The 144,179-nt window shown below is 39.1% G+C and overlaps 1 protein-coding gene across 6 annotated transcripts; it reads left to right on the top strand.

Annotated features, from left to right (window-relative positions):
- The first annotated feature begins 60,742 nt into the window (after window positions 1–60,742).
- On the top strand, window positions 60,743–138,021 carry lims1.L (LIM-type zinc finger domains 1 L homeolog). 6 transcript variants are annotated; one of them, XM_041580954.1, is made up of 11 exons: window positions 60,743–60,952; window positions 118,720–118,879; window positions 123,419–123,485; window positions 125,093–125,213; window positions 126,926–127,075; window positions 128,454–128,604; window positions 131,013–131,105; window positions 131,221–131,269; window positions 132,422–132,497; window positions 133,506–133,681; window positions 135,293–138,021. In XM_041580954.1, exons 1-10 carry the CDS (start codon window positions 60,924–60,926, stop codon window positions 133,645–133,647), a joined length of 1,038 nt encoding a protein of 345 aa, XP_041436888.1. In that variant the 5' UTR covers window positions 60,743–60,923; the 3' UTR covers window positions 133,648–133,681; window positions 135,293–138,021.
- Window positions 138,022–144,179: the final 6,158 nt, after the last annotated feature.

Raw genomic sequence — 144,179 nt, 5'->3', positions numbered from 1 at the left:
ATGGGTCCATGGTTTGCATATCAGTCTATTAATCAAAGCACCACCTACCAGGATTAATACATTTGTATCATGATTCCATTCTGCCATGCAAACTCAGGCCACAAACCCTGTGAGAATCAAAAAACCTTAAATGTTAGCTACATTCTAAGTCATATGCTTTTAAAGAAACAGTTCAGTGTGAAAATAAAAACTGTAAATAGAGAGGCTGTGCAAAATAAAAAATGTTTCTAATATAGTTAGTTAGGCCACATGGTACATATCTGTTCAGTGAGTTTGCAATTGATCCTTAGTAAATAACCCCCTTCATGTAAGCATAAGAATTAGCTAATAAATCCAGATGTTGTTTATTAAGATGGTTTGACTTCAGTGCCAGTTCAACAGCAACATTCTTGGACTTTACAGCCTATAATAATATTTCAATTAAGCCTTTAACCATGTTGATATAGATACGGGATCTATTATTTATAATTCTTGAGCTCTGTGGTTTTCTGGATAAAGGTTCCTTCTGTAGTTTGGATCATAGTACAAGTATGGGACCTGTTATCCAGAATGCTCGGAACATGGGGTTTTCCAGAGGGGGGGCCTTTCCATAATTTATATCTCCATACCCTAAATCTATAAAAAAAAATCATTTAAAAATTAATTAAACCCAAAAGAATTGTTAATCCAATAAGGATTAATTATATCTTAGTTTTCCTGATATTATTACAGCTTTATGAAATCTAATAACTTTTTTTACTGGCTCAATGTGCACTGAAACAGAAATTGGCACAACACCGTTGTATGGTGTAATCTCCATATGTGCAAGTTTCTTCACAACCAATGGAAACATCAGGTTTTGGCTCTGTCTAATAAAACAGAAAATTACATTTTTACATAAATCAGCATAAATTTGTTTGCACATAGTGAGTTCAACTCTTGTTTACTTTACAGGAAAACATACTAGTATCTGAATACCTAAAATGAAAGAGATTGTATTGTACACAGGAAGAAAATGCTCTCTTTCTAATCAATAAGCAAATAGTTGTTTACATCACTTTAGGTTGAGAAAGGCAGCCAGAAACAAGAATATTTATGGCTTCCAGGGGAAATCCATCTGGAATGCAATTGCGTTACACCTAATTGAAAAAAAAATGAATGAAAAATGCATACCAGTGTATGTCTGGATGAGTTTCTCCTCTCCATTTGTATCAATAAAGAAGGCACACAAGAAAATTAGATTTATAAACTAGCAGCAGATAAACCAATTTTTGAACACAAGGAGGATTTGTATTGAAGAACAATCTTTCCTTCCTGTCTAAGCAGAAGTAAGTAACACTGTATCCTTACCCTAGAGAAGTTCTCACATTTACGTGAAGAAAAAAAGGGTAAAGCAAATACGTAAGCTGACTTTTGAAATATCTAGGCTGCTAGCAGTGCTGACAGTCACAAAAAATAAGTGCAACAGCAGATTGTGCAGAGTATATTTACAATATAAGAAAGAAAGACATTTGCTACACAAATAAAGTTTCAGGATCTGTAAAGGCTATAGCACACTGTTTAGTTTGATCAACTTACAAAAGAACACTTCTCAGTGATATGTGGGTTGTTTTACATTCATCATAATAGAAAGTAGGGTTGCCACCTTTCCCCATCCAGAAAGCGAAAGAGTGGGTGGGAGGTGAGAGGGTGGGGTGTGGCCTTATGGGGAGGGGAGACTATCAAAATAACAAAATAAAGTGAAAAAGACTGCCTTTTTCACTTTATTTTGATAGTCTGTGCCCCTGAGGAAGACCGATTATGGTTGAAACGTGTAGGGCTAAATATCCTCAGTATGTAAAAATTCTTTTGACCAGATAGTAAAAATGACAAAATATCATTAAAGTGATTCTGTCATGATTTTTATGATGTCATTTTTATTTTTAAATTACATTGTTTATGCTGCAATTATAATAATATGTTATAATATTGGTTCATAGTCAGCCAGTCATTTTGCCTGGCCATGTGCTTTTAGAAAGAGCCAGCACCAGGATGGAACTGCTTTCTGGCAGGTTGTTGTTTCTCCTACTCAATGCAAACTGAATATGTCCCAGTGGGACCTGGATTTTACTTTTGAGTGCTGTTCTTAGATCGACCAGGCAGCTGTTATGTTGTGTTTGAGAGCTACTATCTGGTTATCTTCCCATTGTTCTGTTATTAGGCTGCTGGGGGGGAAGGAAGGGGGTGATATCACTCCAACTTTTGGATCACAAGTCACATGACTGGGGGCAACTGGGAAACTAACAATATGTCTAGCCCCATGTCAGATTTCAAAATTAAATATAAAAAATATTTTTTTTCTCTTTTGAGAAATGGATTTCAGTGCAGAAGTCTACTGGAGCAGCACTATTAACTGACGCATTTTGAAAAAAAAATTTTGAATTTTTTTTTTCCCATTACAGTATTCCTTTGAAGAATATAAGCAAAAATAAAAGGAGGGCTACTAAGACCAAAGCCAAAGGGTGGGTACAAGTGTTGTCCTTATTGAAGTATATTAATTGGCATTACATTGAGAAGCACTTTATCACAAGAACTGTAACAATACACTCATAGAATTCAACAATCCTTGGTGTAGCTTGTACTGATTCCAATCTTTGGAGCCTTCAATCCACCATCTACAAATGGCTTCAGTCAGCATGGGAGCACTGATTCTAGTAGGATAGTCCTTGCACACTCAACCTTTAACTCTAACATGAAAACCTTGAACCAGAGGTCCTGCCCTCATAATGGAGAAATCCTTAATAGAAGACATTTATAGTATTGGAGACTTGGTTTTGTGTTTAGTGTTTCCCTTGAACAAATAAATGTCTAAGAGCAGAGACTTCTAGTATATCACCAATAGAGAAGCAACAATTTGAAAGTACTGATAGCAAAATAACTATGAATGGAAATATGCAACAAAAACCAAGTCAACAAATAGCATGTCATCAAATAATCTGAAATACTTCAAGGAGTCTACATTATGCAGATATATGTAAGAGACAGAATTTTATATCAAAGGAAAGTTAATATTAATATTTCTGCTGGCTATGTGTCACAGTAACATGTCATGCTTTAGCCATAGATAAACATTTCTAACAAATATAATAGAATTGATTTTGGGCTCGTAAACCAACGTGTTTTATGAGACTTCAAAAGCTTGCAGCCTGAGATTGCAGTGCACTGAGCAGATATTGATTTTGAAATAGTCTCCTGTGTAAAAAAATGGTTCAAATCAGAAAGTGTAATCTGTAGACAGCAATCTCTGCATGATGTGCATAAGGACTGGGATAAAAGCACAAAACATGCTGTGACGTTTGCAGCTTTTAACACAGTGGTTTGACTTTACAGGACACCAGGTTTTTCTCCATTACCCTTCTCTTACTCATCTGCATTTTCTCCATTACCCTTCTCTTACTCATTTTTCTCCATTACCCTTCTCTTACTCATCTGCAGTTCCCCCATTCACAATATCTTGAGGGTTGGGTTCCGGGAATATTAACACAATTACATAAATATGCCATAAATATCCCACTCAATAACTCAGTATTCTGTCTCAAGAAAATGCTGGAAGGAAAATGTTCGAAAAACCAGTTCACAACTGTTTTCAGATTAGTACTGTAAGTAAAAAAAAACATATATTTTCTTGAGCTCTAACAAATGACATATAGTGCTTCAGTCAAAGGATCAGGTCTCCTAGGACCCAGCAGAGAACCTTGATTGAGTAAACAGGGCTAAATGTAATAGATTTCATAAAGGCCTATGATGGAAAAAAGGGCTGATGATTTTTTCATGGCTTGGGCCCACTGGGAGATGTAATCTAGCAGGCTAGTTTCAACCTTGGCTTTTGGGTATTAGTTCTGGGCAAAACTATGCCAGTATAGACCTTCTTAATGCATGCTTAATTCACTATGGGAGTTATTTTTCAAATGTCAAATTTTAGAGCTTTGTGAGCATTTTAAGAGTTTTCAGCAAAAAAAAACCTCGAATCGCTTGAATTCATCAAGTTTTCGAGAGAAACGCGCCAAAAAAAAACCCAAACATCATAAAGGCTACAAATATCTTCAAATGGTTCAAGAGACCTCTACCACTGACTTTTACATGACCTCAACAGGTTTTAGATGGTGTATTTTCAGAGACAAGCTATTTCCAGCTCCGAGGTATACTAAATCTCAAAAAATGTACGTTTTTTTTTTACCAGAAAATTAGTTTTGACTGAAAAATACTCTCGAAAACGCGAAAAAAGAACTCAACCTTTGAATAATAAGCCCCTAAGTTTAAACAAATGAAATAAAAGTATAATGTATTGACAAAGAATGATACTAAAATCTATAGTTAGTGTTGATATAGGTATGTGTATGCATATATGTGTGTATATATATATATATATATATATATATATATATATATATATAGGTCTCCCCTTAATAAAAAAATGAATAAGTTCCCATCCTCTCTTCTAAAGCTTGCAGCGGGTTAACAGCAAGTAAGTTTCGCATGGCCATCCCCCCTGCTTTCAGCCTGGTGCAAGCTTTAGAAGAGAGGATGGAAGCTCTGGTGCCAGCTCTCAACCCTCATTGGAGGTTCAAGTTTAAGTCCCGTTGAAGCTGCATTGGGATTGGATAGGCTGGAGGGGAAGTTCCTACTTCACCCATCCAATGCCTGTACAGTTTTACTGGGACTTGTGACCAATGAGGGTACAGAAAACTCAAAGCACTGAATAGGAGAAGAATCATGCTGACACCGGAGCTCCTGTCCTCTTTTATAAAGCTTGCAGCAGGGTGACAGCTGAGGTGGGCGATATCGGGTTGATCCGATAGTGGGGCCCGAGGGCTATTGGATCGCGGGACCGCATAAATGCACAGATGCGGGCACAATCAAACGGGATTTTAACCTGCCTGATCAAGATCTGGCAGACTTTTGGCCAGATTTCGATTGGGGAAGCCCGTCGGATGGCCACACACACAGTCTGTGGGAGCCTTAAGATACAAAAACCTGCGGGCCCAGGACAACTGTGCCCCCCTGATGGGGCCCTGTTCAGGTTATTGGAATATACATAATTTAAATGGTTTCTAGTTTGAAGAATGGTGTTCATTAGAAGAGATTTTGCTGCAACTTTGTGTTACAGAAACCTAAAAATGAAACCTAAAAATGTTGCTTATCTTCCCTCTAATATGTAAAAAAAACATGAATACGATAATACAATATCATATCTCAGGTGTCACCTTGGCTAAAAATTATCTAACATTTGACTTAGGGATTTCATCTATAGTCTTCTATAGACATGGCCATGTGAAAGAACTAGAAGTAAATAGCCAGACACACATTTTACTGGGTGATGGAAAGAACTAGCTCTTCCATTTGCATTTTCCCTATTGACTGGTTGCTAAGTCTAAATTAGTTGGTGCAATTTACCACTTATAGTAGTAATTTAGTGCTTGTAGGGAACATGCTGTCTTTTTGTTTACAGCTTTCATCTTTCTCTTCAGGCTGAACCCACAGGTATTGTGCAAGATTCAGTTCCTATAAAGAGTGAAAACAATGAGTGCATACGGTGCCAGTTTATAGATGAAGATATTGGAAGTCCAGTAGAATGGCTGGAGACAATCAGGCATAGACAAAAGCAATATCTTGGAAAAGCAAAAGATCAGCATTAGGGATGCACCTAATTCAGGATTCCATTTGGCCGAATTCAAGTGCCTGGCCAAGCTGCATATGCTGTTCTCTTTCTCCCTCTTTTCACTAAATTACAAATTAGGGTTTGGATTTTGTTCAGTGTTCAGTCAAATCGTTCACAAAGTATTGGGGATTTGGCCGAATCCTAAAATAGTGGATTTGGTGCATCCCTAATCAGCATACAGCAAACATTATCTTGTTCTTTTCTGGTATCCATTGTGCCAGGTCTTTAGAATGTTTGTTTTTGCCCACCTTTAAGTACTTTCAATTCAATAGCTCTGATTTTATCTTTGTATATTGTGTGTTTTCATGATAAGATTTAAATCAGGGCTAAGGAAAGAGGCTATCAGACATTTGCATAAACATTAAAGATTATTTATAGTTACTGCCAATGTCTCTGATGGATGTGCACAGGGTCAAATGTTATGCTTCTAGTTAAATCCAATTGAGATTGGCTGTTGAGGTCACTCTTCCAAATATAATAAATGTATTGTTGTATATTGGCAAATACAATTACAGTATGGGACAACATCTTTTTATAAAACTGAAGGACATCCATGTAGAAGTACACACATTCAGAACTGCCTTTACTTTGATCTGTTTAAATGGGTTAGAGTTATTTTTTATTTCTTCATATAATATTTCGCTTTTAACATCCATGCAGTTTAAGGGTAATTTGCATATATGGTATACATTATTGCCATTCACAGAATTTGTGCCACAGATATTCTGTAGTGCCCATAGACACATCAGCCTTATAACTGAAAACCATAGCCTCTAAGGTAAGACATTGCGCAAACCAAACGCTAATGCAAATGTTCTACTCAACACTCCAGTGCTTTCAGATCTAGAATCTGGACACTCTCTTGATGGGTTATTTATTAATGTTCTTGATGCAAGTGCAAGCATAGTAAGATTGGCAAAACTGTGTAACTTAGTGCTAATTCACTAAACTAAATGCATACAGGGCATAGCTACCTTTGTCCCCTTTATTGCTCATTCACGAAGCTTTTGTGTTCCAGGCATAGCCAAGCACAGTACTGCTGGTTGCAAAGCAGACCTGAACTTATCATCTATCTCAGCACAGGTTACCTACAGTACATGCCACCCCCACCCTCCCCTCATGAATACAGCACTGCTAAATGTAATCAGTGTAGTCATTCGTAAAGCAAACCTCCTTGTCTGTGGGTGCTGGAAGTGGGCAGGGAGCAAACTGAAAAAAACACGCCAGCTAGCACCTGTTATTTGCACTTTGCACTCTGTCCTGTTGTTGTTAAATGACCCCTTTTGTATCATATGACCCAGCATCCTTTTCAGTCTCATTAGTCAACTTTGCTGTGTTCAGTCCTATGCAAGAGGCCATACTAGAGACACTGTGTATATTCTATACATCTATTCTATATATCTATTCACTTTAATAAGTGCCAATTTAATTCGTAACCAGTAAAACTAAGAAATTAAGGGTCTCTGAGCATAGCTTTGTAATTTTGCAGTTTTGATTTTAAGCGATCTAGCCCTTTCCACAACTTCTTATTTGTTTCCACTATCTAGAGAGCTTCTCTGTGGTGTGGCCACATTTCACTCTTTCAACTTTTCACTTTTCAATACTAAAGTAGAATATACCTACAGGTCTATATGGACAACCTTCATGCAATGGATACCTTTATCATCTGCTTTAGTGTCAATCTTGAAGGCTTTTGTTCTGACACAGTCTGGCATAGCACCTCTATATCATATTCTGGATATGAGGGCCAATTGCAAGTTGTGATTCTGTTTGACTCTCCTCTGAAGAGTGACAGCATGGGATCCTCAAAACAATTCTCAAAAGATCTGAAAACAAAGATTGTTCAGTATCATGGTTTAGGGGAAGGCTACAAAAAGCTGTCCTGTGTGACATGCAAGTCTTCTTCTCGCTAGTGTTAACTGGTCCGTTGCCAAGCAACAACATATACATTTACTTTTCTAATGTATTTTAGACCATTACTAGAATTGCTGATTAACTTATTAGTAAATTTGAAATTTGTGGAGTCAACATTCCTTTAAAAGATGAGGTTAGATGCCAAGCACTCACTGAACACAAAGAGGATCCTATGAAAGCTCTAAGGCAGTGGTCCCCAACCAGTAACTTGTGAGCAACATGTTACTCTCCAACCCCTTGGATGTTGCTCCCAGTGACCTCAAAGCAGGAGTTTATTTTTGAATTCCAGGCTAGGAGGAAACTTTTGGTTGCATAAAAACTAGGTTCACTGCTATACAGAGTCTCAATGTAGGTTGTCAGTCCACATAGGGGCTACTAAATGGGCAATCACAGCACTTATTGGGCACCCAAGAACATTTTTCATGGTAGTGTTGCTCCCCAACTCCTTTTACTTCTGAATGTTGCTCACGGGTTCAAAAGGTTGGGGATCCCTGCTCTAAGGTGACAAATATTGCATGGGATTGGTATGTAGGATTATACACTACATTAAATTGTAACACAGAGACCGTTTAAAGCCAAACAACAAACAGGGTAACTATGTAACCAATCACTAAATATGTTTTTGCTTAAGCCAGCCATTGTAAAGCAATCTGTCGCATTGTTTTCAGCTTGAACCTATTTTTAAACTAATATATTTTTTGTCTCCACCAAAGTTTCCTCCACATCAAAAAAAAAATTATAATCTGGCTTTGCCCCCTTCCTCTACTTATAGGAAACATCATCAAAAGAGATGTTTCCACCATTGCAGGTGCAGTGGACACACACATAGGCATATAGAGCTATGACACCTTGCCACCTTTCCGGTTTTGAACTAGACAGTCCAGTTTTTACACAGGTTCAAAATGGTGTGAAACTCGGACATTGCTCTCCCTGACTGATTTAACTGCCCCCTGGCACAATCATTGTTGCCAGGCCCATCCACTGAACAACGCTCAGGGCATAAAGGCACAAAGTATTGCCTAAATTATTGCTCTGGAGGGGGAAAAAACTACAGATCTCCCCCCATTCTAAAGGTGGCCATAGAGATCTGCTTGTTTGGCGAACCGATGGGATTTTTAGTCCTGTCTGATCGACATCTGGCCGACTATCGGCCAGATATTGATCGGGAAGCCCGTCGGAGGTCCCATACATGGGCCAATAAGCTGCTGACTCGGTCTGTTTGCATCTTTTATCAGCCCGTGTATGGCCACCTTAAGTGAATGAGAGTTAATGCTATCCTGTGTAAGATTCCCTGGTATAATATGATTCTCCTATTAATTTGATTTCTTACAGTTATATGCCTATTTGATAGTGGATGGTGGTACAGTTTGTGGTAGTGTCTAGAAATCACTTATCTATTGGGTAAAACTGAGCTAAGAAAACTATAATGGTATTTTTGTTGACTTGTAATGATACCTCTGGAATTTATAAACACAGCCCTTCGTATACAGTTTAGATTAGCTGGATAGTGACAAGAATCCCATCGTTCACTATAATAAGGCTCAATTAGGCCCTTCTTTGTCCTCAAGGCAAGTGCTCAAGTGTACACAACACAGCATCAACTTTTGAGCTTTGCATCCTTTAATGTACCTTAATATTTGGGGTTCTAAGCAAATATTTTACCATGTTTCCCCCATGATTTCAGATGGATTGGTTTGACTTGATGGCAACTAAATGCCACCATTAATTCATTTGTTCCTTTTCCTCTGAATGCCCTCTAAGGGAGATTTCTAAAAATAATTTCTTGAATGCAGAATAGAGTCTGCAGTAAAAGAAAAACTTCTAAATAAGATTAACTGCCTTGCTTTTAGTCCTTGTTATGTCGGAACGCTGCCAGATAGCAATCTCGGAGATTAAATCATTAGCCTGAGAGGTCTGCACAGATAATGCCCCAGTGAGTCATAGTATTTAATTTCTCTAAAAAGAAGCACAAAGCCTCAATGTTAATTATATGATGCTGCCAATACAGGAATGTCAAATTCAAAATGAACAGTATATAAATTTGGTGTGAAATCATAGTTCTGAATTTTGTTAGCCCAAATTTTTATCTTTCAAGTTATTTTTTTTAGCACGCATAGTAAACTATGTAAAAATGTCCTTTATATATAAATGCAGCTCATGGTACAAAAACTGGAAGAATTCTACCGATTAAGAATACTGGAATTCTGAATGCCACACCTAAAAGACTTTGTCGTGCTTACTATACAGTAGTGCCCCACCACAGCAGGCACTTTATACTTTATACCTGTACTTTTAAATGTAAAGCCTGCTTTATCTTTCCAAATGAGTTTCAGTGTCAATATCCTGCTTTTTACATTCCTATCACTAGGAGGAATCTCCAGAAGACAATGGGATTTGCCAAATAATAAAAAATGGACTTCGTTGTAAACATTATAAAATAATTATTACATTGTCTTACACAGATATGCAATAACCAATATCCAGTAAGTGACAGAATATTGGTACCTACAAAACATTAGGTTATGTAATAAAAGGCAATATGTTTGCCCAGGTGTAGTAAACCATAGCAACCAATCAGCAGGTAGAATTTACTGGTCACCTGTTTAAAAGCAAACATCTTATTGGATGCTATGGGTACTGCCACTGAGCAAATTAGTGCCATTTATTTGATATGGGAGTCTAGCTTTAGCACTGCACAGGCTGGATAAAAAAACAGCACAAAGGTTTATTGAAATGGCATAACTTTTCATATTTTGAAGGTGAAAAAAACAGCTATTTGTATAAATCTTTCCAATTAATATTTACTTTAGAAAAGAGATAAAGGTGTAGAATTTTCTGACTCATGTTTCCTGCAAATGAACTGAGTACACTGCCATAACTTAATAGCTTGTACGTTCCAGACTAGTGAAGCAAGGCTTTTTACAAGAAGACATGCTGTCTTCAAGTTGATGTTCTTTATGACAATTGCAAGTTGCAGTTTTATCAAAGGTTAACAAAATGTAAATTCATGCAAAGCTGCAATGAATAAAGGAAGCTGGTTTCGCAATTAAAGACTCAAATATTCAGTTCTATTGGATTCCAAATCAAGAATGATATAGGAAGACTTTGCATGGAAATAAAGCTACTTTATACAAAACCCACTGTAGAATTAGGCATAATAAAAAGCATAGTCTCTGGAGGTACAGATAGATCATAGCGTTGGCGATCAAATCATATTCGACACATAAAAATGTATCAAAAACTCTGTATAACACCGAAGGTGATTATACAAAAAACCCCCGTACACGGGCAGATATATGCTGAGACAGATTAAGTCGGCATCTTATTGGCCAATGTATGGGGCCCTCAAACGAGCTTCCCTGATTGACGTCGGGCAGAAAGTCATCCAGATATTGATCGCCTTAAAAATCCCATCGGATAAAGGACCGTATTGGTTCTTTAACAGAATATATCATTCTTAAAATGCAAAAAACTTTATGCATACAGGGTGAGTTCTTACAAGCCAAATTCACTTAAACTAATTGTATTTTATGAGAATAAATAATACATTACAGTACAGGTATGTGCCCTGTTATCCAGAATGCTCAGAACCTGGGGTTTTCTGGATAACAGATCTTTCCATAATTTGAATATTCACACCTTAAGTTTACAAAAAATCATTAATAAACCCAAAAGGTTTGTTTTGCCTCCAATAAGGATTAATTATATCTCAGTTTGGAACAAGTACAAGGATCAAGTACAGATATGGGATCAGTTATCCCGAAACATGTAATCCAGAAAGCTCCAAATTACTGAAATGCCATCTCCCACAGACTCCATTTGATCCAAATAATTAAAATTTTTAAAAATGATTACCTTTTTATAGGAATAATAAAACAGTACCTTAGTACTTGATCCCAACTAACATGTAATTAATCCTTATTGGAAGCAAAACCAGTCTATTGGGTTTATTTAATGCTTACATGATTTTCTAGTAGACTTAAGGTATGAAGATCCAAATTACGGTAAGATCCATAATGCAGAAAACCCTGGGTCTCGAGCATTCTAGATAACAGGTCCCCATATCTGTACTATTTTATTATTGCAGAGAAAAAGGAAATCATTTTTAACATTTTGGATTATTTGTATTAAATGGAGTCTATGGGAGAAGGCCATCTTGTAATTCATAGCTTTCTGGATAATGGGTTTCCAGATAATGAATTCCATACAACTAACTAAATAGTATACACTTTGACATTACAAGAAAATATAATTTTTTTCATGTGTTTTTTTTAATTTCATTATTGGTTGTTCTCTTTACATTGATCCATCAAGCATTGTATAACAGCGTTTGTTGTTTCTATTATCCGGTTCATGCAAAGTTTAATGAAAGCATAGTACATGTTAATTTCTTTTGTACAAGAATATGTATGCATATGTATGTGTCTAACACAGAGCATTAAGTGAAATAAATGAATATACTTTTGCATTACAGAGTCTTTTATATATATGGATAAAAAAAATGAAGAACAAAAAATGCCAGCACGAAGGGTCTTGTGTCAAAAAAGCTTGTATTAAGACATGATATGTAAAAACCATATATATATATATATATATATATATATATATATATATATATATATATATATATCCGCCCCTCCTAACAAAACACCTTTGTCTTTGATACAGTAAGTCCAATATTTGTGGATTTGCTGACAACTCTATAAATACAAATGTGTTTGAAAATGTCCTAAAAGAAAGGAACTACCAGAAGAGTTCTTACAGTCGCACCATCCAATGGTTATAAATAAGAAGTGATTTGTGTGGACAAGGAAAAAACAAAACTGGAAAAATGCTCAATTCATTCATGTGTAAAATTCATTGTGACTTAAATACATTTCATATGATAAAGATAAACTTATGTTTGTGCTAATTTCATCAATTGTGCAAATTCTTTAAAAAATTCATTAATATAAAGTGCTTATGGTGATTAAAGTGTAAAGTCTGTAATGGGCAGTTCTCAATCCACTGATACCAAAACAATTTTTGGACTTAGCAAAAACCTAACATTTAAAAATGCATCATGAGGTCAAAATTGATTGCATTAAAAAAAAGTGACTTGGGATACTTGGGATACTTAGTATGAATAACAATTATCACACTAGCACCACCATGATCTCACATCAGACCTGTGAACCCTCTAAAAATATTAATCCTTAGTTACTAGATACAGGGAGAACATGGGTATGGGGCTTTTGTATAACACACACAATTGTTGATCTTATATGGAGTAAATAGTGAATGCAGTACAGTCATATAATCTAGCTGGAGCATAATCATAGCTGGCACAAAGTGCCTGACACGCATTTCGCCCACGAGGGCTTTGTCAAAGGCAAGATGGCGGCAAAATCTCGCAATCTTTACGTGATTTCATTAAATCCCATTGGTTACAGGGAATCACGTGACTTTGCAGCCTTCCGACATTAGGGCCACGTATATTATTTTTCTGCCATAGTTCTATTAGCCTTATTATTGCAGCCATATTTAGCACAGTCATCGCTCTGTATCCAGAGCAAATTAATCATATAGAGAAAAAGGATTCTGCTGCGAATAAGCACCACTAAAATTCTAAGTTCATAACCATATTACATTTATTACTACCCAAATGTATAAGTGGCTTTCACTATTTGCCAATGTAGGTGTGTAATGATAAACGTTCATTCAATCCACCTGATGTTAAGTTATTAAGTTAATAAACCCATGAGCATTCCTTAGATAAAAGTATTTGATCCAAGTTGCCTTTTCTGATACTCAGGGAAATCTTTTCTAGGACTGTTACAGTCATTCCATCCTGTTTCCCATCATGATGTGAATAAAAATGTTCCCTAGAGGTGTTTGATTTCCCCTGTGTTTGTATATTCCTTAAGGTAGTAAGTATATGTGGATTTGATACTAGATATATATTCTGAAATCCTTATTTTAAGGTTCTATTTGTTTTACCTATATTTTCACAGGGGCATGTAACCATATAGATCACTCCTACTGTGTTACAGTTATTTAAATGTTTCAAATAATGGGGCTCATTTTTCAACACTGGGAAAATTTGCCCATGGGCAGTAACCTATAGGAACCAATCAGTGATTAGCTTTTTGAAACCAGCTGCAAGTAGAACAATGAATGCAGCAGTCTGATTGGTTTCCATGGGTTACTGCCCATGGGCAAATTTGCCCGGTGTTGATAAATGACCCCCATGTGTCTTACCATATCTGTCCACTATTTTCTTAATATTGTTTATATATGGGCATATGTTGCATGATCCAGATGGAAGTATACCTTTAGGGCAATTATAAGGATGTGATTGCATTTTTCTGTTATTAAAGTGACTCTGTACCAATATATTGTGTAAATTGGGGGGCATGTCTCGAGGTGACCTGTGGGTATGTTCCAATATGACAGATCTGTATGCAGTATGTGCCAATTTTTTTTTTTTTAATAGCATTCCACTGATTACAGTGGGTTGTTATAAATCTCACAGTCTCAGAATTTTTTGAGACTAAAGTTTGTGCCCTTTTTTCCCCTTGAAAGTTCTATAAATCACATATTTTTAGTCTATCTGAAAGTTCACACAATCTTTTTTTAAAAAGAGCATCGTTTGAACAATTTCTCCGAACCCGTAAGAAGGGGGCACCCATTGTGTTTCCCTGTACTTGTAAACAATATTTGTCATTGAAAACAAAATAGTTATGTGTTAAATAAAATTTTAATAGATCCATCAGGAAAGTCCTATAATCTTTTCCATAATTAATTTCACCTTCAAGGAAGGAACAGCTCTGATACCTGCTTTATGTTTTATACATATATATGTATATAGCTATGGCACATCACATGTGACTAATAATGTGTCTTTGTTTTGTAACTTATGCAAAACATCACCCCTAATCTTTACATATGAGGGTAAAGATACCACAAAGGAACGCAATTTATAATCTATAAATTGACCTGCAACTTCACATACAGTAGGTTACCATTGCCAGATATGATTGGCTGACCAGGAGGTTTCTTATTGTTCTTATGTACCTTTGGCAACATATAAAAAGTTGGAATTCTTGGGTAAGTATTAATCAATGCATTGTGTTATTGAGAGGACAACAGTCCTGAGTCCTTAGCATCTTTTAACAAATTATGGTATTGTCAGCTGAACAGATCTGTAGGATCATAATGTAATTTTGGATAGCAATTGACGTCATTTAATTGTTTTAATGCTTCAGCTATGTTCATGGTCTTAGGCCATAAAACTGTATTGCCCCTTTGTCAGCAGCCTTGATTACTACATCATCCCATTTTTTAATCTCATTGATTGCTAATCTCTCTGAGTGCAACAAGTTATCTGAGAAGCCTCTATCAGGTAATAGGCTAAAATCTTTCATTACAAGTTCACCAAATATCTGTACAGCTGGACAAAATTGAGCAGTTGGAGTGCAAGTACAAGTTATGGTTTAAATCGGCTACTCAAAGTTGTGTCATCATTCAATAGAGAGCATAAGTCTTGTAATGCTTGATTAAACGTCAAATCATCCTGCAAAGTATACTTTTGCCTCAACTCCCCAGAGAAGGATATATTGATGACATTTTTAAAAAAAACTGTATAGGAGGGTAGTCACGGATACTGACGACAATCGACAAGACAAACCCATATTTCTGAAATTCTGTCCAGTATAAAAACTGAGAATAGAAACACAGAGAATGCTTCAGATGACTGTCACTCACAGGAAAAATTAAATCTGGCACATCTGCATACACCTTGATATCATTTATTATGTTATCAAAAGAATGAAAGAAAGGGGGAAAAAAAAGAAATTCTTTATATTTTCATACAGGAACAAAAGTATATGCAAGTGTGCTGTGTAGTTTGCTTGTCCTGCAGTGCCAAAGACAAATTGTGCAGAAAAGACTCAGAATAAATAAACAAAACAGCTCATTTTAATTATTCAATGGCTCACCCTCAGAACGGTATCATGCCGAGGAATGTTTTATTTATCAGCTCAGTTCTCCTTTTTCATTTGATGCCTCCTTTGGTAAGAGAGCAAAACGATGTGCCAATCATCTGTCTTCTCCGCTTGTCACTTAGCTGCAAATTTCCTTTGTAACTATTTGTACTGTACCTGCGGAATTTCCATCATTCCAATAGAAACAAAAATACCAATTCTATATTTCATTTAAATTAACCTAGATGCAGAATAGCTGACATTGGAATTTCAGTGCCTGGAAGCTTCTTTTTAACATTACAGCAATATATATTTGGTTAGTGTGTATATTTATATAAACATGCCTGTGTTGAACAACCCACAATCATTTAGCTCACTGTGATACACTATATGGAAAACAATAACCCTTATGGATATTCCTACTTTAACAACTATTAAGGCGGTTATTTACATAAGTCCACTCTGGCCTTTTGGGGTAAAACGTGAATTTTCCATTTTTTTTAAAAAAAAACCTAGAATGTTTCAGGATTTACTAAAGTCCAATGCTGCCGAAAGTCCAAATTCGAAAATCTGCCATCACAGACCTGCCGAAGTTGTATATAAGTCAATGGAGGAATTCCCTATCATATTTGAACATTTATGTGGTCTGTGCTGGAATTATCTTGAAAATCCAACTATTTCTGGCTTTTCAGGTAAAAATCTGAAAGATTAGTGCTTTTCGGGAAAAAGCCCAAAAAAATCGCATGATTCAGGAAAAACCTCCGAAAAAAATCATTCAATTCGGGTTTTCTCTCTGTTTTATCGAGTTTTCCCCCCAATACTATTAAATCATGTTTTTAATCAATAAATAAGGTCCAATCGTGGATTCTAGTTTGGTTGAACTTTTTTAATTTAAATAATCTGAAAAATTCTGATTTTAGTAAAAAACCCTCTTAGAGTGCCCTATACCAGGACTGTCCAACTGGCGGCCCACGACCCCCCCTTGTGTGGCCCCCCCACATCAAAGTCTTCCTGCTGTGTCTGCTTAACATGTGTAAAATTTAAAAGGTATCACTACAGAGATTAACTGGCCCCTACATTGTTTACATCTCAAATTCAGACTTTAATCCCCAGTATTGTTCACACCTGTAACACTTCTATTGTTCATAGCCCTGTACTGTTCACACCTGAGACCCAGACTGAAACGGTCCACATTGTTCACCTGTTCACACTCATACAAACTCCTGAAGGGGCACCAGCACTGTGTCACTGTATGTAGTACATCTTAGAGTTGTCCTGATAGGTTTCCCTGTCTCCTGCTCTGTCCTGCCTTCCCTATGCTCTCTATGTGTGCCTTACTCTGCCTGCTTTATGCCCCCTGTGTGTGCCATAATCTGCCTGTGGAACATAAGACTGGTATTTGTTCTGGGGGTTTGTTAGTATTTGAAAATTGTTGTTAGGGGCCTCTAAGGTGTTTAATCATGTGATCGGGGTGCTGTGTTATCCACAGGGGAGGAGGAGACGTATGGATTATAGAGTAGGTCTCAATGTAAAAATGAAAACAGGGAAAATAGGCTGTGCAAAATAAAAAAATGTTTCTAATATAATTAGTTAGGCAAAAATGTAATGTATAAAGGCTGGAGTGACTGGATGTGTAACAGAACAGAACACTACTTCCTGCTTTTCAGCTCTCTAACTCTGAGTTAGTCAGTGACTATAAGGGGGCCACATGGAACATAACTGTTCAGTGAGTTTGTAATTGATCCTCAGCATTCAGCTCAGATTCAACAGCAGCAGTTTTGTCCCATGTGGCCCCCCTTGTAGTCACTGACTAACCCAGAGTTAGAGAGCTGAAAAGCAGGAAGTAGTGTTCTGGCTATTATGTTAGACATCCAGTCACTCCAGCCTTTATACATTACATTTTTGTCTAACTATATGAGATACATTTTTTATTTTGTACATCCTATCTCTCTGCCCAGGTTTTATTTTTACACTAAACAATTCCTTTAATATGACAACTTTTTTCACATATGAGTGATAAATGATATCCCTGCAGTGAGCACCAACCATTTGGTTTTTTGGTGTGTCATTAATGTGAACATGGTCTTGTGGTAGCATGGGTGTGGTTTAAAGTGGGTGTGGTTTAAAAACAGGGATTGGTCAACATTGTCTTCCATTATCGGGTCTCCACCATGTAGGCCAGAAAAATTCCGGCCCTCGGTATCACAGAAGTTGGACAGCATGCCCTATACCAACCCCTCAGAAACAAGATTGTGAGCTAAGCCTCTATACCATCCACCAAACTCCTATTATAGCCCTCGACTGAAGCCTAGCGTAAATGCAAAAATGGTTTTCCTAATCCACTATGCAAGAGGAAGGCGGCTGATGCTACTGGTATAATGTTTGACATTTTGAGGTTCTTTACTAGATACTGAAATGGGGGTAGGTTTCCAGGCTGTGCCAATTTAAAACAATTGTGTTGCCAAACTTGCCAGCAATTTCTCAATTTTCTCAGCTCTTTGTGTTGGCTTGTTGGCTGCAATAGAGACTGGATACTCACAATGCCAATATTCATGGCAAAACACAGACTGCAGTGCTTGTAAAGAAATGTCTTAACTGGCACTTGACACACAGGGATTGTGGTATTTTTTATAAGTTTTAAGTATTTTCAAGAGTAGTGGTTTTTAGTTACATTTGCATACCTCCCAACATTCAAAAATTGGAATGAGGGACAAAAAGTTGTGCTGAGCGTAACATGGCAAGATTTTTTTACCACGCCCATTTTGTGACCACATCCTCTAAATACTATGTCCATTTTACAAAATGTGGCAGGTTATGGAAAGTCTGAAATTTCTGGGGGTTTTCAGGGTCATGTTTTATGTGTTATTACAGTTTTGCTAATGAAAGTGAATTGTTCTTTAAGCTGTAAGTCTCAGTTCCCCCAAGAAACCTGCTTGTTTTAAATAGTTACAATTGTATCTTTTCTTATCTTAAATAGTTACAAATGTATGTAAGTGTAGGTGCTGAGTATTCTGTTCTTTCTGCCAAAAGGCCTCTTATTTAAGTTTTAGAAACATTGGGGCAAATTCACTAAGATGCGGCGCAACTTCGCCGCACTTCGCCAGGCGTAGTTTCGCCAGGGCTCCGCAAATTCACTAAAATCCGAAGTTGCGCACAGGGGTAGCGTAAGGTTGCGAAGTTGCGCTAGCGTTGATTCGCTATATAAAGCGAAGTTACGCTAGCGAAGGCTAATTTGCATACGGCGCGAAATTCAAATTTCAATGGAGGAACACGTATCTGCACTACAAATGCCTAGAAAACCTTCAAATCAGCAAATAAAAATTTTATTTTGCCCTACACATGTGCCCACTGTCTAGGTAAGTTGCCATGAGTCAGGAAATGTAGGGGGGAGGAAGGGGAGCCCCAAAAAAATTTCGATCTTTTTCAGCCTATCAGCCATCATGTAGAAAACACGCCAGCGTTTTTTGGGACTTAGAAAAAAAATTTACTTTTTTTTAAACAATCCCTATCTACTCTATTGCGCTTCGCCAGGTCTGAGGTGGCGAAGGAAGTCTAGCGTAAAAGGTAGCCTTCAGTACACTGCACAAGTTAGTGAATTTGCATAGTTTCGTCGCTAGCAAAAGTTCGCCTGGCGTAAGGTTGCGAAGTAACACTAGCGAAACTACGCCAGCGTTCGTTAGTGAATTTGCGCAGTAGCGAAAATGCCAAACGCTAGCTTCGCGGCTTAGTGAATTTGCCCCATTGTATCTTTCTCTAGTGTCAGAGCAGGAGATCAAAGGGAAACTCAGTTCAGAGTTATGCACTTATGAAGTTGCCAAGCCAAAATGGAACTCACACGCTGCTAAAGCCAGTACGTTTTTTTTTTTAAAGGAGACATATACTATAAGTGACCCCACCCTCCTTATGAGCAATAATGAATAATACATAGTGCTGGTTTCACTTTTGGCAAAAACTGAAATGGCCCCTTAATCAGAGCTTCCCATGTACATCTGTTCTGGTTCCTGTCATGTTTTAAATGAGGGGTACAGGTGTTCTAACAACAGAAGGGGGATAGCCAATCACAGCCCTGCAGTCATACAAGCAATGACAGGCTTAAATCCCCTATAATGTCAGCCTAGCTGCTAATTGATTCCTATTCTACAGTGCTGGCTACTGAGTGCCGCCAGCTCCTCTGCACAGCCTGGGAAAGAGGCAGCAGGAAGTGAAACAGATGGGCAGGACAAGTAGGTTATTTGTAGAAATTTTCAATAAATCAATGCAAAACGCTACTTTTCTAAGCACATTCTTTCTAAGAAAGTTTAGTTTAATGCACTGGCACATTCTTGGTTCTTACATTTCTTACATATCTTTTAAAAAAATCCCAAAAAATTGTCTGGCTCAGACATCAACCATAAACACAATAAAGGACCCTGAGAGTGTTTGGATAATTAAGCTGTATTTTATTTGGGGGATGCATTTTAGTTTCTTTGCAAAACTCTGGATAAGACATTGAATTCTCATGGGATTGGTCTTTTTTTTTGGATTTATTGGTTTAAACAAGCAACTGTTGAACCACCATGTTTTGGTCATAAGAACCTCAAAATAAAACCACATACAATTTTCACAATGCATCAGTAAGTAGGCTACACAGCTAGAGAAATATCTTAATGTACTTTTTCTTTTATACTAAACAACTAACTATATGTACAGCACTGTACAATGGTTATAAGGCACAAGTTTATGTATGAGACATGAGAGAATGAAATATACAGTACATAAACTGGCTCATTGGTGTATACAGAAACAATAAAGCATTAGAGCACAATATGAAAAACAGCAAACACATTCCCGTATACCTGCTCAACATACAAAACATGTTTCGGGTTTTCCCCTTTATAAAGTGACAATTGATAAAGAAGGGAGGAGAACCCCGATAGATCTTTAAACTAAAAGAAAAATATGTTTCCTATGAGTTGGAGAACCTAGATTGCATGTTAATATAGTTATTACATGGCCTCATGGAATTTACATAGGAATCAGGCCTAGTACTTTGGGTGTATATAGTGCTACTGAGTCACCGTTCTTTCCTTTTTACAGAACATTTGTCTACTTGCTTTTTAATTTCTTTAGCCTAATCACAGAGATTTTAAAAGGTCTGGTATTTTCCAGGAGACATAAATATTATGCAGATTAATTAGTTGATTAGCCAATGTATTTTCACACTCTCTGTACAAAGTAAAATATTATGCTGCATCAGGATTAAGTGCATGTCTGCAAATTACATTAACCCAAGCTTTATATGAATGTGTAATAATTATGAGAAGGCTTAATTAAACATAATGAGTCATGGTCTATTACATTCTTACACTGGAGAACACTAAGTAAAAAATAATAAGGAATTTGCATGTAATCATTACCCAATCTGAAGAGTTAGTTGCCTTCAGAGTTGCCTATAAATACAAATAGTGGATGTGATTCCCCCAGACCTTGGGGATACTATAGTGTAAATGGGGGAAACAAACGTTATTTTTAATACTGTAGGGGACTTAGAAAGATAGTAAGAAAATGTAATCCCTTCCCCAAAAGATTATGATTTATTGTATAATGTAATAGAATTATTGTGTTTTCTTTTATTGCATTATAGACTACTGGATACCTAGAAGTCTCATGGGAGCTTAGCATGTGTCATACTCCTTAGGTGGATTCAGCTCCATGTAGCTGAAACTCATTCAATAAGAATACTTTCCAGATGTGGATGAAAATGCTACTTGCAGTGCTTTTTTTTCATCCTACTGGTACTGACCACCCTCAATGTGCTTGTTGCTGTATGAATCATTTTGCAGAAGCAGTGGGAAGAGCCAAAAGCTAATCAGCATTCACATAGAATCTCTTGCAATGCAGTGCCAATTATGTCATATAATGTATGTGTGCTGATACAAGAGATGACATGGCATTAAAAATTATTATTGCTAGCCAGGAAACTGCATTAATTTGCTTTACTTATTTTAAGAAAGGTTGCAACAATATTACTGAGAAATTGAAGGTATATTTTTTGTCATATAATCCGCTGCCCCTCTGAAGCATTTTGTTCCTTAAAGGAGAACTAAACCCTAAAACTCAATATAGTTAAAAATGCCATATTTTATATACTGCACTTATTGCACCAACCTAAAGTTTCAGCTTCTCAATAGCAGCAACAATCATTCTAGAACTTCAAAAATAAAATTTTAACTTTAATAAATAATTCAACATTGCACTCACAAGCATTCCTCCAATAAAATTGCTTTAAAACCAATGTGGCATTCCGGTCTATTGTTCCGAGTCCTTTGCGCAACTGAACCATCCGATGCGTTCGCCTTAGCCCAGTGTAGTTTCCTCAGGTCACCTGCTGCCACTTCCACACTCTCGTCCTATCACTGACGCGTTTCGCCAAATGGCTTCATCCAAATGAGCAATTTTATTGCAGGAATGCTTGTGAGTGCAATTTTGAATTATATATTAACATTTTTATAACGCTTCCACACATGTTACTTCCTTTTTACCCACTAAAGTTTTAAGAAGAATGAAAGCGGATTGAGACGCTCAAATTACATATGTCTGTATCAACTAACTTCTTGTAAGTATAAACACCTGCCAGACACACTAGGATCGAAGTGTAGGCTTCTGTGCAACTATAACCCCAAACATCACGGGTGTCAAAACTTGGATATATAAATTAGGACTATAGCCGAAACACCTCTAGCGTGGACTACGGACTGCACTGGTTAAATATTATTTCCTGATGGTGGTGCATGATTTTTAAGTATAAATTATTCACATGCGGGTATATTTGAACATAGCAAGTTCACTAAAAATATCATAATTTATTTTGAAATACTGCACTATATATTTTTTATCTATTTTATTCCCCCTCAAAACCTTGTGGTTTTTGAGGAATACAGCAATCTCTTGTGGAAATGTAATATAAACTGATGCTACAGGGCTGATTATTAAATTCTGATGCTAATTGCACTGGTTTCTGTGCTGCCATGTAGTAATTATCTGTATTAAGCCTTATATTGTGACATTTCTATTCTATATGTACTGTACATTGTGAGTGGGTCCCTAAGCGCAGTAAGTAACAGCAGCACAGAGCATGTGTAGTGAATCAGCAGAAAAGAAGATGGGGAGCTACTGAGGCATCTTTGGAGACACAGAAAAGGCTGAGGTTGCCTTGTGCTGGTACAGAAGCCCACAACATAATGTACAGCATGTCTAGCCTACTACTTTAGTTAAGCTTTAGTTTTCCTTGAAGCTACTTGTTTGCCAGGGGGATCAGTTGCACAGTGCTTACAATTCTGTCACATAACTATTCCACAATTCCATACAAAAAGCTAAATCATGAATTCTGCTCAAATGCCCTTTGTTACTATGGGCATATTTCAATCAAAACATCAATGACATAAACCTATAAAACGAGTGACAGAGACAGAGATACATGTTGGGACCTGGTGTAAGTGACAGCAAACAAGCACAAGGAAGCTCAGATGTATTATTGGGTCAAGGGGCAAATCAATTCTCCTCAATAATATAAAGTAACAAAAATGATTTTCTTTTAAATACATATATTCTACTCAATATAAACATTTGCCTCTCAAAGGCTCAGGTTGAAATTATATAGGAACATTTCACTGCTTTTATTTGCCTATTGTAGTTACTCCGCTATTTTGTGTCTGTATATATATATATATATATATATATATATATATATATATATATATATATATATATATAGTATCAGACAGTGCCTGCACTCAGTCAAAGAACAAAGCCAGAGGTGCACGACCAAGTTTGTAGTAATATTGAAAAGAGAGTCAGCACACTCTGTATAATTTCAAGTGAAAACAAGTGTTGGTTTATTCACACATCTCATCCGACGTTTCGGTCCCACATCCATGTGGGACCGAAACGTCGGATGAGATGTGTGAATAAACCAACACTTGTTTTCACTTGAAATTATACAGAGTGTGCTGACTCTCTTTTCAATATATATATATATATATATACTATTATTTATATAGATACTGATTACAGAGTAAATACATCAGTAGCAAAACTGAGTAGAAATTAGTAGCCCCAAGGCCTTAATAAAGTCCAAGGTGCTGCAGGCTAAATGCTTGTTGCCACTTTTATTTTATAATTAATGCTAGGTGGATGAGACTTCCAGGTTCATTATAATTAGCCAGAAATACAATTAAGCAGGATGGTCATATTGAGCAAATTGCCATGGCTATACCATGTTGACAACCATCCTTTTAGGCCAAAGTCTGGTGGATTCTCAGTTGCAGCATGGTTTGCCTGACTACTGCTAATTACCTCTAGCCTTACTATAACCCTACTGATATTCTGTCTACCATGGCCTGAGAATCTCTATACAGTCAATTTTTTGATGCGTTGAATCTCATAGGTGTCTATTATTACTTTCTGGTCAGGCTTATTTAGCCTGGCAGTGTTACAGGATGAGAGATCCGAAACAAACCACTGCAACTGGCAAACCTGTCCTACTACCCACACCCTGAAACAGTAGTGAGATTATTTTTCTTTTTAAACTTTTTTTAGCTCTTGACCCCCACGATAAATATTTTAAATTTCTAAGTTTTAGCAGAAATTCACTTCTAAAAACTAAATCCCCACACAGATGGTGGTGCAGTTAAATACACAACCTTTTTGAGCCCAGGTGTAGATATACAGGACACTTAATTTATATTGTTTGTCGCTCATATACTTTAGCCAGCACACCCTTTTTTCTGGCATAAGACACTTCCTCCACGCATGGTGCTCTTCTGTCTTGTGCATCTGTGGCCTTTATAATTTACACTTACTAAGTGCCCAAATGGTTATTATTTGGTTGGAGCCACAGCAAAAAGCAAGATTATCAAGTAATAAAAGTTGCAACCTTTGCACCTTTGTAGTAATCCATAGCAAACAATAAGCAGGTATAATTTAATGGTCACCTGTTTGAATGCAAACATCTGATTGGCTGCTATGTGTTACAAGATCTGGTAAAAACACTTGGCCCCTTTGTTATTTTAGCACCTATGTTGTAAATATATCAAATATGCAATGTGTTTTTTGTTAATAAGCTTCAGACTATACAAACTATACAAATATGATTTTTCTGTTTAATGCATGAAGTTTTCAAAAGTCAGTTATCTAATCAGTTAATTACACTTATTATGGAACAAATTTGCAGAGCATGATGGGAAAGGTATGAGATTTGTTTTATGCTCTGCATTATTTGAAAATTTAGAACCATCTCCACAGAACAGATGCTTCACGTTTTCCACTTAAGTTGTCTGTTGTGATGTACTACCTACATCACATATTCATGTTCGCATCACTGAGCACTTTAAGAAATCAGAGTTTCATAAAAGAAAGCCACACAAAGGCACAGAAGGGCCATGAATGCCCACAGGGTGTAATACATTTTGCAAAGGAAGACGTGCTGCTCAAATTTGTCACGCAAATAAATAATGTAACCCTTTATCTACATACCACACACATTACAGTAACAGGAGTTAAAAATAAAAAAAAATATAAAACATAATACATCTATGATTGGTAAGTACTCTCTTTTGCAGGATTGCTACTTGCTGGTCAGTAGAATCAGTTACACTCTTTGCTTTCCTATACTTGCTGCGTATAACATTTCAGTACCAAATCATGGAACCCATGTGTGGTGTGTTTAAGGTCAATCAGAAGTGTGGCTTGGAATAGCTGGTATCTGGCAGTAGCATTTTTTTAATCTAAGGTGGATCTATGCATCTCTCCCACCCACCCAACTGCCATTCAGTGATGTATTCATAGGAGAAACCGTTTTGGAGTGCTGAGACCTGCAGCATTTCATTTAGCCTAGAGGACAGGGTGCAAAAAATGAAAAAATGTTTTTTTACTTTGCACTCTACCTTACACATAAATGACTCCTATACAAAACAAAAAAACATGGGAGTTTTATATTGGCCATGTGATGTGCAGGTTAATTGATAGTTCAGCCTCAAGCCCCCTCCTATAGTACACTATAGGAGGTTGGACAGTTTTATACATACATGCTCAAGCAATGATAGTAGGTGCAGATATTTTTCTTTGTATAAAAGAAATTTGCAGTCCAGAAAGGAATAAAATAAAAATAATGCATGGCCTATATACGACTGATTTTGAATTAGAAATGGGCAGAACATAAATCACTAAAGAGAAAAACAATTTTCATGGATGAATCTCCAGAGACACATAATTAAGCCATTTGTTTGATTAGTGCATTAAGTAAGCCTCCCAGTCCCATTATTGTAAATGTATGAAAACAGAAGTCACATATTTCTGGCTGGTTAACAAATGCATTGTCAACACACAACCGATTACAAGCTTATAATTAGAGCATGCAGTCTGCTTTCATCCATTACATTTCATGGCATGAACAAGTTATTGAGATATAGACAGAGAGACGGTATTTATAAAACATTCAGATCTGCACCTCCCAAAATGAAATATTTTCATGACCCCGATACTACATAGAAAAACCCAGTGGGCCCTAGGGTTGCCACCTTTTCCTAAATGTATTACCGTCTGGTGGGGGGGGAGGGAACAAAAAGGGGCGGGCCATATTGCAAAAGGGGGCGGGACCACAGCACATTGATTTCAGGACGGTTTTCAGTTAAGTTTTACAGGGGATTGGGGGATGGCCGAGGGGTCTTTTTAAGGGTATTACAAATTTACCGGCAGCTACATTGGTAAAATACCGGCCGGGTGGCAACCCTAGTGGGCCCTCCTTATATGTATACTCTCGGCATAACCCATTAATATATAATTTTCATGGCTGTGTTACACAGCTGTTTTATGTTATAAGTAAAGCCCATATTGCTAAAGTCTGGACACCTTAATCATTGTCCCTTCTACAAAGAGTTTCTGTTATGGCCCTGTTCAGCTGGCCATACTTCAATTATATCATGCTACACCCCTTGGCCTGCTAGATTAAGCCCACTTCTGTTTTGATATGATGGCATAAGAGAACAATTGAAGGCCTGTGAGAGGTGATAACACGCTTGTGGAAAAAACAGAGAGACAATGGCTGCTTAGACAAGATTAAATTTGAAGTAAGCAATATTTCTCAAGTATTTCCCTAGTATCTTGGGGAAAGAAAGTGAAATGAAATATTCTTTCAGCCCTAATATTATAATTATGCAAATCCATTAAATAATGAACATACAGTTCAGAGTATTTTCTTTTCTTAATACATTATATTTGAATAACCTGGTGAATGATACATTTTAGCTGTCCTCTTGTCCTGGTTATATTTTCTTAGCAGGCTGGGTAATAAAATAATTCTTTCTATTATGTGTAACCCCTGTTATGGTGAATTTAAGCAAAGGGAATAGGTTACCAGTAACACTCTTGTGGACAGTGGGGTAAACAAGGTACAGTGGTGTGATGGATTTTTGGGTCAAGCCTTAAGGCATAATTTGTCATTATCTGTATTGGTTTTCAGGTTAATGGTGATATATGGTTATATGGTTATTTTAAAAAATTGTTCAAAAAGGCAAAAGTTTGGCAACTCTGTATATGGTCTTCAAATAGTATGGCTAGAAGTGCCCTATGGTCCCAGCTGTTTTTTAAACAGAAGCAGAATTATTCGGATACACAGCGATACCTAGAGAGATAGTATTCAAAGCCATCATTGTCATTCCAATAAAAATACTGTATAGTATTCCTAAAGTAAAGAGTTAAAGATACCCTGAATGATTGCAAGAGAGCACCAGGCATCCACATGGGTGAAGTTGGGGTACTAATGATTCCTTTCTTCTGAGATTGATGTATCTCCTGGGATGCATCCATTAAGAGTGATCCCCCTCCGAAGGACATAATTGCAAGGCTTCATTATTTTACCACCAAAGAGGCTATTGTAACAGTTGGCACCCTAAATCTAGAACCAATGCCAAGCACCCTGGTCTCGGCTCGTGCTTCTGCCTGTAGCAGCCGCCTTTGGCTTCCGGAGGAGTCCTCAGATACTCAGATGCCGCCAGGTCTTAAAACGAGAGGTGCAAGGCGAGGGGTTCTAAACAAGCAGAGGGGCGCAACTGTAAGGCAAGAGTCTTTGGGCTGAAGGTCTCAGTACTAGGCGTGAGACAAGATCGTAGTCAGAACAGGCAGGGTTGAGGCAGGCATCTAATAAGCGTAGTCAGGAAGGCAATGGTCAAACTGGGAGATCAATCAGAAGAGAATAAGCAGAAGAGGTAGTCGGTATTCAGGCAAGGGTCAGAATAGTCAAAAGCCAGGCAGGGGTCACAACAGGAATCAATCAGAATCAGGAACAGATAGCACAAGGCTCAAAAGCACCACAGGATAAACCTATCACGGGCAGTTTGCACAAGACTGAATTCCCCTTTTATACCCTAGTGTTTTCGATCCATTGTGTCCCTTTGTGCGTCTGCGTCATCACGCCAGCGCGTTCACGTCAATATAGGAAACAGCAATGTTGGAGGAAGGAGAAGCATGTGGCGGGCGTCCCTGCCGTAACTCATAATGATAAGGGACTATACTCCCCAACTAAAAGATTGATGGCATTTAGATATTATAGGGGCTCACATTCTCTTCCTCCGAGAGATGCACTTCTCAAAAACTTCCACCTCAAAATCTCCATTTCACATACCATCTTACATATACAGTACCACTAGTACCAATAACAAACATAGAGGAGTGGCCATCTGTATACATAAAAAATGTAATTTTCAACCCACAAATTTTAAATCAGATCCAGATGGTAGGTATCTGATACTGGTGGGACAACTTCAAGATAACCTTATCACTCAAGCAGTAATTTATGGCTCAAATAAAATCACAACAATCATATTACACAGACTTTTTTGCAATCCTGGAGGAGGAGAGTTGAGGCCCAATCATATTGGCAGGAGACTTCAATGAAGTGGTAACCCCTAAGGTTGACAAACAAAGCAGTAACCCTCTTACTCAGTCTCAGAAGGGACCCATTACTTTTCAAATTTGCTAGGACAATACCTTTACGTGGCCACATGGAAGGAACAACACCTCTTTAAGCAGGATTATACCTACTATTCCCAACCCCACAATTCCCATTCAAAAATTTCCATGTTCCTAATCAACAAACAAATCTAACCAAATATTCTCTGCTCAGATATACGCTCCTGTTCTTGGTCAGACCTTTCTGTGGCGAGTAGACAATATATTATTGGCAGCACATAAGGCCTATCTCCAGTGGCTAATAATATAATTACGTATCAGAACCAAACGGGGGCCAAAACTGAAAAGATTCAAAAGCTTATGTCAACTTTACAAAAATCAGAGTTTCAATATAAAACAAACCAGAATAAATTTAGACTTAAAAAGAGAAATTGACAAAATGAGAACGAAAATTAATCTCTTAAACAAAAATATTTTCAGAAAGCTGATACAGCAGACACTATCAAAGAGTCAAGTTAGAGATCGCACAGTCCTCTAGAGTGAAATTCCGCCACTCTCCATTAATTTCTATGGGATTCTGAAAGGTGTATTTATTAAAGGATGAACTTTCACCCATTGATAAATACTCTTTTAAAAATTCCATAGAAATGAATGGAGAGTGGATGAATTTCACTCTAGAGGACTGTGCGATCTCTAACTTCACTCTTTGATTAATATACCCCATTGATGGCAAGACACCTCTCTGACAAATCCTATGTCCCCATTTACCCAGTTAAAATTGAAATTGGTTCAACGACAACAAACCCTAAACAAATAGCAGAAAAGTTTGCCTTTTATTACCAGTCATAAAGGAAATGACCAGACCCTAACCCAACAACGCTAGGAAACTTTCTGCAGTCCTTGAAATTACCAACCTTAACACCATAACAAATAACTTTAATGTCTGACCCTATTTCAGAGGAAATAAAGGAAGCAATAAAACAAATCAAGATAAAAAGGCCCCTGGCCTGGATGGATTTTCTGGGAAATATTTTAAAACATTTGCCCCAAAATTGATCCCCTGGTTCAAATTACTGTTTAATGATATAATGCAAGGCAAGTGCAAATTGGAGCAAGAGGACCTACTAGCACAGATAGCAGTCATACCTAAGCCAGATCGAGATACCATCTGCTGTAAAAACTTTCGCCCCATCTTTATATTAAATATAAATATAAAGCTATTAGCTAACATTATGGCCACAAGATTGAATACTTTTATTGAAAGCTTTATTCATAAAGATTAATCTGGCTTTATTCCCAACAAACAGGTGACAGAAAATAATCGTAAGGATCCTAAATCTGATTTAAGTAGCTAATCAAAGTAAAACCCCATCAATTATTCTTTCCCTTGACCTGGAAAAAGCATTTGATACTATCTTGTGGCCATATTTACAAAAGATATTGAAAGCCTATAATTTCCCCCAAACCTTTTCTCAAATGATTTCGGCCCTGTATAACTTTCCTTAAGGCGAAAGTGAACTATATGGCCTTTAGCTCAACAGAATTTCCAATTCAGAGAGGCACCAGGCAGAGATGCCCTTTGTCCCTGCTATTTGCTACAGTGATAGAGCCATTGTCACAGGCACTTCGAGGTAATGATAAAATATTAGGGGTAAAATTTGGGAAAACAGAATACAAATGTGCCTTATATGCAGATGACATTGTACTGACCCTATCCAAAGCAATGACTTCTCTGCCATATCTTTACAAAACATTATCCATATACGCCAATTTCTCAGGACTGGAGGTGAACCTAAATTGAAAGCCCTCAATATAAACCTACCAAACCATTATAAGAAATTATTGGAGATTAATTTAGAGTTCCAGTGGCAATTAAATAAAAATTAGGGACAAATATACCTGTGGAATATGCAACATTAGCAACAGATAACTATCTAGCCAAAATGTACTATCAATGATAAAATCTTGGGGAAAACGTAACCTATCTTTGTTAGGAAGAGTAACTGCCTTGAAAATGTCTGCTCTTCCGCTTTTACTATACTTATTTCACACCTTGCCAACTTCTCCCCCGAAGGGATTAATAGAAACCATACAGAACTACAGCATGCAACTGCCATTATGAAGGTGGCCTGGGTATTCCCAATTTAAAATGTTATTAATTATAAGCACAGCATACCCAACTAATATTCTGGCACCAGACTGGGGACACCCCTATTTGGGTCAAAATAGAACAGGACACCCTATCAGAAATTAATATAAGAAACCTACTCTGGACCACAAACTCAGCTATAAAAATACATAACAAACCAATAATTGCAAAAAAAGGAGTGTATCATCAATCCTCCCCACACAAACCAGCCACTCATTTACATAAAAATGAATTCCCTTCTGGTATGGTGCCCCCAGCTTTCTCATGATGGGAACAGACCCACTTATCCATTTGCTCACCGGAGCAAACAAAATATAATTTTCACAATTACAGGTCACCTATAAGGCTCCACAAGCAGAATGGCTACATTATCGACAAATTACACATTATATAAAATCGATATTTAAAGGAGATACTCCCCCCAACTGCTTTTGAGAGGTTATGCCTACAACTTACCTCTAACAAAGGGGCACTATCCTATCTGTATGATAATTTGGTACATATATCTCCAATTAAAACATTGAAATTTGTACAAAACTGGGAGAAGGTATCACAACAATGTTTTGATGATGACACTCGGAGTGATATATTCAGAGACACTGTAAAATGCTCTGTCAATGTATTAATACAAGAGACTTCCCAAAAGGTTTTACAATGATATCTAGTTCCAGGAAGACTGACCCGATGGTACCCAACATCCTCTGCACTTTGCTTTAGGGCATGTAACCAAAAAGGCTAATTTATACATATTTGGTGTGATTGCCCAGTGGCGGTACGCTTTTAGATCACAATTTATTCTTTAATAACTAACATAACAGGTCTCATGCTCCTGAAGAACCCTGCCAAAGCATTTCTAAACAATCATGTTCCAGGAGGCACTAAATACCTCAGACGCTTGATTACTTATATATTCTCTGCAGCTAAGCAGACAATAGCTAAAGCCTGGAAAATGGCCACACTGGACATTCAAACAGTAAAAACCAGACTACATGATCTACTAATTATGGAAAGACTCGCTAGCATCGAAACTGGATCAAAGCTTACAATAAAACCTGGAGCCCCTGGTTAAGCTACAGAAATATCTCTCAGGGTCTGCTTACCTGAGATTGCCGGAGAGCAAACCAACATTGCAGCCTCAAAAGCACGATATGCAGTACCAATCCCATGAACAAAAAATTTAAACCCATGCCATGTACTTTTCTTTCATTGTTTACCTATTTTACTTTTTGGGTTTCCTTTCTTTCCTTTTCCATTTTTTTATTCTTTCTAAGTCGTTTGTTCAAAATGGTTTAGCATTGTTTATTGTTATCTGTGTAATGGCAATTAATATAATAAAGGCTCATATCTCGGAAGCTCCCAGTAGGTATAACCAAACATTGTCATATGTTAAAAATATAAATAAAAACATTTAGTTACATAAAAACCAGGTGTAGTGTCAATCTGCTGCTTTCACTTGTTTCTGGTTTCACTGTGCTTTGGTTGTTAACACAAAGAGCAGCTCTTTAACAGCAGAATAATGGGACAGGTAAGTCAAATAAGGGGGGCATTCTTGAGCCAGTAGCTGCAGGTGGAGGTTCTATACAGGGACATTTTTACCCAGAACAAAGGTCCTGAAATGGGGCATGGCCCTGATAAACAAGAACTAGTTAGAACCCTATAGTGAGTTATTTTTCCTTGCCATGATCTGCTCCCTAAATCCAGAACGAGTGCTAGAGAAGCAAAGCAAGAGTTCTGGACAAGCACAATCGTTATCAAGTTTTAGGATGGAAGGCAACACAAGCTTTCCAAGGGATAAACGAGATATAGCGAGGTCAGGCAGGCAAGTGTCAGTTCAGGCAGCGTTCAAGCAAGGTCAGACAGGTAGTGGTCAGTACAGGCAGAGTTCAAGCAACATCAGACAGGCTAGGGTTGGTTCAGACAGAATTCAAAGAAAGTCAGACAGGCAGGGATCAAAACCAGAAGATATCAATCAGAATAAGTGCACCAAGGTTCGGGATTCGGATTCCGGCCGAATCCTTATGTCTGGCCGAACCAAATCCAAATTTGCATATGCAAATTAGGGGCGGGGAGGGAAATCATGTGACTGTCACAAAACAAGGAAGTAAAAATTGTTTTCCCTTTCCCTCCCCTAATTTGCATATGTTAATTAGGATTAATTAGAACCAAATCTTAATTTGCATATGCAAATTAGGGGCTGGCGGGAAATCATGTGACTATTTGTCATAAAACAAGGAAGTAAGAAATGTTTTCCCTTTCCCACACCTAATTTGTATATGCTAATTAGGATTCAGTTCGGTATTCGGCCAAATCTTTCGCAAAGGATTCGGGGGTTCGACTGAATCCAAAATAGTGGATTTGGTGCATCATAAAAAACACAACACAGTAAATATTTACAGTGCAGTGTTGTTCCATCTTGGAATTTTTCCACAGCCCCTTAATTAAGAACCTAGAAAAAAAAAAAATTTGATGTTTCACACAAGCAGGGTACTATGCACAAAATACCTTACATAAGTTACAAAGCAGACAATGCACAGGGAGACAGCACTGACATTCCAAGAATCAAGTGAAATTTCAAAAAATAAGACTATAAATATGATAATATAATAAAATTATATTTTGAATGCAAAGGTAAAAAGGATATTGCACCGCCAATTTATGAATGTCAGTTTCTGATGTGTATCAGGTTAAGAAATGTCAGTGAGAAGAGTCGGACCTTTTGCATGATGTTTTCTGAAATGCAGGGAATCATATTACTGTCTGAAATAGTTGAGTAAACCTGAAATGGACTGACAGAATTAGATTTTAGTGTAGCACTGGACTGATCTAAAAAATGCTGCAATATTACCTTGTAATTATATTATAACAAGAGCTTACACTAATTCTTACACTGTTTTGCTCTTCCCCACCTTCTGATGCCTATTTCTTAAATGACATACTGTAAATAAATGCCCACTGTGTTAAAACCATGATGTTTTTTAATGCAACAATATTTTTTAGGAGAATAGCATCACTATATATAAAAAGGATATGTCACCTGGAGAATGGACAAATTATATACAAATTATATCAGATTGTTTGTATCATATTTCTCTAATAACATTTAATAAACCTAGTAAAATATAAAAACAGAAGCAGGTTTCTAAAAGGTAGTTTGAGGAATTCCTTACATTCTTTGTAATCACAAATGTGTATATTTTGAAAAATATGTTTGTTGTCATCTACAAATGTAATTGAACAATTTAAAACATAATTCCATCACATAATAGAGGCAGTGTACAATTATTTTAAATGAATTAATGTTTAATCTCTGATCAACAAAATCTGGTGCACATGCTGCCATCTACTGTTTCTAGAGAGCTTTGGTTAAATGCAATAAAAGTGAAAGCATCACTTGTGCTTTAGCAGCATCTGCCGGACCTAAGGGTAGGCAGAGTATTCATGTGAAATTTACTGGGATAGGAAAAAAGGAAAACATCCAATATTGCAAAAGTAGTGTGTGGTAAGGTACACTTACCAATACAAACAGGGGGTCCAGGTGCTCAAGCCCCAGACCTTCAGCTTGGGAAGGTAATATCAGACATGTAGAATTCCATGGTAAGCTGGTACAGAAACTGGACTTCACTCCAAAATATGCAAAAGATGCAAATAAAAAGTTTTATTACCTAAAAAGGAACATCTCAGAGGGTGGCCTTACGCATTTCGTGCCTCAGGGGCACTTAGTCATAGGCAGAGTATGCATGTGCCAAGGGTGCAAAGCTGGGGGAGTCAGGCACGTACCTTATCTGCCTTCTATGCCTACTCCTGTCCCCTCTCGGCTCTATAGAAGACTTGTGCGTCCTTCCTTTTAACACATGCGCGTCCATTGGGCGCTCCGAATGGCCAGGATCCCTAGGGAGTCCACTGGGTCTGGTCTCTGCTTCCCCATGTACCAATAAAAGTCTGTTAAATGGCTGTATATCACCAACTTCTAGTGTGCTGCATTGAGGAATAGTGGAATAATTTTGCACCCTTGCTGGACTGCTTCAGACATTTACTTGGATTATTATGATATATGATTACATTTTTGCCTAGTTTATGAGGGTTATTTATCAAAGGTCGAGTTTTTTTCCACAAAAAAAAGAGTTTTCAAGGATATTTTTCAGTCAAAATTTTAATTTTCTGATTTGAAAAAAATGTTAATTTTTTTTTTTAAATTCAACATTTTCGAGATTTATGTTTGTGAACATTCTCATTCATCCAGGTCATGGTATATTTAGAATAATGAATTGAGAAAGCCAGTTGGATGACTGGTGAAACGTCTTCAAGGAAAAAAACACAGCAAGTCCAGTTGATTTGACTTATTCCTACAGATTTGCTAGATTTATTATACCTAGAAGCTGGAAATAGCTTGAATCCAAAAAATACACCATCTAAAACCTGTCAAGGTCATGTAGAAGTCAATGGCAGAGGTCTATTGAACCATTTGAAAATCTTTGTAGCCTTCATGATGTTTGAGTTGTTAACAGGGACCCATTGTCAAAGTTTACGAATACAGGTATGGGACCTATTATCCAGATTGCTCAGGACCACTTTCCGCATTAGGGTTCTTTCTGAAATTTGGATGTCCATACCTTGAGTCTACTAAAAAATCATTTAAACGTTAATTTAACCCAATAGGATTGTTTTGCATCCAATAAGGATTAAGTATATCTTAGGGATCTTGTACAATGTACTGCTTCATTATTACAGAGAAAAGAACATAATTTTTAAAATGTTGAATTGTTTGATCAAAATTGAGTCTTTGGGACATAGCCTTCTGGTAATTTGGTGCTTTCTGGATAATGTTTTTTTCAGATAACTGATCCCATACTTGTACAGAGAATCTGTATCCATGCGATTTTTTGTTATAAAAACACCTGTGTTGCTGGTTAATCTGAGAAATTGAAAGGGTGTGTCTAGATAGTGCCAAAACTACCCACCTCGCTTTTTAAACTAACCCATACCAAAGGTTGGGCATTATAGATAAATACCTAATATGCCTCCCAAATTTTCCCGTTTTGTTTCAGTTTCTCAAATGTCATATGTTATGTCCACTTATGAGCTAAAATATGTGGAGAATAAAGGCAGAATCTTATTTGAACATCATAAAAACTATACAACCAGGGCCAGATTTAGATACAGGTATACAACCACATATGATAAATGCATGAAGTTACAGTTAACATCTGGACACACACTGTCGGGTTCATAACAGATATACATGTGATTTCTAGTTCTAAACATAAAATCCCTCATACACAGTTTTCATAAAGCAAAAATGCATAACAGTATATTGAGATATAGTTCATCTAGACATTATGCATCTGATTGAACTAAGTCCAGTAGGGGCAAGTGTCCCAATAGTCTTAATATTTTGTGTAATCTGTGAATCTGCATTGAATCTTTTTTTTTTTAAGATGTACTAGAGAACATTTTGCATCTGAGGAAATGTAATGTATATTCTATAATTTAGATGAGGGTTTAGGGTTTATATTTCAGGGCATTGGTGGTGATTCTAACATTGATTGTAGCTTTAGTGCTAAAGAAATAAGAAACTGAAAATGTCAAAACAAACACATTACTGCAGATCATTACAAAGTCCTTTAAAGATTATATTCTACTGGGTTTATAAAATGTTGATATGTTTTATAATTCAACATGGTTCAAGCAGGAAAAGAAGCACAGAACATTAACTGGCAACTTCTAGAGTAGTGCTGTCCAACTTCATATGTCATATTAAGACATTTTTTTAACCAACCTGGAGACAAGCGATCAATTTTTGAAACCCAGGAGTGTGCTGCCTTTATTCCATTGTGTTCATATTAAGACATACCCTTAAATCCATATACCATCTCCTCCCCTGTGGATAACACAGCACACCCCAGCACATGATTAAACACCTTAGGGCATACCTCCCAACTGTCCAATTTTTAGAGGGACAGTCCCTCTTTTGACAGCTCAACCCACAGTCCCTCATTTGTATTGAAAAGTCTAGTTTTTCTCTTCACTGAACAGCAAAAAAAAAAAAAAGATACAATGTTCCTAACTTAATTGGCTTTTGTCAGAGAGCCCAGAACAGCCACAACAGCAGATGTCCGACTTCCGTTTTACCATTGTACACCTTATTATAACATAGTGATTTGTTATAGTATTGTAGGGACCCGTAGGGTTAATTCCCCTACGTTTTTGAGCCTCATGGCTAGAAACCCCTGTGTAGATTTAGCTACAGGGTTTCCCAGGGGCTGGACAAGGGGCTGAAGCCCTTTTGCTGATGCAGCATGGCATGGCTCAACCAGGAGGGCCTGGAGCTCCGGATTTTCCAAACTGAATGTGGAAATGCTTGCACTATATACAGTGCTGGGAGCTACAGTTCAGCTACGGATTTATCAACAGTGTGCTTGTGCTATAGACAGTGCTGGGAGCCAGGGGAGCTTCATCAATGAGGCAAGTTGAGGCTTTCGCCTCAGGTGGCAACGCCCCACTAAGTACAAGGGGCATCAAAAGTGCAGAGAGCGCAATTAGGCTCTCTGTGCTAGTGTACTGGCCCTCTCTGCTGCCCTCGTGGATCCCTCTGGACCCCCTCAGGCACAAAAAGGTAAGCGCAGGGGGAGGGGGGACGGCAGCAACTGCTGCTGCCTCTGGCGGTGGAGGGGCCAGGATCGCCCCTGCTGGGAGCTATGTCTGGAGGATCAAGCAAGCTGCATGTGCTTCATGGAATGGATTCATCACTGTGGATGTCTGCTCCAGCTCTGGATGAGCCTACCCATCTCTGTGTATCCCCAGGGTAAGGTGTGCCCAGGGAAGGGTAGAAAAAGAGAGGATCCGGGATGATTTCTGTTTGTGACACAGGCTGTTTGTAGATGCCTGCCAAGTAACTAGAGCAAGTACCTAGTCCGGAGGGAGAGGTATTTGTGCACTAGTGCTACCTGGACCATTTGTACTCATTGGGGATAAGGAAATGAGACTCTGATTCTTCCAATGGAGTAGTGCGGGACTTTGTCTGGTAGGGAATTACCAGGATAGGACTGGCACAGGTTCAACAGGGTAGTGGGTCATGCTAGTTGAATGTATATTTGTAGTTTTACAGTTTACTTACCCTTTAATCTGCACTTCTTTGTATAAATTTGATATTTTTATAAAGCAATTGTGTGTATTGATTGTTTATCCTAATGGGCCACCCACAGGTGTATTCCCAGATCCCATTAGGTGAAGGCACTGCCAGAGAAGAGTACCAGTACCTTTAACTTAGCAAATGGGACTCAGGACCTGCTTCGGTAAGAAATGGTATGATGTATAATCTTTGGCACAGGGGGGTGACCAAAGAGGCGTTACAGTATGTTTGTCAACTTATCCAGTTATGAATTAAAAACATCATAATCATTGTCAAAATCAAAAACTAAATCTAAATCTAATCAGTGCCTTAAGTTAAGTATGCAGACGCGTCTTTTATTCTACTCACTTATCCAAAGAAACTGCAGTCACACCTCTGTGCTGCCCACATTTGCTGTTGCAATCTCCCCCCTCATGGCTCATTCCTCAGCCCTCCCTCCTTGGTCCTCATCCCTCCCTCCTCAGCCCTCATTACAAAAGCCCTCCATTCTCAGCCCTCTCTCCTCAGCCCTCCCGCCTCAGCTATCAGCCTGGCTTACGAGCTGAGGTCTGAGGAGGGAGGGCTGAAAGCTGAGGAGGAAGGGCTGAGAGCTGAGGAGGGAGGGCTAAGGACGGAGGGATTTTGTAATGAAGGTTCAGTAAGAAGGGCTGAGAGCTGAGGAGGAAGGGTTGAGGAGGGAGGGATAAGGACGGAGGGCTTTTGTAATGAGGGCTGAGGACGAGGAGGGAGGTCTGAGGACCGAGGAATGAGTCACGAGGGGGGAGATTGCAATAGCAAATGTGGGCAGCATGGAGGTGTTGTCAGGACTGCCAGAAGTACCCGACGGCGCTGTTTACATTCCCGGCGGTCACAGTGAAGACCTAAAATGGCGGCGCCCATGCTGAACACATGGCTGCAGCGTCGCTGCATGATGATGTCATCATTGGTGCCAGGATCTCGTCATAAAAGGGTGCCCAAAACATTGTGACGGCGCCCAAGAATAGGATTCAAATCACTACTGATCCTGGGTTCCTGTACTGCCTGTTTTCCAGCCTTAATTCCTGCTCCAGCCTTGATTCCTGCTCCCAGCCCTGATTCCTGCTTCCAGCCTTGATTCCTGCTCCCTGTCTGTGATTCCTATTACCTGCCTGTGTTATTGAACTCTGCCTGGACTTTGGACTTTTGCATCTGATCTGCCTGCCCTCGTTAACTCCTGCCTGTGACCACTACTACTGATTCTGCTTAACCCTTCGGATACCGCGACCTTGCTCCCACTAGAGGGCTTCCTCCTTGATCCAGACTACCTCCCTGGAGGGAGCTCCCGGCTCCCTGACAGGTGTGACTGCAGTTTCTTCGGATAAGTGAGTAGAATAAGAGACGAGTCTGCATACTTCTTCTTTACGAGAGCACATGCAGAAGCATGTGTTCTCCTAATGATATCCTAAAATGCGTTCCGCAAGGCAGCCCAGCAGGGTCCAGATGAGCCAGGCCTTCACTGACCACACACTACAGGGACAGCAGTGAGGATCAAGCAAGCACCAGGGGGAGGAGCCTCCCTGCTCCAACAGATGCAAGCAATGAGTCGGAGGCAGAATCCAGGAGGTCCAGTTCAGTAGTCAGGGTGGCAGGAGATGACACCCACCTGTCCAGGGTATGAAAGGGTGAGATTCTTGATTTATACTCTCATGAGATGATTGTGTGGATATCAGTGATAGTAAAAATAAGGAAAAGAATGAGGAGGAAAGAAGACAGTACCGGCGGATCCCGAAAACATTTGGGACCTGACTGTGCTTTTTGTATCTACGCCAGTGTGTTAAGGGAATGATCTCCTGATAGTTGTTCAGCTTTGTTCTGCTATGTGGATGAAATCTGGTCCGCATACAAAGATTATGGGGGCATCGCCTGGCGATGAACACTTCCACCAGTGCAAGACAGCTCACCCTAGCATTTGTTGGAATCACAAAGACATAAGCCACTGTCTGCGTTTAATGGGCCCACAAAAAGGGACCCCATCTCAGGGGGGCCAGTGTGCTAGAAACATCCAGCTTGTTTGCCACAGCTAAGCCAGGGTTCTGTTTCCAGTTCAAATAAGGTAATTGTAAATGGCACAGCAACTGTCGCTTCCGTCACGAGTGCTTTGGGTGCAGCGGCTCCCACCTTTTACCAAGGGCTTCAGGGAGGGTTTCAAAATTCCCTTTCAGGAGAGTGGGGGTTTGAGTGCTGGCAAAATGGGGACAGTGGGGGACTTGCCTGAAGTAGTCAAAGAAAAATTGGAAAAAGAGATCCTGTTAGGCAGTGGCTGGCCCCTTTGCGACTCCCCCATTGTCGCAATTTAGGGTCTTGCCTTTGGACGTGGTGCCCAAAAAGGAGGCTGGAAAGTACAGGCTTATTAACCACCTCTCCCATCCCCCCATCACCTTGTGAGAGTGAAAAGGGGCACAGGACTGGATTTGGAGGTGTGGAGATTTTTCTTGGTGAATTTTAATGGATGTGCTTTTATCTGGGGGGAGAAGTTCATGGCAGAAGCAGGGCGGGGCGGGGCATTGGTGTGCGAATAGATGGCCCAGAACATGGTTGGAGGGGGAGTTCAGCAAAAACATTGCTTTTTTGGAACTTTTTCCTATTTCGGTGGCGGTGGAACTGTGGGGAGGAGAGTTTTGGAACCACAGGGTTTGTTTTAATCCAATAATTCAGAGGTGGTGAAGGCAATTAATGGCCTTACTGCCAGCTGTTTACCAGTGTTCGCATTGCTAAGGAGATTAGTCCTTGTTTGCTTGCGCTTTTAACATTTGGTTACAAGCAGGCCCGGATTTGTGAAAAGTCCACCTAGGTGGGGAGAGCAGGGATTTAAGGGAAAGAGAAGCCAAGGACAGGTAGACTAACTTTTGCTTTTTTTGTTACAGGTAAGACTCTTCAATCTGTTGTACCTGGATATGGATGTGAATGCAGCCTGGGGAGTTCTGAAGAGAAGGATCATGACGCCAAAAAGGTTTCGTGAAGAAGGGGAGAGCTCAATGAGTATTGCCAGACCCAAAAGGAAGGTATGCTTCCTGTCACAGGGCAGTCCCCCAAGAAAATCCAGGAGTGGAGGAACCGGTGGTTCTAGATGGAAGCTGAGAGAAGGAGTTCATTATCGGGAAAGTTATCGAGTGCCAAGTTTCCTTTTTAGGAACAGGGAAGATGAGGAAAGCTGGAGGCAATGGAAGAAGGAAAAAGCACAGAGGCAAGAGGAGGAAGCGGGCCCGTCAACACCGCAGAAGGAGAGGGAATTGACTTCAACAAGTGCAAGGGTACAAGCACCATAGAAAGAGAGTACAGTTCCAGAGGTTTCAAGAAGGGTCGGCCACTGAGGCAGCCAGACTGGGAATGGGGACCAGTTGGTAAAACAATTGGGAAGGTGGGAGCCGGCACATCCAACCATATGTATGGCTGGGGTCCTTAATTGACTAAAATATTGATTTTGTTCCCTATACACTTGTTGCTTGAGTCTTCCCATTCACTTATTAAGTTCTGTTGTCCCTGTTTTTCTGTTTCAGGTCGGGTTGCAGCAGTCTTGTGGTTGATGGGATGGAAGATTTAAATTATGAGGGTAGACTGTCAAGGTTGGGATTGTTTTCTCTGGAAAAAAGGCGCTTGCGAGGGGACATGATTACACTTTACAAGTACATTAGAGGACATTATAGCAGGGGACCTTTTTACCCATAAAGTGGATCACCATACCAGAGGCCACCCCTTTAGACTAGAAGAAAAGAACTTTCATTTGAAGCAACATAGGGGATTCTTCACAGTCAGGACAGTGAGGTTGTGGAATGCACTGCCGGGTGATGTTGTGATGGCTGATTCAGTTAATGCCTTTAAGAATGGCTTGGATGATTTCTTGGACAGACAGGGGTGCTTCGACAATGAGGCGAGTTGAGGCTGTCACCTCAGGCGGCAGCGCCCCGCTACGTACCAGGGGCAGCAAAAATGCTGCTCCTGGTACTTTAAGAGCGAATTTCCAGGGGAGGGGGGGCAGCAGCAACTGCTGCTGCCTCAGGCCGCAGAGGGGCCAGGATCGCCCCTGTGGACAGACATAATATCAAAGGCTATTGTGATACTAAGCTCTATAGTTAGTATAGGTATGGGTATATAGAATTTAATTAAAAGTAGGGAGGGGTGTGTGTATGTTTGCTGGGTTTTCATTTGGAGGGGTTGAACTTGATGGACTTTGTCTTTTTTCAACCCAATTTAACTATGTAACTATGTGTAGCGCACCCGTAGGTGTAGCTTTTGCTGTGTATTAAGGCTGTGTGTGACCAGGCTAAAACTGCTTGTAGTGTGCCTAGACCCCCAGTGTACCCGTGCAACTCCCTGCAAAACTCCCGGTACCTGGTGTAGATCAATGCAGCAGGATATTCAGCCAGACAATTTCTTTGCAGTAAACTATAACTTCTTTATTAACAGAGAACAGTGGCAAGGTCGTAGTTCACAAGCACTTCAATGTTCACAGTAATCATAGAGTAGCTTCAAACAGTAGTATTCCCTCCAGGGGGTACAAGGTGCAGCAGACGGGCTAATATTCAATATATATCAAAGTTACAGCAAAATGGACTTGGGAAATAGTTACCACTCTCAATGGGCACTATCCCTCTGGTGAAGCACTAACTAAGGCATGGGTTTCTCAGCCTGGGGTCTTGTATCTTGGTACCGGACTTGGTCCTCACCTCACCCACTGTATTCAGCCTGGGGTCTTGGGTCTTGGTATCCTATCTGGTCCTCAACTCACCCACTGTAGTCCCTGCTCTATTGGTTCAAATACCACGGGGTCCTAACCCCACTATTTCTCCTCGTTGGAGCCACATATGCTCACTAGCTACCCTGTGCTGACTTTCACTCCTAGAGCGACTATTACTGTGTTACTAGCATTTCATTTGGGGTGTATAATGTTCATATAATGTTTGTGTCTATTTGAACATTGTTATTTTAATATTGTGGTTTAATACATTTAATGTTTTGACAACAGTTTGTTAATAAAGCTGTGGCCTGTTTTATCAGGTCAGCCGACCTAACTTGACAATGCACAGTCAGGGGGCCCAAACTGAATAGGAGGAAGGGCCTTGACAGTTGCGAGGAAAGGGAAGCAAGGAGAAAAAAAGAAATGGGGCAGCACAGATTTAGTGTGTAGCAGGGGATAGGAGAGGAGCAGGGAGGAAGTACCTGCCTCTTCCAGAGCAGCACAAGGCGACCAGCATCCCACCCACCAACCCTGGGTTTAGGGTGAAGTTCATTGGAAGATTGATGTCATGGTGGAGTGATTTGTTTGTCACAGCAGCATGGGAATTCTTGCCAGGGGTGGGGGTTTATGCCCCCAATTAGGCACAAGGCTGCCAAGTGGATTATGGTTTTATGGTTTCCTGCTCCTACTTGCTCACCTAACGCTTGCGGCAGGTGGCCGGCATGGCAGGTAGCCAAGTTGGTGGTGTCTTTTGGTGAGCAAGCACCAAAAGGGGGTGTATAATGTTCATTTAATGTTAATGTATATTTGAACATTGTTATTTTAATATTGCAGTTCAATAAATTTATTATTTTTAAAAACAAATTTGTTAATAAAGCTGTGGCCAGTTTTATCCCAACCTGGTTATAGTTATTGTCTATCAGCCAACCTAACTTGACGATCCACAGTCATGTGAGAGATTGAACAGATACTCCTACCTCTCATTTCAGTCTAGACTCTCAGCAGAGATGTTCTCTGAGCAGCTCTGATACAGTGACAATTTTAGGAGGTAAATGGTTTTCAAAATGGTTTTTTTCCTGCATCATTACACATTTGGGGGTGGATGATTACAATATCTGAATATGAATATTATATGAAATGTCTCCTTTAAAAGCAGTGCTGTAACTATTAAATTGTTCATTATATATTCAGTGAAAATGTTTTACTTTTTCAAGTTATATGTAGGCCTTAAAGCAATAGTTCAGTGTGAAAATAAAAACTGTGTAAATAGATAGGCTGTGCAAAATAAAAAATGTTTCTAATATAGTTTGTTAGCCAAAAATGTAATATATAAAGGCTGGAGTGAACAGATGTGTAATAAAACAGCCAGAATCCAACTTCCTGCTTTTCAGCTCTATAACTTTAAATTAGTCAGCGACTTGAATGGGGGCCACATGGTACATTTCTGTTCAGTGAGTTTACAATTGATCCTCAGCATTTAGCTCAGATTCAAAAGCAACAGATATGACCCATGTGGCCCCCCCCTCTCAAGTCTCTGATTGGTTACTGCCTGGTAGCCAGGGTAACCAGTCAGTGTAAACCAAAAGAGCTGAAAAGCAGGAAGTAGTGATCTGACTGACATGTTATACATCAAATCACTCCAGCCTTTATACATTACATTTTGGGCAAACTAACTAAATTAGAAATATTTTTTATTTTGCACAGCCTATCTATTTACCCAGTTTTTATTTTTACACTGAACAATTCCTTTAACTCGCTTTAACAATCCATTTTTCTGTGGCCAAAACCCACAATGCAATGTATTTTTTTAATAGTTTACTGTAGATTTTTCTCCTGTTTTGTCATGTTTGACTATGTATTGGGGAAATTGCAGGCCTGTTATACTAACCAAACTTTTGGTTAAAGAATATTTTTTTAATGCTCTTTAAAGGGTAGTTTTGGTGAAAAGCAAGTTGAGTTGAAACATAAGATGCTTAAAAAAAGATTTTTGTTTGCAAATAGTCAAATATGCCTGGAAAATTAGTTTTTTTTGGTTTTCAAATGCAGCCTTTAATGTTTTCAGACAAATAAATTCCTTTAAATAAGGCAGTTTCTGTCCAGTGTCTGGCTATGCACTGCTCTGCACAATAGATAAAATATCCAACTCAAAGTTCACAGCACAGTTATGGAGAGTCATGTGCTACTCCCTTACATGCACATCTGAATGACACACAAGTTAAGATGTTGGAGGCAGAAGTAGGAACACCTACATGCTTCCCCTGCCCACTTCTGATGAACAAAGCCCTACACAACACAGGTGTAATGCTAATCTGACTAGGCAGACCAAAAAGGGGTTAATGTCCAGCTAGTTGTTAGAGCATGGGTTACGTGTGACTCAAAACACTTCAGGCTAGGGACTTTGCTACATGGAAGATTTCCCAGGTGGAGTAGTTTAACTGCAAATCTCACGCTACTTTGCTACACCAAATAGAAATAATGGGCGCCAGGAAATTCTTGTGATAAACCAAACAAATAACTGTTTATTTGTACAAGACAAATGAGCCCAGGGTTTACTTACAGAGGTACAAGGCATACACAATGCCACACAGCAGGCTGAAACAGGTTACATTACACAGCAGAGACAGTGACTTCCATCAGGCAAGGTAGTCAGGTAGTACATTCATTTTCTTCTGTAATATACCTCAGAGTGGTCCGGCTCCCACCCAGTGGAGTGATCAGGGATAACACCTTTTTTAATCCTGACACCCTATCCACTGTGGCCCCTTCACTCTAGGCAATTCAAAAGCCTTGGGAAGCTACTCCCTACTACAATCCTCGATGGAGCTCCAACTACTCTTACTATCTGTCCTCTCTACCTTACTCTCCTAGAGAGTCTATGACAGAATTAACCCTGTTTAGCTAATCTCATTCACAGGGTTCCCTGCTCCCCAACTTAGACACTAGAGGACCCAGTCCCTCTAGGCACATGGCTTTTCTGGGCCATGCTGTACCCAGGCTCCCCTTGGCACACCCAGCCAGATCAGCACCCAGCAGCCAAAGAGGAAGATCCACCCCTTCTCACTCACTATACCAGAGTGTGACAGGATGTAGTCACAGCGCCTCCTGGCCCATAGCATTGGATATGCAAATACTTAAACTAGAAATTAGATACATGAGCTTTTCCCCAGTAACTAGGGAAAAGGAAGTTAGGGACTTAAAGCCATAGAGGTATTGTTAACTCTATGGGTCCCTACATACATACATTTTGTCCCGACAATGGTACAAAATATTCCCCACACATATCAACACCACAGTGCAATATACACAGTACCATCACATCCTCTTCCGGTACCCTCTCCTGAGGCATATCACAGAACAATGGTCACTGCAAAGGAAAAACAGCATACACAATACTGTATCATGGAAGTGTCAAGTGCAATAACAGTTGTCTCAAACTTTATTACAACATATGCCAGCTATCACACTTCCCCCACCCAAGGGTCCACACAGGCCACTCCTTGGGATGGTAGAAGACACTACTCCGCCGAGTAGATAGAGGTAGAAGAATTGTGGTGGGGATCAATAGTCTTTTATTAGAACCCACTATTTCAACAGTCCACAGTCCTTCAATCAACAAATAAAGCTGTACTCTAGGCATCTCAAACTCTGCAGTGAGTCCATAGAGAAGCTGTATAACATCTCAGGCGTAGGTCCTTCCTCTGCCACAGAAACATCTGGCTCCATGGGCACGGATGGAGGTACGATTTTTTTGGGGCTTGCTGGGCACTCTGCTTAAAAAATGCAGCCCTCCTGGCAACTTACAGCCGCAAGTGCCACAGTAAGGGACCCCTGGACCCGGCCAGCCATCCCAACCTTCATTGGCCATCTCGTGGTTAAAGAATTGCTGAACTGGTCGGACTGTAATAGCACAGGAACTAACCTCCACAGCGAGGGGGCAGTTTAGCACGCCTGGCCCTAGGGAGACATGGTTGTGTACACAGGAACAGCCTGGTGGCGGTAATCGCTTCTGGCACTGGGTAGCAGTGTAGAACAGCAGCCGCTCACATCCATCTCCAGCCAGCGTGTAATCCAAAATGGCCGTGGACACATCAGATCTGGGCACCACCTTAATAGAAAATGTGACAATGAGTTCTCGCCCCAATATGGCGACCAAGAACTATTGCCCAGCTTGTTGAGTGACGCAGGCGTGGGCCCATGGGAACCACCCGGGGAAGAATCTCCAAAACCCCGAACCCACGGCCAAATAGTTTCACGCCAAAAAACAGACACAGCGTGCAGGACTGCCCTTTTGCCTACTGGGTCCTGCAGCCTGTTACTGATTTTTAAAGCAACAGTAGCACAGCCTGGTTTGAGAAATCGAGCCCCACGTTGGGCGCCAAAATGTAGCGCTAATCTGACTAGGCAGATCAAAAAGGGGTTAATGTCCAGGTAGTTGTTAGAGCATGGGTTATATGTGACTCAAAACACTTCAGGCTAGGGCCTTCGCTACATGGAAGATTTCCCAGGTGGAGTAGTTTAACTACAACTCTCACGCTACTTGGCTACACCATATAGAAATAATGGACACCAGGATATTAGGGGATAAACCAAATGAATAACTGTTTATTTGTACAAGACAAATGAGCCCAGGGTTTACTTACAGAGGTACAAGGCATACACTATGCCACACAGCAAGTTACAGCTCACAGCAGAGACAGTGACTCCCATCAGGCAAGGTAGTCAGGTAGTACATACATTTTCTTCTGTAATATACCTCAGAGTGGTCCTAGAGTGGTCCTAGAGAGTCAATGACAGAACTAACCCTGTTTAGCTAATCTAATTCACGGTATGACTATGAAGATTTTCATTCAAGAAACAATGGTATCATATGATGTCACTTCATTGTTCACATGTATACCTACTACAGAGGCGATTGAGACTGTAAGAAATCGACTGCAACATGATAACACCCTCAGCAGCAGAACGAAGCTCAGTCCCAACCAAGTTTGTTTGTTGCTAGATTTGTGCCTTAACACCACATACTTCAAGTACAAGAACCTTTTTTATAGACAGAAACATGGCTGTGCAATGGGTTCTCCAGTCTCTCCTATTGTAGCAAACTTGTACATGGAGGAAGTGGAAAGGAGGGCCTTACTTACTTTCCAGGGAACTACACCGACTCACTGGTTCAGGTATGTGGATGATACTTGGGTTAAAATCAGATCCAATGAAGTGGCGGCCTTTACAGAACACATTAACTCAGTGGACAATAACATCAAGTTCACAAGGGAAGATGTCCACGATAACAAACTTGCTTTTTTGGACTGTTTGATATGTATCCAAGAGGGGGGTAACTTGAAGACGGAAGTATACAGGAAACCCACTCATACGGATCAATATCTGTTGTTTGATTCCCACCATCCACTGGAACACAAACTGGGTGTCATTCGAACCCTACACCACCGGGCGGAATGTGTGGCAACTGATACAGAGTCTAAAGACAAAGAGCAAAAACATCTCAGAGGAGCTTTGAAAGCGTGTGGCTACCCAGACTGGGCCTTTGTCAAAACAGCAGCAACCAAGCCCAAGAGGAACACCAATAGAAATAACCGCCCGGAGACACATAGTAGGCGAAACATAGTCATCCCATATGTAGCTGGAGTGTCAGAGAAACTCAGGAGGATTTTCAACAAACACCATGTCCCTGTGTTTTTCAAACCTAGCAACACACTGAGACAAAAACTGGTACACCCAAAGGATCAAACACCAAAGGAAAAACAAAGCAATGTGGTATACGGAGTCCAGTGTAGCGAGGAGTGCACAGATCTATACATTGGGGAGACAAAACAACTGCTCTCCAAGCGAATGGCTCAGCACAGGAGGGAGAACTCTACAGGGCAAAACTCAGCTTACACTTAAAAGACAAGGGACACTCCTTTGAAGACAGCAAGGTCCAAATCTTGGATAAAGAAGACCGCTGGTTTGAACGAGGCGTGAAAGAGGCGATTCATGTCAAGGTGGAGAGACCATCTCTGAACAGAGGTGGGGGCCTTCGACACCACCTGTCTGCTACATACAATGCTGTTCTAACATCTGTACCCCGGCGGATTCAGAACACTTCACACATCCATTCATGCAACTCTCACAAGTAACACCTGTATCTAGGAGTTGCATGACACATTGGATAATCCTATCACAACTACACAGAATCAACACCTCTGTGAGTTTCTTCAGATGTCACCTCTTTGAAGAGTTACAATGTGCCATTGTAAATGGATTAGTGGAAGAGTTTATATGCCGAGAACTTCCCACACCAGTCAGTTGAACTGAAGAAGCTGCTCGGATGAGTAGTGAAACGTCTTCATTGATTACTCAGCAAGTCCAGTTGTTTTTTTGTTTTTTTTTTTAATTTGACTTATACTAGACTAATTCACGGTGTTCCCTGCTCCCCGACTTAGACAATAGAGGACCCGGTCCCTCTAGGAACATGGCTTTTCTGGGACTTGCTGTACCCAGGCTCCCCTTAGCACACCCAGCTGCATCAGCATCCAACAGCCAAAGACATGAGCTTTTCCCCAGTAACTAGGGAAAAGGAAGTTAGGGACTAAAAGCCATAGAGACTCTATGGGTCCCTACACAGGCATACATGAGCCAACGCAGAAGTGCTTAGAACAGGCCCCTCATCATTTCTATATTACTTACTACTTACTTTTAAGGTTTACTTATCCTTTAAGTAAAAAAAACGGCGCTGTAACTGGTAAAATGTTCATTATATATTCAGTGAAAATGTTTGAATTTTCAAGTTATATGTAGGCCTAAAGTTGCTTTGGCAATCCCTTGTTCTGTGGACCATGCATTTTGGTGAAAAGCAAGATGAGTTGAAACATAAGATGTTTTTAAAAAAAGATTTTTGTTTGTAAAGTCAAATATGCCTGGGAAATGTGTTTTTTTGTTTTCAAATGCAGCCTTTAATGTTTTCAGGCACAATTCCAGGTGGCCATGGATAGTTAAACCACATGATAAAGCAGATATGAATGAAAAGTGCAACGGCACAGCAGCACTACAAGACATGTATGTACATGAAAGGGACCTATTATCCAGATTGCTTGGGACTAGAGCAGGGCCAAGACAGCTGGGCCCCCTAGGTAACCCAGCCGCTACCTGCCCCCTCCCGTGTTCGTGCTCCTTAGTGCACCAATGTCAAATGTCTGCGGACTGATGTCAGGGGGGAGTGCCAGAGAGCACACTCGGACTTGGGGTAAGTGGTTGGAAGAGGTAAGTGCCCAGCACCTCCTTCAACTTTGCACCCTAGGCACGTGCTTCTTCTGCCTACCCCTAGTTCCAGCCCTGCTGCATAAGGGATAAGGGATTTTTTGAAATTTTGATCTCCATACATTATGTCTACTCAAAATCATTTTAAACATTAAATAAACCCAACAGAATTGTTTTGCTTTTAATAAGGATTAATTATATCTTAGTTGGATTCAAATCAATTTTAAATATTTGATTAAAATGGAGTTTATGGGAGACTGACTTTCTGTAATTTCTGGATAATGGTTTTTTGGCTTATGGGTCCCATACCTGTACAGATCTCAGAATTTTAACTGCAAGCAACAACTGCCATCTGAACTGAATAACAGCAAGTAGGCAGGAAGAAGTGAGCCAACATATCTGCAATTCCAAAACTAAGCAAAAAGTATATTTTATTGAAATATGACTTATTGACTTTTTAAATAGCAATATAACAATATATTCATGTTTAAACAATCAGAATAGAAAAGTAACATTAATGGGGGAACATAGTATATTTCATTAGTGAAAACAACCTGCGCAAAGACATTTGGGAATGTTTGTGAGAACATCTCAATGTGACTTTTGTGACTTAATGTGACTTCTTTGACTTGATATGACTTTTGTGACTCCTGACTTCTGTGACTCAATATGACTTTTGTGACTCAATGAGACTGTTTTGACATATTGTGACTTCTGTGACTCGATTTGACTCAAAGTAACGTCTGTGACTCGATGTGACTTCTGTGACTCAATGTAACTTCTGTGACTCAATGTGACTTCTGTGACACAATTTGACTCAATGTGACTTCTGTGACTCAATGAGACTTTTGTGACTTAATGTGACTTCTGTGACTCGATTTGACTCAAAGTAACTTCTGTGACTTGATATGACTTTTGTGACATCTGTGACTCGATGTGACTTCTGTGAATCAATGTAATTTTGGAGACTCAATGTGACACAATTTGACTTAATGTGACTTCTATGTCTCAATGTGACTTTTGTGTCTTAATGTGACTTCTGTGACTCAATTTGACTCAAAGTAACTCCTGTGACTTGATTTGACTTCTGTGACTTGATATGACTTTTGTGACTTCTGTGACTCAATGTGACTTCAGTGACTCATTGTGAATTTTATGACTTAATGTGACTTCTGTGATTCGATTTGAATCAAAGTAACTTTTGTGACTTGATGTGATTTTTGTGACTTGATATGACTTTTGTGACTTCTGTGACTCGATGTTACTCAATGTGACTTCTGTGACTCAATGTAACTTCTGCGACTCAATGTGACTTCTGTGATGCAGTTTTACTCAATGTGACTTCTGTGAATCAATGTGACTTGTGACTTCTGTGACTTCTGTGACTCGATTTGACTCAAAGTAACTTCTGTGACTTGATGTGACTTCTGTGACTTGATATGACTTTTGTGACTTCTGTGACTCGAAGTGATTCGGTGACTTTTGTGATGCAATGTGACTTCTGTGACACAATTTGACTCAATGTGACTTTTGTGACTCAATGAGACTGTTGTGACATAATGTGACTTCTGTGACTCGATTTGACTCAAAGTAACTTCTGTGACGCTATGTGACTCAATGTGACTTCTGTGACTCAATGTAACTTCTGTGACTCAATGTGACTTCTGTGACACAATTTGACTCAATGTGACTTCTGTGACTCAATCAGACTTTATGACTTAATGTGACTTCTGTGACTCGATTTGACTCAAAGTAACTTCTGTGACTTGATGTGGCTACTGTGACTTGATATGACTTTTGTGACTTCTGTGACTCGATGTGATTTGATGTGACTCGATGTGACCTTTGTGACTCAATGTGACACAATTTGACTCAATGTGACTTCTGTGACTCAATGTGACTTTTGTGTCTTAATGTGACTTCTGTGACTCAATTTGACTCAAAGTAACTCCTGTGACTTTATGTGACTTCTGTGACTTGATATAACTTTTGTGACTTCTGTGACTCCATGTGACTCCAGTGACTCAATGTGACTTTTATGACTTAATGGGACTTCTGTGGCTCGATTTGAATCAAAGTAACTTCTGTGACTTGATGTGATTTTTGTGACTTGATATGACTTTTGTGACTTCTGTGACTCGATGTGACTTCTGTGACTCAATGTGACTTCTGTGACGCAATTTGTCTCAATGTGACTTCTGTGAATCAATGTGACTTTTGTGACTTCTGTGACTCAATGTGACTTCTGTGACTCAATGTAACTTCTGTGACTCAATGTGACTTCTGTGACGCAATTTGTCTCAATGTGACTTCTGTGAATCAATGTGACTTTTGTGACTTCTGTGACTCGATTTGACTCAAAGTAACTTCTGTGACTTGATATGACTTTTGTGACTTCTGTGACTCAATGTGACTTCTGTAACTCAATGTAACTTCTGTTACACAATTTGGCTTAATGTGACTTCTGTGACTCAATGTGTATTTTGTGACTTAATGTGACTTCTGTGATTCGATTTGACTCAAAGTAACTTCTGTGACTTGATGTGACTTTTGTAACTTATGAGACTCAATGTGACTCGACGTGACTTCTGTGACTCAATGTAACTTCTGTGACTCAATGTGACTTCTGTGACTCAATGTGACTTTTGTGGCTTAATGTGACTCGATGTGACTCGGTGTGACTTCTGTGACTCAATGTGACTTTTGTGACTTAATGTAAATTCTGTGACTCGATTTGACTCAAAGTAACTTCTGTGACTTCATGTGACTTCTGTGACTTGATATGACTTCTGTGACTCAATGTGACTTCTGTGAAGCAATGTGACTTCTGTCACACAATTTGACTCAATGTGACTTCTGTGACTCAATGTAACTTCTGTGACTCAATGAGACTTCAGTGACACAATTTGCCTCAATGTGACTTCTGTGACTCAATGTGACTTTTGTGACTTAATGTGACTTGATGTGACTCAAAGTAACTTCTGTGACTTGATGTGACTTCTGTGACTTGATATGACTTTTGTGACTCGATGTAACTCGATGTGACTTCTGTGACTCAATGTAACTCCTGTGACTAAATGTGACTTCTGTGAGACAATTTGACTCAATGTGACTTCTGTGACTCAATGTGACTGTTGTGACTTCTGTGACTCAATGTGACTGTTGTGACTTCTGTGACTCAATGTAACTTCTGTGACTCTATGTGACTTCTGCGACACAATTTGACTCAATGTGACTTCTGTGACTTTTGTGACTTAAAGTGACTTCTGTGACTCGATTTGACTCAAAGTAACTTCTGTGACTTGATCTGACTTCTTTGACTTGATATGACTTTTGTGACTTCTGTGACTTGATGTGACTCGATGTGACTTGATGTGTCTCAATGTGACTTTTGTGATTTAATGTGAATTCTGTGACTCGATTTGACTCAAAGTAACTTCTGTGAATTTTGTGACTTCTATGACTCGATGTGACTCGATTTGACTTCTGTGACTCAATGTAATTTCTGTAACTCAATGTGACTTCTGTGACACAATTTGCCTCAATGTGACTTTTGTGACTTAATGTGACTTCTGTGATTCAATTTGACTCAAAGTAACGTCTGTGACTTGATGTGGCTTCTGTGACTTGATATGACTTTTGTGACTTGATATGACTTCTGTGACACAATTTGACTCAAGACTTCTGTGACTCAATGTGACTGTTGTGACTTAATGTGACTTCTGTGACTTCTGTGACTCAATGTAACTTCTGTGACACAATGTGACTTCTGTAACACAATTTGACTCAATGGGACATCTGTGACTCAATGGGACTTTTGTCACTTAATGTGACTTTGTGACTCGATGTGACACAATGTAACTTCTGTGACGCCTGTGACACAATTTGACTCAATGTGACTTCTGTGAATCAATGTGACTTTTCTGACTTAATGTGACTTCTGTGACTTGATTTGACTCAAAGTAACTTCTGTGACTTAATATGACTTCTGTGACTTGATATGACTTTTGTGATTCAATGTGACTCGATGTGACTCGATGTGACTCGTTGTGACTTCGGTGACTCAATGTGACTTCTCTGACACAATTTGACTTAATGTGACTTCTATGACGCAATGTGATTTTTGTGACTTAATGTGAATTCTGTGACTCAATTTGACTCAAAGTAACTTCTGTGACTTGATATGACTTCGGTGACTTGATATGACTTCTGTGACTTCTGTAACTCGATTTTACTTCTGTGACTCAATGTAACTTCTGTGACGCAATGTGACTTCTGTGACACAATTTGCCTCAATGTGACTTCTGTGACTCAATGTGACTTTTGTGACTTAATGTGACTTCTGTGACTCAAAGTAACTTCTGTGACTTCATGTGACTTCTGTGACTTGATATGACTTTTGTGACTCGATGTCACTCGATGTGACTTCTGTGACTGAATGTTACTCCTGTGACTCAATGTGACTTCTGTGACACAATTTGACTCAATGTGACTTCTGTGACACAATTTGACTCAATGTGACTTCTGTGACTCAATGTGACTGTTGTGACTTCTGTGACTCAATGTAACTTCTGTGACTCAATGTGACTTCTGTGACACAATTTTACTCAATGTGACTTCTGTGACTCAATGTGACTTTTGTGACTTAATGTGACTTCTGTGACTCGATTTGACTCAAAGTAACTTTTGTGATTCAATGTGACTCGATGTGACTTGTTGTGACTTCTGTGACTCAATGTAACTTCTGTGACTCAATGTGACTTCTCTGACACAATTTGACTCAATGTCACTTCTGTGACTCAAAGTGACTTTTGTGACTTAATGTGACCTCTTTGACTCGATGTGACTCAAAGTAAATTCTGTGACTTGATGTGACTTCTGTGACTTGATATGACTTTGTGACTTCTGTGACTTGATGTGACTTCTGTGACTCAATGTAACTTCTGTTACTCAATGTGACTTCTGTGACACAATTTGACTCAATGTAACTTTTGTGACTTAATGTGACTTCTGTGACTCGATTTGACTCAAAGAAACTTCTGTGACTTGATGTGACTTTTGTGACTTGATATGACTTATATGACTTCTGTGACTCAATGTGACTTGATGTTACTCAATGTAACTCAATGTGACTTATGTGACTTAATGTGACTTCTGTGACTCGATTTGGCTCAAAGTAACAAAGTCATATCAAGTTACAGAAGTCACATCAAGTCACAGAAGTTACTTTGAGTCAAATCGAGTCACAGGAGTCACATTAAGTCACAAAAGTCCAATTGAGTCACAGAAGTCATATTGAGTCAAATTGTGCAACAGAAGTCACATTGAGTCATAGAAGGTACATTGAGTCAAAGAAGTCACATAGAGTCAAATCGAGTCACATTAAGTCACAAAACTCACAGAAGTCACATTGAGTCAAATTTTGTCACAGAAGCCACATTGAGTCACAGAAGTTACATTGAATCACAGAAGTCACAACGAGTCACATTGGGTCACATCGAGTCACATAAGTCATATCAAGTCACAGAAGTCACATAAGTTACTTTGAGTCAAATCGAGTCACAGAAGTCAGATTAAGTCCCAAAAGTCACAGTCACATTGAGTCAAATTGTGTCACAGAAGTCACATTGAGTCACAGAAGTTACATTGAGTCACAGAAGTCACATTGAGTCACAGAATTCACCAAAGTCATATAAAGTCACAGAAGTCACATCGAGTCACAGAATTTACTTTGAGTCACATCGGGTCGCAGAAGTCACATTAAGTCACAAAAGTCACATTGAGTCACAGAAGTCACATTGAGTCAAATTGTGTCAAACACGTCACATTGAGTCACAGAAGTTACATTAAGTCACAAAAGTCACATTGAGTCACAGACGTCAAATAGAGTCACATCAAGTCACAGAAGTCACGTTAAGTTACAAAAGTCACATAGAGTAACAGAAGTTAAATGCGTCATGTCTATGTGACTTCTGTGACTCAATGTGACTTTTGTGACTTAATTTAAGAAAAGCATATGCTGAGAAAGGAATAGTGAACAAAAACATGATTATTTCATAAACAATACAGAATTTATAATTGATTGTATTAGAAAGATTATTATTTCAGTATAAGAAAGATTATATTGAATTTTCGTGATAGTTCCCCTTTAAGTTATGTATATAACTGGGTTCCCACTCCAAAAATGATTTCACCAGGCCAGGAAAAACTGTTCCCTCTCTCGCCCCCCCCCGATGGCACCCCTTAGTAGACTTAATTCATATTGCATCATTTTAACAGTCAGACATACAATTACAAATCATTTTGCAAAAATTGAAAATGTGTTATTAATGTACAGTATATTGCAAAAATGCTTAGAATTACATGTTGGGGGGAATTTATTTTTGGGTGGCAACCCCATTTAAGACAAAATAATTAATTGGGCAGAAAAGAAAAAGGAAAATCAATGCATACAAGTACAGTAAAACACAACTCATATATTCCATGCACATTCTTTACTTTATCTTATCAAAGAAATCTCTTTTCCAGATGTCATTAAATTGGATGACAATTTAAGTATGTAATTCTAGACAGCTATAATTATAAGAGGAGAATGTAGAGGAGTAACAACAGAAAACCCCGTCCCGCAGATGATATAACAATAAAGGGAGCACAAAGCCTGTGGCTATGTGAAGGCTCAAAAAGAAAACAGACCTGGTACACTATTTGGCGTCATGCCCAATACACAAATATTAATACTAATGTATACTTTCTAACGGAGACAACACTGTTAAACTGATAAAACTGAAAATTATTTTGAGTAGATCAGCTAATACAACTGTACAGTGTGCACAATATCTCTGTGACTGCTGAATTCACCAGTGCTGCCATCTGCCTTGATATTAATGGGGGTCACAAAGTATGCAGTTGAGAAGTGGCTCTGCAAAACCAATCGCCTCCAACCAACAAAAAACTTTTCGGAATCAAATCCAGCAACCAACTGATGTGTGTGTCTGTGTGTGTGTATTTGGAGCTTCTCTACCATACTGAAGCATAACAAATATTGTACTTTAGGGTGCTAGCACTTACTTGGCCCCCAATAGTTTAAAGCTTTACCAATTCACAATAATAGTTAAGCTTTTCCATTATTCATCTTAATAAGAACATGTAATCTGAACATCGGATATAGAGACGTTTCTAAAAGTTTGCTGAAGTAAGTGTTGCCAAAGCTTTGTGTGGTTGGCAGTACTGTATAAACAGGGTTAGAGAGAACAAGTAAGCCAAAATATGATGCTTGTTTACTCCCAGGTCTTATAACCATATGTAACCTCTTCACTTTACTATGGTTTTCAGTGTTTCCTTATTTTCCCTTTATAAGATACCCTGTATATTCATTTTAACAATTGTTGATAGGTTACTGCAACCTTCACGTTCCCTGCACTCAATTACTCATTACCAAGTGCTACATATTTTCTGTACACCAAGCAACCAAAGTACTTGTGGGTAATTCACATTCCATTTTTACATCCATATGTGTACACAGGTATGGGATCCAAAAATCCATTATTTAGAAAACTCTGAGTTACTGGAAGGCCATCTCCCATAGACTCTATTTGAAACAAATAGTTTTACTCCTCTGTAAGAATATAACAGTACTTTGTACTTAATGGTAACTAAGCACATACCTCCCAAAATCTGTTATTACAGATGTGATAATGAAAGTGAATTGCCCTTTAAGCTGCAGCTCTCAGTTCTCCCAAGAGACTTGCTTATTTTAAATAGTTACATTACATAGATAGTTACATAGATTCAATAGCAACAGATATGACCCATGTGGCCCCCCCTCAAGTCTCTGATTGGTTACTGCCTGGTAACCACGGTAACCAGCCAGTGTAAACCAAGAGAGCTGAAAAGCAGGAAGTAGAGTCCTGACTGACATGTTATACATCAAATAACTCCAGCCTTTATACATTACATTTTTGGCTAACTAACTATATTAGAAACATTTTTTTATTTTGCACACATCTATTTACACAGTTTTTATTTTTATACTGAACAATTCCTTTAAAGGGATACTGTCATGGGAAAACATGTTTTTTCAAAACATAGATAATAGTGCTGCTCCTGCAGACTTCTTACAATGAGACTGCCAGAAAGGAGTTCCATAGTGCAGGACTGGCTCTTTCTGAATGCACATGACCAGGCAAAATGACCTGAGATGGCTGCCTACACACAAATATTAAACTAAATACTATTTGCAGTGTAAACAGTGTAATTTAAATATAAAAAATACACCATAAAAATAATGACAGAATCCTTTTAAATAGTTGCAGCTATATCTAAGTGCAGTTACTTTGTATTCTGGGCTTTCTGCTAAAATTCCTCTTGTTTAATAAGGTTTTAGAAATGATGTATCTTTTTTTCTGGCTTCAGTGCAGGAGATCAAAGAGAAACTCGGGATATTTTAGTAACAATCCGGGACTGTCCTGAGGAAAACGGGACAGTTGGGAGTTATGACTAAGCATTAATCCATATTGGTGGCAAAACAATCCTATTGGGTTTATTTAATGTTTACATGATTTTTAGACTTAAAAAGGAAAACTATACCCCCAAAATGAACACTTAAGCAACAGATAGTTCATATCATATTAAGTGGCATATTAAAGAATCTTACCAAACTGGAATATATATTTAAGTAAATATTGCCCTTTTACATCTCTTGCCTTGAGCCACCATTTCGTAATGGTCTCTGTGCTGTCTCAGAGATCACCTGACCAGAAATACTACAACTCTAACTGTAACAGGAAGAAGTGTGGAAGCAAAAGGCACAACTCTGTCTGTTAATTGGCTCATGTGACCTAACATGTATGGTTTGTTGGTATGTTTGTGAGTACAGTGAATCCTACGATCCCAGGGGGCGGCCCTTATTTTTTAAAATGGCAATTTTCTATTTATGATTACCCAATGGCACATACTACTATAAAAGTATATTATTATGAAAATGGTTTATTTACATGAAGCTGGATTTTACATATGAGATGTTTTATGCAATATCTTTTTATAGAGACCTACATTGTTTGGGGGTATAGTTTTCCTTTAAAGGGATACTATCATGGGAAAACATGTTTTTTTCAAAACGCATCAGTTAATAGTGCTACTCCAGCAGAATTCTGCACTGAAATCCATTTCTCAAAAGAGCAAACAGATTTTTTTATATTCAATTTTGAAATCTGACATGGGGCTAGACATTTTGTCAATTTCCCAGCTGCCCCTGGTCATGTGACTTGTGCCTGCACTTTAGAAGAGAAATGCTTTCTGGCAGGCTGCTGTTTTTCCTTCTCAATGTAACTGAATGTGTCTCAGTGGGACATGGGTTTTTACTATTGAGTGTTGTTCTAAGATCTACCAGGCAGCTGTTATCTTGTGTTAGGGAGCTGTTATCTGGTTACCTTCCCATTGTTCTTTTGTTTGGCTGCTGGGCGGGAAAAGGGAGGGGGTGATATCACTCCAACTTGCAGCACAGCAGTAAAGAGTGATTGAAGTTTATCAGAGCACAAGTCACATGACTCGAGGCAGCTGGGAAATTGACAATATGTCTAGCCCCATGTCAGATTTCAAAATTGAATATAAAAAAATCTGTTTGCTCTTTTGAGAATTGGATTTCAGTGCAGAATTCTGCTGGAGCAGCACTATTAACTGATTCATTTTGAAAAAAAAATTTTCCCATGACAGTATCCCTTTAAGGTATGGTGATACAAATTTTGGAAACATCCCAATGCACTACTTTCTTGCACTGGAAAAAAATCATGTTTGCTTCAGAAAGACTACTATAGTTTTTACAAGCAAAAAAGATGCTGTGTAGCCATGAGGGCAGCCATTCGGAGCTGGAGAAGGAGAAAAGGCACAGGATACACAGCAGATAACAGATAAGCTCTTTAGAATACAATTGGATTCTTCAGAACTTGTCTGTTATCTACTATGTAACCTTTGCCTTTTTTTCTCCTTGTGCAGCCTTTGGGTAATTGTCAACGAGATTTGTGTTTTGCGATAAATCTGTGCTACTGTCTGCGACAAATCCCCCGAAAATGCTTCTTCACTGGCAATAAATGAAATCGCCAGTGAACGCTGCACACTGCGTCTTCATCCTGTGTGTACCTGCAATGTTTCTATCACTCTCATTATATTCGGCGCCTCCGATAGAGTTGCCACCTTTTCGCCCGATGGAGACCGGGCAGGGGGGCGGCCGTGATGTTGGGGGCAGGGCTGCCACCTATTCTGGAAAAAAAATACGAGCCTTCCTATATATTTATGTTTTTTCCAATTAATAACAACTGAGTCAATCATGGGGAATCCTGCCTGGTTTTCACAATTTGTATTTTTTTATTTTTTGGTTTTGACCCGGGCAGCCCTTAAAAATACCAGGCTGTCAAAACCGGACAGGTGGCAACCCTACAACCCTAGCCTCTGACTTGTGGCATTCGTTTAGTCGCTCGCTGCACGTTCTGTGGAGTTCACTGTTTTTAAAACTAGCCCTGGTCTGGATATGAAGTTGCCAAAAAGTTCCTAGCAAGGCAACTTCATAAAAAAAACAAAGTGCCATGTTGCTTGGTACACATGCAATTTCAATTATTGCCAGTGGTGATGCAGTTTCGAGAGATTTGTTTCCCGCAGTAACCCAATTTTATGGCGGGAGACAAAATCACCCTGTTGGCCATAAACGACTTTCATTTTTTTAGTGTTACAGTTCTTTTAAAACAAGAGGATTGTAAACTCAGGGCTGCGTTGCCCAGCCCAGTCCTTGCTGGAGAACACGCCGCACACAGTCAGATTATAATGAAAACTGTGACAATGAATTCCCCACTGCTGTTACGATGACATCAACAGCAGCGGGCGGGAATCATTAGCGAACTGCAGACTTTGGGCGGTACGCTTTCTGACTACAGTGCCCGGATTGAGTGGGCGGATTACGTCATTTTCAGCAACATCCTCCGCCCTTTCGGGTTGTCATGGTTACTCATCCACCTAAAGTGATTGGCAGTTGTAGAGGGCGGGGAGGAAAGAGAAAAAAAAATCAATGCCGGGCGTGGAACAGTCTGAGTTGGGAGTGGGATTGCGCGCTCCCGGGAGTTTGCCCATCCCGCTCTCACAGACGCTGGAAGAAGTGTTCGGGGAGGCCTGAATATTCTCTAGAATTCGGACCGGATGCCCAATCTCTGGCTCCCATGCTGGGCGTTGTGGGGATGACGAACAGGTAGGGAGTGAATAAATACTTGGTGCAACACTGTGCCTCCTGGCTGGGGCAGCCACCTCGTGCACTATAATATGTATGGGTGACTTTATTGCTGTTAGTGGTACTATTGCACTGATACTAGCAACTGGAACCTGCTGCTCTCGCACTTGCACAGCTTCAACTCCCAGTGAGCCGCCAGGGCAGTCTGGGAAGCCGAATGTAATGTTTAACTAAAGCTGAACGTCTCTTCTACTTGTTTTGTCAGTGAGTGGATGAAGCTGTGCATGGCATTCATGCAGGGGGCTCTGAGCTGTGCATGCTGGGACTTTGCATCCTCTGACTCATGGGAAGCTGCTTGCTACTGTCACAGTCCAACTCAGTGCTACTCCTCTCAGCTACTTCTTTCTTGGGGGGGTTTCCCGTTAGCGCAACAGGAAGCTGCTGTTAAGCCAGGGAGGGGCTGCTTTCTGACAGCTGTGCTGGTCCCCTGACTCAGGCAGTCTCTACTGAAATAGGGCTTGGGTAGCTGTCTTCCATATACACGTGCTAAATCTTTGAATTAACTTTTAGTATGTTACAGAATAGCTTATTCTAAATAACTTTTCAATTGGTCTTCATTGTTCGTTTTTTAATAACTTGCCTTTTTCTTCTGACTCTTTCTAACTTTCAGATGGGGGGTCACTGACCCCATCTAAAAAACAAGTCCTCTGTAAGGATACAGAGTTATTGATATTGCTACTATTTTTACTTATCTTTATATTCAAACTCTCTCCTATTCATATTCCAGTCTCCTATTCAAATCAATGCATGGTTGCCAGGGTAATTTGGACCCTAGCAAACAGATTGCTGAAACTGCAAACTGGAAAACTTCTGAATAAAAAGCCAAATAACTCCAAAACCTCAAATAATAAACATGAAACCCAATTGCAAATTGTCTCAGATCATCACTATCTACATCGTGCTAAAAGTTAATTTAAAGGTGAACAACCCCTTTAACATTGTCTTACACCAGGATATACATAAAGGCTGTTCTTCAATTGTTACTTTAAAACTTTCCCAGCATATGAAGTCTTTTGGGGATGTTCAAAGTTGTAGTACAGCAGTTGCCAGAGGGATGCAGATTGCACATTATTAGCATATATAAGTCCCTCAGTCTCAGCTTCAGTGGCCTCTATATCACATTGTAATTATTATTATAAACACCAACATATTCTGCTGTGCTGTATTCACACACTAAGGCTAATGTCCCACCGGGCTTTTCCTGCACCAGTCCACTTCTGTCCACACTGACAGTTATGGTATGCACAGGGCAAATTTTACCCTAAAAATGCACACAAGATTTTGCAGACCAACCATCATGGGTGGATGGCGATGAAGCTATATTTTTAACTTTTCTACCAATAAATTTATTTTTTAACTGAATATCTCTGGTCTTGTGGATCCGTTCGAGTGCCGGTCAGCCCTGCTTCCTTATCTTGTGCCTGTAGGAAACTCATGGAAGTATGTGGGGCAGTCTCAGGCTAAGCTGGAAGGGCACCTTAGGCAAAGTTGCCCTGTACCCTGCCCATCCCTTCCTGTACACACAGTGATGTTTGGAGGTTGGGGGGAGTTGGCGAGTGATTAGCGTGGGCAGGACCAGAACACTCCCTCTTTTGCCCAGGGCCCAGACTATGCCTACAAAGGAGGCATGTGCCTAGCTCTACCCCACCATTGCATTCGAGTTCCGACCATGAGAGGGAGAACAGATTATATATCTATAATAATCTTTTTTAACAGGATTGACTAGGCTTTTCAGCTGCTGTAAAACTTCCACCATCTGCAATTGAGACAATCATTGCCATGTTTGGCTACCCACATACCTTGCCAAATCTGGCAGATCCTATCATTTGGTCACTGGCAAATAATAGCAACATGCTGTGGGACTATGGATAGGTAATTAGTCGGCTCAAATTAACCCTCAATTTTCAATAGCCAGGTGCACGTACCATCAGTGGTCCATCATCCACCAGGAACAGCCAGACAAGAATTCTTCGTACAGCACCTTGTAGTTTAAAAATGCCTTTATTCACAATTTAACGGCAAACCTGGTCAGCAACGTTTCAGGCCTATGTATGGCCTTTTATCATAAAAGGCCACACATAGGCCTGAAACGTTGCTGACCAGGTTTGCCATGAAATTGTAACATAGTAAGTAAGGTTGAAAAAAGACACACGTCCATAAATTTCAACCTTTTTAGGTTTTTTTTTTATCTGCCTAACTGCTAGTTGATCCAGAGGAAGGCAAAAAACCCATCTGAAGCCTCTCCAATTTGCCTCAGATGGGGACAAATTCCTTCCTGACTCCAAAATGGCAATCGGACTAGTCCCTGGATCAACTATGAGCTATATCCCATAACCCTGTATTCCCTCACTTGCTAAAAAGCAATCCAACCCCTTCTTAAAGCTATCTAATGTATCAGCCTGTACAACTGATTCAGGGAGAGAATTCCACCATTCTCCAGCGTTAATAAATCTCCAATTTGGCCAGTCTTTCCTCATAGCTAAGATTTTCCATACCTTTTACCAGCTTTGTTGCCCTTCTCTGTACCCTTTCTTATACAATAATGTCCTGATGGAGACCAAAACTGTACGGCATATTCTAGATGGGGCCTTACCAGTGCTCTATAAAGTGGAAGAATGACCGCTTCTTGCCAGGAATCAATGCCCCTTTTAATACAGCTCAAGACCTTATTTGCCCTTGATGCTGCTGACTGGCATTGCTTGCTACAGCCAAGTTTATCATCTACATGGACTCCAAGGTCCTTTTCCATAATGGATTTGCCTAGTGCAGTCCAATTAAGGGTATAAGTAGCTTGGATATTCTTACATCCCAGGTGCATGACTTTACATTTTTCAACATTGACTCTCATTTGCCACTTAGCTGCCCAGATTGCCAGTTTGTCAAGATCGTGTTGCAAGGATGCCACATCCTGGATGGAATTAATTGGGCTGGATAGTTTTGTGTCTGCAAACACTGATATATTAATTACAAAACACTCCCCTAAGTCATTAATGAACAAGTTAAATAAAAGTGGACCTAATACCGAGCCCTGAGGGACCCCACTAAGAACCTTACTCCAAGTAGAGAATGTTCCATTGACAACCACCCTCTGTACCCGATCCTGTAGCCAGTTTCCTATCCATGTGCAAACGACTTCATTTAGCCCAACAGACCTTAGTTTAGAAAGCAGTCGTTTGTGGAGCACAGTATCAAACGCTTTGCCAAAATCCAAATAGATCACACTGTCCAGCATCTTACTTACCTCATCATAAAAAGCAATCAAATTTGTCTGACATGACCTATCCTTCATAAAGCCATGCTGATTGCTGCATGTAATGCCATTGACTAGGACAAAATTTTGAATGTGATCCCTTAACAAGCCTTCAAAAAATTTGCCCACCACAGATGTCAAACTTACTGGCCTATAATTGCCAGGCTATCGTAATCCTTTTTTAAATATTGGAATAACATCAGCTTTTCTCCAATCCATTGGCACCATACCAGATGAAAATGAATCTGAGAAAATCAGAAATAGGTGCTGGTCTATAACTGAACTAAGCTCTATTAGAACCCGGGGGTGTATGCCATCAGGCCCTGGAACCTTGTTTACATTCATTTTTATTAAAGCTTTATGAATCATATCCTGAGTCAGCCACTGATTAGATTGAGCTGAGCCATTAGTGCAGCTGTAAAGTGAGCCTGGGAACTCAGACTCCTCTATTGTATATACTGATGAAAAGAACTGATTTAGCACGTTTGCCTTTTCTGTATCTGTTACAACCATACTGGTACTGTTATTTAATGGAGCAACACTCTCAACCTGCATCTTTTTACTATTGATATATTTAAAAAAACTTTTTAGGGTTAGTTTTCACCTCCACCGCAATTAACTCTTCATTTCCTTTCTTTGCCTTCTGGATTGCTGATTTACAACATTTATTACAGTGTTTATATTCATTAAATGCAGCTTCTGTCCCAACAGATTTGTAGTTTTTAAATGCCTTTCTCTTCTTTCCAATTAACTTCTTTACTTCTGTATTAAGCCACATAGGATGATTCTTAGAGCTTCTACATTTACTCCTTAAGGGAATAAATTGAGAACAGTAATTATTTAATATCATTTTCAGTGACAACCATTTCTCTTCTGTGTTTTTAGCTGAAAACATAATGCCCCAATCAATGCTCTGTAGGGCAGCCCTCAAGGCACTAAAATTAGTTTTTCCAAAATTCTTGGTTTTTGTTGCCCCAGTATAGATTTCTTTTTTGCACCAGACATTAAATGATATAACATTATGGTCACTATTACCCATGGGTTCAATGACTTGCACATTTGCTATAAGTTCTGGGTCATTTGAGATCACTAGATCCAGAATAGCATTTTTTTCTGGTAGGCTCTTCAACAACCTGTGCCATAAAATTGTCATGCAACAAGTTTATAAACTTGTTCCCATTAACTGATCTGGCAGTACTGTTGCTCCAGTCAATATCTGGGTAATTAAAATCCCCCATTATCATTACTTTACCCAAACTAGCAGCCTTTTCTATTTGCATCAGGAGCTTAGCCTCCCCCTCGTCACTTACATTAGGGGGTCTATAGCATACACCTACAATTAATTTGCTGGATTCTTGACAATTGGTGAAGAACTCCACCCATGAGACTTCTGCCCCCTCATTTTCTAACATAACCTCCTCCTTTATATAAGCTTTTAAATCCTGCCTAACAAACAGACATAACCCTCCTCCTTTCTATTGCCTCTGTCCCTTAGAAACAAAGTATAGCCACTGATATTAACTGCCCAGTCATGCGACTCATTCAGCCATGTTTCGGCCACACCAATCCCATCATATTTTCCCTCCAGCACCTCCAGCTCTCACATTTTACCAGTCAGACTCCTTGCATTTGCAAACATACATTTAATACTGGTACCATATTGAACATATGACATGTGGTCCTCCCTATCCTTAACAGTACCCCCAGCCAAATCTCCTCCACCATTTTCCCTTTCTTGCCCACTATCTCATCTAACCTGTTTTCCACTGAATCTTTTACTGAACCTTCCCCCCTCCCATGCCTAGTTTAAAATTTCCTCCAACCCTCCAGCCACCTTCTCTCCCAAAACAGCTGCACTATCATCATTGAGGTGCAGCCCATCCCTAGCAAAGAGCCTGTAGCCGACTGAGAAATCAGCCCAGTTCTCCAAAAACCCAAAACCCTCCTCCCTACACCAATCTCTCAGCCACGCATTAATCTCCCTGTGAATAAAGGCATTTTTAAACTACAAGGTGCTGTACGAATAATTCTTGTCTGGTGGGCCTATGGATACCTGATATGGTCCTTGTGTGTTGGGTTTTCTAACCTACCTTATAGATATCTGGACAATTTTCAGCCAGATTTCATCCAACCCATCTGCAAGACACCATACATGGGTCAATAAGCTGCTGACTCAGTCTGGAGAGGCTAAGTAGGCAGCTTTTGTTGGCCTGTGTATGGGCAGCTTTAGCTTTATGAAGGCCTCAAGTCCTTCTGGAAGGCTGGGACCCCAATCTAATGGGGGATGTTTATATAGTTCAGGGATGTCCAACAGTGACCCTCTAGCTGTTTAAACTGTTCTATGCACCCTTACAACCTAACACTATCAAACGGATTCCGGGAATTTGTTTTCAACAACACCAAAAAAGCTGCATCTTTAACCTATCTAAGCAATAATTAAAAAAAAAAACCCCCAAGGAACCCAGTTAAAAAGCCCTGTTTATCACTACCTTTAATTTGACCCTGCCACTTTTTGTTTATAAGAACACAGACACATTTTTGTTCATAATTCCCCAATATAGGTACATTTTAAATTATTGGTCCTCATATTATAGCCTGGGTATGTTGATAAATTTGACCTATGGAGTGCATTAGGTACAGGTGTTCAGAAGCGTTTTTTTCTCTTGGTCAGTATCTTCGTGATATATGTTGGCTTACTTCAATTTTCAGTCTCTGTATGCATGCATAAAGTTTATAAACCTTATCTTGTACTGTTTCCACTTCTTGGTTTACTATGTGATAATGTTCTGCTTTCCAAAATGTTTGGGAGTCAACTTTTACTCTGTGTAAAAGTCTTTCTTCTAAAAAAAAAAGTGTTACAATAATATTACCTCGGTTAATAAACAAGTCAAGTTCAATTGCATGTCCTGTCCTGAAGGCACAGTAAACTGGAACATGCACTTACTGTCCTCAAAGTTGTTAGTTCCAGTGTAATCCATTAATTTGGGGTAAATGTGTGTATAGACACTGCACCCAATGTAATTATACACTTGCTGGTCAATGAGTTCAATTGGGGCAAAACTGTACCCACTGCAAATTAGTTCAAAGTTTGCACCAGATACAGGAATTGCAAACATTTGTGCTGGTTATGAAACTGCATTTATTTAGGTGCAACTTGTTCCTGCTGTATAAGGACTCTTACACACTGGTATTTCTTCATTTGGTTTCTTGCAGTGGGTCTTTTATGCGTTCCACCCCAAGAAACCGCATGAAGAAAATCAGACTTTCTTTTCAGTGAGGCTCAAGCACTGAACAAAGGTGGAACACAAACTCAAAAAAAAAAATACAGGTCGTACTCTTTCGGTGCCCCCTGTGGTCCATGCATCCACTGCTAGAAAGAACACCCATGTGTAAGAGTCCTATGGGTGGCATGCCAATGTGACATTTACTGCGGAAGCAACTTTAAGGGGGAAATTCACTAAAGGGTGAAGTGACTAACGTTAGCAACAATTCGCCAGCGTGACGTCATTTTGGGACTTTGCAGATTTACGAACTGGCGCAGACGTAACTTCGCTAGCGAAGGAAATAGACTCTAGCACTACTTCGCACTCTTACGGCAGGTGAAGTTTCGCTCTGGCGAAAGAGCGTTACTTCTCAAATTCACTAAGATGCACCTTTAACTCAATGTTACCTGTTTACCTTCGAAGTGCAATGGAATGTACAGGGCTTCTTCAATTTTTAGTTGAAAAGCACACGCGGCGCTTCTTTATTATAGCGGATGGGAAGACACGCAGACGCAGTTCGGGGAGATTGCCGCCTAGAAGAAGAGGCGATTAGTCACCAGTCGACAACCTCCCGAATCTCCTTGTGTGAACTAACCCTTACAGTTTATATCTTTTTCTATTCAGAATGTTGTGAATATTCTCACTCATTTTAGAATAAAATATTGTGTCCGCTTACCACCCCCACCACTGCTTGAAAAAGCCTGAGAGAGGGTGTGGGTGTTTACAAATAAGTTTAGTCAGTACATCTGAAAGTTTAGATCAACTGGGAATTGAAAAAACAAACAAACTGTTTTTAGGCTGATTTGGGGTGGGACAAGTTAAAGGATATTTGCTTTATCTTTCAATATTACTACTGTTGGTTTTCGGTTCTTACCATACAAGGCATAACGATCTGTCCTAAACAGGAAGATACAGTGAATGTGTGGAATGTCTCTGATTCCTTCAGTCTCTATGTTGTGCAATGTATAGTGTAACACCCCCTAGGAATTGAGTAATTACAAAACCATATGGTTGATACAGCAGTCAACTTCCTTCAATACTGTTCTCTGTCATACTCATCCCTGTGCAACGTGACCAGATTCTTTGTATTTGTTGTGGAGCAAAGCAAACTGGCTAGCATTTAACAGCTTTAATGCTTTAATTTACTGCTTTCTGTAAAGTTACTGACACAAATAAAGTGAAGTTTAGCACTGTCATTGGAAATGCATAAAATATCATTATCACTGCGCAATATATTGGGGCTCTAAAATTGACAATAATACCAAAGTATATGTGTTGTATTAATAAATAAGTTTGAAATATAAAAGGCTTGTAGTCCGAATAACCTTCCTTTTAGGGTAAGGCCACACGAGGAGATTCGGGGAGATTTTGTCGCCTGGCCACTAATCGCCCCGTCTTTTGAGCAACTATCTCCCCGAACTGCCTCAAGAGTTTTTCCCCATAGGTTGCTATGAAAAGTCGCCTGCGCTAATGCACACGCGGCAATGCGTTTTCTATAGTCGCCCAAAGTTGCCTCACTGAGGCAACTTTGGGCGACTATTGAAAACGCATCGCCGCGTGTGCATTAGCGCAGGCGACTTTTCTTTGTAGCCTATGGGGAAAAACGCTGAGGCAGTTCGGGGAGATAGTCGCTCAAAAGACGAGGCGATTAGTCGCCAGGCGACAAAATCTCCCCGAATCTCCTCGTGTGGACTAGCCCTTACTATGGTAAAATACATATTCAGATTTACAGGTACAGGTGAAAATCTAATGTAGTAAAATAAGTGTAGATGAGCTAACTTTTCAGTAAAGAAAATATACTGTATTTTGGCTGTAATGTATGTTGAATTGCAACTGAGTGCAGGACATAGTGTAGTAGGTTATTTGGCTGTAATGTATGTTGTATAGCAATTGAGTGCAGGACATGGTGTAGTAGGTTTTAAGGCTAAATATTGTAAATTTGAGAAAAAATTGCACTCATTGCTTACTACAGAAATGCAGAAATTAACCATGTTTTCTCTTTCCGGTAATAAGGTGTCTTGTTGCTGTACGTATGGCCAGCTATACTGCCTGGATTCTCATACTTGAGCCAGTGTTTAGGGTTTGAGCACCCAAGGCGTTTTCTGCACTACTAAATATTCATAATCAACATGCACTTTTCTTGCGGACAAAGTTGAGGAGCACACCTGTAGCCCAAACACCTTTTTTGAGTGCTTTATGCATAAGGATTACATAAAAATAACTGACCTGTGTTTTGTTCAAAAGTTGGACTAGAATGACGTGAACAAGAAAAAATGGGAAAACACAGATGTTCTTTGGGCATACTTAAGTGATGATTTTTAAGGTGTGCTTCACTTGGTTAAAATCATACTGCAGCAGTTGGCATGTGATTTTCTTGGAATAAAGCTGTCCTAAAGCTGCTTGCCAGAAGCAGCTCATAAAGCAGGAGAATAAATTGTTCTTTGCCTTAGATGTGTTTTAGGGCGTGTTATATTGACTGTGAATTTTCAAGCGATGCATAACCACAAAATGTGTTCAAAGTGGGCAATGTAAAAAAAGAACTCTGAAAAATTGAAAATGCTATTATTCACTTTGCGTTTGTGTATATAGATTTGTCTGTTACTTACTTCATGTCTGGTCCTTAACCCACTGTATGCTTAAATACATTTCCCTAAACATGTTTCACATCGTGGTTTCTGGCACCTATTGAGGTCTCTGACTTAAACTGGCCATAAACAAGTAGATTTTATACTTTGTATGATGAAAGATAATTTGTTACAATGTAACAATCTATAACTAACCATTCAGATTAAAGTAGGAAAAATAACTAATCGGACAATGTCTGGACATTAATTGACAGACCGCAACCGTACAAAAGTTATGTCTGAGAAATAGTAGTGACACCCACTGATACTGTCAGATAGGCATACATGCAAAGATATAACAGTTAGCTGACGGAAATTTTCTAACCTGTCCAATGGATTACATGCCCGGTCCACACATGGTCCGAAAATCTATGAACCTTTGTTTCGTAAGACTATATGTTTGGGTCTATGGCCAGCTTAACATGTATTTTGTGTATGCATTAACTGGGCTAGATTGTGCATGCAGCATAAGGTTAGTGGGGAAAAATTAGGTACATGTCAAATAAAAAAAGTTTCTGCACCGCACTAGTTGAGTTTTAACACTGTTTTATTACAAAATTTTTGATTTGGGAAAAAGAAAAAATGTTAAATATGGGCGTTTTTTTATCAACGTATATGACCCAGGCATATTTCTAAATTATGGAGGGTTGGTTTTACTCCCCCAAACATTTGTGCTAATAAACGTTTTTCACAAGCCACCACAACATTACCACAACCTGCGCTTCGTCATGCAGATATAATAACGCGATGAGCGAATACGACATACAGTTGTAGCAGTGTATAATTGAGCACTATTATCTTTGCAGCTGTCATTGTTGTCCTCAGAAAGCCCGTAAATATAGTTCATTTGCTAAGGTTTATCTGAATATTGCCTATAGCCTCATTGTGAATGAAAATGGATTAAGAAAAACAAACAGCAGATAATTGTTTAATATGATGGAAACATACTCCGTAAATCACTCCCTTTTATAGCATTATAGATTGGAACACCATCTGCACTGAGGGATTAGGGGAAAATTGATTCCCATGCAACCAAGTGAATTTCATTTAAGATTTGGGAGTGCCTTTCTTTTTATGTCATGTGAAACAGAGCACAGTTAAACTTGCATGGGAATTTTAGCTGGAAAAGCGTAGCACCCTGCCAAATGCCAATGTTCAAAGAACTTTACCATAGGTAACAGGCAAATTTATTCTAAAATTAAGATGAAAGGGCAAATCACTTGGGGGTGCCAAAAGTTAGGCACCCCCAGTGATTGTATTCACTTGCCTAATACCCCAGCTTGGTGCTCCTGTTAGCATAGAACACCACAGGCAAGTACAGTGAGAACCATGGAGCAATTATCTTCCTGCATCTTCTTTCTTGCATTGTGAAAAAAAGCTGGCCATTTACTGAGCATGTGTCTGCCCCGGGTAGAATGGTGAAGCAGAAAAGGATCACTTTTGTGGTGCTCGCTGAGCGGAACCCCACACCGGACTTTTATTTTATTTTCCTCTCATTCACATACATTGTTGCCCACTCTTAAACATAAGTTAATATGCATAAGTTGATATGCTGCTAAGAAGCATATCAACAAAAGATAACTACCAGCAGCTAATGTCAACAGTTCCTCAGTGGCAGACTAGTGGGGCACTGCTTCAGACTTTAAGGGCTAGGCCACACGGGAAGATTTCAGGGAGATTAGTTGCCTGGCGACTAATCGGCGCGTCTAATCTCCCTGGATGGCTTGCTGGTATCTTGCACCCGCTAGCACTAAAGTCGCCTGCGCCTATTCACACGCAGCGACACGTTTTTCAAAGTCGCTCGAAATTGCCTTGTTTCAAAGGCACTTTTATTTAGATGCTTATGTAATATAAGGTTCAAAGTTTGGTTAAGTTCACTTTTAGCAACCAATCGGCTGGTAGCATTTATCAGTCACTATTGGTTACTGCACCTGGGTAAACTTTGAGCCCATTATTGCATCAAGGGGTATATGTCTTCAGTAAAGCCTCAGATTGGTTTTGTAAGAGAGATTAGCCAGTTCTCAGTATAGAATAACCAAATCCCTTTAATTTGGGTGCTGGTTTAAAAACTGCAAACAAAAGCAAAGTTTACTGGAATGTCTGGTTGGCAGAAGGAATAATTCAGCCAGACCTATGACTATTTTTCAAATTACTATGATTCACAGCATTTGGCTAATTTTTTTTTTTTTTTTTTTTACAAGGCTATGCAGAAAACTTAGTTTGGGGCTGTGTAGGGATTTTTCACATATGCTGTAATCAGAATTAACTAACTTTTTTTTCACTTTTGTTAACGTGTGATACCACACAAAGAGGCCTATTTTTAATTCTGCGAAAAACTTTGAAGAAAAACATCACCAGTAATGTTGCCCATAGCAACCAATCAGCAATTAGATTTCAATAGTCCCCTACCAGTTAGAAAACAAAAGCAAAGATCTGATTGGTCGCTATGGGCAACATCACCAGTGAAGTTTTTCTCCAATGCTTTACATAGCATGATAAATAAGACCCAAAGTGTATATTATACCTAGAGAGCAGGCAGAACAGACAAAGGTCGATTTCTAATATTCTCCTATATATTAAAAGAATGTGTTCTTCTCATCCTTTTTTCATATTGTGTAAGCATGTTTTGAAGCATATTACAGACATTAAGGGGCAAATTTATTAAAGGAATTGTTCAGTGATGATGTAGAGAGTGATTTTCTGAGACAATTTGCAATTGGTTTTCATTTTTTATTATTTAAGGTATTATTTTTTGTTATTTAACTTTTTATTCAGCAGGTCCTAAATTTGCATTTTAAGCAAATCTGGTAGCTAGGGTCCAAATTACCCTAGCAACCATTCATTGATTTGAATAAGTTACTGGAATAGGAGAGGCCTGAACAGAAAGATGAGTAATAATTAACAATACATTTGTAGCCTTACAGATTGTTTGCTTTATAGAAGGGGTCAGCGACGCCCATTTGAAAGCTGCACAGAGACAGAAGAAAAAGGCAAATAACTATAAAACTATATATAAAAAAAAAAAAATGACAACCAATTGAAAATGTGCTTAGAATTGCCCATTCTATAACATACTAAAAGTTACCTTAAAGGTGAACCACCCCTTTAAAAATGGAATGATTGCATTATCCAGTTGTATAATGAGGAGGCATTCCTTTCTAGGATGTTTTCATCGCTGTTCGTCTATGTTGCCGAAAGACAGATGAGAGTTATAAAGAATGTGTTGAAAAGGCCAATACCTGTGTTCTCTTTATTTACCTTTGTGCACAGCTGGTAAGGTGCCAGAAATTGCACCTTCCTGGTTGTACATTTTACAGTTTACGATTTAGGACTGATCTACAAACCTATGGTATTTACTTGTGTAATTTATTGGTCTACTGTTTTTCTGTTGCAGGGGAACCAATAACAAAAAAAAAAAATGTTTCGTATACATTTCAGTATCTACATTTTTATGCTATGAAGTGGTCAAGATGCTATAGGTGATTCATAGACATACTGGGGCCAATGTTCTCATTATCTAATGTAGTGCTGTCCAGCGCCGGATTTACCGGGCAGGCACCCTTTAGGCCGCGCGGTCCTAGTGCCTGCCCAATCCCTCACTGGTGCACAAAAGTGCCGGAGCACTGGGGAGCTGCGCATCCCCAGTGCTCCCCATAGAGCAGGTGGGTGGCATGCCACTTCTAATAATCTGCCGCCATAGGCCTGGGACTTTGTTAGTATATCAAAGGCCCGGATTTTCTGGATAACTTATCTTTCTATAATTTGGTTCTTAATGTAAACATTAAATACACCCAATAGGCTGGTTTTGCTTCCAATAAGGATTAATTCTATCTTTGTTTGGATCAAGTACAAGGTACTGTTTTATTATTACAGAGAGAAAGGAAATCATTTTAAATAACTTGTAAAACATGAGTCTATGGGAGATGGCCTTTCTGTAATTCGGAGCTTTCTATAATGGGTGTCTGGATAACGGATCCCATTCCTGTATACATTTTTTATTATACCGTAAAAATATAAATTTTTACCTTACATTCAATCGTGTCACGTCTCTCTTAAAAGAGAATTCAACCCTTTACCAAAAAAAAACGCTCCCCCCCCCAGACTAGCTGCCCCTCTGGGGAAATGTCCCTAACTTTTTACTTACACCTCTGTGCAGGTGCAGGCAGCGGAGTTAACCGCAGCCATCTTTTGGTTCTTTGTGTCTTCTTCCAGTGCTTCGGCAATTTCCGTCCATTTCGGTGCATGCGCAGTTGTCGCAAACCGGTAATTGCTCCAGCTACCGGTCGCTGTCTCAGCTTACTGAAGACCTGGAAGATGGCTGCGGTGAACCCCGATGCCTGAATCTGTACAGAGGGGTAGGGTTTTTTTTGGTAAAGGGTTGAATTCCCCTCTAAATTTGGGGCCATACTAAGCTTATATGTTTCATAGATAGAAAGGAATGTTGACTAGGAAGGCCTGCCTAAATACTTTGCCTATGGCTGTTTTTTGAAATAACATAAATTAATTTATGCCCGTTTGCTTATTGGGGGGTTGCCAGCTAGCAATTATTTGTTGAAGCAATTAAAATAAGATAAAAAAAAAAGTAAAAGCTGTAAGCTGGATTTTAAAAGTAATGTTCAGTATAAAAATGAAACTTGGTAAATAGGCTGTGCTAAATGAAACATGTTTTCAATATAGTTAGTTTAGTCATTTTTTGGATACTTCAACCATCGAATAGGATACTACGTCTTCGAATTTACTTCGACTTCAATTCGAAGTAAAAATACTTTGAATATTCAACCATTCGACCGTGTCTCTTGAAAAAAACTTTGACTTCAGTACTTCGCCAAATTAAACCTGCCGAAGTGCTATGTTAGCCTATGGGGACCTTCTACAACCATTTTCTAAGTCTTTACACATCGAAATAAAATTGTTCGATCATATTCTAATATCATTCGAAACAAAAGGTTTAATCGTTCGATCAAACGATTTTACTTAGATTGTTCGATGGCCAAATTCGGTGAAACATACATCGACCTTGATATTCCAATTCAAAGTATTTTAATTCGATGGTTGAATTTCGAAGTATTTTACACTTCGAAATCTGCCCCTAGGTGTTAGAGAGCTGAAAAGAATGAAATTGAGTTTTGACTTATATTCGTCATCAGTTCACTTCAGCCTTTATAGATCACATTTTTTTTTAACTAACTATATTAGAAACATTTTTTATTTTGCACAGTCCATTTATATACCCAGATTTATATTTACGCTGAACTCTTCCTCTTCCTAAGTGCTATATATTTAGGAATGTAAAGCTTAGAATGTCATATGATACACAAATAAATTGTGGGAAATTTTTTTAGTAATCTGTAATATTTAGGGCTTGGTTCATTAAGGATTCCCAGCAGTTCAATTTGTTAATTATTAATTAAATCTTAACATTTATTTTAACCTACATATGGAATTCATTAAGCGTTATTTCCGTTAAAGGCATGAAAATATATTTTCCTGTTAAAACCTTTACAAAGGAAAAATCTGAATGGATATAAAATTGATCAAAAACATTCCAGAACCATAGCTAGAATGGTCCACAGCTAAGCTAGACCATGGAGACACTGGGCCAGAATGTAAGGACAATTACAGAATTTATAGGATAAACTTTGTGAATGTCATAGATCGTACTATTCATAGCAAACTATCAATTGGTCTTCATTTTTTTTCCATAGTTTTTGAAATATTTGCTGCCTTTTCTTCTTTTCCACTTTGAATGGAGGTTCTCAACCCCAGCAGCCAAACTAATACTCTGTGAGGCTTCAATGTTTTATTGTTACTTTTTATTATATTCCTGTTCAGGCCCTCTCCTATTCATTTTCCTGTCTTTCATTCACACCGCTACCTAGTTGCTGGGGTGAACAGAACCCTGGCAACAATATAACAGTTGAAATTCCAAACTGGAGAGCTGCTAAACAAAATGCAAAAAACTAAAAATAAATAAGTTAAAAAAATTAAGATCAATTGTGAATTGTCAATATACCAGTAAGGGACCTGTTATCCAGAATGCTCGGGATAGCTTACGTCTACTAGAAAATATTATGTAACCCAATAGGCTAGTTTTGCCTCCAATAAGGATTCATTATATCTTCGCTTGGATCAAGTACAAGGTGTTTTGGTTTTTTGTTTTTTTACAGAGAAAAAGGTAATCCTTTTTAAAAATGTGGATTATTTGGATAAAATGGAGTCTATGGGAAGATGGCCTTTCGGGAATTCTGAGCTTTCTGGATAATGGATCCCATACCTGTACCTCTATCCAGCAATTTTAGGTGCAGGGTAGAAGCCTAGTTGTTGGCTTTAGTAAGTTGTTTTTTTTGCTTGGATTTAATGTCCTAATGTAACATCCTGAAAATGTAACAACAGTGATCCCTCAATTTTACATACCCTGATTTCAGGTTATCCTTGATTTACACCATTTTTTCTGCTCCCCTGAACATTTTTTAAAGGGTATTCTATGGTATATTAAAGATACTTTTTTTTAAAAAAAATATATATATATCCTATAAAGCCAAGGAATTTTACTTAAGATTCTTTTTAACCACCCAGAACTGGGAATCTTGCCACAGCATTCTATTTTTAACATCTGTTTTATAATATACACCCTCCAACAATAAAGCTTTTGTCTAGTTTACTTTTAGGAACCAGCTCTGTAATTTTGATGTATCTTGAATGCAATGAAAGAGTGAGATGACTAAAAATAAAAATTTAGCATAATGTGGACAAGTGTTTTCCAAATTATTTTGTGTTCAAGCCTCTTTGTGGTCCAAACTTTGTTTGAATAACATACTAGAAGATGAAAAGGAAAAAAGTAGATATGCAAATAATAATTTTTTAATTGATTATATCATCCAAATAAATACATTATGCAGAATGCTTGGGACCTGGGATTCTTTCTGTAATTTGAGAGACCATACCTTTAGTCTTATAACAGTCATTTAAATAATTAACATTAAAGGAGAGCTAAACCCCCCCCCCCCAATGAAAAAAACCCCATCCACAATCCCCCATAGCCCCCCCTTCCCTGCATAGTACATTAGTGCAAAAGTGTCCCTGAATGTCAGTCTCGCCTCTCCATTCAGAGAAGGCCAGCTGAGTTCAAGGGTGCCATCCACTGCATCCTTCTTTGGAAAGGGACCTCCAACGCTGAACTATTTGGCGCATGTGCAATAGGAGCCAGTCCGTAATTCGCGCCAACTGTGCATGTAGAGGATCCGGAAGATGGCGCTCTTGAGCTCCGCTGCGCTACTCTGCATGGAGTAGTGAGCATAACATTCATTGACACTTTTGCACTAATGCACTATAAGGGTAGTGGATGGGGCTTTTCTCATTAGGTGGTTTAGTTCTCCTTTAAATTGACCTAATTGGATTATTTTGCCAAAAACATGGCTTTATGAAGCTTACCATTAAGTACAAGGTACTATAATTTTGATTATTATTATTATAATTTAGATCCGAGAGATGGCCTTCCCATAATTCAGAGATTACTAGATAATGGGTTTCTGGATAAGAAAAACTCCCCCTGCAAGCTCTATATAATTTAACATCCTCTCTGGAATCTCCTGCTTATCAGAGGCAATAAATTTGGCCTCTGGCATTTCCCTGACCCCATCACAGACTCCTAAATCAACTATTTCCTATCTTTCTCACTACTGGGAGTAAATTATATCCAAGCAAAAGCTAGAAAAGTTAGAAAAGAGTTATTACTCTCCCAGAAAGGGCAAAGGACCCACTAAGGTCAGGGCCCACTGGCTCCGGTACCCTGACAAGCCAGTTCAACACTGTGTCCTGCTGTTCCTTTTGTTCAGACTGTCTGCCCAAATGATAAGAAGAATCAAAAGGCATCATGCCACATTTGGCTCCTTGTACACTATCCATACTTTTATTGATTGGTCAGTGGCAAGTGTATGACTGCTGTTGTTCTGTAAGGATAGCACTGTGCAGTGGTGTACTGTATATGGGAGGGAAGAGGGTACCTGGTCCTGCAGATTTAGAAGGTCGTCATTGACTTTGAAACCAAAATTCTTGCAATATGATTTTAATTTTTTTTTTTTTCGACCTGAAACTAGGTCCTCTGTCTGATGTGATCTGTCAATTCAATGATATCCAAGAAAGTCTGTTGTGGTTATACTTGCGGCTCTTCTGTTTTTCTTAAATGTTGTCAAGCCCTTGTTTAATTGCTTGCTGCTTCTTAACTGTGTTCTCTGCAATCATTCTAGTCCTTGACCACATGCTGTTTTTGGAGAGAACCCTCTATGGTGTTCAAAGCCCTTGCTACTTGAAGTGGCTCATTTTCAACTGATCCAAGTGTCCTATGCGACATTGTCATACAGTGTGTGTGAAAATTGATTAGATCTTTTAGATTGTCAGCTCTGTTAAGCAGGGCCCTCTTCACCTCTTGCATCAGTCAATATTTATATGTAATCTGTGTGTTAGATGTATACACTCATCTTAAGAAAGTTGCAGTTGTTTTATACAACAATATGGCAACTTGGCAATGGGGTTGTTTTTAAATGACATATAGGGGAGATGCATAATGAAGGGGAAAGTAAAAACACAGTTTAAGCTTTCCCTTTCTGCACCTTGGTGCTCTTAGGGGCTTATGCGTCTCTGAATTACTACTGCATTACTTCTGTGCTCTGGAAGTAATATCTTCTGTTAGATTTTCAGCAATCTATAGTGGCAGATTTACAACAGAATGCATACCATTTTATAGTTGGTGTATAGTATATGTGTGCCAATACACAATTACAAAAGCTGCTCTTCTCATATTTCTAGGCATGCCCAGACTGAGAAAATGTACTCTGTGGCTAAAACAATTACCCACACAAACCCAATAAAATGTGCTGTTCTGTGCATCTCACAGCAGCCCAACTGGTGTTTGCCAGAATATCCAAATTGCCAGTTTCCTGTGAGCATCCTATATTTTTATTGCATGAACACTTTCACGTTTATTTTTTTTTTTTTGCACCTTGTAGAGGCATGCCAGTTCTATAACTCTCTTCTAGAATTTTTCTGCCTCCAGATTTTAGACTGGTTTAAAATTTCCATTTAAGGATGCTTACTCAGGCAGGCTTACTAGTGTTGTGTGGTGTGTTTCTTATTAGATTTTTTGCAGGCTAATCTCTCATCCTGGTGAGGATGTGATATGTTCTCAGCTTTTCAGAGTTAAACTACACAAATCTCTGTTCCCAAAATAGTGTTGGGTTGGGCTGTAAAGATTTGTTTAATACACCCCATATTAGGCTTTCTCTGCCTCTCACTGTACAGTCAAGTATCACATTTGCCAATGGCTTTCATATGCCTGCTTTTTGGAATAAGAAGAGTGGAGTTGTAAGAAAGCAGAGTATCTGCTTGCAGAGCATTTAAAAAAGTATAGTCTTTATGCTGCCCCAACGGTATATATTTATTAGAAATGTTTTCTTGCAGTTTAGGGTAGATACATTTTTATTTGTGGCACCACATTTAAAGGGGTTGTTCACCTTCCAACACTTTTTTTCAGTTTATTTGTTTGCAGATAGTTTACCAGAATTAAACACTTTTTCCAGTTACTTTCTATTTCCTATATGTGACCATATTTTCTAAAATTGAAGTTTGTCTAATTTTTCACCTTTCTAAAGCTGCTCTGGGAAGGGGGAGACCGACTCTCTAAATCAGTGATCCCCAACCAGTAGCTCATGAGTAACATGTTGCTCTCCAACCCCTTGGATGTTGCTCCCAGTGACCTCAAAGCAGGAGCTTATTTTTGAATTTCAAGCTGGGAGGCAAGTTTTAGTTGCATAAAAACCAGGTGCACTGCCAAACAGAGCCTCAATGTAGGTTGACAATCCACATAGGGACTACTAAATGGCCAATCACAGCCCTTATTTGGGACCCCAGGAACATTTTTTTCATGCTAGTGTTGCTCCCCAACTCCTTTTACTTCTCAATACTAAATGGCCAATCACAGCCCTTATTTGGGACCCCAGGAACATTTTTTTCATGCTAGTGTTGCTCCCCAACTCCTTTTACTTCTCAATGTTGCTCACGGGTTCTAAAGGTTGGGGATCCCTGCTCTAAATTGATACATTTAGTTGATACATTTCTTATCTTTGTCCCTGCTGAGCAGAATCACTGAGTTTCATCAAAGGCAATTGTTAGACTTTATACAACTGAAGAATGTATCAATGAATTGTTGCAAAATTGTAACAGGTTAGAATCTGCAACTGAATTACTGAACTGCCAGATCGAAACACCAGAAACAGGGACATTAAACTTAGATTTTTGGAAAACCTGTAAAAAATGTAAAGTAATTGAAAAAAGTCTTTATTTCTGGCGAACAATCTGAAAACAACTCAACTGAAAAAGTGTATGGAAGGTGAACAAACCCTTTAATGGTTTTCATTCAGCTACAGGCCCAACCCAGTTCAGATGTGTGGTATGGTAGGTAACATTTTAAAGTGTTTCAAAGATATAGTCTTATGGATGATGTACTCCTTTTTGTTATTATGTCTGGTTCCACTTCAGAGTCAGGGCCCGCCAGACCTGCAGACTTACTCAATTATAACATAGGACTCTGGAATCCTATGTTATAATTGAACATTTTAAAGTGGTATTAAACCGTTTGAGGCCTGCAAGCAATACATTTAAAATCTTGTGGTTAAACAGATCAAATATTAGTCCTGTTTCTTTGGGTGTAAACCTTTCTAGATTCCATGAAAGGACCTTTGATAACTGCCTGTTTACTCCTCCTCTATAATGTAATGTTTTAAGGCACATACTTCTTGGTAGAATCACATGTCAAATACTGATTTATTTGGCAGTTGCCTAATGCCACTTATTTTTTTCTAACAATTGTTTTTATTAATCATTTTAGAGTTCAAAGATACATGAACAGCAGTGATTAGAATAGTAAAGCAGTAAGTTTGTCACAGCGTATTCATTTACATGCATATAGAAATGAGCAGGAACACATCAATGTTGTGATGTATGTGTAAAGGTGGCCATCAGAGCCGGGCCAAGCCGGGCAGGCGCCCTAGGCAGCCTGCCCGGCTGCTGCGCCGGCTAGTTGCGCGCTTCTGCGCATGCGCGAAGAGACGATTCAGCGCAGAGACGCTTCTGCGCATGCGCGAATCGACGCATACGTTCGCGTATGCGCACAGATGGGCGGTTGGCAGAGAAGGGACCAGACTAGGGGAAGAAGTAAGTACGTGCCTGGCGCCCCTCCACCTTTGCGCCCTAGGCACGTGCCTACTCTGCCTACCCCTAGTTCCGGCCCTGGTGGCCATACACGGGCCGATAAAAGCTGCTGACAGACCGAGTCGGCAGCTTATTGGCCGTGTATGGGGCCCACGACGGGCTTCTCGATCGAGATGGCCAGATCTCAATCGGATGGGACTAAAAATCCTGTCGGATTACGGCCACATCTGTACGTTGATGCGGTCCCGCGATCCGACCTGCCGTTACCATTTGTTAGGATCCGATCGTTGGTCCCTAGGGCCCACGATCAGATCAGCCCGATATTGCCCACCTCAAGGTGGGCATATTGGGGAGAGATCCGCTCATTTGGCGATGTCTCTCCGTGTATGGCCACCTTAAGAGAGGGTTATGACATTGCAAATATACATTCATGTATAGTGGTCATAGTTATCGGTTTAGCTGTGACAAACCTTAATGCTACTTTCTTACCCCTGGAAACAAATGCTTAGGCAGGCTGTGTCCTTGCCCAATTTTGTATGTGGGACTGGATTGAATTTATTTGATTGTTATTGCCAGTCTGTATAAAAGTCAAAGCCCCAAATATTTCATATGTCTGATTTCTGCCTGACCCTTTTATATAGCTGGTTTCATATGTGTTTGGATACTGGTTTAAGGGCAGTAACACATATACTTTGCTCAAATAACTATAGAAGCAACAGCAAGACGTCTTCAGTCCATTTTACCACAGCAACGTTTTTTAGAGCAGTTGATAATAGTTTATAGGTTCTAAAGGTCACACAATTTGCTTTTAAGGCTGGCAGATTATATTCAAATATATGTATACTTTGAACTCTGCTTGCAATGGACATATTTATTCTTGGGCAACATTCACAAATGGGTCTGTTTGTTTTGCCTAACAACAAGGCATAGACTGTGATAGCTGTATACAGTCCAGATGCTTGAAATGTGAGCAGTTAACTTGCATCTGAAGGCACAGCCCAGGAAACAGACTGCACTGATAATATAATATGGGTGTATGTTTGTCTTTAAGGAGTTCTTCCTCCTTTTATGTTGTTCACACTTAAGAAGTATAAAAGGGAAGAAATTTACAGTTTATTTTTTCCTGCAACTGCTTTAACCAGCACGGGCACAATACAAAAAGGTATGTCATTCATGGCTTATAGCTATAAGATATTTATTATATTTCTCAACCAAATCAGCTTTCAAGTGCTTGTGTTTCTAATCTGGTTGTAAACTTTATCAGCAAATGCTTCCACTTCATGACCTCGAGTGAGGTTTCTGTGTTTAATTTTGGTTTCTGTACGGTGGTGGGACCTTTGTTTGCATACCTCACTTCCTTGCCATGCACGGACATATTTATTGTAAGTGATGATATACATAAAATTGTTCCATAAAGGGGTACTGTCATGATTTTTATTATGTAGTTCTTATTTCTAAATTACATTGTGTACACTGCAAATTATTCACTACCATATAAAATTTAATTCCTGAACCAAGAAGTATTTTTTTTTTAATTTGTAATATTTGTGTAGGCAGCCATCTCGGGTTATCTTGCCAAGGGGAGGGGGGATGATATCACTAACTTGCAGTGCAGCAGTAAAGAGTGACTGAAGTTTATCAGAGCACAAGTCACATGACTGGGGCACCTGGGAAAGTGACAATGTCTAGCACCATTTCAGATTTTAAAATCAAATAAAAAAAAATATTGTTGCCCTTTTGGAAAAGCAGATTTCAGTACAGAATTCTTCTGTAGCAGCACTATTAACTGATGGATTTTGAAAAAAAAAACCCCACATTTTCCCATGACCAAATTCTTTGAAATATCTGAAAATGTACACCCTATAGCATATTTCTATAATAAAAACTATAGCTAACATATTGTACATTTTACAGCCAGACCATTATGCAACTTCATCTCCTTTGCCATAACCCCATCAAAATACTGGTAGCGCATGAAAAAATGTTCCCCACTTTTACATCCCCATTAAGAAAAGGTCTCTCATTCTCACAAGTGACTACCTTGAAAGTGGAGAATAGTGAACAATTAATGGCAACAAAATATACTCGTGATCGGGTACCTTCCCTCATGGTGATACCAGTTTCAAAAGCGTTTGTAACAAGTGTAGATGCGCATTCGTATGCGGAAGTGAATGCGCATCTACACTTGCGATGAAACCGGAACCCTTTTTAAACCCGTACTGAACACGCGCAACTCACTTATGCCCCTGAAGAAGCCGGTTTTCCGATGAAACGCGTCGGGTGGCATAGGTGGACGGTGGGGGCAGGGGCGCCCCGCCAATGAGGCAAGCTGAGCCGCTCGCCTCAGGCGGCAGCGCCTGAAAGGATTCCAGGGGCGGCAAAAAGCCGCTCCTGCACCTTTAAGAGCCGAATTTCCGGTTTTTGAACCGGAAATTCAGCTGTACTATTGCGAGAAGGCGCATTTGCGCTCTCCGCAATAGTGTTTCTGCCTCCCCTCCCGACACGTAAGTTGGTGAGGGGGGGTGGCATTGAAAGGCTCCTTAGTCAGAATCGGCGCTGGGTGGGGGACCAGCTCCCATGTAGCCAGGTAGTTCTGGGGAAAACACGGAAGGGAGGTGTGGGTGGTCTGTTCAATACTATGCCACAAGAATGGCTAAAAACAGGTTAATTTAAACCTTGAGGGCAAGTTGGCTTATTAATTTATTTTGAACACTACTATGATGTGTGGCTGATTAGTCACCATTGTGTGATATCCCCACTCGTCCATCCTATGTTTTTAACTGTTTGTATATTTATGGACATGGTCCAGCTTCACTGAAATGGATTCTCAGTGTTGAGTTACTGTATGTGTATTAGGCAGCGTGGTCTGCTTTTTTAAGCAAGTCAAATAAAAGTTGAATTTTTATGGTTAAATTATTTAAGCACCTGAACTCGTTAACTGGAGGACTGCATGGTGGAGACAAAAGATACAATTGTTTCCATTGTGCAATTCCTCAATTGCTACATGTATTGATACATTTATGGTTATTTAACTTGCGGTTGTGTGGATACTTAGTAATACTTTTCTGTTACTCTATAAGCAATTGTTTTATAATAAATAAAGTAACCCCAAAATATGAGGATATTAGAAGTCATCTCGAATTTCCATGATCTGTATAAAAACACTTGGCCTTCAGCCTTGTGCTTTTATATGGTCATGGAGCTCCTCGAGAACTTATAATATCCTTATATTTTACAAAAGAGGGTACTTTATTCACTATATAATCACTGCGCAAGTAGAAGACTAGAAAGGCATTTTTGGTTGATGAGACGTCCTCATTTTTATGCAGAGCTTAAGGAATTCTGGGAAGGAAGCCCAAGATTGCTCTGAAAATTTCCATTTTACTTAGAAACTTTAAAGGAACAGTTCAGTGTAAAAATAAATACTTTAGTAGTGTAGACCACATGGGACATAACTGTTCAGTGAGTTTGCAATTGATCCTCAGCATGCAGCTCAGATTCAAAAGCAACAGTTATGACCCATGTGCCCCCCCCCTCAAGTCATTGATTTGTTACTGCCTGGTAACCAAGCGATGGAAACCAAGAGAGCTGCAAAGCAGGAAGTTGGGTTCTGTTAGACATCCAGTCACTCCAGCCGTTATACATTACATTTTTGGCTAACTAACTATATCAGAACGTTTTTTATTTTGCACAGCCTATCTATTTGCCCAGTTTTAATTTTAACACTGAACTGTTTCTTTAAGAGCAATCCAGGGCTTCCTTCTTCAAATTCCTTCTGTACTAGTAGAGCATGGGTACAAGTCTGAGCATGGAAGAGGCCCAAATAGGTAGTCACTATTTTTGTCTTTTTTTTTTTTTTTTTTTATGTACTTTTTCCAGTTTCTTATACATTTGACAATCTTTCTTATGTTGGTTAAAAGTCTTGAGGTGGGATGGGCTGCCTAGGCAGCTGTATATGTCTTATCTGTCATAGACTCTTTCAAGTCACAGTGATATAATAAGAAGTCTATGGAGGCAGTCTGCTGGAGCAGGGAGTGATAAGAATGCTGAAAGGACTGTTCATTGATGTCTGGAGCCTTTGCAGCTGTGTCACTTTCCAAGGATTTTAGTAGTGTGTGCATGCTGTAGAGCACAATCTATAGGTTATAGGTACTGTGTTTTGCAATGGCGATGGTAATTTGCACTTTTTTGTCTTTCCAAGAGTTTGTTGCTTCAGTGGAGGAGGGCAAAACGCTGCATTCCCACCATATTCAGTGACAATGAGAACTGCTGTGAATGCATTTTGTCCTTCTTATTGATGGGCATTTATTGCTGCAAGATGCAGGGTCATGGAGGGATCATTACATTTCCCATGAACATTGAATGTGGAAAACTTTCAGCATTTTGTCCCCCTGCCACAGAGCGATAAATAGACATGGAAAAGTGTGACAAGCCATTTCATTTAAAACCATTTTATATGAAAAGTTTGCAGTGATATTACTAAAGTGATAGTAATTTCAGTTAGCGATTGTATGAGCATGATGCACTACAGAAAATATCTTAAGAATATTGCATCACTTCAGATTGCTTCAAAAATTGTGTAAACCACGGCAGGAAATGATGTCCATGTGTGTAGGGGTTTGGGCTAGAGGTACAACAAGAGAGAACTAATGTGAACTTATTATTTTACTGTCTCTAATCTATAAAGTGACACTATGGTAGCACAACACTTTTAATGTTCATTTAACACACATTAGGGTCAATTTCATCCCTGTGTCTCACAACAGATTCACTTTCAGATCCTCTTAGTGCTTGTGTGGGATGAGGATTTGGAGCCCTTGCAGGTTTGTAAGAAAGGGCATGTTTATAAAAATACTGTAAATATTACATCAGGCTTTCTCACCTACTTGTTTTTTTTAATAAATGTATACATGTTTGGTTTATGTTGAGGTGCAAACAACTCTCCTGTTTTTGCTGTGCTGTGGTTAACAAGACCAGACACTCTGTTTGGAACACTTGTGACACAAGGTTAATTTTCCAGCCACTGCAGGAATTGACACTTAGGGGCCCCTTTACTAAAGGTCGAAGTGAGTTTTCGAATTCAAAAACTTCAAATTTCAAAGTAATTTTAGGGGACTTTGGCCATCGAATAGGCCAAAATTCGATTTGAATTGAAAAAAACTTAGAATATTCGACCATTCGAAAATCTAAGTACTGTCTCTTTAAAAAAAAGTTTGACTTTGACACTTCATCACCTTAAACCTGCTGAATTGCTATGTTAACCAAATACTGGCTATAGGTTCTAGGAGGTCCCCATAGGCTAAGTTTTTAGAAGTCGAAGTATTTTTTTAAAAAATCGTTCGAATTGAACAATTTAATCGTTCAAACGATTTTTACTTCGAAACAAATACTTCGACCGTCAAAGTATCAAATTCGATGGTCGAATTTCGAAGTTTTTTAACTTCGAAATTCAACCCTTAATAAATGTGCTCCTAAGAATAACTACAATTAAGGCCTAAATATTTCATGTAAGACAAAACAACTGTACAAAGTGCTGGGTATAAGTGCTGGGCATTATACTCTACCTTGCATTTCCTTTTCTAGTCGCCTCTCCTCTGCGACAGAGACAAATTTCTCCTTTATGTCCCTGCGGCCAACAAATGTATCCAGAAAATGGTTTAATAGCACAGATACAGCCTAATAATTCAGAGCCTTACATCCAAACCTTATACAGCCCAGGACCTCATTAGTGCTTGGTACATGTCTTCTGCATGTCTTCACCCTTTAGTGGAGGTTAAAGCCTCTGATTTTTGGTTTTAATGCAGAGCTATGTGTGTAGCATTAGGTATGTGAATACCTTCTATTTTAACAACATTTTCACTTCATAATTTTCACAGTGAAAGGCTCTTTGCTTGCTTTTAGCTATTCTCGTCCTAATCGTGATAGTTTCTTTGCTTAATTTCATAACTCTGCCCCACCCTACATCTCTGAACTCATCTCTATATACTCACCCAACCGCTTAGTACGCTCCTCTACTGACCTGCTACTCAACTCTTCTGTCATTACCTCCTCACATGCTCACATTCAAGACTATGCAAGGGCTGCACCCCTCCTCTGGGACTCTCTCCCACGGTCTGTCCGACTTTCTCCCAACCTTTCTGCTTTCAAGAAATCTCTTAAAATGCACTTCTTTCGAGAAGCCTACCCTCACTCTGCTTAACTACCAAACACAACACAGTACCAGTACCACATTTCTCACCCACTTAATTCGATCTTGCCCACTCCCACACCTTGTGTATTGCTCCCTTCCTTTTAGAGTGTATGCTCCTTTGCATAGGGCCTTCCTCACCTTTTTGTACCGGTATTGATTGTGATGTATGTAACCCCATATGTTCTATGTATATAATTCATGTGATTTAGTTGTATAATCACATTTACTTTACAGTGCTATGCAATATGTTGGTGCTATATAAATACATGTTGTCGATAATAATAATAATAATGCATTAGGTTCATTTTAATCTTTTCGTCATGGGGCTGACAAGTGTGTGCTAATTTCTGCTAATGCCAAAATCATGTTCATAAATCCATATCAATCTAATAAAGCACTATAACGTGAACTTTCGCTACTAATTAACATACTGATCCTTCCACTGCTCCATGCAATATAATGATCAGCTGAACCCACAACAAATACTGATATACTGTAGATTTATGCAATTCTAATCTATGATGTATTGGGAAGGAAAAAAGAAGAATGTAATATGGCTCTTAAATGGTTATTAAATATTGTCTCACGTCTAACTCTCACTCATCCATGTCCGAGCAAATGCTTATTTGTTGTGACCTCTAGTGATCATTCTGTACATTATTATAGTTACATTTGTTAGTGCTTTATGTATTCTTCGTCATCATTTATTTATATAGAGGTTGCAAATTATGCAGCACTTTACAATAATTAGTTGGCTTCATGCTAGTGCTTCAGTTAAACCCTGACTAGAAGTGTGTATGTTCTCCCTTAGGTTTGAAAGGGTTAGTCCTGATACTTTGGGTTCCTTTCACACTCCAAAAACATAAAGGCATGTTAATAGGCTTCTGATTACAATTGACCCTTGTGCGTGAATATGATGGGGACATTAGATTGTAAGCGTCGCTGGGGCAGGGACTGATGTGAATGATGTATATTCTCTGTTAAGTCATTCACCAATATGTGTCATCTCTGATCTGGTCTGTCCTGCATTCGTTTACATTTAATTCATCTAATATCCTGCTGTGCTTTTATAATGTATAAAAAGCTCAGTGGACGTCACAGGAAGAAAAGTGGAGCTTGATGCTAATCATCATTTACAATGCATGCCATAACCAATCCAAACTGTATGTCCATTTTTTTTATAAACCATTTAGAGGGATACTTTTCTAATTCAGACTTATTCTAACCATCTGTTTTTATAGCCCATAAAAAGTCTTTAAATTACTGTCCTTGCTAATATCCACTTCTCCTTTTAGATTGCAAGCTCTTTTGGGCAGGGCCCTTTGTACCTATTGTATTGGTTATTGCCTGCTTTGTATGTAAATATGTGCATATGTTCAGTGTATATACCGATTTATTATAAGGACCAAATAAAAACTCTAAACCGAAGGTCGTTCTGCCAACCAGCCTTACAGGAGAAATTATCAGAAGTGGAAATCTTCTGATTACAAAATAGCAGTGAACAGTTATCCGTTTCTCTTTTGTAGGCAAAGTAACATTGGAACACTTAACTCTTCTGAATTGTTCTCCCTACTGTCACCCCAGTTGGCAGACTGGCAAGCAGATGGCTGCTGTTTTAATGACATATTGACAGTGCAAGCATTGCTAATATCTTGAAATCTAGGAAAACATTGCTCAGATTACTAATAGGCACTTTTACAATTTACATTTATTTGTAAGTTACATTTCCTCGATGTAGCTCTTAATATCTTCAACAAAATGTGTTGAATGTGCCTAACCATGTTCATACCTCTGTGCCATAAATTATTCTTGGAACCAGAAAGGAAAAATGGATTTAAAAATAAATTCAGCCTACTCTTTTACAATACATTTAGTGGTAATTCAAAGGGTTTCTAGTAAATGGTGCAGAGAAATAATGTTCATGAAAATGTACATATTATGTTCTGCATAGGTGGCAGAATTGTTTATAGGTGCATTAGCATGTGGCTTTCAAGTGCTTGTGCTGCCATTCCCTTACTGTATTTCTACAGTCATAGGAAGTTACCCACAATCAGTTTGGGCAGTTTTCACCTTAAAGTAGATTTCAACCCAAACACAGGTTTTTTTTTTTTTTGTTTTTTTTTTTTGCATAATTAAGAATATATCGTTTTAAGCAACTTTAATACACATGAATTATTTTTTTCAGTAAATTCATGTTATCTTTCTGATTTGTAATTGCAATTGTTTATAACGTAGAAGTCTGTTCTCCCTTTGTAGATATTACATCTAGACTGATACCAATTTCAGTAGCAATTACATTTATAAATAACTTTAAAGCCTTTGTGCATTTTTCATTAATGTATATTGGAAAGTTGCTGAGAGTAACATCAGTAGGCTAATGAGCAATGACAATATTTGTACATACCTCAAGGTAAGATGTGCTTAAAATATTCCATTATTTCCAGTTTATAAGTATGCAGGTAAGGATCACTCACACCTAACCTACTTTTTTAGGATCATCCTAGATTAATTAAGTTACCATTCATTTCACAGGTTTGTTGAAGGTTATAGAATATAGCCTTACCTATATACAAAAAAATGTATTTACAATCACCATAAATGAAGCAACCACTTCATGAATGCCAAACTCGCATTTGTTCACTGTAAGAAGAGTGATAACCAGTAGATGGAGCTATTTGAAAATAAATCAGGAGATGAAAAGCTGTGTAAAAGTTATTAAACAGTTTAAAGAATACATGGACTCATTTGTTTAATTAAAAAAAAAAAAAAAAAAAAAGTGTTCCAATATGTAGTGATTGTTGTCATGGACACAGCAAGCAATACAGACACAAACATCAGTATAGCACAGTAATGTAGACCCTATAACATTTGACTAAATTGATGCTTTCCTTTTCACATGGTTTATTAAGGGCATGTGTTATAGAATGCCCTGTTTGTAGCAATTTTTCTATTGGTCGTAAATTTTGTCCGTTTTTTTTTTCATGTACATTTTTATTCCCTTTCCATCTGCAAAATGAGGGAGTCAATGACACTGGCAGCTAATAAAAATTTTGCTCAGCTATCCAAGGATGGTGACACCATTAAAATGCAAAAGAATGGTTCAGTTCTACCTGATCTGTGTAAGGAAACTGGCACATGGGGAGATTTGTTGCCAGCATTTAAATTCGTTGCTTTGCTTTCCGAATTTGCCCAACAACTTTGGGTGACTTCAGAAAACGAAGCACCAGGTATGTTTTCCCATAGGTGCTTGACTATTGCCGATGGGAAAGCATTCCGGGGAAATTTGTCACCCATGGTAGTGCTGGCTCAAATGTGGGAGACAAATTTATCCATGTGCCAGTACTGTAAAGCTTTAAGCACAAACTTTCTATTGCTAAACTGCTGAATAGTTGCCCTCCTGTTATTTGATTACATTAATTAATCACTCGATTAGTTTATTGGCAGTCGGTTTAGCCCTACCCACCTTCCTGCCCCTGTCACACTACACTTTCTTGTCATTATTGATACTGAATTTACCAAAGCTTCTATGAAAGTACAAGTTAAGTAATTGTGTTAGTTTAGGGGCCCAATGATGTTGCTGTGGGGCCAATAACTAGTCATTCTACTACTGAAAAGCTAGCTAGCTCATATATTTCAGTAAATAGCTTCCCATATGAACAGCTGATATTACTCTTACTATGTTACTATGTTACTCTATAATTAGCCCATTTAAATAGTCCCATTAATTATTTTTTTTCAAATTCAAGTTTATTTTCATTTTCATTTTAAACAGACAAAAAGATAAGTAAAGCATGTAATCCACACGAGAAAAAAGAGAGGAAAGGGCAGGGCATATAGTTAATGCAAACATTTGAGATCTTAATACTGTATGATGATATCAATGGCAAATCATACATTAAATCTAAATAGCTTCCCTTGCAGGGAAAAGAGAAAGGAATATGAAAATTAATAGAATGAGAAAGAGAAGGGAAAGGGAGAGGGGATAGGACAAGCGTCCTTCTAGTCTATAAGCTACTGAAAGGAGAGACCCCATAGGCACTTCCATGGAAGTAGATTGAACCTGTCTCAGAGATACCAGGAGTATGCACCTACAGAGGGTAGGGAATTTAGTTCTCTGAGGTTGTCAAAATTATAGTTGCATTAAATTTTTATATTGATCTGTTTCTTTAAAGTTAACCCAATAAAAGCATTTTTGGACATACCATTGTCGTGTGTGTGGTCGATGTTCTATAACTTTCAAATCGTTCCATTTCAGAGATTTTATGTAACCAATCCGAGATTGGACAGGTGTTTTGTTTCCACTTTTGAGGGATCAACAACATTGCCATGTCCAGCATGACTGGTACCAGGGTTTTCCGATATGATTGTATCGGTTGCAGAGTATGATGGAGGAGCAGGTGCAGTGGTGCATTAGGGATCTCCACATCCGTGATCACTTTAATAATGTCCCTGACCTTTGTCCAGTAATCAGACAGTACTGGGCATCCCCAAAAGATGTATTATAGATTGACTCGTCCTTTGTTACATCTCCAGCATGTGGGAGAAAGTGAACTATAAATTTTTGCCAGCTTTACTGGCGTTCTGTACCACTGACTCAATATCTTGTAATTTAGTTCTTGTATCTTACAGCAAATTGAGGTCGAATGCGTCAGTGTAATCATTTTCTGCCATTCCTCTTCCTCCAGAGTAAGACCTAGTTCTTCTTCCCACCTGTGTTTTGTATCTTGAGAGGAGTGTTTGATATTTAATATACTTTTATATATGTAAGAAATAGTCCTACGCAGAGGGTATTTTGATGCCCAGAGGAGTTCAGGGTTTAGTAGTGAGTTGCAGGCGGTAGGAGATTATGAAATGTTTAATTTGAGTATATCTAAAACTATCTAATGATGTGGGTTGTATATTAGGAAATAATAGTTCCCAAGTAGGGACATTAGATCCTACAAGGATGAAATACACCCCTTGGTGGAGCTGTATCGGCCATGTGCGAAAAGTACGCGGATCTAACCCAGGCGGGAAGAGTGTATTGCCAAAGATTGGGGTAAATCGAGATGGAGTGTTGATCCATTTTCCAGATTTAACAAATTTATTCCATGTCTGCAAGTGTACATCATCTTTATGTCAGTTTTGTCACGGATAAGTCTATCATTGGATGATAACCAGTGAAGTGCTCTGAGAGCTGTTTATCCAAGCTATGGAATGCCCAATCCAGGTCTGGACTGAGAATTAAAATAGGCCCTGGCATTTCAGGTACACAGAGGCCCAATCAGCCCACACCGACCCACCAGCCCACTAAATACTGACTTTCTATAGCACCTCATAGCAGCCCCTCTGGTATTTGCCAGAACCCACAGATTGCCTGTCCGGGCCTGGCCCAATCTATACACCTATTGATTTGCGATGCTTTAAGATAGGATTCCCAGTTTGGTAGCCCTATACCTGCTCTTGATTTTGTTGTCATTAGTTTCGAAGTTGCTTTCCTGGGATTTATACAGTTCCAAATATATTGTATAATCAGTCTTCTTAAATTTGGGAGACTCTGCTTGGGCGTGGGGTACGGGAATAGTTTGGAATAAATACAAAAACCTAGGTAAGATATTGATTTTAGTGATATTAACTCTACCGAACCATGAAAACTAAAGTTTCTCCCATTGCTTGAATGGTATATTTTGAGGCCCAGGTAGGTAAAATGTGATTTTGCTTGTTTAAAAGAAAAGTTACTCATAAGGTCATCATATTCATTTGGGGGCAGTGTTAAATTTAACACCTCTAATTTGGCTAAAATTGCTGAGCTTATTAAACTGGGAAAATTCTGTTAACAAGTTAGTTAATGAAATCTGTGAATGACTAAGAAAAAAAACAAATCGTCTGCATATGCAGCTATTTTATGTGTCAAACCTCCCGCTTCAATACCCTTTACATCTGGATTGAGCCTGATTCGATTAAGAAAGCTTTCAATTGATATGGCAAATAATAAAGGGGACAGTGGGCATCCTTCAAAATCTGAAAAGGATTTGAGAGGGTGCTATTAATTTTCAGTCTAGCCAAAGGTGTAATGGTATAATGTTAGGATCCAGCATTTGAGGGCCTAACCCAATAGTTCTGAGTGATTCTGCTAAAAAATTGCAATCAACCACTGTCAAACGCTTTCTCAGCATCTGTTGACAGGAGTATAATCGGTAATTTTTGCTTTTGAGCATGGTGCATAAGTGCAAACAGTCTGTTACTGTTGTCTCTAGCCTCTCGGCCAGGGACAAAACCAAGTTGTTCTTGATTAATGAGATTTGGGAGAAAACTCTGGATCCTTTGCACTAAGACTTTAGGATATAATTTCAGAACTACATTTAGTAAAGAGAGAGGTCTGTATCCTCCTGGGTCTTGTGGGTCTTTACCTTTTTTTATGTATAAGTGAAATGTGTGCTCCAAGAGCTTCTTTAGGGATAGGTTTCTCTGGGTTTATGGAGTTAGCCGCCTCCGTGAGGTGAGGTGCCAAAAGGTCACAGAATTCCTTGTGGTGATGGTGAATCCATCAGGACCCGGTGCCTTTCCTGTTTTTGCCTCCTTGATTGCTAACAAAAATTCTGTTTTGGATAAGGGAGCTTCTAACATTTGTGACTGTTCTTGTGTAATTTTGCCTAATCCACCTTGAGTTAGGTAGGAGCGTATTTTATCTTGTAGATATGTAGTTTGCAGAGCAGTGAGCTTGGTGTTGGGTATTTGGTAGAGTGTTGTGTAATAATCCCTAAAGATCTCTGCAATGTCTGTTGTCAAATGTACTACTCTACCTGATTTATATTTCACGGATTGGATATGATTTTGTGTTTGCCTTAACTTTAAGGCTGAAGCTAGGAGTTCTCACATCTATCACCGTGTTCGAAGAACATCCTCTTATTCATATCTATTGCTTTTTCAGTGAACGTTGTGTATGTGTTTCTTAACTGAGTTCTAGCATTTATCAGTTTAGTAAGTGTCTGGCGGGCTCCAGTCTGTTTATGTTGGGCTTCTAAATCATGTATCTGTGTGATCAATTGCTTTATTAGCCATGGGTCCATGCCCTCTGTCTTATTTTCTTTAAAATAATTGCATTGTATAGTAAACACCTCCTGTTTTAAGTTCGGGTCCCTAATAATAGTCATTTAACCACCATGTGGGAGTATGTCTCTGAATATGAGGGAGGGTAAAGGTGCAGACTACTGATGCGTGATCTGAGCATGAAATTGTGTCAATTTTAGCCTATTCTAATAAGGCAATGTCATTATGTTTGAAAAATAAGTAGTCCAACCTACTATAAACATTGTGTGGATGAGAGAAATAAGTGTAGTCTTTCACAGAGGGATTCAATAATCTCCATGAATCGATCAATGCATTATCTCTAATAACTTCCTCGCCATGGTCAACGTTTTTTGGGATAAGCTTGATAGACCCGATGAGGAATCAAGCTTAGGTTCAAGTGTGATATTAAAGTCACCTCCTATTAGTAGAGTGCCTTCCCCCAAAATCATTTTGTACAGACATAGTCAGTCAGAGCTGATAATTGTTCTGTGGGGGGGGGGGAGGATATACAGAGGCTATAGTGTATTTAAGATCATTAATATGTCCCTTTAATATCACATACCTGCCCAAGGAGTCTGCTCTCACATCCAATGGGGAGAAACCCAGGGCATCTGAAACCAATATGGCAGTGCCTCGTTTTTTAGTTAGGTAGGGTTTACTAGTGTATAATGTGTAGAATCATTTGAACCTTAATTTTGGCACCTGTCCTCTCTTAAAATGTGTTTCTTGTATAGGCATTATATACAAGTGTAACCAGGGGTGATCCTGGCCCCTCCGCCGCCTAAGGTGGCAGCAACTGCTGCTGCCCCCCCTCCCCCGGAAATTTGCTCTTAAAGTACCAGGAGCAGCATTTTGCTGCCCCTGGTACCTAGTGGGGCGCTGCCGCCTGAGGCGACAGCCTCAACTCGCCTCATTGGCGAAGCACCCCTCTGGCAACCACTTCATGTCCTGACGGAGTCTGTGGCGCTTACAGGTATTGAGACCTTTCACATTGAGGGTACATATGTTTTCCTTAACAGGATGGCAGAATAGATATGATCAAATAACAGTAGTCAGGTTACTATGTATATCACCTGTCTTTGGTATATAGAGTAGATAAAATAAGTTATCAGTATAAAATAGGTAAGAGAAGAGAAGGGATGACCAGTGGGTGAGATGGGATAAGATGGAAAAGGGAGAGAGCAAGAGAAAAATCATAGATAAGAGAAAAATCCCCAAAATTCAATTGCTGTCTCTCCAAGTCTTGACTATTTGGCCTATAATCTGACCCAGGTACTTTCACCTTACAGCATCATGAATTGTTTCATCACTATCATCATAAATACTCTGACCTCTGTTAACAATCTAAACATTTCTAAATATCTAAAGAGAAACATAAATAAGTAACAGGAAAATATTTCCCAAGTCACCCATGGCAGACAATTCACCAACATGGTTTAATCCCGCCTATCAGGTCACTGGACAGGAAAGAGTTAACGATCGGTATAAATACCTTGCTCCTCCCAGCAATCCTCGTCTTTTTTCCTGTCCAGGTCACGACAGGCTGCTACAGGCTGCTACAGATGGCTAAAAGGCTGCTAAGCTTACCATACCAGAGTGGGTCTCTCTCTCTCTCTCTCTCTCTCTCCCTCCCCTCTGATGCCTCCAAGTGCACCCTATACGGGTTGTGGTGAGAAGAACCCGTTGGGCAGGGTTGTGTGCTGGAGCTGCTGTAAGAATTCCCTCCTAAAGGTAGAGAGGAGGATGAAGCAGTCCAGAGGATCAGCCGTTTCAGATGGATTCGAGGCTGGGTAAAGTGTTTTGTTCCATGGAAGAGCACACGCGCCAATACTGACGCGGACGCGCGTCGAGTACGGACGCGGAAGCGCGTGTAAGACGCGCGCCTGAGTTGACGCGAACGGAGTGACGCGTGCCGGAAGTGATGCACGCGGAAGACGCGCGCTCAAAGAAGACGCGCGCCCGGAAGTGACGCGCGACCGGACTGACGCGCGGGAAAACGGCGTCAGGAAGTGACGCAATAAGAAGACGCTGGCAGTGTGTGCAAGGCTGGCGTTTTGGCTGGATGTGATAGTACACTTCGCCGGAAGTTGGAGAGCGTTGGTTCACTCGGCTACAGACTGTGAGTGCCTTTCCAGTGGAATCTTGCTTTTGTAATTGAATTTATGCTTATGGAATAATGTGTTACAGGTTACTATGGATCAGCCTGGCTCTGGAAAAGGATCTCAGCCCAAAGGTCCTAGCCTACATATGTCAACTGAATTGCAGAAAGGGGAGCCTACTCTCTCAAAGAAAGCGGCTTCAGCTACGGACCCAGTAGCGTCTGCAGACCCTCAGCCTTCAGGAGCCCCACAATTGGATGCTCTGGTCTCCATCATCAAGCAAGCTGTAGTACAAGGCATGCAAGAGGCTACTGCTTCTACCTCTGGGGTACAGAGGAAAGCTAAGAGGGTCAGAGATTTGCCATATGAGTCTCTATCGGACGTGTCAGATGAAGAATTGTATTCTCCAGGGGACGCACATTCGGAACTCTCAGAGGAGGGAGAAGTGTTTTCTGAGGAAGAGATTGCATTTGATCCTACAGCGATAGAGAATCTGGTAAAGGCAGTAAGGAAGACGCTATGTCTTTCGGAAGAGCTACCTAAGTCTAGTTCAGCAGATAAATTCTTCCCATCGGTCAGGAAAAGACAGGTGACTTTCCCGGTGCATGATTCAATTAAGGAAATCATCAGCTCTGAATGGAAGAGAACAGAGAAAAAGTTTATCCAGGGGAAATTTGCAAAAATATCCGGTGGAGGAGTCTTTCTCTAAATTGTGGGACAATCCGCCTAAAGTCGACGCTGCGGTGGTAAGGTTGGCAAGAAAGACGACGCTGCCAGTGGATGATGCAGCAGCTTTCCGTGATCCAATGGAGAAACGGATCGAAACCAACCTCAAGAAGACGTTTATAGCGGCAGGAGCAACTTGTAGACCGGCAGTAGCTATGACCTCCACATCAAGAGCTATGAAGGTGTGGTTGAATAACCTGGAAGATGCTATTTCTTCTAATGTCAAAAGGTCTGGGTTACGTGAAATGTTGTCTGAATTGAAACTAGCGGTGGATTTCATGACAGATACCTCTATAGATCTGGTACATCTAGCTTCAAGAACTATGGCACTTTTGGTGTCCTCAAGAAGGGCTTTGTGGTTGAAGCCATGGCTGGCGGATTCAGCCTCTAAGGGGAATTTATGTCAGTTGCCATTTGAGGGAGAGATGCTCTTCGGTGAGAAACTCGATTCCATCATTAAGAAAGCTTCCGGGGGCAAGAGTGTATTTTTGCCGCAGGAGAAGAGATTCAGGCGTCAAGGGGGGAGGCCTAGTTCCCCCATTAACAGGTCCTTTCGGGGTTCAAGACAGCCTAGATATGGAAGGACTGCCGGAAGACAGACAAATTGGAAGCCCACAAGGGGAGAAAGTAGGCCTCCCAATAGGAGAAGTTCTACTTTCAGCTCAAGCCATACGGAGAAGAAGCAATGAGATCAGGCCGGCTCAGGCCAGCAGAGTGGGGGCACGTCTAACATCCTTTTATGCGGTCTGGGCCTCAAAAATCAGAGACCAATGGGTCCTGAGGGTGATTCAGGAAGGATATCAGTTGGAGTTCCACAGGGTGCCGTCTCGCAATGTGTTCAAGATGTCTTCAGTCCCGTCCAGGTACCAGGTTCGGACCAAGTTCGGACCAAGTGTTACAGGAGTATGTAGATCAACTCCTGAACTCGGGGGCAGTGGAATGGGTTCCGAAGTCCCAACAGGGCTTAGGTTTCTATTCGAAGCTCTTTCTAGTCCGGAAGGCCTCGGGGGCATTCAGACCGGTACTGGATTTACGCCCTCTGAATCAGTTTGTCAACTGCAGGCGCTTCAAAATGGAATCACTGACGTCCATCCTACAAGCAGTTCCTCCACAATCATGGCTAATAAATCTGGACTTGAAGGACGCATATTTCCATGTACCAGTGCACAAGACACACCGGAAGTATCTTCGATTTGCTTTCAGAGGTCAACATGTCCAGTTTACCTGCCTTCCCTTTGGCCTCTCAACGTCCCCAAGAACGTTTACGAAAGTCCTGGTCACGGTCGTGGCTTTTCTAAGAGTAGAAGGTGTGCCTATATTTCATTACCTGGACGACATTCTGTTGGTGGCTTCATCAAGAGAGGAAGCTCTGAAATTCAGGGACAGAACAATCCTGGTACTCCAACAGTTCGGTTGGGTAATAAACTGGGAGAAGAGCAGCTTACTTCCGTCAAAAAGGATGGTCTTCTTGGGTGCACACCTGGATACGCAGGAAGGAATAGTTTCACTTCCTCAAGAAAAGATACAGCATATATTGAGACAAATAAGACAGTTCAAAGAACAACAAAGAGTCTCAGTAAGATCATGCATGTCGGTCCTAGGTCTCATGGCATCTACGATCCAGATGGTGAAGTGGGCCAGGTGGCACATGAGGCCTCTCCAACAATTCTTCCTGAGGGAGAATGCTTCAAGACAGTTGAAACTAAATTCACGAATTGTAGTTTGAGGACGCCAAAGACAGTTTAAGTTGGTGGCTGGTTGTAGGAAATTTGACTCAGGGGATGGTCCTCGCAAACCCCCCGTATGTGGTGATCACGACAGACGCTTCAGAGAGAGGCTGGGGTGCAGTACTGGAAGGCCGCAGTGTTCAAGGTCATTGGAACCTGCAGGGTGTCTCCTCAAACATTCTGGAACTACGGGCCGTGAAAGAGGCATTGCTGGCCTTTTCAGAAAAGATTCTACATGCCTGGGTAAAGATTCAGTCAGACAATGTTACAACTGTGTCTTATGTGCAGAAGCAAGGTGGCACCAGAAGCGCCCGACTGCTAAAAGAACTGGCTCCAATAATGACGTGGGCAGAGGAAAATCTAGAAGGGCTGACAGCCTTACATATTCCAGGCAGTCAGAATACGGAGGCAGACTTTCTCAGTCGCAACACCTTGCAACCAGGAGAATGGAGTTTATGTCTGCTAACCTTTCAAGGCGTAGTACAGAGGTTCGGAAGGCCAGAAATCGATCTTATGGCCACGGACAAAAACCACAAGTGCAGCAGGTTCTTCTCCAGGGCACCATGTCCTCTGGCAGAAGCAGTGGATGCACTCCTCCAGGATTGGAGCAGGATATTTGGTTATGTTTTTCCGCCCTTTCCAATGATTTGGAGCGTGTTGAAAAAGGTGGATGTCGAAAAAGCCTTGGTCATAGCCATAATTCCGTATTGGCCGAGACGCCCTTGGTTTCCGCTCCTGCAGAGTTTGGCAGTGGAGCCACCTCTGAGACTGCCTCTTCAGCCGGATTTGTTATCCCAGGGCCCAGTGGTCTACGAGGGAGTGGATTCCCTGTCACTGACGGCATGGAAATTGAAAGGCAGAGGCTAGCAGAATATGGTTTCCAGGAAGATCTGGTGAATTTCTTATTGAAGGCTCGGAGGGCTTCTACCTCGGCTCAATATTACAGGGTCTGGAAGTGTTTCGCAGAATTTGCAGTACAACACAAGTTTGACCCAAAAGATCCTACTGTCCAACAGGTGATTCAGTTCCTGTTTGTGGGTTTCCAGAGAAAACTTAGCACAAGCACCCTGCGAGGTCAAGTCTCCGCATTATCTGCATTGTGTGGTCATTCCTGGGCGGAGGAGCCTCTGGTTAACCGGTTCTTCAACGCAATGAGAAGGGTGTGTCCTTTCAAGAAATCCAGAGTTCCACCTTGGGACCTTACGATTGTCTTACGAGCCTTAATGTCTTCACCTTTTGAGCCTTTGCGGAAAGCCTCGGACTGGCATGTGACGTTGAAAGTCCTGTTTCTGGTCGCTATTACCTCAGCTTGCAGGGTTGGTGAGATTTCTGCTTTGTCAGCAAAAGAGCCAGACACAGTTGTCTATCCGGACAAAGTGATTATGAGACCATCTTTTGAGTTTCTTCCAAAAGTAATCTCCCAATTTCATGCCGATTTGGAAATTACACTACCTTCTTTCTGCCCGTCTCCAAAGTCTAACAAGGAGCGAGAATGGCATACTTTGGACTTGGTGAGGGCCGTTTCGCATTATCTGACGCGAACGAAGGATTGGCGAAAATCTGACAAGTTATTCTTGATTCCGAGGGGCCCTAGAAAGGGTATGGCACCAGCTAAATCTACGATTGGCCGCTGGATTGTCTCCTGCATTGCTCTAGCTTATCGGTTGACAGGCAATGAGATTCCTAAGGACCTGAGGGCTCACTCTACAAGAGCCATGGCTACTTCCTGGGCGGCGGAAGCCAAGGCCCCGCCAGACCTCATCTGCAAGGCTGCGAGGTGGACATCTTCTTGTACCTTCATTCGTCATTACAGACTGAATGTGATGTTGTCTCAAGATGCAAAGTTTGGAAGAAAGATTTTGCAATCTGTTGTTCATGCTAAATAAAGTTTTTTGGTTGATCGATAATGGTCCCTCCCTTCTTTAAGCTTGGGGAAATCCCATGTTGGTGAATTGTCTGCCATGGGTGACTTGGGAAATATAGAAATTTTTTCATACTCACCGTAATTTCTATTTCCAAGTCACTTCCATGGCAGCATTCACCAACTTCCCTCCCTTCTTCTGGAGTTTGTTACTAGACGAGGATTGCTGGGAGGAGCAAGGTATTTATACCGATCGTTAACTCTTTCCTGTCCAGTGACCTGATAGGCGGGATTAACCCATGTTGGTGAATGCTGCCATGGAAGTGACTTGGAAATAGAAATTACGATGAGTATGAAAAAATTTCTATATTTCCCCCTATAAGAGAGGAGCAGAGGCCCATCGGTTATCTTTTCAGAAAAAACAGTAGACTGTAACATATAGTAAGGAGGAAGGCCACTATCAGAGAGTCAAATATTCATTTAGTCATATTGTATGCTGCCTGATTGGCAACTGGTGAAAGCCATGGGAAAAAAAAAAGGTAGTTCAGCTGTACTATTTCACCGTGAGCATGGGGTAGGAAAAGCTGGTCACCACTCAGTCCCATTAAGTTATGTGCTAATAAGTTGGTCAGTCCAGATTTTTTAGTTCATTGAAGGTCAGTGGAGTTTTCACAAAGTTTAAATCCTATACTTCTGCCTACCCCTGTCATACTGTTCTGCCTTGTCATTGCTTCATACGGTATATAGCTTGTGTACGTTTCTAGGCAAGTTACAGAAGTTTTTAAGTTACATAAACTGCATAAATTTAGCACAAGGTTAAGTAATTTTCATAACTTCGACCCATTCCGATTTTAAGTTTACCAGGCCTGGGACAACCGTGAACTGTACACTCCAGTGATGAAAGGACTGATTTGATTTATGAATCACCTCTGTAAAGAGTTATAGGGGTGATTCACCTTCAAATAACTAGTTGTTTTCAGATAGTTCACCAGAAATAATGACTTTTTCCAATGACTTTCTATTTTCTAAGTGTGACCGTTTTTCTAATATTGAAGTGTCAAGTGTCTTTTTTTTTCTCCTTCTGATGCAGCCCTTGGTGGGGGAGGGGTCGCCAACCCTGTAAACTGTTCTAAATGAATACATTTAGTTGATACATTTCTTATCTTTGTCCCTGCTGAGCAGAATCTCTGGGTTTCATTACAGGCAGCTGTTAGAATTGATGCAATAGTTGCTCATACTCCAGAGATGCTGCTGAGAAATGGATCAACTAAATGTTGCAAAATTGTAACCGTTTAGAATCTGCACTTGAATTACTGAGCTGCCAGACTCAAACACCAGAGACATGAACATTCAACTTTAAACTTGGATTTTGGAAAACAGTAAAAAATAAATAATGGAAAGCAATTGAAAAAAGTCTTTATTTCCTGGGAACAATCTAAAAACAACTGCATTGAAAAAAGTGTTTGGAAGGAATATGCTGCCATTATACCAAAGAAAGGATAACCATTTTTATGTTGCAGGAATAATAGATTGTGAATTAATAACTTAATTTCCCCACATAATCAAATACATTGTTAATTGTTGCCTTATCAGATCTCTGCCAGTGTAAACTCTGAAGATTTAAAGTTTGTAGACTCTGCTGAGACATGTGCTTGATGTTTAATATATCACAAATGCCTCTAGCCTACTTTACAGTTTGTCAGAATATTTCAAATACCAATACACTGAGATAAGCAAAAGCACTAAACCAATATACAACTCCTGCTGGAAAGAACTTAAAGGACGTGTTTCATTATAATTATATATCACTGTAATTTAAACCCTATCGTCACAAAAAGTGAAATAACTTCAGATACATTTATAGGCATAAGTCATATTAACTATTTACATTTGCGTATTATATATCCTCTAGATATTTCTTTCCATATGCACTCACCTGCTAACCACCTGCTCACCAGCAATACTGTTAAAGGGGTGGTTCACCTTTAAGTTAACTTTTAGTATGTTATAGAATGGCCAATTCTAAGCAACTTTTCAATTGGTCTTCATTATTTATTTTTTTTATAGTTTTTTAAATGATTTGCCTTTTTCTTCTGATTCAAATGGGGGTTACTGACCCCATCTTAAAACAAATGCTGTGTAAGGCTATACATTTATTTTTATTGACACTTTGTATTTCTCATCTTTATATTCAGTCCATCTCCTAGTCATATTCCAGTCTCTTATTCAAATCAGTGCATGGTGGCTAGGATAATTTGGACCCTAGCAACCAGATCATTGGAACTACAAAATGGAGAGCTGCTGAATAAAAATCTTAACTGAAAAACCACAAATAATAAAAAATGAAAACCAATTGCAAATTGTCTCAGAATGTCCCTCTCTACATCATACTAACAGTTAACTTAAAGGTGAACAACCCCTTTAAGGATTCATTGTCCAGCAGACCCAATCTAAAATGGAAAGTCACATTCTGCTTCTGACAAATGCTTTCTATAATCTGTTCCTTATCTTAAAGCCTAACAGGCTTTATCTTGGGGAAGGGAGGGATTAGCTCCTCTATGGGGGTAACCTACAACACATAACTGCGTCAACTCTTATTTGAAACATTTGGTCTCCTCAGAGACCTGGTCGAATTTATCTCCTATTTTTATTAAACCAAGCTCGACCAAACTCCCATCCACAATTTTATTTTATTTATCAGTAAAATAACTCGATAAAATTGAGTGCAAATTCCAATCTTTCAAATTTTTCAGGTTTCATGCACGAATCACTTTTTCTTTTGGGTTAATGCCCGAAAACCACAAATTTTTGAGATCGGACTAAACTCAGTGCAGATCACAATATCGTAAAAATGTAAAGGGACATCTGCCATTGACTTCTACATGACCTCGACAGATTTGAGATTGCGGATTTTTTTGAAGCTTTGGGGTATAAATCTGAAAAATTCTATTTTTTTTTTTCTCTCTAAAAATTCAAGTTTTTGCCCAAAAAACCTTGAGCAGAAAAATCGAGGTTAAGTAAATAACCCCCTAAATTTTGGTAGATAAAAGCCAATCCCCAGCCCTGTGTGCTTTTAGTCTTAAGCAACAACCTAGAGAAAGGGAAGGGTACCTTTATACAAAGCACATTATTTCTATTTAATTACAGGGGAAGGTAGTACGGATAACATTAGTGCTGTACAATAAAACTAAAATAAAAGATTTATTTAAATTAAAGGAGCAAACTATTTCCTTTAAATTAATATGGCTAAGAATGCCATATTTTATATAGTTACTGCCCCAGTTGAAAGGTTCAGAAGCTCTATAGTAGAGCTGCCCATCAAGGATTTGTGAGGTTACACATAGCCTATGTGTTCTGGGCAACTTTTGAGAAGCAAAGCTTTGGGGTCATTGCAAATTATCAAGCAGAAAATGACTTTCAGCTGTCAGAAGCGCTGATTATTAAATTCTTGTTTCTGAGGTGCCATGTACCAATAATCTGAATTAATTACTAATCAGCCTTATATGGTGTCTTTAATATTCTGTATATACAGTATATTGTGAGTCAGTTCCGAAGCTTGGGTAACTGACAGCAAGCAGCACAGTGCATGTGCAGTGAATCTGCAGGCAATAACATGGGGAGCATCTTTAGAGGCACAGATGTTCTCTACTAAACAGCGGTGTTTACCTTGGGCTGGTATAGAAGTACAAAACCTACTGTACAACATATGTTCTGTACTTCTTTTGTCAGGTTTTAGTTCTCCTTTAAGAGAACTACGCTGATGCAAAGCACCTTATGTCGATCTGTAGAGATCAGAGTACCACACTTCCCCCTTTATTTACATATGAATCAAAAATTCATTGAGAATGTTCAAAGAAGTTTTTATCTTTTATTACCATGTCCCTTCCCAGAAGCAAACTTATGTGAATTAGAGATTGCTAGTTCCTCAGGCTATTAATCAAAGCTCTGTAGTCACAGTCTGTGTGGGATACGGTCTTCTTTGCACAACAATACATGGTAGTGTGTGTTTTGTGAGTCGCAGAGGACAAAAGGCATGTCAGGCCCCCCCCCAAGCTTTTCACATAACTACTCTGGGCTGTCCCATAGGTGTGTAAACTTGTGATAAGAGGAACATACCGGAGTGGCCTTGCTGAAGGGTGTGTGCTAGTGAGAAACAGGAAGTGGCTGGCTGTGCTTCTGGCAAAGGATTCTCCTCTTATACTAGTGCAGGTGTTCAGGCACACGACTCTTTCTGCAGGCTACACTTTTTCTATACAATACAAATACTTTGCTAAGGAGATATGAGCGTGTTACAGCTTAAAGAGCTATCAAAGTCTGACTTGTACAGGAGGAGAAAGGTGCGTCCTGACAGCCTGGGACTTAATGGCATTCATGCAGACAAGCTAAGGTGAGCTGGGGGGGGGTAATGGCATCATCTCATCTTATTTATTTAACTGCTAATCATCCAATCTAGGTTACACCATTAATATATAGTTTATCATACCACATCCAGTGAAATCAGATTGAGGGTTTGGCACTTGTTAGATTTTAATAGATGGAGCAACAGTAATTTGATACATACATAGTTGATGTAATAACAGAATATTTTTGTTTTCTCACTTCACATTGTAAAATTAAATACTGAAATGCGAGGCTCATCCATGTTTTGAATTGGTTAAAATATCTGTTATCTGTATTTGAGCTTTCTAGGAAAGATTAACACTTAAATACTACATGCCTGACACAGCGGTGTTAGTGTGGTGTTCGGAATGTCTTGTGCGTATCACCCTGCTGTGGTGTCTTGGCACATCCTCTTCGTGTGTGTGTTGATAGTGCAAGTTGGAACCTGTTTCTTCTCCTATCTTCTCATGGGGTGGTTGTGCTGATTAAAGGGACTTGAGACAGAAGAATGCTGTAGAGCTGCTCTGTGACCTCCAATAGTCAGCCAGCAGGGAAGGCTTTATAATGCAGAGCACACTAAGGAAATATTGCTGCACTGTACATATTGACTTTGCTTCTCGTCTTGACTCCTCATACAAAATCCAATTGCTGTCTGTATGTACTAAAGAATGCAGGCAGGGTTGTGTAATCTAATGGTTTCAGTAGGTAACCAGACGCGATGCATCATGCCACGTTTAACTCCTGTTGGTGCCTTATGGAGCAGATGCAAGGCAAAGATTAACTCATTTTAGCCTATGCGAGACATTATATGTAAAATGCATGCAGGAACATTTGGTAATTTTACATGAATACAATCAACTAAAAAGAATGTTATATTACAGATGGGAAAAGACTAATTTTTTAAATGTAACAATGTTTTTTTTTTTATCTCCATCACTTTCAAAGAGAAAGAAAACTTTCACTAGATAAATCATTCCCTGTAGCATATGTAATCAGTAGGCCTAAGTGTTCAACTTCAAATTCACGCAGTGTTAAAGTTTCTGAAGCCAGAGGGTTGACCATTGCCTGAATGTCATATGCTTTTTTTGATGTTTGCAATACCTTTATGAACAGTAGCTTAAAGGGATACTGTCATGGAAAAAACATTTTTTTCATAATGAATCAGTTAATAGTGCTGATCCAGCAGAATTCTGCACTGAAATCCATTTCTCAAAAGAGCAAACAGATTTTTTTATATTCAATTTTGAAATCTGACATGGAGATAGACAACACATTCAGTTACATTGAGAAGGAAAAACAGCAGCCTGCCAGAAAGCATTTCTCTCCTAAAGTGCAGGCATAAGTCACATGACCAGGGGCAGCTGGGAAATTGACAAAATGTCTAGCCCCATGTCAGATTTCAAAATTGAATATAAGAAAAATCTGTTTGCTCTTTCGAGAAATGGATTTCAGTACAGAATTCTGCTGGAATAGCACTATTAACTGATGCATTTTGAAAAAAAACCTATTTTCCAATGACAGGATCCCTTTAACTTTTTCACAAAGTGATACAATGCTCATACAAGGATTGCTCAGATTTGCTCTGTCAACTGCCTCTTTCTGATTCATATATTGATAATATTCTCAAGCGTTAGATTCTCGGAAATTGAAAGTTAAATGTCCCTTTGTTAGATAGAAACAAAGATTACATTTAGACTTTACTAAATAGCTGAAACTAATGCGACAACAGCAGTGTTCTGAAACAGCTTGGAGTAGGTGGATTCACTATAGTTTTTAGTCATCCGTGCCATCATGCAATTAGTAACTGGAGACATATTTATATCTGTATGGCGGCTGTATATTTTATGTCATTTCATCCGACAGACTGCTGTTTAAAGAGATACGGTCATGAGAAAACATGTTTTTTCAAAACGCATCAGTAAATAGTGCTCCAGCAGAATTCTGCACTGAAATCAGTTTCTCTAAAAAGCAAACAGATATTTTTTATATTTAATTTTGAAATCTGGCATGGGGCTAGACATATTGTCTGTTTCCCAGCTGCCCCTAGTCATGTGACTTGTGCTCTAATAAACTTCAGTCACTCTTTACTGCTGTACTGCAAGTTGGAGTGATATCACCCCCCCCCATCAGCAGAACAATGGGAAGGTAACCAGATAGTAGCTAAGAACAGCACTCAGTAGTAAAAATCTAGGTCCCACTGGGACACATTCAGTTACATTGAGTAGGAGAAACAGCCTGCCGGAAAGCAGTTCCATCCTAAAGTGCTGGCTCTTTCTGGAAGCACATTACCAGGCAAAATTACATGAGATGGTTGCCTACACACCAATATTATAAATAAATTAAAAAACTGGGTCAGGAATTCAATTTTATATTGTAGAGTGAATTATATGCTGGGTAAACAGTGTAATTTAGAAATAAAATAAAAACTACACCATAAAATCATGACAGAATGCCTTTAATAACTGAGGATTACTGTCACAAGCCTCTGTGTTTCACTCCACTCTCTGGACTTTATCAGTAGAATTAAAATCATAGCAGGTTCGAAATAACCAGAACCTGGCCAAGGGATTCGAGGCAGTCTTTCAGATAACAGTGTTTACAATATATCTTCCGGATATGTTATGTTACAAGGGGTGAAATTGTTTGGGAAAAAAATTAATAAAGGAAATGTAATACTTAAAATTCATGTAATATGACGATCAGTTTCAGTGAAATGGAGTGGTTTGAATGGGTAGTTCACGTTTGCTTAAGGCACTGATATTTTTACACTTTCATTTTCCAGGGCTGTTATATTATGTATGCAGAATAAAACTGCCTTTAAAAAATAGTTACAAAATACAAAACTCTGCATATAAAGTCTATTTTTACATAGGTAGCTGCACACACGCAAGTCCCAAATTTTAAAGACCACCGATCACATCAAAATTGTTTCCACCCCTGTGGTGCAGCTAATAGAGCCTGCATTCTGGTTGGGACAAACAGTAGTACAGGTATGGGACCTGTTATCCAAAATTCTTGGGACCTAGGGTTTTCCTTGTAGCGGATCTTTCTGTAATTTAAGATCTCCATACCCTAAGTCTACTAGTATATCATTTAAACATTAAATGTCCCCTTCCAGAATCCTGATACAGGTATGGGATCCATTACCCAGAAACATATTATCCAGAAAGCCCCATATTATGGGAAGCCCATCTCCCAAATACTCCCATTTTAATCAAATAATTCAAAATTCTAAAAATTATCACCTTTTTGTCTGTAATTATAATAAAACAGTTTTACCTTGTACATGATCCAAACAAAGATATAATTGATCCTTAATGGGGCAAAACAATCCTATTGGGCAAACAATCCTATTGGTTTTAATTCATGTTTAAATGTTTTTTTTTTTTAGTATATTAAAGGAATGGAGATCCATATTTCGGAAAGACCACTTATCCAAAAAACCCTAGGTCCCAAGCATTATAACCAGTCCCATACATGTACACACATAATGTGCAAGCTGTGGTACTTGCTCATTATCTTCATTTGTGTTCTCTAACATAGTTGCCTGCATTGGGAGCTACCAGCTTGTGAGGGTGGTTTTCAGTGGGGGAAACTAGTTTGATGTAGTAAGTGCACTTAAAAATTTGCTGCCAAAGTACCAGAATCCAGTACATTGACTTGCATGGTAATTGCCATCTAGATCCTGGAAAAGCGTTCTGACATTTTTGGGCTACCTAGAGACTTTGTACTCTGCTTCCTGCCCTGTATTAGTGATGCATGGGCCAGCCCAAAACCCACAGGACTTACTACTACATTTGAGTGGATGGTGGGCCCAGGATCCACCACCCAACTCTCCACTACTACTCATCTGGCTCAACCTTCACTGCCACTTTTAATTTATATATTGTACTTGTGCAAGCCCCACCACACCCTCTGGTGATGTATAATTAATTGCAGTTTATCAGATCAGAAAAGGGGGGGCATAGGGTCTGCACTGGTCAGCGGGTTTGTTGACCCACCATGTGCCATCGCCCTGACACCTGCAAACATTTAGCACCATCATGCAGCTGTTTAAAAGTAGTACAAATGCTATTCTATTAAAAAATGTTACTTGCTTTTTATGACTGAAGATTTTCATTCATCCAGGTCATGGTATATCTAGTATAGGTAAATCTAATTTTTTTAGATTTACCTATACTAGATATACTTGTCTTTTAGTTTCTGTAAAGCAGGGGTTGCAGACTCAAATATGTGGTTTTAGTCAAGTTGCTGCCTTAGGAATTGCTTTAGTAAATTGAATTCTGGAAGTGTAGTCTGTTCTACATTCAACGTGGCTGGGGGCAGGGTTTTGAGAGCAATAGAAAAAGGAAAATACTATTTTCCTGTTGACCAAGACCAGTATGGATTTCTTATACATTAGCTCTATGAGTAAGGGTCCTCCTCTTTCCTGTGTCTCTTTAACATGTGCCACTCAGGAGCTGATTTATCCAGATGGATGTCCAGCAGTTCAGTCTGTTGTAGGATTTTTTCAGAATGTTTCTTATGGACACATATAAATGTAAGTGGGTACAAAGGTATTTACTTGTCTCATGCCATACACACATTGCCTAGATAGCAAAAATGAGAGTTTTGGTTCTCCCATAAGGCATCATGGGCGGAGACATGCAAATCACTCCTTTGTGTCCCTTTGGCCAACTATGCATCCAAAACCGCTGGTTTTAGCACAGATACAGCCTAATGGTTCAGAGCCATATATCCAAACTTGTAGACAGCCTGTTTCGATGTTGTAGCACTGATGAGATCTAACAAGATCGAAACAGGCTGATGTGCGTGTCTCCGCCCATGATGCCTTATGGGAGAATCAAAACTCTCATTTTTGCTATCTAGGCAGTGCTGTGTGTATGGCATGAGACAAGTAATCTGATTCCAGAAGGCATCACTTTGAATATAATTGCTAGCTAAGGGCTTTTTGGCTCCTTTCAGCCCATCTCACCCTAACCAGATTTGTAATTGGATACTTGTGTCAGTTCATCAGCATGTGTGCAGCTGCTTTGAGCAGTAGAATGCCATTGTTGGTGACATTAGATGGGCATTTATTGTGCAGTATCATTGTTCTCTTTTGTTCTCTTTTGCTTTTAACATGATGGACACTTTGTATTTATACATGGACAATTTCTGAACTTTGGACACTGTTTATCACAAGGACTCTTTCTGGATACTTTCTGAGCTCCAATAATCACTCATGGGAGCGCTTACACTAAATTGGACTAATTATGCAAACAAAGTGTGGGGGAGGCAGGTTGGGTGGGTTTAAATAGTCACTGTGTTCTGTTCACCGTTACACTTGAGAAAGGCCACCTTTCTGGGCCCAAAACATGTTGTCAGTTAGTCTGAAATAAACCTCACTTAAGCAGTATTCTGCTTGTAAAGGTGGCCATAGACACACAGATCCTATCGTACGAATCGAGGTGCCGACAGGTTTCGTCCGGCGGAGATCGGTCGTTTGGTAAGGTTTGATTTTGACCCGACCGATCCCGCCGGAGCCCATAGCACATCATAATCGGATCGTTCGGCCATACGGTTGAAGAATCAGATTACCCCCAATATAGCCATGATCGTTAATGGCATATCGGGGAAAGATCCACTCATTTGGTGATGTCGCCAAACGAGCGGATCTTTGCGTCTATGGCCACCTTTAGAGTGCTAACCTTTTCACTATCTGTAGTAGCGCAATTACTCCTCAAACAATGTTTGAGGAGTAGGGGAAATTACCCCTCAAAAAATGTAGGTCTCTATAAATTATATTGCATAAAACAGCTCATATGTAAAACCTACTTCATGTAAATAAACCATTTTCTTAATAATATACTTTTTAAGTAGTATGTGCCATTGGGTAATCATAAATAGCCATTTAAAAAAAAAATAATAATGGCAGCCCCCTGGGATCGTATGATTCGCGGTGCACACAAACATACCAAACAACCCATACATGTTCGGTCACATGAGCCAATTAACAGACAGTTCTGTCTTTTGCTTCAACACTTCTTCCTGTTACAGTTAGATTTGTAGTATTTCTGGTCAGATGATCTCTGAGGCAGCACATAGACCATCACAAAATGGTGGTTTAAGGCAAGAGAGGTAAAAGGGCAATATTTACTTAAATACTGTATATATTCCAGTTTGATAAGATTCTTTAATATGTTGCTCAAGTATTCACTTTGAGGGTATAGTTTTCCTTTAAGGCGGGTGGTGCGCCTAAAAGGATTGATGATCTCTGTGTATGTACTGCATAGGTAGTGTGCTGGGAAATATTTAATGTTAGCAGTAGAATGCCATTGTGCACTGCTAATAGGAACTGCCATATTGCTCATCATCTTCTGTGGGACAGTCAGATGCTTCATGTATGATTTGGCTACATGTGGGTCTACCACTTCTTCTTTTGTTAAATTTTTTTTTTTTGCAGGAACCTTTTGGGGTTTCTGCTAATAGTATTCAGTGCGAGCCCAACACCCAACAAAAATATGCTGACAATTTGGCTGAAAATTACAGACCTGCCTAAAACTAGATTGGTCACTAGATTCCTCATACAATCACAGTTAACTGTTCTATGCTTATTGCAAACTGATAACATGTAAATGGATTTGGTTTTAATTTGCAATCGGTACAGTTTTTTTTATGTTTGTTCCAAAATATCTGTTCAAAAATTCCTCTGCTATAAAGATGTCAGATTGACAATGTTGTCTCCTGTGGTCAATACTGTTTTATACATAAAACAATCTGTTAATCCACTCGTGCATGCACATATACTGATATGTGAAGAATATATGTACACACACACAGCGATATGAGAGAGATTTACATGTTTCCTTATTGTATCATCCCCCATGGCATCTGCTAAACGATTACATGTTTACTTATGGCTCAAAGCTTTTGAGTGTTCGTTTTATCACAAATATACCTCCTATATAGTGCATTGTTGGATTTAAATTTCTAGTACTTGCAATGTTAGAGTATTGTTTCATCTGCCTCACCATATTCTGTTAAAAAGGCAAGCACTAATAAAAATAATAATAATAAAAAAAAATAATAATAATGGGTTCCTTTCCCCAACTTAACTATTTCTGTTAAAGGTCAGGCCAGAAGGTGAAATTTGTATGCAGGCATTTCTATAATAAGTATACAGTCCAGTGCCAGAGAGTCTGGTGTCGACAGAGGATACAACCCTATAAGGACCTTCAGGCGTGTAAGAGGATTTCCAGCAGAGGCTGACACTTTGTTGTTAGTCAGTTACATCATCTGGTTTCTTGTCACAATAAAAACAATAAAGCTTACAAAATGCAGCCCAATGAAAAAATGTCAGTCTCTTAGATTATTTCTTGCCGACCCCTTCACAGTCTCTCAACTGTACACAAATCCAAAATCGAATATATAAACCCCCAAAAGAGGGAATACGTATAAGGAGCGATCAGCGCCTGTGGCAACAGAAATAAAAAACAAACATAGCGCAATACGTTTGCAATGTAGAATATCACCCCGTGCTTGCACTGGATGTTAAGTGGATGTGTTTTCCCCTTTTTCCTTCAGGTGGCTATTAGTGAATGAAAGTGGCAATTCAAGTGAACAGAGGGGCGGAAGAGTGCTTTTCCTATGAAAATAAAATATATTCCAAGGATGCAGGTGCCTCCACCTTCTATATAAAATGCCTACTTACAAACCACTGGCGTGGTATAATGCGTTTAATATGAAGCTCTCTCAGGTTTTCTCCTCCAGTGTTCGACTCCGTGACGAACCCCGACCCTGCCTGTCCCGGGGCAGGGGGGGTCTCTGACGCCCGGGCACTAGGTCTCCCTACTTCCCCCTAACAGCAGCGGACACCACAAGGCTCTACTTAGGAGCTAGGAGCTGTCTGTTAAGAAAGTAGAGCCTTGTGGTGTCCGCTGCTGTTAGGGGGAAGTAGGGAGACCTAGTGCCCGGGCGTCAGAGACCCCCCCTGCCCCGGGACAGGCAGGGTCGGGGTTCGTCACGGAGTCGAACACTGGAGGAGAAAACCTGAGAGAGCTTCATATTAAACGCATTATACCACGCCAGTGGTTTGTAAGTAGGCATTTTATATAGAAGGTGGAGGCACCTGCATCCTTGGAATATATTTTATTTTCATAGGAAAAGCACTCTTCCGCCCCTCTGTTCACTTGAATTGCCACTTTCATTCACTAATAGCCACCTGAAGGAAAAAGGGGAAAACACATCCACTTAACATCCAGTGCAAGCACGGGGTGATATTCTACATTGCAAACGTATTGCGCTATGTTTGTTTTTTATTTCTGTTGCCACAGGCGCTGATCGCTCCTTATACGTATTCCCTCTTTTGGGGGTTTATATATTCGATTTCTTGTCACAATGTTTATAACATCTTTCATATTTCTGCACAGTCCTAGCCTAGCCCAAAGTCATTTCGCTACTGCTACTTAAAAATTCTGCCATGTGTTAGAAACTAAGTGGACAGCATATCACTGCTCAGTGGTGGGCAACAAGCAATATTTTACTGGCCTTAGTTGAGGACCCTGACTACTCAAAAATGTTGCTGTTAATTTAATACAGAACCTTTCATTAAACAATGACAACCCTTCCACTCACATCCAGTTGCAGTATCTATGTTAAGATTAAAATGCAAGCACTTGATTAATTTCTTCCTTACTCTTGGCTTTGTTTTGCCCTTTATTCATCAATTTGAGTGCAACTTGCACTTAATGAAGCACCGTATTATTGGCTTTTAATGTAGTAATTTAAAAGATGTTTGTGAGTATTCTAAAATCAGTGCAGACAGCACAGCTACCTGGGCAGAGCATAGATTGAGCATCACCAACATACATGTTTACAGACAAGAGGAGGTATAATTGTAATCAGTTTATATTGATCTCCATGCATGCATGATTTTTTGCCACCTATACAGTCCCCCAGGTGCCTATATAGAAAAGTTACAAAAAACATGTAAATAAATGCCCTGCTGCATAATGCTTGTGGAGCTGTGTCCTGCACCTATGCTGATTGGCCCTGCACCTTTATAGAATAGTAATTTCATACATGCATTTACTGTTATGGGAAGGTCACACGGCAGATTCAGGGAGATTTAGTCACTCGGCGACTAATCGCCTCTTCTTCTGGTAGACAATTTCCCCAAACTGCTTTCCCCTGCCTTCCCGCCAGCTATAAGGAAAAATCACCAGCAGGATGGCACTCATGAGGCAACTTTGGCGACCGAATCTCCCCATGTGACCTTGCCCTTAGAGATATGAGACCTGTTATCCAGAATGCTTGGGACCTGGGGTTTTTTAAGTAAGGGACCTTTACATAATTTGGATCTTTATACCTTAAGTCTACTAAAAAATAATAATAATGTAAACATTAAATAAACCCAATAGGATTGTCTTAAGGGGTTATTACAATATATCTTATCAAGTACAAGGGTACTGTTTTATAATAGAGACAGGGGAAATCATTATTAAATTTCTTAATTATTTGATTAAACTGGAATCTATAGAAGACGGCCTTGCCATTATGCAGAGCTTTCTGGAGAACAGGTTTCCGATAAGGATAAGGTGATACGGATAAGGTGCTACAAGGGATAATGTATCGCATACACTGGGAGTTTTGGTCACAGTTACCTTTCATTGAAAAATTGGCTGCATCGTCTGAGATACACTGATAGAAATACATTACATGGAACATTACAGGGACTGACAATTCCTAAAGCTAGACAATAAAACAGATTTTTTTTCTAAATAAAAGACAGGGTGCAACTGTGTCAGTATGCATGAATGAAACCTTTGTTCAGTTTTATAATTTGCTTCATTTATTCTAGGTAGATATATATAGTTCATTTAATTATAAAGAAGTTTCTCTGTTTCTGAGGGAAAGAAAGATTTGTCTGTAAAAGACACAGCAGACTGTGTTACAGAAAGTATGCTAACTACAGCTTTAGTCAGTTGGCTTGCACAGAAGCTCAAATCTTATATTGTGCTTTGAATTAGCAGTGTTTTTATTGTGCTGCAGATTATGGCCCAAGTACTGCTGGCTACAGAGCAGTAAATAATCGTGCAGTTTAACAGTAAACTTTCCACTCTGGAGGGAATGGAATTTTTAAAATCAACATGAGGGAGCAGCTGAATCCCACCTATCACAAGTGACGTGCTTATACTTCACAGCCATAGTTGGAATGGATGCTGTGGAATTTGCTTGCTGCCTAGTAATGTATTCCAGTGTGACTCATTGTATCAGTCTGGAAGAGCTGTAGTCTGGGAGCAGTATTAAGCACAACTTTCGTCCAGTTTAGCCCAAGAACTCTTCACTTTGCTGGGGATTTTACGTTTCTGTTGTTGGAGAATATCCTCAAGGGTCACAAGAATGGAATTCCAGACTAGGATTCACCCAGATATTCCAGAAAATGGGGAACTGCCTCCCATGGAAGTGACAAATAATTTTGTACCCCAGGAAGGCGGAGGAGAAGATGAAAAGCCAGTATCAAACTTGCAGAGAAGGCGTAGTGATGTCAGAGTCTATAAAGAAATATGCGACTTCTATGCTAGATTGTAAGTGATCATGTTTTGGAACTTGCTGGTTGCATTGATTAGTATACTGTTTTAAACTTCCCATGACACATTTTGGGGAGCTAAAATCATATGCATGATATTGAATATCAAGTATAAAAATCAGTTTTGGTGATGGCAGCCATTTAAGGGCAATACCCTCATGCTTTATGGTTTACCACATTTACCTCATACATATTCATGAACATGTTCATTGCATCTGAAAATTGCTGTATATGTGGGTTATGTCAATATGGGCAATTTTTTATGTTCATACAGTTGTAAGGTTTTTAATATATTGTCAGATCACTGGCTTTTTATGTTTAAAAGCCGTATTCCTTAAAATGAAAAAGAGTATTGACTACTTAAACATATGCCAACTTTGTTTGATGAGCTCTATAATGAAACTTTTACGGCATAAAGGCAGCTGTAATGGAGTAGCTGAGCTGTTAATTCAGCCTAAGTTAAGTAAAGCTGATAGGGTGTTTTGACCAGTGCCGTTGTTCATCAGAAAATGATGTCGGTGTCCTGATGTTGTTAAATGGAAGGTAAAATGCAGAACTCTCGAGCGTGTGTTCTGGGCCGAGAGTAGAGGCAGTCAGACTACCCGCGGTGCCATTAGCCTAAGTGAAACGGATGTGAGGCCTCATGCATTTCTGTGGAATGGCCTTGAGTCTATTAATGGCCTCTGAGACAGCTGAACCAGAAGAACAAAGTGCAGGCCTACAAGGGAGGTCAGCCTGTAACAAGTATTTTGCATATTTATGAAATGGGAGTGCTTATCTGCATACTGAGATTCTTTGAAAGAGCATATACGCTGTATACGTAGGAACAGTGTTTGCCAATAATTCTCATTCTCTGAGCTGTTTCCCTCAGGCAGCTATAATATTATCAATTATTGACTACTAAATGGGCTATGCCATTGTAGAATAGCCATGTTTACATCCCCAGTGAAAAATTGAATGCATAGAATAAATATAAGAAGGGACAGAACATGCTCTGTGCAGAGACATCAAATATTCCATGAACATAAAAAAAAAATATATATATATATATATATATATATATATATATATATATATATATATATATATATATATATATTTTTTTTTTTTTTGCTACAGTCTGTTTTCAGACATGTTTCCAGTGGCTTCTGTGTTACTGCTTTTGGCCTGCAGTTCTGTCCTCTTGGTGTGCTATAAATATTGGCAAATATAGGAAGGCTAGTAAGGCTGACACTCAAAAAGGGGTAAGGCTGTTGTCACACTGCTGACTAAATGGTGAGGGAATTCTATGACAAATAACTTATCATGACAGTGTCACCAGTAACATTAATCCACCTAGAAGCGCTCCCTTATTTCATGTAGGGCCCATTGTGTGAAATATTTCCCTGTTCATTATTACTGGGTGTGGCATTATCCTGTATCCTCCATTTACCCTAAATGTCATTATTACAATATTAACTCTTATTGTTAACTCTTGTTCGTTTAATTATCATCATTATTGTATTGCTAAGCTTCATTTCTATCGTGCCTGCGCATTACACCGCTCATTTCAAAACATGTCTCTATTATTTACATCAATACCTGTCCCAGCCTAATATTCTTACTGCATGACACACAAATACACAAATGGGTCACTTTGATTAGGAGACAGTCAGCAGATCTAATGAAAGTAATTCTACACAACTATCCAGTATAAAAAAAAAAAAAGTTTTCGATTTTTCAGATAGCCCAGAATGCATCAGGCTTGATGGCCCAGTGTTGCTGTTTATGCTAATTGAATACAATTGTTGTTCAGAGTGCCTCTCGTATTCTTATTTGAAGTGTAGAATATACATACATTTTGTAGTTAAAATTGAAATCTGTATTTTATTAGCTTTTTCTGTCTGTGTAAAGCAATGTAGCATAAGTCTGCTGACATCTGCTATATTTTTTCAGTCAGAAATGGACAAAATATAAGCGACCAGATACTGATTTTAATAGCTTTGATATACAAATAACTTTTAAACCACTGAATATTTTTAATGTCCATCAACAATAGGCAATGCTGTGTTTGTCCTAAACACCCCATATGTATGTATATTTGTTGATTAGGTAATGGGAGTTTCCATTCTGTTTGCCTCAACTGAGGCATTTACTCTAGAGAATATTACTAAATAGCCATATTTTTTAACTACTTTTATTGTTGGCTTTGGAGGAGGCCATGTTCATCCATAGTGTTAATAATACGTTAGTAATGCAGTTGTATGCAGAAATACTTGTCACATAAGTTTTAACTACACATTTACTATTGTCAACTAATGCATTCTGAATGTACGATGTATAAACCCGTTTATTGTACAGTGTTGCAGAATATGTTGCCTTTATAAATGTGTGTGTGTGTGTATATGTGTGTGTGTGTATATCTATCTATCTATCTATCTATATATAAATATATATATCTATATATATCTATATATATCTATATATATCTATATATATCTATATATATCTATATATATCTATATATATATATATCTATATATATCTATATATATCTATATATATCTATATATATATATATATATATATATATATATATATATATATTAAAAATATAATTATACATCTATAGATATGCGTGTGTCTTATTTAGAGGGGTTGAACTTAATGGACTTTTGTCTTTTTTCAACCCAAATCCAAATATAATAACAAATGTGTAATCCGTTGCTATATTTATTGCCTTCTTAGATTGAATAGTTGAAAACCACTTTAGGAGGCTCAAGCTTGTCCTTGTGTTTTTGCAGCAACATGGCAAATGCTCTGGCAAATGCAATTTGTGAGCGCTGTCGATCTGGTTTTGCTCCTTCTGAAAAGATTGTCAACAGCAACGGAGAGCTGTACCATGAGCAGTGTTTTGTATGTGCTCAGTGCTTTCAGCAGTTTCCAGAGGGACTCTTCTATGAGGTAAGAACTGTGTGTTTAGCTGTGTGGACTCTCTTCACCTATGATTCTCACTATATAGTAAGTAGCCTTCATGTCCACTTATATTTTTAATGTCCCCCGTATAAAATATACCTATAAATTGCTTAATTCTTAATGCAAAGCATTTTTGTAACGGTCATATAGTGTTTATATATATCTATATATCTATATCTATCTTTATATTCATATATATCTATATATCTTTATATTCATATATATCTATATATCTTTATATTCATATATATCTATATATATCTTTATATTCATATATATCTATATTCATATATATCTATATTCATATATATATCTCTCTATATATATCTCTATATTCATATATAGAGAGAGTGTAAATTGCTTGATGTATTTGGTGCTGGAAATAAACAAGAATGGAAACTGCACACTCCTTTCTGAGCTGCTGAAGGATGCATTGCAGGATTTCCACTTACTGTTTCTACACGTTGTTACTTTGTTGAATTTTTATTATTGAAAAAATATAAAAGAAACTTTAATATTGTGGCAGAAAGTGTAGCTGCACTGACAAAGCATGATTAAACTGATGTTAAAGGAACAGTAACACCAAAAAATTAAAAGTGCTTTAAAGTAATGGAAATATCATGTAGTGTTGCCCTGCACTGGTAAAACTGATGCGTTTGCTTCAGAAACACTACTATAATTCATATAAACAAGCTGCTGTGAACCAATGGCGGAAATTGAAAAAAGGCCATATGGCATTGGTTATATAGTGGATAAGATAACACCATTATGTTCTACAGAGCTTATCTGCTGTGTAATTTGAGCCTTTTCTTCTTTGAATGGCGGCCCCCATTGCTACACAGCAGCTTATTTATATAAACAGTAGTGTTTCTGGAGCAAACACTGCAGTTTTACCAGTGCAGGGCAACACTGCATTATATTCTTTGATGTTACTGTTCCTTTAATGCATGTTGACAAAGGTGGCCAAATTGAGCTTGATCAGTTGGATGATTTGGTTGAAATGTGAACTCTATATCTAGACTAAATTATCACCTCGTACAAGTGCATTCAGGTCACCAGTTTTAACTTTCTGATGCAATTTAAGTGGCCACATGTCTATAGACAGCCGTTTTGGTTGGAAAACGATCAAGTTACATGAAAGTCATTCAGTAGCTTTTAAAGGGATTCTGTTGCTGGGAAACGTTTTTGTTTTTTTTTTCAGCAAAGTTCTGCACTGAAATCAGTTTTTCAAGACATGGACATGGAGCTAGACATGTCGGTTTCCCAGGTGCCCCCAGTCATGTGACTTGTGCTCTCAGTCACTCTTTATCGCTGCACTTCAAATTGGAGTGATATCACCCCCTCCCTTTCCCCCACAGCAACCCATCAGGAGAACAATGGGAAGATAACAGCTCCCTGGGATGGAGAGCAATAGCCTATTCTATAGTGAAGTGCTGGCTCTTTGTAAAAGCACAGGATCAGGCAAAATGACCTGAGATTGCTGCCTATACACCATGTGGTTCAGGAATAAAATTGTATATGGTAGAGTGAATTATTTGCAGTGTAAACAGTGTAATTTAAACACTGTATCAGAACTTTCAGGCATATCTAGAAGGTCTGCTAAGGTGGTTACTTGCTCTTGAATGCTTATTTGCTGTCCTAGAATAGGCCTAGGATTAGATAGGTTCATTCACCACTGGTTTCTTTTGACTGTTTATTTACTTATTACGGTAACTCTTATTAGACCCTTCAATGAGGACTTCAATTGAAAAAAGTTAGACAATCACATGCCTACATTATACAAAAATTTTATTTTGCATGATAAATTTTCTCTTTAAAGGACAAGGAAAGTTAAACTAAAGAAGTAGGCTAGAAATGTTGTACATTATGTTTTGGGCTTCTGTACCAGCCCCAGGCAACGAAATCCCTTAAGCAGGGAAGATCTGTGTCTCCAAATATGCCCCATCTTCTTTTCTGCTGATTCACTGCACATGCTCTATGATGCTGTCAGTTACTGAGCTTAGGGACCGACTCAAAATATACAGTACACATAGAATAGAAATGTCACAATATAAGGCTAATTAGTATAGATAATTACTACACGGCAGCACAGAAACGAGTTCAACTAGCATCAGAATCAGCCCTGTAGCATCAGCTTATATTACAGGGCAACCTAATTTTCTGCTTGATAATTTGCGACAACCCCTAAGCTTAGCTTCTCAACAGCTACTCAGAGCCCAGTGATCATGTGAGTGTCACAGACACTTTTCAAGATGGTGACCCCCTGTGACAAGTTTGAAGTCCTGGATCATTGCTGCTATTGAGAAGCTGAAACTTTAGGCTGGTGCAGTAAGTCCAGTATATAAAACATGACATTTTGTTGCCCTATTCATTTTTAGGGTATAGTTCTCCTTTAAGAATTTACTTTTCTAAATTGGAAATCATGTCTGTTTGGTATTAGTTTGCTAGTTATGTGGTTTTTGTATTGGCTGCGACAGTTGTGCCTGGAATCCTTACATTTTCAGTAATCTTAGGTCCTGTCCATCATACAACTGCTGTCATTTTGAATATCTGTAAAACATGTTATAGGTATTTTTAGGAAGTACAAGACACTCAAAGTTAATTTGAAGGCCAATAGTAAGTATTTGTTATGTATGCTGGCTTTGAGCAGACTGGGTGATCTGTATAATTCTTGATAATAATATGCTGTATATATTCTGGTTTAGCTAGTGATGAGTTTGTTTCTGCATTTGGTCGAATCCTAGCACATTTGGTGGTCAGGTTAATTCAAACCCTAGTAGCACAAAAACAAATTGTACATAGTCATTATTGCAACTTTTCCTGCAATTTTGCACATGAAAAAATCATGTAAGAAGTTGCAAATCAAAGTTTTCAAGCCATGCATATAGTTTTATTGGTTCATTTTTAATCTATCAGAATTATAATTTTAATAAATTGGGCCCTTTAGTCATGTGACTTTAAATATAACTAAAAGTGAATAATTGATGTTTTTTTTTTTTTATGTTTCTTTTAATATGCAAATTGGAGTTCAGATCTGGTTCATTGTTCTGTCATTTTTTCATTGGGTCAGGCAATTATCATTAGCAGGTCTTTTTGTGAGATATTAACCTGATCAGAGCAGTTACCATAAAAAATCTATGAACTTGGTGTAATGCTTAGAGCACTATTAAGTTCAGAAATTGGAGTAAATGTCAAGGAAATAAACAACCACACACTAGGGCTTATAACACGTACTACTTTACTAATGAAAATGGCTACTGACAAACAATCCTAAACAATACTCACAATGCTATGTCTACTTATAGTGAATAAGAACAGTTAAACACTTAATACTAAGCTTTGTTTAGGAGGCGAAGTTTACAGAAGAGCTGCAGTCCTTGCACGAAAGTAGAATCTCTGGGCCCCTGGGTTCTAACCACCTTCCATGCAAGATCACTTGTCCAGGTCCTTCAAAGTCTTCAGTGAGATTCTCCATAGCAGTCCTGTGCAAGCTCATTTCTTGGGTATACTGAACCAATCAAACATCACAGCCTAAACAGGCCAACTCCACCTGTACCATTAGGGACATGGAGGTGACAGTGTGTTGGCCACTGTTTACCGATAAACAAAAACCCAGATAACAGTCGGTTGTTCATTCTGTTTATTATAAACAGAATCTTATAGAGAGCAGGCCCGAGTTTGTTGATCATTGTCTACAGGAAACAGGTCTAGCCCAGTGTCTATTGTCTTATAAATCAATGCCTGTAGGCTACTGTATGAAAGTGTAGGTATCGATGACAAGAATATTTTATAGTTTCACTTCATTCCAGAAAACATCATATATTTCTTTGCACTACACTTGGATAGACATAAAAATGATATAGTTGTAACGCTCACTTTCACCCTGTGTGCTGTGGACACTAAATCCTGTTGATCTGTATATAACTAGGGCAGCTTTTCTGCTACTACAAGTCAGGAAGACCTGCATAAACTAAATGGGAAGTGAGCTCTGTTGCTAATAATATAGGGTAGCCGTGTCAGAATTCAAATGTCTCTGCTTGTGCTACAGTGAGTGGGCAGATAAGGTTTCTGTTATAAACCAAAAATACACATAGATTTAACCACTAATACATTGACTTCATAAAGAAACACTTCTTATCCTAATTACTGAACTGTTTTTTAGCAACAAAAAACTTTTATCATTTAAAGATTTCTATTTTAGATAATAGATTCTTTTATCTTTACCCAAGCCTTGTCAAACACCAAAAGGATTTTTTTTTGGTCTAATTGTATTGGAGTATTAACCTGTCAGATAACACAAGTTTCCAGAAATATTTGCTTCACTCCCTCATTGCCCAGCTTCTTCATGGATCTCTGTGCTTACTCCTCCCTAACTGACCTCAATACCTTCCCACAGCCCTTTTCCTGATCTTTTCCCTTGTGCAACACCTTGGGAGTGGGTAAAAGGCTATGTAATGGACTTAATGGTCACAGCAGTCCCTTTCTTCATAATCAATTTAAAATACATTTTATTTTTTATAATTGCAGTTTGAAGGTAGAAAATATTGTGAGCATGATTTCCAAATGCTGTTTGCTCCCTGCTGCCATCAGTGTGGTAAGTAGCAGTTTTGTATTGGTTTGTTTTCCAGATATGTGGCTTTTATTATATATCAAGAGTAATGTCATTCAAATCAACAATAAAAGCTTTTCTTTGCCTTTTAAATATGGCAGACTGTACATAACGGGCCTCTTTATACACATGCACTCCCTAGTGAATAGTGCCACCTCTTGCAGAAATAAATGCAGACCTCCAGAAGCAGATTTATCAAGGGAAAATTGAAAATTCGGATTTTCAAGTTTTCTTATGGTCAAAACTGTCAAATTCGACTAGGGAGTTATTCAAATTCGATCTGAGGTTTTTTTTGTTTTTTTAAAAAAAAATTTGAATTCTAATTTTTTCGAAGTAAAAACTCAAATCGAGTTTTTAAAATTTGAATCAAATTTGATTTGAGTTTTCAGTTAGATTACATTCATCCCAGTTGAAAAAATTCTATTTTTTCAATAAATTTCGATTGGTAGAATTTTGAATTTATTGGAGTTTAGGGGACTTTTTAAAAACTCGCATGAATTCGAAAATTTAGCCGTTGATAAATGTGCCTCCCGGTCTCAGATAGGCCCACGATATCGGCTTTCACTGTCAATATCTGTAAAGAATTGTAACCATAATGCAGTGGTACTTGTGGCACTCCACAAGTAAATCAGTTTCAAGTCATTATTTTATTTTTGGAAGACTTGACTGCACTCATTTCTTACAGGAACTGAAGATCAACCAATATTTTATACAGCATATCGTCTTACTGAGTAAACTAAAGGATCTGTCATGTCTAAACATCATTGCTTGGTCACACTAAGCAAACATCCTACCTTATGATTTAGCTAATAAAGTACAGTGGCATCATTGGTCCGTGTCAGAACAGCAAATATTCAATTCACCATCAACAAGAGTACACATGAATATGTAGATGAATAAGGCATAATTGTGCCAGTATGTCCTACTGAGTTTCTGACTTACTGCTTATATTTATTAGGATATATTTCACTTGTAAATAGGATGTAAAAAAAAACATAGGTAAACTGCACATTTTGAAAGTACTGTATTGACCGTTTTCCAAATCGCCATCAGGCAGCCATAAATAAATGGGTCGGTTTTAATGTTTTCTGGGAAATGCCTTAATTAGACCAATCAGAATGACGACTACCGTTTAGATATAGAAAAGTCAATATGTAGAGGGTATGTAAAGGGTACTTTGCACAGAGTATATCATGGAAAATAAATAACACAAACGATTATTTTGGACAGATTAAGCCTTCTATTAAGTAATTACTTTTTTAGACTTTATTTTTCTTCCATTAGATTTATTTTTATTTGTACCTTTAATTCACTCCACCTTGATATGCCTGAAGGGGGAGGTAAATAAGCCATCCTTACTGTTGTGTCAGTGACTGAACCACAGAGAGCAGAGTAGACCAGATCATTCCCTACACATATTTTATTTAAAAAAAAAAAAAAAGGAATTAAATAATGTAGTATAAAGCACTATATACATGCTTTCCATTACAATGGGGTTATAAATAGACCTTTTTTGCTTTCTACTGCTCAATACACAAGCTCTAGATTTTGTATGGTAACATTGCTAATGCGTTTCATATACCCTCCCCTAGGTGAATTTATCATTGGCCGTGTCATTAAGGCTATGAACAACAGCTGGCATCCAGAGTGTTTCCGCTGTGATATCTGTCAGCAAGTCCTGGCAGACATTGGATTTGTTAAGAACGCTGGAAGGTAGGTTTGAAAACTGGATCTGCCTGCCACCCCTTTCAACTATATGATAGTCTTACTTGTGCAGCCTTATTATCCTCTGTTTTCTTGCGAGTTGGTCCATTGCCTGCATTTGTTTACATGATATCTCCTATTATTTAAAATATATATTTGTTATTTTAATAATGTATGTTATTTTAAGTTTCTTTTTGGTAAAACTTTTTAAAAACGTATGTTATTCAACTGATAAACTCTTTTTACTTGTGTTTTTTTAACATGTTATTTTGATTTTTCTCTGTAGAAATGGATTTATCTTTTTATATTTCAATGATTTTTCTTTGTTTTGTATAAAAAGGATGACCATACAGTTTACAGAGGCAAAAAGGTTACATCGTCATCAATAATATTATTTAGCTTCCACATTATCAACATAGTTTACAGTGAAAATACATTAAAGCAACTGTTGTGAGTTACATGGATTTGATATTGCCATGGGAAAAAAGTTTTTTCATAATGAATATTTTAATCATTTCATAATGAATAATTAATCAGTTAATAGTGTTGCTCAAGTAGAATTCTGCACTGAAATCCTTTTCTCAAAAGAGCAAACAGGCTTTTTTATATTTCATTTTGAAATCTGACATGGGGCTATACATATTGTCAGTTTCCCAGCTGCCCCTAGTCATGAGACTTTTGCTCTAATAAACTTCAGTCACTCTTTACTGCTGTACTGCAAGTTGGAGTGATATCACCCCCCCCCTCCAGCAGAACAATGGGAAGGTAACCAGATAGCTCCCTAACACAAGATAACAGCTGCCTGGTAGATATAAGAACAGCACTCAATAGTAAAAATCCAGGTCCCACTGGGACAAATTCAGTTATATTGAGTAGGAGAAACAACAGCCTGTCAGAAAGCAGTTCCATCCTAAAGTACTGGCTCTTTCTGAAAGCACATGACCAGGCAAAATGTCCTGAGATAGCTGCCTACACACCAATATTTCATCTAAAAAAAAATACACTTGCTGGTTCATGAATAAAATTTTATATGGTAGGGTGAATTATTTGCAGTGTAAACTGTGTAATTTAGAAATACACTGATGTGTCTGATCGCCAACCTTATGTATGCTGTTTCCTCATTTATCTAAACCTTAGCATAACTAACAGGCAGAACCTAATACAGTAGACAGTAGACTAGGGGGATAATTATAAGTTGGGTATGTTAAATGCTTAGAAGAGCTATTGGGCTGTTGCTGCCATATCTATATTCTAACCAGGGGGACCTTATCTGTAGGATTTTTTGGTGGGAGTCTAATAGAACACTGGACATCTTCTTTTGGCCCATAATCTACTTTGTGTTTGGTGGCTTCAATGGAAATTTGTTTTGTTTTCCATGCCCTTGCCAGAATCTGCTTTGTGGCTGTCATTATCCCTATAAATAGTTGAAATTGTGTTATGGTTAATGACTCTGGTTTTTTACATATGATAAGCCTAAAACTGAATAAATCATATAATCTGATCCAATATGGATTTAACTTTTTATTGTTGAATTCATCCATTAGGTAACTAGTGGTCTACAACATCCATTGTGTTGTGAATAATGGGAGATGAATGCCCTTATATGGCATATGTTATTACCTAAGCAAGGTCTCTGGCCCATATACATGTTTGTTCAGAATATAGTTGTATTTTCTGTTTTATATAGACTTTCAAACTGATTTCTTAGTTTTATTCCCTAGGCACCTTTGCCGTCCCTGTCACAACCGAGAGAAAGCAAGAGGACTTGGCAAATATATCTGCCAGAAGTGCCATGCTATTATTGAAGAGCATCCCCTTATATTCAAGAATGACCCATATCACCCAGATCATTTTAACTGTGCCAACTGTGGGTAAGTCCTAAATATCATGCAATAGCCTGCCATGCTATAATATACTGAAAGGTCATTGACTGCAACAGTGTGTCATGTTCTACAGTTAGGGGATATACTTTACATGTTTGAAGAGGTTTTTGCTTACAGGACAAACAATATTTCCTATTACTCGTGTAGCTTGCTCTACCGCATCCATTTCAAGAATATAGTCTATCTTGGACTGATACTACTTCTGGAAAACACTATATATGTTTTTTGAACCCTACTATATACTTTTAAAACAGGGTGTTGTTTAAACTGTGCCTTTAGAGCTTATTTGTCTTTTTTGTGATCATCTTCGGATAAGGCAAAGGTTTTGTTTAGGAACAACTGATATGAAACCACTTTCTTGACAGATTTAGCTAATATTATTGTGAAATTTTATTGCTGGAATGTGCTTAGAAGAAGGCACTTTGCATTCACAAGCAAGCATGTGGGTTTGTGATGCTACCATCTGGGTTTACTATGTCATTTAGTCCATGGTTCATGCTGGGCTTCTTATGAAATAGGAAGAGGAATAGGGAAGAAGATAAGGAAGAGTATGGTAAAACAAAACAAAAGGAACAAGTCAAAATAGTATATGCAAGTAGAATAACCATTTGTTACAAGTATGGGTGTTTTCCCATAGGCTTGGCATACTGTGTTTTATATGTGAATTGTAAGGGAAAGAGAATGCAATAGGTTTTAAGCAAAGCAAAAGTAAACCTATAGATATGTATATGTGAATTGCCTTACCTTGACTACCTTTAGCCTTAGGTAGTTCAGCCACTGAAATTGGTCTTTTAATTGTGTAAGGAGAATTGGTTTATCGTTTTGCCACACATCTCCCAAAGTGCAAATACCATACTTTGCCCAGTTACACACCGAGGCTCATTTATAAATACTGGGCAAATTTGCACCTGAGCAGTAACCCATGGCAATCAAACAAATGTTTTCTTTCCTGGTTCCTCCTGAAGCTGGCTGAAAAAAGCAAGTCACTGATTGGTTGCTTTGGGTTACTGCCCATGGGTGTCAAGCTTAACAACAAGGGGTAGATTTATTAAAGTATCTTTAAATGTATAATATTGTCTGTTATCCGTCATTTTTAATTTTAGGCTTATGGCTTGCTGGACAGATTTTGGGCATTTCGTCAACCACCACATGCTTATTCTTTTACGTTTTTTTTTTTTTTCATATTTAACTCAGTTTGAGGAACAAGGCAATTTCAAGCAATTTGTCGCTACTGAAAACACTGCATGCAAAATGCCCAACCTCTTTGTCCTGTCCCAAAAGCCTTACACAGTTATGTTTTGCTTATTCCTTTGAACAATCCTCATTTATATTCTTAAACAATGTTTTTGATGTGTTTGTGTTGTAGAAAAGAGCTGACCGCCGATGCTCGTGAGTTAAAAGGTGAGCTGTATTGCTTACCTTGTCACGACAAGATGGGTGTGCCTATATGTGGGGCTTGCAGAAGACCAATTGAAGGACGTGTCGTCAATGCTATGGGAAAGCAGTGGCATGTCGAGGTAGGGTTGTAGCAGCCGTTGCTTATTGCATCCTGTCAGGAAATGCTTACTTATTCATGATGAAAAACGAAAAAGTCCAGACAAATTCCAGTTGAAATAAAGTGAAATTTTACCAAGATCAAAATAAACATGCAATGTTTTGTAGCTCCCGTCCCTTTGTCAAGCATCATCCATCACAATAACATCACATCTTAACATATCACGCAGCCTAGACACACCGATTGCATTACTAGAACCAATAGCATTCATAGTATTTAACTCTTCTGGTTACATAGTTTAATTACCATCACCAATTAGTTTCTATATGTAATGTATAGTATTTACCAAAAGAGGTGTGTCATATCAAAAGTATATTCCCAGTCTACTCCTAATCACAAAATTATTCAAATGATCATTACTTACACAAATCATATTTCCTGTTAGGCCCTTTGGGATATAGTGTTAAGTATTTATCCAAAACTTCTCCTTCTTTTGGAGTTGTAGGAGTCTGTTGCCCCCACCCCCGTCGTGGGGGGCAACAGACTCCAAAATAAGAAGTCTGAGGGATGCAGCAGTATGCCTCGCCAATTTAAAATAAGCAGGAACCGGTAATTTCACCACTTCCTTCCTTATCGTAGCTTTATGTTGACTAACTCTATTTCTTATCGGTTGGATTGTTTCTGCTTTGTAGGCAAGGCATTTGAGCATGTATACCACATACTCAGTCACATGAAAAATGTCCTTGTATATAAAAAAAATTTCCAGAATGAGGATATGTGAAAAAATTAGTGCGTATCACACTCGAGCACTGGTCACACCTCCCACATGGGTACATACCATCTTTTAAAGGAGAAGGAAACCCCCTAGGCGCAAAAATTCCTCCCCCCTGGCCTACCTGTCCCGCCGGGCAAATGCCTAACTTTTTACCCCTCTGCGCAGGTTCTGTCCACGGAGTTCACAGGCGCCATCTTCTCCCAAGCGGTCCTCTTCCTGGATTAATCGGCAACTTCTGGTGCATGCGCAGTAGGAGCATTTACCAGCACGGATCTACTGCACATGCGCCATAAGTCACAAAGTTTTCCGATTTCGTGACTTTCGTCGCCAAAAAGCTCCGGTCAAAGCAGGAAGAAGACCGCTCGGGAGAAGATGGCTCCTGTGAACTCCGTGGACAGGACCTGCGCAGAGGGTTGAGTAACAAGTTAAGGGCATTTGCACGGGGGGAGGAGGGAGCAACACAGGGGAGGGGGGAGAGATTTTTGCACCTAGGGGGTTTCCTTTTCCTTTAATGGAGTTAACACTCTCTCTGGGCTGGATTGTAAGGATCCTAGGTCAGCCATTACCAACCTATTTCTCAAATTTTGAGGGCATTTATAAAACACGAGGTTCCTCAAACTCCGGAATACTCGGATAAGCCCTTTGCAAAAGTGGCCAATGCTTATAAATAATGTGATGAATCTTCCGTGCACAGGAATGGTACATATGTACAAATGGTATACGGGCTTTACGTTCAGTTCTATGTTTTTCCTTGAATCATTGATGAAAGATTCAAGTTTCTCACTCGTACAACCTCTTTTTAAAGCATCTTCCCAGGGTACCCTCTTAAGGTGGCCATAGACGCACAGATAATATCGTACGAAATGTATGTTCGTCCGATATTCGGTGCATGTATGGTGGAAAAAGAGCCGACCGATATCGGCAGAAGACTTGGATATTGGTCGGCTTGTCGATTGGGCTGGACGGAAAATTTTGATCGGGTGCCTTTGAAGGGACCCAAATATCGGGCGTTATTAGTGCTGAATTGTCAGATACAGGTAGAATTCTATTGTTTCTTCCCGTATATCTACCTTTATATCTGACGATTCAGCTCTACACATGTGTATTGAAACAAACTATCTTTCTTGGAAAAGAACGATCGTAATTGTTACATCTATGGCCACCTTTAGTTCAAATTTAGATGCCTTTTCTTCCAAACGGGTATTCAATTTGTCTTCCTCCATTACTATACGTTTCACCCTTAGTAACTGGGATCTAGGGAGAGAAGAGATATTGGCCCTAGGGTGTGCACTCTCATATCTCAGTAGATTATTGCCATCTGTGGATTTAACAAATAAATCCGTGTACAATTGATGTCCCTTACGATACACCTTTGTGTCCAAAAATATCACTGACTCGAACGTCTTCCCCCCCCCCCCCCGATGACCAATATACTTTAAAACACTTTAATTTTTTGATGTTACTGTTCCTTGAATGCATTTTTAAATAACTTGTTCTAACCCTGGCATTTCTGTTCCATTTATATTCCTATGGGATTTTTAAAAGTATTTATCAAATGGTGAACTGGTAACTTTCATGCGTTGATAAATACGTTTCTAAAAATTTCCCGCAAGAGTGCCTATAATTTTCTAATGCATGCGATTTTGTTCTTTCAGCATTTTGTATGCGCAAAGTGTGAAAAACCCTTTCTTGGCCATCGCCATTATGAGAGGAAGGGGCTGGCTTACTGCGAGACACATTACAACCAGGTGAGTGGCTACATATAACTAACCAATGTTTTAGAAACCGGACATCATAGTTAATAGTTAACTGATGTGATTGTGTTAAGTCATCTGAATGGGCTTCATTTTTATTTTATTGCAGCTTTTTGGAGATGTCTGCTTTCATTGCAATCGTGTTATTGAAGGTGACGGTAAGTAGCTTTTTCAATGGAACTTTTTATTTGCTGAGCAGACAAGATATTTAGCTGCTTTGTAGTGTTATGAACTTATGCAGGAATGTACTGCCTTTAATCTTTACACTGCTGTCTCTTCCGTTGAGAGAGAAAATAAATAACTTTTATAGAAGCCAAGGATTGCTGAACTCCCCCCCCCCCCCCCCCCGCAGCACACAAACACTTTTCTTTTTCATTTACTGATATGCCTTAAAGGGGCAGTATACGTCTTGTTAAACATGAGCTCAATATATAGGAATTTTGTTGAATATACATTTTGTCTAGTGTTTTAATCAGGAAACAAAATCTATTGTTTTCATTAGCAAGTCTTTTTAGCTAAACAGGAAAGCTGAAGCTCAGGCCCAGACTGGCAATCTGTGAATTCTGGCAAATCCAGACAGGTTAGATACCATAGATCACTATTTAGTGGGCTGGTGGGAGGTAGTGGTAATCTAATTATTTACCACTCACGGACCAAACATGGAGTGACCATAGATTTAACATGGTTAAAGCAATAGGCAAAAATTGTATGTTCAGCACAAGCCCTCTTTATTGAACCCTTCTCATGGGTATACTGTCCCTTTAAGATTGACCACTCGTGGGTAAAGGGTATTCTTTATCCTTTGCTGCAGGGTAAAGAACATGTTTATTGCTGTCTATATTGTAAACCCTTTGTTTACACTACAATCCTGTGCATTGCTGAGGGTTGTTATTGCTAGCGTAGAGTTGTCTCAAAGATACACTATAAGGCTCGAGGGCACACGGAGCGTTGATTCCACTGCTCTTAGCCTGGGGGTTTTTTTTCCCATGCTCCTTTTATCTGCACTGAAAAATGGGGGCTGAGAACAGCAGAGCCAATGCTCCATGTGCCCTCAGCCTATAAACTGAACCCCTTTGACTGACAGACACACAAAAGCAAATACACACTGCATTCCTGTATCTAAAAGTGCCATTCACACAAAAGTATGTGGAGTATTGAGTGTAGTGGAGTATAGTGTGAACAACCAATGGCTGTCCTTTGTAAGCACAGCCATTGAATCTGAAAAGTGGCTGGATCACTAAAGTCCAATTACAAAGATATAGTGTGATTCTCTAAATAAAAAATGTATACATATATTTTTATTCTTCTAGTTGTATCTGCCCTGAACAAGGCCTGGTGTGTGAACTGTTTTGCATGTTCCACCTGCAACACAAAGTTAACACTCAAGTAAGTGGTTGTTTTTATGTAAAACATACAGTATGCTAGCCTAGCTTTTTTCCATAAGGAAGCATTTCTTATTTCTCAATGGCATCAGACTTTTAACATCAAAGATTAATCTCAGCCCTGCAACCTTTTTGGATGGCGCTGTATTACAACTTCCAAATAAAAATATTGGCTGCTGTTTGGATGCTTGGGTTTTAATTCTGCAACAGATGAAGAGCTGCAGGTTTACAATGACTGAGAAGTATAACTGTGCCCAAAAAAATGCAAATGTTTCACAAGCTGTAGATTAATTATGTTCCATCCAACTATAGCCGGAAAATTCAGTGCATTGCTTTCTCATATTAATGATAGTTTGATAGTACCAAGTATGTTGTTAGCCTCTGAGCAGAATATAATTCTACAGATACCCTGTTCAAAAGTGGTATTTATGTGTGATTTTAGGCCATGGTGAATTATGTAAAAATACAATATGCAAAGAAGGAATTCTTAAACATCCATTGTATCCTGCACACATTTCTTGCCTTAGTGTACTCATTCTCTGTAGACACCTGTAGAACGCCATCAACTTCTGATTAATCATATAATGTGTTGTTCAGTTATACAGAATGCTTGTGTGCTGTAGGATTCAACAGTGGTGCACAAGGCACACATTGAAAAGGCATGTATTCTAATTGGAATAAAGGGATAGGTTATGTGGCAATGAAAACATTGGAGTGGACAATCCAAAACACCACTTATCACTGACTTATGGAATTAGCCCTTATTCTTACCCTAGCAGCTGCATGTCTGACCTAGAGTTATAGGAATAAAAACCATACAGGGATTAAACTCCTAGCCAAATTCCTGTACATAAGAATAAAGAAGAGGCAGGGTCTTTTGTTACATTTACTTTTTTGCTAGTGTAGAGCAGGGTTACAGGTGAGGTAGCACTTTATTCTTTCTTTCTTATTCCTTGTTCTTATGCTTGCTTTCTCTCTGAGCTTTTTACTTCTTTCCTTCCTTACCCCAAAGACATAAGTTTGTTGAGATAGACCTAAAGCCCACCTGCAAGCACTGTTACGAGAAGTTGCCGGATGAGTTTAAACGCCGCCTTTCAAAGCAGTCGAAAGAGGCAAAGGACAAAGAGAAAAAGAAAATGGGAACATGTCTTTGAATTATTTACATTCTACTGTGATTTACCCCCTTGGGTCAGTGACCTGCTTGAGTGTCAGATTTCACCGTTTACTAATCACAGAAAAATTGTAACTACAGGACTACGGGCATATCTACCTGTACAGTGTGATGTTTGTATGCCACTTAATTCTTTCGTACAGCGCATGGGTATTCAGCACACAATGCAATTACTAATACCTGCTTATTAGTATGGAACTGCTGAAAAACACAGATTCAGATATATTTTATAAACCAACCACGTTATTCTAGTGCAGTAAGAGCTCTACATGATAAACTACTTACAAAGTGCTCCATCTAGGGGGTTATTTATCAAAGGTTGAGTTTGTGATATTTTTCTACTTCGAATAAACTCACAACTCGAAACAATGTAAAAAACTAAATTGAATGCAATTGGGGGGGGGACTTGAATACTTGAATTGATCGAGTTATTGGCGAAAAACAAAACTTGAATACCTTGAATAGTTTCTTTTCGAGCAAAAACCACCGTAAAAACCTGAAAATCAAGAAGGCAAAAAACATCTTTAAATGGTTCAAGGGACCTCTGTCATTTACTTCTACACAATCTCAACAGGTTTTAGCTGGAGTATTTTCAAATTTGGGATTTTAGCAGCTTAGAAAATTCGAAAAATCAAGTTTTTTTTCTATTTATTCTGAAAAAATTTAGTTTTTAGTGAAACTACCCTTGAAAAACTCTAAGTTTTCAGGAAAACACAACTCGACCTTTAATAAATATCCCCAATGTTGTATAAAGATACACTCCTGTGCATCAACTGCTTTTACAGTTTATGCTGTTTGGCATGTAAAGGGAAGAGCAAAAAGCACCCATAAATATTTAGTTCAGAAAGTTACAAGCCTATATGTTTCCCGCCAAATAACTAACTTTAAGAAACAGTTTTTTTGTTTTTTTTAAAATGGGAAACAAGGTGTTTTTTGTGGGTAGACATCAGTGAGAGATAGTGAAGGTGGGGTGCAACGGTATTGTGTCTGCCATCTGATTGGTTACTACACGTAGTGGACCCGTTGTGACATTTATTACATAAAGTGCAGTCCGTATGAAGCAGATACCAAAACGAATGTATTATAATAAACAGCATTTCCTTTAGTATGGTACCAGGATTTACATTTTTCTTTTTGATGCAAGTTATTTAATTTATATCAAATGGTCAAAGCTTACTTGTTGCATGTCCAAGATTAACAGTTACCTAAACTTTTCATGTTTAATTATGATGTATGTGTGTTCTATTTAACCACCCACTTTGCGGTCAACCGCTTATTGGCAAAAAAGATGATTATGCATACAACTGTGTTCAGACAAATAGAGATAAAAGTGCCATTGCATGGTTTTGAAACTGCAATGAAGGTTTGCACAGAGTGGATCTGCTTCTCATAGACTGCAAAAATACACCGGCTGGGAGCTGTGGAGCCTTCAGCTTATGTGCTCCCACCCCCCGCCGCACAGCTGAAGGAGACAAATGTTTTGGTATTTTGTAATGGCCTTTACTCCTCTTCTAACAGTGGCTAATTTGATGTTGGGGTGGTAACTAAACAAGCTCTGATTTACTGATGCATGTTAAAACAACATTTAGTGGATATTTAAATTAACTTTTTTTTTTCTTTAAACCTAGGAACAAATTTGTTGAATTTGACATGAAGCCTGTCTGTAAGAAATGCTATGAGAAGTTTCCTCTGGAGTTAAAGAAAAGGCTTAAGAAGCTATCTGAACCACTAGCTAAAAAATAAGTGGGTCTTACTGACACCTACAGGGTGAAGACTTGGATAAGCATGCTTGCTCGGAGAGAATCTCTCCCATATCCTTGACCGTGTCTTGTTCACTGAGGCTGTTATCTGCACTAACCTTCACAGCAAAATATGTATCTGCATGAATATTGCATTCAATTACCACACACACATGCTATTTATCCTATCACCTCATCCTTAAAGAGAAAAGTGCTCTGTTGCTCTTGTCGTACTTGCCTCACCATGTTCTGTTAGCAATCATTCTTGGCCAATAACCGAGTGGGGCAGGGACAATAAACTTTCCAACCACCATTGCTCTTTTTGAAATTGTAACTGGGGAGACACCTTGTTTGAACCTAAAATATTTATTCAGTTTGTGATACTGAATCTACACATCACTGCTTTAAAGTATCCTTAATAGATATGATTTTGAAACAAGTATTTTTCATGGAAATCAGTGTTACTGTAGATGAAGTGGACTTGTGCTCCAACCTGCTGCAGAAGTTCATCTACAAAATGTCAAGTCATTTCAATTGTGAGATGCTACAGTTGTTTTTCTCATGTTACATGTGAGGTTTCCATCACAAGAAGAAACTTTAGCGTTTTATTTGTGCCAAACACTTTGCTTTGGCTCAGACTGAAGTAAACCTTTATGTTTAACTTTTTGATCTCCAGAATGTACAAATCCCAGCATCCCTCAGCAGGTGAGGCTCTCTTTCCTATGGTCTTGACTGCCTCGTGCATTTAAAACCTCAGTCCTCCCCCTTCCTCATTTAATTTTTAAGATCTATATAAAGAAGATGAAATATTTAAAGAACCATACAGAAAAAGCATATATGTACATGTATGTTCTTGAATTTCAAGCTGACTTCAATAAAGGATTATATGCACAAGGCCAGAAGATTTTCCCACGAAAATAAATTGTGATGCATGCATAACACCGTAGCATCTAGTCCTCCTGCATGCATAGTCGGATTTGTTTCTGCAACTTTCCCAGGTCTAGTCACAGATATAAAATGCTTGAAAATGGCTTGATGTCCAATATACAGAGATGCAGATGTCTTAAAGGAGAACTCAACCCGAGTTATAAAAAGCCCCTACCTAATAAGCAAGATAGTACCCCCCCCCCCTGCTTCCCCTCGCATAGTTCAATAGGTTCGAAAATGCCCATACAATATTTCCCACCTAATAGTGCAGAGTAAGTGCAGTAGAGCTTGTGGGTAACATCTTCCCGATCCTCATTTTTTTTTTGGGTCCTTTTCGGATCCTCTTCCGCAATTTCCAGCACTTTTGGAGCATGCACAGTCGGTACGCTTCGGAAGACTGCTCCAAATGTGCATGCACCAGGACAGCGCTCTATTACAGATGAAGATCACGATCAGAAAGATGGCGCCCACAAGCTTTACTGTGCTTACTCTGCACTGTTAGGTGGGAAAAATTTTACAGACATTTTCTGAACTATGAGAGGGGGGGGGGGGACTACCTTGCTTACAAGGTCCTTTAAGAGACCGCTCTGGGTGTTTTATTGCTGTGACTTAAGTTGAGAAAAGCTGCAGAGACCTCAGTCCGTATTTTAGGAAAATATTGTATCAGTTTTTGAAACCACAAATGTTCCTGTTTTTTGGCTCAGGTCATTAATATGCATTAGTAGAAGCCTTTGCTGAATATGGCGACTCACATTGAAGAGATCTTTCATTACACACACATCCCCTAACCATCCAGAGTAGATAATCCAACACACTGCAATACAAAAAATCTGTATTTGAACTTCAAAAGAAAACTGTTGATGTATGAAAATACCAATTCGTTCCCCCCCCCCTCTCTTTTTGGTGTTAAGGGTTTTTAAAATTAGGTATGTACTATTGGATGCATCTGGCACACTAGGTGCCTGGAGAGTCATGGGCAGCCTATATATATGCTTCACTCGTGCACTTATCAAAGAAGCATAGTGCTCCGTTGCATTAACAACTTACTTGCACAACCAATGCAGAACTAGTGCCTTTACCCACATAATGTGGAGCACACAGATACATCTCCTGTAGTGTAATATCTTTAAAGGGAACAATGGAATACCAACTGCAGAATATTGCTGATCTAACTACTTGAATTACACTCCTCTGCAGCATTTCTCTTAATGTGCATGTCTTATTTACCCTGACTGCTTCATTTTGGTGTGCCTTACCTGTATTAGTTCAATCAAACAGACCTTGTAGTGTATATCAAATATTTAATATTATATCTACGTAAGCTTTTTTTCTAATCTATGCAGTAAAGCCATGCTGTTTACCCAGAACGCAGGTTTTTATCTTGAATATATGAAGTATTTTTATTGCAAGTTATAATCATAGTTATGGTTACATATTCATGAATTTATATCTAACAGATCCTATTCTACCCTGTGTAGAATACATTTATGTTGCCCATTTAGCAGTAATATATGAATAAGCCTGAAGGTTTTACGATATCTTTCTGAGAAAAATGATTTGCTCAAAAATGTTTTATGGGAATTCAAAAGACTGTAAGCGTATCATTTAAATAAAGAGTCTCCTCAGGTTATATTATGGAAACAATATTGGCTCATTTTTCTGTAACATGGACAATAAAGCCTATACATAAAGAAGGATTCCTTGCTTTTTCTGTCCGACTGGCTTTACTTCAGTGTATAATCCATTAAGGGTTCGTTTGAAGGTACCAAAATTCTGCCAGCCTGATACTGAAGAGCACTGGGCCATATTTGTAAGCTTAGAAATGTTGAGCACAGTTAGTAGTCCATTAATGTAAGGTTTATGGCCTATATCACTGTTTGGTGACACTTTTTCTTGAGGAAGAAATAAAGTTGGATATTACCTGAAATATATAAAGTACCAGGCCTTGTACAAGCATGAGTAGCACAGTGCTATATCGTTCAAAATTGTACACCAGAAAACTCTTTTGTTTTTTTTTTTGTTTATTGAAAGAAAATTACTTCTTCACGACTTTACTATACATTTCCTATATATTAAAATTATTTATAAAGTTATTTGTATGATTGCTATTAAAACGGACCTGTCACCTACACATAAAAAGCTGTATAATCAAAGTCCTTTTCAAATTAAACCTGGAACACAGTCTTTTTTTCATTAAAATATCCATACCTGTTATAAAGGTGTTTAAAATATCTGAGCTGTCAATCATATATTGCTTGCCCCGCCTCTATGCCTGATTCAGAGGTGGAGCAGTCAATTACTTTTACTTTCCATTCAGCAATTCCTACATGTCACTGTGCTTCTCACATTGCCCCTTCCCTCCTCAGGCTCCATAATTGTGTAGGACATTGCGTATGGGCAGTAGTTCCCCCATTCTGGTGCATACACAAGATTTTTGGGGTGATACACAATTTTTCTCAATAACAATTTTCACAAAATGGCTCCTGCCTGTGTGCTGTGATAGTGTAATTCCAAGACTCAAGGAAGCAAAATATAAATAATAAATATAGTGTAAGTAATGTTTGTTTTGCTAAACTAACATGATAGAATTGAATTTGGAAATATTTCTTAGGGTGACGGTTCCCCTTTAAAAGCAGTTTTAAACTTTTGACATTGTTCCTACTGCTGGTTCTGACTGCCAGAACAATTTAGCAGAAGCCACATGCGTAACAACTGACTTCTGCTACGTTTCAAAACTAAGAACCAGAGAACAGAATGGACCGTTGTAATGTATATTGGGAAGTTGTTTAGAATTGGGCAAAAAAACTTTTTTTGGGATGACGCCGTTCAAAATGTGTGGTGCGTTTCATGCTTTTTGGTGCTTCAACAAAATTGTGGGAAATGTGAAGTGCCCCACCAGCAAGTATTGCCTGCAATCTTTGAAATGATTGCAGCATTCCACCCATGACTTAGGGCTCTTACACATGAGCGTTCAGCCGCAGGGGAGCGCAGGAATAGACGCAAGTCATTATTTGAAATGGGGCTGTACTCACTCAGGCGCGTGTAGGCGCCGAACGCAGGAAAAATGCAGCATGTTGCGTCTGAACCTGCGTTCGGCGCCTACACGCGCCTGAGTGAGTACAGCCCCATTTCAAATAATGACTTGCGTCTATTCCTGCGCTCCCCTGCGGCTGAACGCCAAAAAACGGAACGCAGGTCAGAACGCTCATGTGTAAGAGCCCTTACATGGCTCCAGTTCTTCTTTGTCTGGGCTTTCCTGTACTTCAGTAATAGCACAAATTTGTGATTGAAAGACTGAAGGATGTGACTATTCTTTGGATACAACTTTTAGTGGTAACCCCCCCATGCACATGGATGGTGCTGTTTCTCCTGACTCTCATATCAATAGGAAGTGGTTGTCCTAAGACATACACCTAATACTCATTTTCTAGGGGAGGAGCAATGCCTTTGGGCAGCCTGGCCACATTCATCACTTCAGCCCTAGAGGGAAAACAAATTGAAAATATATTCCAATATAAGGTACCCATATATGTGGGTAGAGGAGCAATGTTTCAGCCTAGTTAATGAGACAAAACTCTGCTATTGTGACAGAAGGGGGTTAAAAATTCACACAAAAAGTTCTCCAATTGCAAATTACCCCCTATAGTGTTTGACACACTACTTCCAAGAACAAAATTGAAAATCACATGAATTAATGTTTTGTCACTTTTTAATTTTTGTGACTTTTCATTACTTTAATCTTGTAGACCTGAGGAAGCTCAGGGAGAGCAGACTCTGGATAATGCTATATTGTTCTTAAAGGGATTCTGTCATAAGAAAATGTGTTTTTTACATAACACATCAGTTAATAGTGATCCTCCAGCAGAATCCTGCATTGATATACATTTTTTAAAAGAGCAAACAGATTTTTTTTATATTTAATTTTAAAAATTTGGCATGGGGCTAGACAAGTTAGTTTCCCAGGTGCTTTCAGTCATGTGACTTGTGCTCTGATAAACTTCAGTCACTCTTTACTCCTGTGCTGCAAGTTGGAGTGATATAGCCCCCCCTCCCTTTCGCCTTCAGCAGAGCAATTGGAAGGTAACCAGACCTCTTCTTGAGAGCTTCAGTGTTAAAGATGCTCCCATGCCCCACCTAGTGGTAGTAGATACAAGAAAAGTCAAGATTCCTCCAATAATATAGAGAAGGAGAAACAGTAGTTTATCTGGCTCTTTCTGAAAGCACATAATCAGGAAAAATGACCTGAGACGGCTGCCTATACACTAATATTACAACTACACAAAAATACATTTATTGGTTCAAGAATACAATTTTAAATGGTAGAATGAATTATTTTTTGCAATGTACAAAGAGTAATTTAGTAATAAATACTACATAAAAATAACCATCCCTTTAATATAGCTGACATAGCTCCAGTGAAGCTTACATTCTAAGGTCCTAATCATATTTACACACAATACAGTTATTATCAGGAACTTATTTAACCTGCCTGTTTCTAAAGTGTGGAAGGAAACCCACACACAAGCATGGGGAGACCATATCAACTATGTGCCTAGAGTGCTTTGACTAACATTTAAACTTGAACCCCAGCACTGCCCAATGTTGAATTACTCTCATTTTAATGGAAAGGGTTAATCACTGAGGGGGGTTCCAATTTGTTAGGCATGCCGCAGTGATTATAATAGCTTCTACCATAGTGAAATACTGAGTTTTGCAATGTGAAAGGCGTGATGATACCACACAACTGCAAAAAATTAGTCCCAATCAGTGTCAGAGAATGACACTTGTTTCTTTCCAAAGGAGGCAATAGCAGGTGTGTAAGTGTGTTCTTACTTTTTCTACAGAAGTAAATGTCATACCTATTAAGTTTTTGTTGAATAAATGTAAAATTTTCCCTTGTTTTTTGTTCAGTTACACCACCTTTATCTTTATATACTGTTTGAATGAAGATAAAATTGATCTAGTGATGTGGTCATCAACAAAATCTGCACCCAAGCCTGCCCGGACCCACCTCCTCCCCGCTTATTTATATGCCCGACATCACAAAAGGGGTGGGGCGAGTGCACGCCTATAAAATCAGAAGCAGGAAGCCGTGTAAGGTTGTGCGCAGGAAGAGCAGGCAGAAGAGCTCAGTCTGCTGCCGCAAATGTGTGGTGTTTATACCAATGGCCTGCGGGTGTCACTGTGCACAGGACTTGTACTGTGCATACACAGGACTTTCTGTTCAGCTTGAAAGTGAAAGCTTACTGTTTTGTAATGCCTGCATGACTCTGCTAATAAAGCACTGTTATACTCTACTCATCCTTGGCTACCCAAAACATGACAAAATGGTGTGCTGACCCGTGAGTATCGGGCTGACCCACACATCAATAAAGTCCTCATGTGTTAAAAAGAATACATTTTACATGGGACATACTTACTTTTTCATTTGACAGCATTATTTACATACCAATGTGTGTCAAAGCTTATAGACATTCATCTTTTTTTGGCTTTGTTTTCTGCCAAAATATGAATTCAATCGGTTAGGCTCATAAATAGGAAATTCCTGTGAGCTTAGCCTAGTGCTGGGGACTAGTTCACCAATCTGTGAGTACTTTCTCCGGACCATGTAACACTATAGCTGTGATTGTATGAATACCATCTAGAAGATGAACGTTTCTGAATTTCTGTTTTTTTTCTAAATAAAAGCCCCACCAAGAGAGTGTGTAGCATCTAGTCAATAAGGGCGGTGGCACACGGGAATATTTGTCGCCCTGCCACAAATCTCCTCTACTGCGGACGACTAATCTCCATGAAATGCCTTCCCGCTGGTAAGAATGCAAATTGCCGGCGGGATGGCATTTGGATTGCTTTGTGTTCCGAAGTCGCTCGCAGTTGCCTCACGAGGAAACTTTGGACGACTTCTGAAAACCGAAGTGATCTGTATGGCATTCCACCGTCTATTCACATTCTTGCCGGCGGAAAGGCATTTTAGTTGCCCGCAATAGAGGAGATACAAATTTGATTGCTTTTTATAATGAGGTAAGTAAGATGCTGGAAAGTGGGGGGGGGGCAGTAGATGTGATCTATTTGGATTTTGCCAAAACGTTTGATACCGTGCCCCACAAACGATTGCTTTCTAAACTAAGGTCTGTTGGGCTTAATGAAGTCGTTTGCATGTGGACAGGAAACTGGCTACAGGATCGGTTACAGAGGGTGCTTGTTAATGGGACATTCTCTACTTGGAGTAAGGTTCTTAGTGGGGTCCATTAGGGCTCGGTATTGGGTCCACTTTTATTTAACTTGTTCATTAATGACTTAGGGGAGAGTATTGTAAGTAATGTATTAGTGTTTGTAGAGGACACAAAACTATCCAGCCCAATAAATTCCATCCAGGATGTGACATCCTTGCAACACGATCTTGACAAACTGGCAATCTGGGCAGCTAAGTGGCATATGAGATTCAAAGTTGATAAATGTAAAGTCATGCACCTGGGATGTAAAAATATCCAAGTCACTTATACCCTTAATGGGACTGCACTAGGCAAATCCATTATGGAAAAAGACCTTGGAGTCCTTGTAGATGATAAACTTGGCTGTAGCAAGCAATGCCAGTCAGCAGCATCAAGGGCAAATAAGGTCTTGAGCTGTATTAAAAGGGGCATAGAGTCACGGGAGGAGGGGGTCATTCTTCCACTTTATAGAGCACTTGTAAGGCCCCATCTAGAATATGCAGTACAGTTTTGGTCTCCATCACTCAAACAGGACATTATTGTATTAGAGAGGGTACAGAAAAGGGCAACTAAGCTGGTAAACGGTATGGAAAATCTTAGCTATGAAGAAAGGCCAAATTGGGGATGTTCACGCTGAAAAAGAGGCACTTAAGGGGTGATATGATAACTGTGTATAAATATATAAGGGGATCATATAATAATCTCTCTAATGCTTTATTTACAAGTAGGTCTTTACAGCTGAGACAGGGTCACCCATTACACAAAATATTAAGAAGGGTTTTTTTTTTACAATGAAAGCTATGAAGATGTGGAATTCTCTCCCTGAATCAGTTGTACAGGCTGATACATTAGATAGCTTTAAGGGGTTGGATGGCTTTTTAGCAAGTGAGGGAATACAGGGTTATGGAAGATAGCTCATGTAACATTTTAATTTTGTTTCGCTGGGTACAATTTCTTTTTGTATGCAGTAGAGATGACAATAAACTGGATTTGACTTGACTTTTCAAAAGAAAAAAAGTAAGTTATTAGATTTGATAATGGGGGCAAAAACTGTTTATATAAATTGGGGAATACATATACAAATTTGGAATGGTTTGGGGCTTAACACATAGCTTTTAAAGGAAAACTAAATCAAAGAAGTAGGCTACAACTGTTGTAAATCATGTTTTGGGCTTTTGTAACCAAGGCAACCACAGCCCTTTACCAGCAGAGATCGGTGCCTCCAAAAATGCCCCAGTAGCTCCTAGGGTTGCCACCTGGCCGGTATATAAAAATGATGACTGATCACAATGTTATTAATAGGGAAAAAAGTTAAATACATAGGAAGGCTGGTATTTTTTTCCAGAAAAGGTGGCAACCCTAGTAGCTCCCCATGATCTTTTCTGCTGATTCACTGCACATGATCTGTGCTGCTGTCACTGACTGAGCTTAGGGATCCACTCACAATATAGAGTACACATAGAATAGAAATGTCACAGTATAAGGCTGATTAGTAATTAATACAGACAAGTACTACATGGCAGCAAAGAAACCAGTGCAACTAGCATCAGAATTTAATAATCAGCCCTGTGGCATCAGCTTATATTAGAGACAAACCTTATTTTCTGCTTGATAATTTACGACAACCCCTAAGCTTA

This window comes from Xenopus laevis, chromosome 2L (assembly GCF_017654675.1).
Source record: "Xenopus laevis strain J_2021 chromosome 2L, Xenopus_laevis_v10.1, whole genome shotgun sequence".
In the NCBI taxonomy this organism is placed as follows: Eukaryota; Metazoa; Chordata; class Amphibia; order Anura; family Pipidae; genus Xenopus; species Xenopus laevis.
The sequence above is the reverse complement of the archived record's forward strand: the minus strand, read 5'-3'. Positions and strand labels throughout refer to the sequence as shown.

Excerpts from the sequence above, each read along its gene's own strand:
- lims1.L (XM_041580955.1), top strand. The coding sequence starts at position 115,750 with ATGGAATTCCAGACTAGGATTCACCCAGATATTCCAGAAAATGGGGAA. Across the intron at positions 118,880-123,418 it reads CAGAGGGACTCTTCTATGAG|TTTGAAGGTAGAAAATATTG; the intron begins GTAAGAACTGTG and ends TTATAATTGCAG. Across the intron at positions 128,605-131,012 it reads GAAAGCAGTGGCATGTCGAG|CATTTTGTATGCGCAAAGTG; the intron begins GTAGGGTTGTAG and ends TTGTTCTTTCAG.